The following is a 144,179-nucleotide window of genomic DNA, read 5'->3' on the forward strand; positions in this document are numbered from 1 at the left end:
TGTTTATGGACCCAGAGTACCTTCATGTTATGTGTGCAGAAGAAAAGAATAAACTTTGAATTCTTTGATCTTCAGATGCAATGGATAGCACAAGGGAAGTGTGATAGTCCTTCTTAATTCAGTCCCTTTTTTATACGTAGGAAAGTTTTATCACTCTTCCAAAATGGAAAATTACTTGAGAAATTTAAACTGAAGTATAACTATAGCTATACTTCATGAATTCTCATGTTTGGAAGGGATCAGTAACAGGAGAAATAACAAGTTTTGGAAGGGGTATTTTTCATCTGGTGATATAATACAATGTGTGGGACTGATGTCATCTTTGGTACACCCATCCCAAGTGTTTTCTGCATGTATGCATGTACGTGTGCATGTGTACATCCATAACCAGAGTCTCTAGTTCCACTAAAATTGTAAATACATATAAACTTGAGATGGTCCTTGCTGAATAGCAAATACCATTTCACTTCATGGTTCCACTTTAGTCAGTCAGTCAGTCACAGGTCACACAATATGTATCTGTCCTTGATGCCAAAAGAATATCTGCAGTGACATTCAGCTCATTACATTCCCTTACTGGAGGATATTTTTCTACCTTTCTTTTAGAAACTAAACCCCCTCTGTTTGCATTTATTGTTCCTAAAATGGAGAGACGTTAACAAGCTACTTTTCTTTTTTCTCTCTTCTCACCTACGTACAGATTAAAATCTCACATATCTGATCAGCTGTCATCCATGTTTCCTTGCATTATTACAACAATTATTTGTCTTGTGTTTGTGGTAGTGTCCATAAGGCACCAAGAGTTTCTCTGATCTCTAGATAAGAAGCTCACAAAGAAAGAATTTCGAGGCCGAGGTACAGGAAACAACAAGGGGCGCTTTCTAATTGTACACAGGTGACTCAAAACCAGTAGTATGGTACAAGTCAGTGGAAAATACACTGGAGAGAGCAAAGGACTTGCAGTTGAATTCAAGGAAGTCAGTGAAGAAAAGCTATGTGGGAAGAAAACCTAGAGGCAATTTGCCTCAAATGCTTATATGGAAATGAGAAACAATTATGATGGGAGAGATCAAGTAAAGGTCAGTGAGAAGCCAGTGTAAGACAAGTTAGGAGAAAGGTAATGTAGATATGTTGCAACAGTGGCTGAGGAGTGAGCATAGCAGTGCAAATGGGGAAAATTACATGAATAGATTGACGGGAAAGAAAGAAGATTTTGGTTGTGATGTTTTGTATTTATATGTCAGTAGCACAGATGGTATTTCCATGATGTGTAAGGAGAGGAAACCATGGAACTTTGAGATGCTTTTGAGGTAAAAGCTTTGCTAAAATGTGACAGAGTTCTTTTCTGAAGTTAAAAAAAAAAAATGTAGCAGACTACAGTTTAATGATCAAAGATCATAAACAAGGGAAGATCTATTAAATATTAGATGCGATGTGGAATGGCAACAGTGATCTGTGTTTCTCATGTTATATTCAGATAGCTGCCTAGCAGCTGTTTAGTGTGAGGTCTGTGATATTTTCTTAAGGACTTCTGACTGCAAAGTATGAAGAGCCATCTGAGAGCAAAATAGAACTGGGAGGTGTTTCTCGGGGACCAGGTGTGATACAGATTGTGAAACAAAGCTGGTCACACTTAGAATTATGGTAGAAATCATTGTTTGAGGGAGATTACTGCTTGTACAAAACATTAGCTACTCTTTTGTGCCTCTGGAAATTCACCACGCTTCAGGAGATAAATCTTCACCATCCTCATCTTGATCAGAATTTCCAAACTTATTGAGGACTACTTTCCCAATACATTCACAATTGCAGGCAAACCCTGTGGACACTGCCCAGACCATTCTCTGAAGAATTAGGACCACAACAAATATCTTGCAGTGGAAGGGCAAGATGAGGAGCACCCACCTGGCACACTTTGCTGTTGTAGTGAATATTCACACTCCACGCTAGAAACTCTTTTGCTGATTCTCAGTTTTCAAAATTTTCTGTTGTATATGTGTATTTAATTATCAGCTGCATGGTAACGGCCTGAAGCAGCGTGAATGTGACCTGCTATTGGTCTGAGGATTCAGGTTGGTAAGATTGCTAGAGGAAAGCAGAGTGGGAAATGGTCATACACTGCAACCGAAACATTGTACCTCCTGCAATAACAATTACTATTTGCATTAAAGAATGACTCTAAGGGAAACCATTCTCTGTGCAGCCTTATTAGATGCTTCCCACAGTAAACCTGATGGCAAGGGAAAAGTTTCTTTAGTAGATTTAGCTGGCAATGAACTAGACAGATGTAAGGCCACTTTGTCTTTTTTGCTATACATTGCTCTACCTTATATCTTTTAGAACCCACTTTGGCTCATTCAAAATTCCCAGCAATGTCAGTGGAAATATTGCAAGAAATGGATTATAGAATTTGGATCCTCAGACAAGTGCCTAAGTGTATATCTGCAACTACCCCATATCAGATCTGTCTGAAGTAGCTCTAGCCCTGGTAAGCATCACTGGGGCAGCAGAGCTCTCTTCAGACTGCCCATTGCTGCTATCCCAGCAAGAAACTGGCTGTACATGAGAACAGCCTGCCAGCAGTGAGCTCAGTGGTGCCGTGACTGCACCGCTAGTAACTCTTATGGGCATCAGCCGTAAATGGATCTCCAGACATCATTTAAGTCCTGAGAGCTCCTATGAGCTGCTAACAACCCTGAGCACAGTGAGTTACAGAAGACGCTTAACATCTTACAAGACTTGACTTCAGCAGGCTCAGCTCATACATGTCCAGCAACTTGATTCTGACCTTAGAACTCCTATTGAATGTTAAGGAGAAATCAGGGCTTGCACGTCATCAAATTTGCCTTTTACTATCTGTGTCAAATCAGCTTCACACCCCACCCCCCCCCCCCAGTAGGCTGAAGTGAGGTCATGGCCGCTGGCCTGCAGGTCCTGTAGCAGCTGGAGCACAGGAGAGCAGCAAAGTGCTTCTGAGAGTGATGATCTTCAGTGGAGTGTAGGTCCTTTTACTTCAGACTATCTGGACACACATATCTGTGAAAAGTTGCTGCATTTCCTTGAGCTAATCAGCTGCCATGGTTGGTGAAGCTCTCCCACTTGTATTTCCCAGTCTTGTTGAGACAGAGCTTTTTGGGATTTCCTGGAGAAAGGTACTAACTGCTAAGCCTATGGTGGCACTTTTCTGTGGATATGGGTTTTTTTCTTTCTTTTTTTTTTTTTTTTTTTCATATCTTTTAATACCGGAATGTGATTCCACTGATCAAATGTTTTTGTTCCTTGTATGCAAACCTGCTGGAAAATGTGGGGGTATTATGGAAAAAATAAGAAGAGGATTTGGCTCTGGGTTTCAATGCTATTAGGTCCATGAAGTCCTTTTATAAGTTGCAGTAAAAGGAGGGTTCTGCATCTCTGTAAAGACAAGTGTGAAAAATCAAAAACTTGAGAGGTACTGGGCATACCTGGTTCACCTCGAGCGTACCCAAGTATTACTCCAGCTTGTGTAACACACAGCAATCATGTCTGCAGAGCTTCTCTGAGGGAAGGAGTGCCTGAAATAAATCCCCAGGGACAGTCTTGCAATTTCTGTTCTAAAAGAAGCCCAACTTAGCATTGGAGATGTTATTTCATTGTACAGTATAAACTTCTAGTAAGTAGTAGACAATTTCTGTTCCAAAGCGTCTTCCAAGGTTTACATGCTTGCTTAACTTTGCACCTCTGAATTGTCCCTTTTAAGTCAATGAGATTACTCACATGCATAAAATTACACTTAATTTTTTGTAATTTGAGAGCACAGATAAAGATAGGATGTGAGAAAGGAAGTATTATTATCCTCATCTTACAGATGAGGAACTGAGGCAAAGCGAAAATGAGATCCTGATCCTCCACAGAGTGTGTATGTGCTTGATTCTTAAGTGATTTCCATCAGGTTCACCGTGCCCTCTGCATTGAAGCGGCAAGTCTGGATTTCAGTGACTGCCTCTGCCACCGATTTGAAGTAAGTCACCTCTGTTCTGATCATACAAGTGTTCAATCCAAGTTCCGAAAAAGGGCAGGACACATTTTGTGTGGGATGCAAATAACGGCGCTGTGATGGATGAAGGATGACCTGACTGACCCCTTTAACTTCAGCTCTGAGGCCTCACAGGTGGATGTCTGCATCTGCCGGCAGGTCACATTCAGCTGTATTGCAGTGTACGGGTGCTGCCTGCTGCGCTGGGAGACCCCAAAGCCCCGGCACCGCTGGAGCCGGGACCCTGGAGTGCCCGGCGGGGCGGCGCGGAGCCTGGCCCCCTTCCCGCGCCTCCAGTCCGATGCAGCCGGCGGGGGCCCCGGTAGAACACCTCGCCAGGTAGAACCCCTCCGCAGCCCGCCCGCGCGGCGGCAAGGGCGCCGGCTTGCGCGAGTGCGGAGCGGGGCGGAGAGCGGGCGGGAGCAGCGGGGGAGGGACAGCGCGCGGAGCCGCCGCTGGCGGGGCAGCGCCGGCACATGGAGCGGCGCCGAGCCGCGCCGCCACAGCTGCGCTCACCCCGGCCCCGCTGTAGCAGGTACCGAGGGGCGGAGGGGTCCTGGGCGGGCACCTGCCTCAGGCCCCGGGGGCAGGCGAGGGGTCAGCCCCGAGCGGCTGCGGCGGGGGGAGGGTGAGGAGGGGCTGCGCGGAGCCGGCCCTGCCGGGGAGAAGTTGTCTGGAACGTAAAGCGGAGTCTGCGGAGCCCAACAGGCAGGTCATCCCATCCCATCCCTTGTTCCCCTCCTCCGCGTCCCACCGGCTTTTTGTTTGTTTGTTTTTATTTTGAACCATTTTTTTTTTTATTATTTGAAAACGTTGCGCAGCTGTTGGGGTGTGATCCAGGAGTTTGTAGCGATCCCTTGAAATGTCAGAGATCTGCAGCCGTCAGGCGTCGGCCGGGAAGGGGTGTTCATTGATTCGAAAGGGAGGGAGGCGGCGGGGCGGTGGGAGCGTTGCCCCCGTGCAGGAGCGGGTGCGGGCCGGTCGTTCTCGCCTCCTGAAGTCAACTGCAGCACCTCGGCTCATTCAAAGCCCCAGTTCGAATTGTTGGTGCCTGGAATTTGCAGCGGGGAGGCAGGTACGGAGGTTGTAAAAGCCATTAAGAACTTGTACAATTAGCAGCCCTTGCGCGCTTGAGGGGAGCGGCGTTAAGAGGAGAAGTTGCTGACTTCCGAATAGCGGGGCCACCAGAAGTTTTCCTCCTTGCGACACAGCCTGTCACAGCTGGAGGTTTTCTTTCGCCAGGCTCCGCCAAGTTACCCTCTCTGTGAAGGGATGTTTCGCTGTGTAGTCGTTACTAAAGAAGATGCGTGTAGTTAGAAACGGTGTATGTGAAGAAACAACTTCCCACTGCAGCAGTCAGTTCTAAGGAAACTTTTAATTTTGTGCTTCAAGAAACTTGACTACTTCTTGGATTACTTTTCTGCCTTGGTCTAGAAGGTATGGTAACGCTGCCAGATGGTTGTGCAGAGCATTCTGCTTCCCAAATTGTTAAAAAGTTAATAATAATGTGTTAGAAAATAATTGTAGTTTATGATTGCAAATTATCTTTAAACTATGTAAATTATTGTAAGGGAACATAATGTTGTTTGGTTTTAGTTTTAAGTAGTGTTTCCAAAGGACTTTGTGTAGGGATCAGAAGTTAGAATGAGAGCTTCCTGGCTAGGTATTTTTCTTTTTCATAGTTGGATGCTACCAAGGTTACATCCATATACCTTTACTGTCCATCTGTCCAAAATCCACCCAAATGAAATAAGCCAGGTATCTAATCCTGTTTGTATTTGTTGCATTAATTTTAACAACTCATTTGCTGTATTCAATAGCCTAGGTTTAAAATTGGAAGCTGTAATGCATTATAAGGGCCAGATCCTTTAAAAGACGTGCTCTGTTAGCTTCAGTTGACTGCTCACATCAATTGCAATTCCCGTACACACTGGAGACCCATGCAGTATGACTCTCTGTTAAACATTATAAATGAATATTGAAATCATGCAAAGAAAAAGCATATTAATATATTGCATTTAGAAGTAAGTGCTGAAGTTCCTTCCGAGTACTTAGACTTCCTCCAAACCAGCTGAGCTGGGGCACATTCTGAGTGGCTTATGGCACTGCTCTCTTGTCTTGCTAGTGAATAGCAGAGTTTAAGATGTTCAGTCTTAGTGAAATGCAGGATGGGATGGTTTCTTGTATGAAAATGTAGTCACTTCTGAATTTTCCAAATCAAATTTTTGCCCTTAGGTAGCTTTGCTTATTTTTTTTTTCTGTTTTGTAATGAGTGAAATTGTCAGTCAGATAATTGAGAATGAGTTTGTTCATATTCTCATGTAAACTCTTGGTATTCCTCTTCATAGGTTAATATAGCAGTAGCATGCAGGAGTTCATAGTATTTCCCTTTTCTAAAAGGTGTCATCACTCACATGCAGAAGTTTCTTTCTAATATTGACGTGCTATGTTTTAATTTTAGCTCATAAACATTTGTTTTAAAAGTGAATTAAAAAAATACAGGATATACTGCTTAGACTGTCGTTAGCCCCCATTCCCTCAAGATACCTCAGTCCTTAGCAAATCTATCAAGTTTTAGTTTGATGGCTGTATGCTTTGTTGCTTTATCAAAGTCTGAAACTGCTGCATGTGGACATGAGAAGCTAAGTGTAGAGCAAGACCAAGAAGTCTTCGAATGATAGCTGTACTTAGCAGAACTGGGGGGAGAAGGGAAGGGAGGGAAGTACCCAAAATACTGCAGAGCTCTGCACTTTCCTTAGCTCATTTTTCTGTTTTTTCCAGATTTACTTCCAACCTTAAAGATTTTCTCACAAATATTGATATTGGTGACTATCCATGTGCTCTTTTTTTTTTTTTTTTTCTTTTTTGGAGTCAAGTTGCTTAAAATTAGAGTTTGATATCCTGCAAATTTATTAAAAAAATAAAAATAGAAATTATATCCCTAATGATAAGGCAAATTTAAGATAAAAAGCCAAGGAAAAGATAGGTTTATCCACCAAGGGAGAAGACTGACTAGCCTGAAGTCGATGGAAGTCCAATGCTGGACATAGGAGCTAGGATTTCAAACCTGCACTGATACCTGCACCTGTATACAGATTCCAAGAGAGGCGACAGGAATGCAGAGTCATCATATGAAATTGTACTGACAGTCCTAATTCAGTCAGGAAGGACTGGTGGACCCCAGCAATTAAAGAGGAATCATTAATCTTTCTGGCTCAATGTAATAATGTGAAGAGAGGTCAGGGGACTTCTGTCTCTTTGCCCGTCATACTTTCAGTAACTGAAGGAGCTTAGATGCTAATCCAGTGTGCATCATTTATACTAGCTGTGTATTTCTCAGAGTGGCTGCTTAACTCTTAGCAAGTAAAGTGAGTTGATGTATTTTAGGTAGGTCCCATACTCAGGAGTTGCAGTGGAGAAGCAAGCTTGTCATACACCTGCGACTTCCCACATCAGCTTCTGGCTGCCAGTGCTCACTCTGGGAATGGTCTGGTCACGTATTTTCTTATATACATATGAAAGACACTTTTGTCACTTGTGTTACATGCATTTTACAATTACAAAAAAAAAAAAAAAAAAAAAAAAAAAAAGGAATAGTCTCCATCTCAGTGTTACTGTAGCAGTTTTCCTTTCCTTTGTGGACCTTAATACTGAAAACTTAGTGTGCCTGCCACTTCCACTGCATAGCAATGAAGAAATGTAAGTGAAGAATCAATCCACAGAGTTTTACAACACAAAACTTGTTTCTCATCGTTAAAATTGGATAACTCCAAAATGTAGCCAGAAACATTTCCAGATATGTTTTATTTGAGCTTAGGTACTTCTTACACTAACGTCACAATCTTGCAGAAAACAAGGAAATGGGTCCAGTCTGTATTTCAGCAACAGGGCATAATGAATTGTATGCTGTTCTGGCAGGTCGTTTTTGGCAACAGTTACTTAAAAAGTCCAGAGGATATCAAAAGTCGTGGATCACAGCCTAATTGTGTGGCTCTTTGTCAGGAAAAGCTTCCACTGAAGACCTGTGGGAATTTTTTTCTTTTCCTCTTGTTTTATGTGCAAGAAGAGCTGGGTCCATAGTGAATTTTATTGTTTTTCTGTCAAGATTCACATATGTATTTGATTACATTTTGACCAGTCATTACTTTCCAGTTTTATTAAAAATAATTGAATTAGACCAAAGAAAATATAGTAAAGTAGTAAAACATACTGTAGCAATTTGGAAAAAGTTGTCATCCTTATGAGTGTACGGTGGGATGTGCTGCTGGCGTTGTAGTGGGCTCCCCTGGCATTCCCCTCCCAGTCAACAAACCCCATTTTTCTAAGAAGTATAAAATCACACAAAAAGAAAGGCTTGGAAATTATTTGCTTCCTCTCAGAATCCTTCCTCACCCAAAGAGAGAGTAGGAGGCTGCGCTGCTGAACAAACACCGCTGGGTTAAATGCTGTTGCTATGTACCTGCAGGATACTGGGAGTACATTGTGTCAATTGAGGAATAGATGGTAAGGACTCTCATTCAGTTTTTCTGGGACTATGATTCTTTGGGAAGAGTTTTTAAATGCTTGCAACTCAATGCAAAAGCTGAAAGGAGAAAGACCTATTCCTCACTGGTATTTTTTTCTGTAATCCAAAAATTATTTTTTTCCATAATGCAAAGATTATTTTTTTCCCCTGCTGGAATTGCATTTAGAGATGAGTGTGAGCTCCATCTGAGGCAAAATAGGTTGCCTCTGTCTTGTCGGCTTTATGGCAACTTTTAAACAGGAGGCTACTTTAAATACCTTCCATTAGTCCAAAGTAGCTGCAGGGGATTTATCTCCTAGTGACTATCCAGTAAAAAGGACTGACTTCAGCTGGGAAACTCCCTGCTTTCAAGGTTAACTGCGGGTTGTTGTCCCTATGTCTGTAGTCTATACATAAATGTAACTACAACTTGGAGCCAACAAGTGTTGTTTGCTCCCTAAACTTAGATGTTAGCCTCTGAGAGTATTTTCTGATGCTTTGTTATTTAAAGCCACCCAACAACTTCTGCTTCACCCTTCTCCTCTAAGACACACCTTCTTCAGGCTTTAAGCTGGTGAACTAGAAGAGATTGCAGGGGGTTTTGCAGATTTTTTTGAGCTGAGACAGTCACTACCAACACAGTGGAGTGACTGCAAAGATAAGTCCTAGTCCTGAAAAGATACATGCATGTTCTTAGCTTTATTTGTACCACTGCAAATTCATGGGGATAAGACAGTACAGGTTTGGGACCTGCATGGTACATTCATGCTCCTTGTATAAATGCCCCGAAAGGCCATTCTGACTGCAGTTTTTGAAAAGCAGTCACACTGAAATTGGCACAATTTTTTTTAAGCAGTGGGAACTGTCCACCTCTTTAGCTTTATTGAAGTGTATTTCATGTGAAAGATTTACATTTCTTCTTGTGATCCCTGTTGCTCTAGCTTTATCAGTAAAAGAGAAACTTGTTCCGTAAGATAGATCTGATTCCCCGCTGCATTGCTTCATTTCTCCATTTGTGTCAACTTGCTGAGAACAGTGGAGCAATTGCAATATAAAGCTGGAATTGTCCGTAGCGGATTGGATCCAAAATATTTGCAAAAGCAGAGCAAGTTAACTGAAACATGTAGTGTGGAGAAATTTGCTAATTCATTTCAATTATAGTAATTTTTTAGGAGTTATTTTTAGGTTTATTGAGGGGAAAAAAAATAAATCACACTGTTCTAATATGATTATTCAGGCTGATAATGTCCTTTACTAATCTGTAAGAGCTTGAACAGTTTGAAAGGAAATTAGGAAGCAATTCTGTGATCATAAAACAAGGTTATTGAAACCTCCTATAATTTGGATGAATTAACTACTGACATTGTTGGGGATACTCTGCAATAACAATTCTAGACATAGAGGGATCCTCTTATGTTTTTTTCTATTGCATATTTAGATATGCTGTGCATCCTACACTTTTAAAATCATCTTTATGTATATGGATACAAAAAATATAGTTTTGCATCTGCTGCTTGCCTTCTCACATGTGAGAGCCCTGGAAGAACATCCAGGAGCCCAATTTGGCCACTTTAGAATGTGCTGTGTTCTCAGATTGAGTGCCTTAATTTGCACACCTCACCTTGTTTTAGGCAGTTTATTTGTAAGATGGAAATGTGTGCATTTTCTTTGTCACAGTGAATTTATTATGCTTTTCTGCTTTATTTTTGGTGAATAAAGGTGGCAGAGTTTAATGTGTTAATAAAATGTGGCCTTAATTATGAAAATTACCTTCATATTTTTCTCATCTTGTGGAAACAGTTTATGACGACTCTGGTTGCAATTCAAAAAACTCGAAGGAAGAGCCCTTTCATGTTTGCAAGTCCAGTAATTTGCACACAAAGTCAATAAAAGAACAGATTTTTTCGTATGCCCTTTAACGATGAATTGTTACATGAATATAGCTCAAACACAGTAGAATACTAAGAAGAATGCATATGGAAAATATACACGTGCATAAAAGATGCACTTTTTATCATTTGTCAGTGCTCTGAAAAAGGATTCCCAAAGAACTGAGAATTATGTAGGATCTTTTGAGACAACTTTTCTCACAATTGTTCACTAACATGGAAATTAATTTTACATATGCCAGACATATAAATGTTTCACTTTTGCACTGTTAGCAGAGCTCTTTTCTTAATCTTGTGTGTTGAATTACAATGCTTCCTTCATTTTGCAGACAGGAGCTCTCCATTGAAATTTCACTGTATGCTCATAATTGTATTGTCAGTTCGTGCAGTTAACCAGAATTTACACTAGGCAGGAACAGAGAAACAACTGAATAAACTGAACATCTCCTGAGACTTTGTAGCAAATGCTGAATATGGAATTAGTGTAGAGGGAGACAAATTGATCCACTTAGTTTAAACCTTTTTTTTTTTTTTATTGTTTAAGTGCAGTCCTTTAAAATACCTGGAGGGCTTTTCTTAAAACAAAAATGGAAGGACTCCGAAGTGCTTACTATGACTCGCAGTTTTCAGTTTTCAGAAAGGACCACCTCTCATCCTTGTAGTTATTATTTACATTGAGCTGTGTGATGAGGCGGAAATTAAAAATAGAATTAAAATGGTTCTAAAGTAGAGTCATTCACAGAGATTGTGAAGTCTAGCATATTAAATTACAATAATGAAGCTAATTATCAGCCGCTTGCTGAGATATTGGATGCTTTTAATTAAAAATAGTTTGTAGAGTTCTAGCAGTTTTCTTCAAGTATTTCCACTGGTTGTGCAATACATACTACCTTTCACCCATGCTTAACAGCCCTTCTGTTGTGTGTGCAGTCATATATAGCACATATGTATGTGAAGTTAGAAGTCCATTAAAAAAAAAAAAAGGAAAAAAAAAGTCTTTTGTTTAAAAGAAAACTAAATGTTAAATACTTTTGCAAGTGTGTCTTTATTCATCTCCTTTCTTGGTTGTTGGTTCAAATCCATCAACTTCAGTGGATGCAAGGTCTACGAGGACAAGATTGTCTGGTGCAATTAGAAATGAAGCTGTATTATCATTCTGCAGGTAGATGCAACTCCCAGCTTAAAACCGAAAAGACTGCTGACCCATACTTATCACTGCTAACCTGTTGTTAATGTGTGAATTCTCCTGTCATGCATGTTAAGCGGTATGGGTGTTCAACTGTACTGTGTCTTCTAGGCTGCAGCCCGGTTTAGCTTTACTAATTTATTTATTAAACTTCTCATTATATGTCATGGGTAATTGAATCTAGGACTCATCTTAGGAACTTTGCTTCAGTTTAGGTGCCAAGGTGGGTTGGGGTTTTATGGTTTTGGTTGTTGGTTTGGAATCTTAGTTTGCTAAAGCTGCAGCCTATGTGATGAGGAGCAGTAAGACATGTCAAAGACCACAAAGTAGGGATGTGCTCACACAGGAGCACTTGCTTAGGGGCAGCTGCTCCAATGACCTGTGTCAGTGGTTCCTTTTTCTTCCATGGGGCTATTTGCACAAGCAGGGGGGTTGCAAAATCAGCCCTTTCCCTGCGGTGGCTGTGGAAGCAAGGCTGGGGTTTGCTTCTCTGATTGTTTTATTGCAGTTAACCCAGAGCTGCTGATGCTGAGGAACGCATGTTGCCCACTCTTTTTATATTTCCAAACACACCTGCAGAATACCAGGTTCCTTGTAGAAGGTTCCTTCTCCCTCCAATTCAGACTTCATGACTGCTCATATTTTCTGCTCTGAGGCTTTTTGAAATGTGTACCTGCTGCTGTGGGGTGCATGCAAGACAGAAGTGTTCTTTCAGGGACCTTTCTGTCTGCTCGTCAAGGCTACAACTACAAATAGTCAGGAAACATGCAGTTGGACATGATGTGTGTTTGTGAACTCCTTGCAGCACCAGAAGAAGGGCTATCTGTAGACGGAAGGACAACTCTGAGTTTAGGTGTGCTGATGTAAGTCCAAAGGGGCTCCACAAATGTTAAAATTTGTGATTTAATTTCCATGCCAAAAGTGAGGTCCCATCATGCTGAGTGTGAAGCACACGCTGCGCAGAGAAATCGGTACACACGCAGTTTGGAAAACAAAGAAGAAAACAAAATATCTAATCTTTGGATTAGGTCATGCCACTGAATTATATTTGTGGCCCAATCTTGTGGTCTTTCATATCCTAAGAGAGCAGGGTTTGTAGGACTGACAAGCTTACACGTTTGTTTGAATTGATAAAACACTGTATAAATGATAAGCATTCATTTTCTTGACAAGGAGGTTTACTTTTTAATTTGCATTGTAAAACGGGAGATGAAATAATAAGCAAGGACTTGCAAATAATTAATTTGCTGTATTCTGAAAGATAAGAAAATCTTGAACTTGCAATTACTTCTTCCTATTTACACCCAGAATCCTAAGAAGTCCCAAATCCACTTCTGGTTGAAGATGACATCAGGTATAGATGGAGGAATATCTCAGTGATTCACAGGGCATATATAATATATTCTTAAGACATAGCACAAGGTGTATTGTAGAGAGAGTAGCAAGAAGGCAAATCAGCCACGTAAATTTTCTTTGGCCTCCAGATGGTAACCTGGATAAAAGCTAACTTACTTAAATCCTAAATTTTTGTGTGAGAATGGTCATTTAAGTGGTTCCTTATTTAAAACATTAGCTTAAGATTGCTAATTTTTCCAAAGCATTATGGTAGCTTTATCTGTGTATCTGGTATTGGAGTCTGAGGACAAAAACATACGGGTTAGAGTTCTGCATTGGAAAAGACTTGAAGAAATAGTTTTATCTATTCTGAAGTGAGTTTTGTAGCTCTTTCAGTAAGGCACCAAACCAAACTTTGAAGATATTTTGATTCCTAAATAGAAGAAATATCTATTAACACCTAGGTGCTGTTCCCTTTCTTACTATAAATGAGAGCTACACACATTCAGCATTTGAGAGCAGGATTGCTTCAGTCAGCTACATACCCAAGTTTTGATTTCTAACTTCAGCCTCCTAAATTAGCTGCTAACCTAAATAGATGCCACTGTGTTAAAGATGGTGAACTCACACACACTGTGATAAATTTGATTGTCCAGATAAATTGTACAATGAAAAATTGCAAAACAATTATTTTTCTTGCCAAAATGAACAGTTACTCAGGATCTCATGTCATAGACATTTCTAAACCAGCATTCTTTTATATGAATCTTTGTAAAGTTCTATTAATTTACAAACTGATATCAAACAGATATTTTGGTGCAAATCCTTGTATCTGTACATAGACCTCTTGCTTTCTGGCGAGTCAGTGACAAAGTTTCTGCTGATTCTAGAGCAGAAGAGGAAAGGGAGGTAAAACAGGGCATAGTTTCATTTTTGTAGATTTACTATACCAAAGGCAAAGAGGTAAATTCTCCTCTTAGCCCAAGACGTGTTATGCCCAGGTCCAGTGTGAAAAACCTAACAGTCACAGAGACAAAACCAACATGCTGCTGTCATTGCAGAACTGGGAGAGGAAGGGTGTCCTGTCCTGTGTTATTTGCTGGTACAGAACCTGAGCTGAAGTTAGCTGGGATTTCGTTCTCTTTACCAGATGCCACAGAATTACCATATGTTAGAGTACAACTTTTCCCTGGGAGGGATTAAAAACACCCTTTAGGATTTTGTAAAGTTTTGGGGTTTTTTTGTTTGGTTGGAGTTTTTTTGTTGTTGTTTTTGTTTGTTTGGTTGGTTTTTTGGGGGTGTTTTTGGTTTTTCTCTTTTTTTTTTTTTTCCCCTTTTATTTATTTGCTTGCTGCTTGTGGATCTTAATCTATATTTAGGAACCATGCTTAATTGTTCTATATAATCACTAGAGGGAAAAGTATTTCCCTCATTGCTTCTCCACCAGCTCTCTTTTCTCTCTATGTTACATCCCTGGGAAACGGATCAGCTTTACTGAATACTCTAAAATCACCTATTTCAAGATAAATGCTGAAGTCATCTCTTTGAGAACTGAGGACGTCTGGTCCAGGACAGGTAGTTAGTTATCCACCCTCACAGAAAGCAAGCCTAGGAGTATTCCACTGACAAAAAACCAAAACCCACAAAGCCAAACCAAACAAACTGTACTCCAGTATATCTCTATTAAAAATCAAACAAACAAGAAAACAATCGATACTCTATTTGCCCATTTTACCTCTCCCTTTAAGAATTGGGAAGTGTTTTCAAGCTGAATTCTGCCTCATGGCAGCAAGAGACAGGAAGGAATACAGCTAAGAAACATGCTGCTCGATTTGCAGAAATGCTGAACATAAGGCTTGTCATGCCAAAGGCAGGTAAATGTGGCAGTATGAAAATAGAAGAAATGTTCTCCTTTGCCACCTCCTCCCCTTGTCACTCCAATCCTGCTGAAGTCTTAGCAACAGGGAGAAGACAGGTACATTCAGAATAAAATGCCCTTCTGGTGGGTGTTTCTTTGGATGTTTTCTTTGTTTGTTTGGAATTCACTGTGGAAAAATGTGTAGTAACCAACTGATTAATGCTAGACAGGTGGCTCTCAAAGGCAGTAATAGGTGCACGGGCATTTCTTTTTTTCTTCCTTTGTGTTTAGACATGCTTGCAGAAGAAATAAGGGTCTACACCAAGCAGTTGTACTATAGCACTTGCTATAAACACATCACATTTCCAGTAACTGAGCAGGTTACTATTATAGGGTTTTCTCTCCTGCAAGAGAAGCTGCATTTCCCACTGACTACTTCATTAAAAATGGACCTATTGAAAGCTCTTTAGTCCCATAGGAACTGATGCAAATTGTTGAGTGGTAGCCACAAAAAGGTGGCTTTTGTGTTTTGCATGGTTGTAGTCATTTCTGAGAACTGTGTATAGATGTTAAACAAATTGCTTGTCTGGAGTTAAAGTTTAAGAGCAGAATAAAACAAGACAGCATTATTGGATATTAAGCAGTGCTATGGTACATGTGCAACAGTCAGAACACTCTGTGAGACTACAGAACTTTTTTTGCAGACCACAGTCTCTTCCCCAACCCATCTGACTGCAGTTCTACAGTCTACATGCTCTCTTTTAGGAAGTCTATCCTCAACACGGTGAGGGAAGCCATCTTGGATGAGGAAAGGAGAGGGGCAGCAGATCTCAGATATACAGGTGACATTCAGAAGCAAGTGAGGAGACTTCTGAAATTAATAAATATGACCATGGCTATTGCACTTTCCCACTGCAGCTTGTTGGGTAGCAGGTTGAAGATTTTTATTTGGGGTGTTGATATTTATTTGAGGGAATAAATTATGTAAGTTGGGACAAGAAGTTTAGGATAAGGTTTGAACCATTTTTGTAGGAACTCAAGCCACATCCCCCTCTGCTTCCAACCCTCAAGATAATGCATCTTCTTTAGTTTCAGGAAACAGGGTTGACGGGTCAGGTATGTCAGTTATAGGGAACAGCAAAGAGCCAGCTCCTCTGCTTGGTAGGATTTGAAGCCAGCCATGCCAGTTAAAGATGTGACCTAGCATATCTAAACAAAGAGCTTGTAGGCTTTTTGTTTCCTCCCCACCTGAGGCTACCTCAGCTGCCTACACCACTTCAAGGTAGGGACCAGGTTGTGCTGGGATTACCTGCTCCAAGCAGCACATCTGTTATCCAAGTGGCCACCAGCTGTTCGCAGCCAATGCTCGAGCCCTGGGACCTGCAGGGTCCCCTTCCAACTGAAAACCTGAGTTTTTTTCTACCCTACTAACTCTCCGCACGCTTCTCCCTGGTGCTTGTGGTCACCGGTCGCTGGCTCCTCAGAAGATGGTGTGTTGCAAGCAGAGGGCAGGAGCTTCCCGGTATCGCTCACCATGCCGTGGAGGCAGCCATCTGTCAGCAAAACAGGAAGGTACAGGTTCCCTTTCCCTCCTGGGCTCGTTTCGCTATTTTCAGGACTGGTACTTCTCCCCTGCTCAGTGCAGGGCTGGTGCGGTCTGAAAGAAGGGCTCCCGGGCGAGCAAGGGGCCAAAGCCTGAAGCTGCGGCTCTGCCCATCTGCTGCGGCTGGAGGTGTATTCATTATTAATGGAGGTAGTGGCAGTTGCTGCTCAGCTATGCAGCCCTGCCTGGGTAAATGAGACATTCTTCAGCAAATTGCTTCGTTTTTTGATTGCTGATTGTACGTGTGTCACCAAGCTGACTCAAGGTTCATCGATGCATGCTCAGTAAATTAGAAAGAACATAACTATGGATCAACCAAGAGAATGAATTCTGTGCCTACAATGACCCAGGGCCATTTAATTTTCTGCTTAATTTTGTTGCAGTCAGTTTGCATTTTGGGTTATTATGCAGTAGGAAATTAACAATAAATAACAAATTTGGTCCTCCTGTGCTTGTAATGATATTTTTATAAATCTTTGTAATGCTGTTTTTAAAAGGATCAAGGTCTGTGCCAGTCTGATACTCCAGCAAGTATGCAGGGAGGAAATAAAGAGAAAAATACATTATTCTTCCCAGATAATCTTATAGTCAAATAGCAAAGATTGTTTTTTTTTTTCTTTCCTCTTCTTTCTCCTTTTCTGTGTGTCTGGGCTGGTTTGGTCCTTTTTTTTTTTTTTTTTCCTTTTTCTGTGTGTGTTATTTTGCATTAACTTAAGGCTCTTCCTCTCTTCTCAGATAACTTGAGGAAAATGGAAACAGATGAGGCTCAAGATATGTCCCAGGTTTCAGGTGAGGTCCTTAACGAATACTTCTACAAAGAAAAGCTTAAATTCCTGTTCATCTTTCTAGCACAGTACAATGTTTTTCTTGTTGTCAATAAAATTGCTTTGGGTCTTTTTTTAAAACCGGAGTGAGAATTGAGATATAATTAATGATATACTTGACATCAAACCCAACAGTGCATGGATTTTTGAAAAGGAACTGGGTAAATAAAGAAGTCAAGGGAATATAGAAGCATAGATGTAATTTTGCATTAAACCTGTGGTAGTGTATCCCTGAAGCATGGTCAGGTGCAGATTTACACTCTTGGGAGCAAAACTGTGATTGTTACAAAGTAAATATAGAACAAACAAAGTTCATCAGGTGGGAAGGGGCAAATACTAATTAAAAGCAAACTAACTGCATTTACCACATAAGGTTATTTGACTTTTTCCAGAGCATTTAGTTTTACTTATAAACATTAAAAAAACCCAAACAAATGAAAAAGGAAAAAAGCCGTGATTGACATGAGGTTTTATGCTTGTAACTGGTTTTGTCCAAGATGATAATATTTTGAAAAAAACCAAAAATTAAATGGCAGAGAAGTTAATTTTCTAAAATTTGTCATGTAGTGGCATGATAGGGTTTAGCAGACTTACCTCATATTGATATTCCTATGAGGGAATTTATTCTTAACATCCTCGGAAATTGGTTCCTTAAAAAGTTGGCTTAGCCAGATAATACTTATTCATGCCGTTGTGCCTCTGCAGTTGAAAAAAGACAAGTTAGTCTCTCTCCTAGTTTCTCTAATCTGTTGGCAGCTGCAGTGGTTAATGGCTTTCAGTTTTCACTTTTAGTGTTCCAGAGATATTGGCTCTTTGTAAGCTTTTACCAGACCTCAGAAACAGATTATTTGAAGGTACAGGGATGTTACCTACTTCTTTTTCATAGGCTGTTGAACTCAGAAAGGAATTTCTCCCTTCCTCTTCTCCTCCTGTGGTTCTACATGCTTCTAGGATGCTTCCTTGCATGATGAAGGAGCTCTACTTTTATATTGGGGACCACTTAGACAACTGCAGTTTCAGGAGTGCGAGATTGTTTTGTCAGCTGAAAAACACTTTTATTTATTTCTCCTGTACTGTGAGTAATGCTCATCAGGTGTAACTTACTTTCTGAGCCTACGGAATTAGGTGATTTGGTTCACTAGTACACTTAGTTGTGTTTAAAATAAAAAAAAAAAATAGCTTTGGGGGTTTCTTTGGTGTTTTTTTTTTTTGTTGTTTTTAATAGAGAAATAAAATAGGTCTTCTCATCTCAAAAGCAGTGTTTTGCATCCATGTGCTTTATGCAGCTGTAGCTGACTCAGGTGTGGCAGTGGTGAGCTGGGCCAAGGGAGTGTAAAACTAGCATGAGTGAGTCAAACCCCGTGGGCACACAGACATTCCCGCTTCTGGGAATCCAGGCATGGCTGGCTCCTGGAGGAACTGAAATCCTGTGTGACAGGCACAGAGTTCATACTTTTTATTTTTCTCCTGAAAGTGGTAATTTCATGAGACAAGCAGTTGCAGTTCTGAAATGAGGAGAGAGCTGACATACATTTAACAAAACAGTATCTGGCACCCGTACAAGAGAGTCAGAAAACACAGATAATATCTTACTTAACAAGCAGTATTTTTCCTGCCTTTTTTTTTTTCTCTATTTTTTTTTTCTCAGTTCTAGGGCCTAACAGTTAAGGAAGGTGAAAAGAAAAAAAAGTACAAGTATTTCCACATCTAAAATACAAAGATCCTCTAGCACCGACCAGGTTGTGCTGCACTTTGCTAAAGCAGGAAGAAGAATTTTGCATTTAACGTTCTTGGTAGGTCTTAGGAAGGTAAAAATGAGTGTATCCTCAGCTGGTATCTCCTACCTGAGAGCCTGGTTCCCATCCCAGAGCAACTCTCTTCTTATCACTGGAGATTTGAAGTTCTATTAAGTAAAACCGGGGTGTGAATTGGGTTATGACTCTCCTCCAGAAAAATGTCTATCTTTTCTTACATCTTGTTGAGGTTGTTCAGCCTGGAGAAGGATCAGGGGAGACCTTATAGTAGTCCTCCAATACCTAAAAAGGGCCTACAAGAAATCTGGAGAGGGACATTTTACAGCGGCATGTAGTGACAGGACAAGGGGGAATGGCTTTAAACTGAAAAAGGGTAGATATAGATTAGATGGATATTAGGAAGAAGTTCTTTACTATGAAGGTGGTGAGGCACTGGCACAGGTTGCCCAGAGAAGCTGTGGCTGCCCCATCTTTGGCAGTGTTCAAGGCCAGATTGGACAGGGTTTGGAGCAACCTGTCCTAGTGGAAGATGTCCCTGCCTGTGGCAGGGGGTTTGGAACTGGATGTTCTTTAAGGTTCCTTTCAACCCAAACCATTCTATGATTCTATGATAATTTCTCCAGTGAATCTGGCATTTCCACAGGAAACAAACTGCAGGTATTAAACCCAACTTTAGTTTGTGAAAGGATGGAGAATGAGATTTTAGTAAGAAATCCCTCCTTGGCTTCCTTTTTTATAGCCGTAGCTCCAGCAGCATCATCCTGGCATGACCTGAATTGGCACTTTGCTTCCTTCCTCTCTTTCCTCATGTCTTTAACTATATTGCTGGGGCAGAGATGAGGAAACTCAAGTAGAGTGAAGTTGAGGACCTTACAAGGCACTGAGTTAGGCACTCAGATGAGTGAGTTGATGAAATTAGTTGATGAGTTAGGCACTTTCAGAGCTTCAGGATAAATTGGGGGAATGTATGATACAGCCTATAGTTGATCTCCATTTATGACTTAACCAAGGGCACCAGCAGCAGTGCCAGAAACAGAACCTCAACTCTACAACACCCTTTTCTTTTCAGTTTGATGTGTCAGGTGGCTCTTTGTTAAAAATAAAATAAAATAAAATAAAATAAAATAAAATAAAATAAAATAAAATAAAATAGAGACACCTCTCTGCCCCAAGATAAAATTTCATTGTTTATGCTTCAATTCTTATTTTTGAGCAAAGATATAAAATGAAAATGGAATAAATCATGTTTCTTTACTCTGTTACAAGACATTTTAATAATTTATCCCAATACTTGCTACTATGTAGGGTTTTTTAGCTCCATCCCTTCAATCAGTTATTGTTCTGGACATGCCTGTTAAAAATTAAATGTGAAACTGTTCCCTCCTTCCCCTTGCCTCCTTTCTATTTCTAAATTCATTGGCAAAAGGATGTTAGTGAGATTGTGTATCTATAAAGATTACCATGCGGTAGTGAACTTATCATGGTGTAACAATTTAGACGTAGTTAAGGCATGAAACACAAATATCACACTCTAGAATCCAAGACACAGAACTCAATAGATGTATCTCTTTTAAATCTACTATTTCCACCCTGCCTTTTTGCATGCAGGGATTTCTTGATCATGTGTAACAGGAGGAAATCAAATGATAAGAAATGAGTCATTCAAGCCAAGTTTACTAAGTTTTCTTAACTGCAGTCTCCTGCAAAGAGGGAAGCATACTAGATCTCTGGCTTCTGCCCCACCAAGTCTTTGAGGCTATTCTGATTCATGCCGCCTGGGCAAATGGCTATTAATTTAACAAGTAAAAGATTGATATTTGGTTAGTGAACCAAACAGTTCACCACAGACTGCAAAAGTGCTGATCTACTAACAGTTTCTGTTCTGAAAAGCAGCTTTGACTTATCTTCAAAGCATCTTATTTGGCCTGCTTATTGTAGGATGCCTAACTGCATACTAAGAAACTTTTATTCGCTATTTGTTATCTCATAGGTCTGATGATATGTGTTTATATTGGTCAAAGCCAAAAAAAAAGCCTTCAGGTTTTTAAGGAAAGTGTTCTTCTGAATTCAGACTAAGTCACACCATCAACTTCCTTTATTCTGACTGGGAGCACAAGTTGAACTTTCGAAAATGCAGGTGGCTTTTGATTACTGCTACTTTTTAACAGATATCCTTAACCTATATGTAGTGTCAAGAGAGCTGATTCTGACCAGACTGCCTCTTGTCCTCCAATTAAACTTATTTTTTGGGGTTTTTTTGGTTTTTTTATTTTGTTTTGGTTTTGTTTTTTGGGGGATGGAGGAGATATGATGAAAAAGCTGAAATATTTCAGCTGTCTCTCCTTGCCCATGCTTTCTATCTGTAAGAAATACTTCAACTTGGCAGTATGGGACTTGCATTGGAAAGTTGCTGGCAGCTTTTTAAGTTCCTTCCTTCCCATAAAAAGAGGGCAGAAAAATACAGGAATAACTAAATATAGAGCTAAACAGTGAATGGCAAAACCTGTATTAATAAACTTTCTGATTTTACTTCCCTCTGCTGTAAAATTCATAGTCCTTCGTTTCCATTTACATAATCCACCTATACTCTAGCACTTACACTCAGTGGGTGTGATTTTGCCCATTTAAGAATACCCCACTGAAGCTAGCTTCACTTCTGCCAGTGCAAGTCTGTTCCTTTGTTACCCTCAAGTCCTCCAGCTGCAGCTTTAGATGGTTTGTCTGATGCCATTCCCACCACTCCTGCTCAGAAGTTATTCCACAGTCTGATAGAAATGTCACTAAGAAACTCTGTCCCACACTCATTTTGTTGATTTAAACCTAGATTGTGCAAACAACCCAACCCAGCTAAGTTGGAAGATGACTTAAACCTACCTGTCATTTCTTCCCCATCATGATCAGTATTGGTTGAAAGCACAATGCTTTGCTGCATCCAGAAGGTTGGGAGGAAAGCACTTGCTTCTTTCAAGTCAAATCCATAACTGCCATCACCAGAATGTTGTCACTTAAGTGAGCTGTGTATGTTTTAATTTTATCTTTTCTGAGATGTGATTTCAGAGTTAATGAATGTTTGTGTGTTAATGAGGGAATTCTCATTAGAAACCCCCCACTAATTTGCTAGGCCTTTGTGCCATGAAATTGCAGTCTTTGCTGGTGCTCTGATTGCCATGGGATGTCTAATAGATTGTATTGGTGTAAATTAGTAACATCTCCATTTTGGAGACAAAGGTTTTATGTGAACATTAATGAGTTCAAATCCTGTTCTGGGCCTATTTCATTCTTTGCTATTAATGCAAAGACCAGCCTTTTAGTAACAGTCAATGAAACTAATCACTTAGATAATTCTTTTGGTAGTTGTTTCCAAGTCATGCTTTTGTTACAGATGTATGAAGACATTTTAAAAGAAGCTCTGCAAGACAGGGATACTACTGTGGGCAGGACATGTGTGCTGTGACTGAGAGCTAATCCAAGAAACCTCATCATTTCTGGAAGTGCATTACTTAGCAAGAGAGTTATTTTCCTTATTGTCATGCATTCAGCACTAAAACAGTTCTGTAATACTTACAATATACTAAAGCTCCAGGCTGTTTTCTTCTGGTAAACCTTGTGTACACAAGATACTGGGGGGGTTTTCCTCTTTGCCAGTAAGAGACCATAAAACCCTTGAAGTCATGTTTTGACTGACCTCTGCTAATTGTACATGTTTTAGGAAGTCCCAGGAGCTACAGGCACTTAATTACTTGTAGGCAGGCACAAGGACCAGCCAAAGCTTGATCTGTGGGTATTAGTGAAACTTGCTGAAGATGTAGTTGAATTTTTAGCTGGAAATATTTTTGATGGGGGCAGGAGGTAGTTCTGTTGAACCTCAGAATACTCATTGGTTAGACTTTGCTATGTCATTGAAGGAAATCTGGATGTGCACTCAAGGAGCATTTGCAGAAGAAAGAAGAGTTTTTACAGAATATGACCATTTGATAACCGTTGTAATCTGCCAGTCTGTGTTGGCTAAACTGGATCTTTTGAGCATAGCAGCTCATGTGTGTGTTACAAATATCCAAAGTAGTAAGACTCATAACTGCATATCTAGACTTCAGTAAATTTGGAGGAGATGTTCAAGGTCAGGTTGGATGGAGTCTTGGGTGACGTGGTTTAGTGTGAGGTGTCCCTGCCCATGGCAGGGGAGTTGGAAGTAGATCATCTTAAGGTCCTTTCCAACCCTGACTATTCTATGATTCTATGTCAGCCATGCATTTTTTTCACAGGTATAATTCCCCTGTGTTCTAAAGAAATTTTATCTGCAGGACAGCAGGTTTTGGTCCTAAGGATGTCATGTTTTCAGTAGTGTTTAGGTCTTTTTGCTAAGTTGTTTGGTTTGTGGTTCCTCTTATGGTATGATTTTGAAATAAGACTACTCTGACTGATGCTACTTTCTTCACTACTAGGAAAGGAAAGTCCTCCAATTAGTGATGTGCCAGATGATGCAGATGAACCTATGCCTGTACCAGAGGACCTTTCAACTAGTACTGGAGGACAACAGAGTGCCAAGAATGAGAGATTCTTGGGTAAGATGACTAGTCCACTCTGATAAGAAATATCAGTACATAATATAATATGCCAGTAGTGTTAAAGCACTATATAATAAGCTGGTATACAAGCAGGTCTTGTGCCTTTTCATTTTGTTCAGCACAGGATGACTCAGGTGCTTAGTGTTTTTTGTGCAACCCTTTCATTGGGAAAGGCATTTTGAAGAACAGAAAGCCTTTTAATTCACAGAGAAGTTAGTTATAAAGATCCTACTATTTATCTTATTTCTAAAGCATCTCTTATTGCATGAAATTCTCCCCAGGAAAGACGGTTTTCATTCTGCATAGGAAATGGAATTAAATATGTGGTTCCTGGTCAAAATTATCTGAACTCAGATTTGATAAAAATTTAGTGTGAACTCTCAGGTATTTTTATTATTATTTTTATTATAAATTTTAATGCTATCTTCAATGTTGTCTACTATTCAGATTTCTCTATAAATGCCATATTAGCACACACATAGTATTCATATGTTTCAGATTCCAATGTCTGATCTTCATTTACTCTTGAGTTTTGTTAACTGGCAGAACTTTACAAAACACTTGAATTTTGTTCTTCTAGGTAAAAGTCCACAATTGATAAAGTTTGGTGGATAAAAATAAGCTATTTTCCAGAAACAATTTTACAAAATGCTGGTTCTTCTTAGGGATCCCAGACTCCACACCATGGACTAGAAATACTGCTGACTACTGCATGCACCAGCTCACATGTTGTCCACTTAAAAACACTAAACAATATCATTTGAGTACAATGCTTTTTTACTAGTAATAAGAAAAAAAAAAAGGGGGGGGGGGGTGTGAAAAGCACAGTGACTCCCAGAATACTGTGATCAATGCCCTGTCTGATAAAAATATTTCAGGAGAGGAGTGATTATCAAAATATGTTTGTTTATCCACAAATAAAATTCCAGCTCATAATTTTTACATTTCTGTACTAAGGGTCAGGGTGGAAGACTGCTTACAGAAAGACTGCAAGTGTCCTTACATGTTTATTGTCTAAAGAAGTCCAATAAAGGACAGTAGGGTGGAAAGGGAGGGCACAGAAGACAAAATAATCAGGTCAAGGTAGTACAGCAGAATGGTGCTAGCATTAGGAGTAGACCCTACTCCCAAACTCTAGGACTACCTAGTACAGAATGCAGCATCTTGTACATCTTCACTTTATTTATCACTTGATCCCCTCTTTCCAAAAATGTGAGCATAAAGTTCAGCTCCTACATGCATACTGACATACCCTATGAACAAATTGATTTTTAAAAATGCTTCTTAATATCTGATCACTTAGCTAGTGCTTTGTTTCTCAGTTCAAAGCTTTTTGGACAAAATCTTGCTTTTACTGCTTGTGTATCGACCTTTAACCTTGGGTTCAAAATTTATTACCCTTTTTCACCAATTTACCATTTTAAAGATCAAGGATTAAGGGAAATAAGCTATTTTTAGAAAAGAAAGATAGGCTCTAGCTTCAAAAAAATCTTTTCTTGCTTCTTCCATCCTGAAGACTGAGGCTTGTATGTGGTGCTATAGACCTGATATAGTGCCATCTGAAACATATCACCTGCTCTGAGAATGAAGGCATAGTAGAGACTCCAGAAGTTAAAGTGCTCAATTCACCTGCCAGATTTTCTTGGGTGCCTTCAGATTTTGAGTGTGTCACTTAAAATTACTAGAGAGGATGCAAATGTCATAAGGGAGGTGTCCAGAGGTTCATGAAATGTACGCTTTGATGTGTTTCCCCAGACAAAGGCACCCAAGATGTGTGTTGCTTCTGACCAATGCAAAAGTGATAGGGGGTGTAAAAAGGTCATTTGTGGAAGTAAAGTCATCAAAAGTTTCTAGTAATATAACCTAAAGCAGTTCAACAAAGCAGAAACATCTTAAAAGACACGTTCTGGTCACTGCTATGTCTCTTCATTTCCTTGATGAGCTTGCTATGTTTTTAATGTTGTAACTCCCAGAATGACACTATGTGTTGAGCAGCTTCTTCCTGCAAACTTAATTTCTGATGCTTATGTGCTTCTTCCTTCCTCATCATCTTCTCCACCCCGAAGTTCCTTCTCAGACTGATCTGATATTTAAAACTTTTTTGCTGTTTTATCTTCTTACTCTGCTCACCCACCTGCTCTGCAGTTAATTTTTCTGGAAAACACAGGAAACGTTTTCAGTCAAGCAAAGGGCTAGTTTCTCACAGCTCTTTAAGGCACTAGAGACTCTCTTTTACCATCTCTCCTAAATATCCTTTTGAAATTATGATCTAACTTATTCAAATGGACACATCCCACCTAAATTTCCATTCAGAATTGGTGCTTTGCAGCCTATTTTGGACACGCAGCCCTATTTTTCATGCTAACCTATAACGTAAGAGCTGATTTGGAATATCTTCTGCTGATTCTTACTCTGTTCAAGTTTCAGGTTAAATATTGCGTGCACCTTTTGTGGATAATCAGTACTGAACATCCTGTATGTGGTAGAGGTTGCAATTTAGGGCTGTTTCTACCCTGGGACTAATTAAAGTCATGTGTGGGAAACTAATGATTCAGTGAGCTGTAAGCCAGACTCTACTTCATGAAGAAAAAGCCATTTGCTGCTGTAGCAGTATTTGTCTGGAAAGGCAAGCAGTACCTTCCTTTATCCGTACCTGCTTGTACTGTAGCTGGCCATCAATGGATAAAAGCCACTGATGCCATCTCACAGTGTTACTGGCCTCAGAAAGAGGCTGTGAGCTCACCATTTCTGCACAGGTGGCTGTCAGATGCTGAAGATGACTTCCAGCTCAGAAATCAACGGTTTCTCACTAAAAAAAGTGATCATCACCATAGTCACAGATTACAGTCTGGACCTGGAATTTATAACATGTATAGATATTCTTTCTGAGACAAGAGGTAGGGAGAACTCATCTCACAAAACTGAGTTGAAACTCTGGAGCAACTGACTGAAGATACCTAAAGTAACAACTCAAGGTGATCCTAGATATCAGTAGAAGACAGATGAAATTTATGTGAAGTTAGAAGCTCAGAATTTTTTTAAAATAAAGCACACTAGTACAGGAAGAGACATTAAAAGGAAAGAGCTTTTTTGGCCTTTCTCTCCAGTGGAAAATGGCTGGTGTTGCCTTCCTCCCACAACCCAGTTACTGAAGAAGAAGCCTGGGAAGTTGCAGAGCCTCGGTGCCTGGCATCACTGACATTGCCTTTGCATCCTGGGTATGCCATGGGCAGTCAGAGGTGGTAATCTGCACAAGCAACTAGTTTCTGGTGCAGGAAAGCATCCTCACTCTGGGCTTCTTCAGTGCTTTATTTCCTTAAAAGGAACTCAACCATTTCAGAACATGGACAGGAGCATTGCTGAGGGGCCACCAGGCAAACCACAGCAGCTTGCCATTACATAAATCCACTGCAACTCACACATAGCTGGGTGGAGGCAGAGTAAAAGTGTGGAAAGGCTGCAGACAAAGGGGAGAAGGGAGAAAGCCAAAAGGGGAAGTGCCCCACCCCAGCTTGCAAAATCAGTCCTGTTGCTCAGACAGGTCCAGCTTGCTGTTGCCCTGGCATTTCTCGAGGGCAGGAAAAGGGGCTGAGGACAAAGACTGCCAGAGCTAAACATCTTGGCGTGCTGCTCCTATAGAAGCTCATTCACTATGAAGGAAGTATGTTGTGCATGAGTGATAAGATGCACGTGTGGCTTGTGTGCACGTGGACTCGTAATCATTCAGAGAACTGAAGTAACCTGGAGGGCTCTGTAATGTGCTTTACTTGCTCAGGTTTCAGATGGGCATCTCCGTTGCTCAGAAGTATGAAACTGCGTAGGAGCTGACGAGCCATTGTAAATTGTTGCTAGTAATTGCTGTCTCACCTGATGTAGCCCTACTGGCTCTGAGTGCAGAGAGAAAATTTGTTATAAGATGGTTTAGGGAGTCATCTTTAATCATCCACTATGAAACAGGGCTTGAAAGTCCTACTAAGGAGGCTTCTGAAGGAATTGAAAGACTTGTAACTAAATATTTTAGGAACTTTTAGAAATAGGGAAGTTGGGAATCTCCCATCTTGTTGGTCCAAAGCCCCTGGTTTTAGTCCCAAATTATGGACGGATATTGTATGCTCTGATAGCCTGCCAGTGTGACTTATCTGTTCTTAAGAGGAACACAGCAGATATTGTTGTCAGGATTATTTTCATTTTGTATGCAAAACTCTTCTGGGAATCTTTATAGAGAGAAAGATGGGGATGGTTTACTACATGGGAGAAAGCATGTAGCATATTTTATGCATGCTCTTATATATGATGTATGGGATATATGGTATATACCAGCCTTCAAAGGTATGTTTTGCATGTGCACAGTGTGAAAGTGTGTGCTGGACTGCAGTGCAGATGACCCAGGTATGCAGGGCCATTGGGAAGCTGAGGAATTAGCCACATTCCCAGAGACAAGCTCTGCTCAATGTAATGACTTAGGACTTCAAAAAAAGGTGCATGAATTTTCACAAGGCCAGTAGGAAATGGCTGTCTTTCGAAAGGCAAATTCCTTTATCAGATTTGAAAATGCTTGCTGCAAGTAGTGAGGGTGAACATTTTCAAAGCAAACTTGCAAGAACTTTCTAGAAGGAAGGGTGAGCCAGTTTGGAAAGAAGAGCTGTCACAGTCCCCACACAGGCTGTGCTGTATTAGCACAGTTCACTCAGCCCACACAAAGCCGGGGCAGAACCACTGTGTAAGCAGGCATGTAAAAATTTATCTCCTGATGCAATTGAAACGTGACAAAATCAAAACCTTGAGAGAAGAATTAATCCTAATAGGCTATTGTACTTTTGCAGTGATTTCTATTTAGTTTTGTGAGTAATTATTTTACTCCTGGCCCATCTGGTAGAAGTATGGTTTCTTTTGCCACTGTGTGGCAACATGATGTTGCAGTGAGTGGTGAACCTATGGGTTTTTTCTCTTATTTCACTGTGTAGCTTGTGGAGCTGTGGCAAATTTCGTGGGCAGCTGCTGGGTACTGCTGTGTTTTCAGAGGGAAACATCAGTGTAAAAGCCAGTGAAAGCTTGGGAGCTGTGCAAGTTTTGTTTCTTCAGCGTTGAGAAAGCAGCAAGTATCATTTGAACTGGAGAGATGCAGCGTGTTTAGCTGTGTGGCTTTTAGGTACGGATACTGAGCCTGCTGATCTGATCTGCAGTTAAGAGTAAGTTGTCTTTATCTGAGCAGAAGAGATGCGGCTCAGAGATAAGTCCCATTCTAGCTCGGGAGTTAAAATTATCTAGCAGGATCTCAGCCGTGGCTGTAGCACAACTCAGAAATACAAGGCTCTGGCTGGAAGGGGGGCATATTTTAAGCTGGGGAACACCTCTATAACTGCAGCTTGCTAAACCTCAGGCTATTTTAAGGGAATGAGTCTGCATCAAAATGCTGGATGGCCCTCTGAACGCCAGTCATCCCTTTATTCTGTACTATATCCTATTTGCTTTTTGTTGTAGGCTTGTTTTCTCTCTTGAGCAACCCTAGTTGCTCTTCAGGATTGTATGCTGAGTGAAAATCTTAACTGATGGATTGAGGTGCAGTGCAAGGACCACCTGCTTCTACAGAGGCTCCATTTTGGAACAAGCTGCTGGTTTGATTTTGTTCAGCATGTCCTCACATTTCTGTAATTTCAACTCTCACTTTGGTGCCTCCCCCTTGAGAGAGGAGAGGTTTCTGGCTGCACAGGACCTGCAGTGGTGTTCTTCCATCAGGTGTGAGCTCCCCAGGTTCTGTCCATTTGCAAAATGTGCAAACATATTATGACTGTGGCTGTATCTCCAAATTAGAGGTTTGCAAGGAAGGGTTTCCAGCATGCTTGTGCCCTTTATGCTAAAGAGTGAGAAATAGAAGGAGCTTCTTTTTGGAGCTCTAGTCCTGAAGCCAGAAGCAAATACCACTCATTGCAGCAGGATAGAGATTTGTCCCTGAATCTTTCTGATTGAGCTCACTAGGTGAGGTTTCCTGAAGCCTTTGAAGATGGTCTCTCCAGAAAATGCTTTGCTCCACGTGCAGCAACTAGGTATGCCATAGCAGCCACTGCAGGCTCACCCTCAGCATATTATTTATGGTGAAGAAGTGTGACCACTGCAAGCTGATAACTTGTGAGGGTGGATCAGCCAGCACCTCAAAATTATGGCCTCCAGAGACAGCTTGTTGGAAACTCTGTCTTGCGTCATCTAAGGTCTTCCCTGAACAAGCAAGCCAACAGAGCAGCAGCCCCAAAGCAGGTTAGACCTGCAATGTGAGACACTTCGCGCTGTTCTCTCCCTCCCTAGTAAATGAATTCTGAGTTATAAAGATACACATGCAGGGAATGTAGTAGAGTGACCCATTTGGTGTGTGCTTCTTTATACCTGTTTTTTTTTTAAAAAAAAAAAAAAAAAAAACCAAAAAAAAAGGATAGTGTCTAGTTCTTGTATCTATTGCAGTTTAGGGATGTGTTTTCCAGAAGCATTTAGGTGTCTAAGTTATACACATGAGAAGAAATCTCAAGAAGGAATCTATCATCCCACCATCAGCCATAGTAACACCACAGTCACCAAATGGGACTTTTGGAAGTGAGTAACTCCTACCCCTTTGATGTAAATAAGATTTCAACCCTGGCATGCCAAAATCCTTACCTAAAAATGGGATTCAGAAAGCCATTGAAGGTTTGCAGAGAATTAGTAAACACAGAGCAAGAACAGAATTACTCTTGATTTCCAACCAAAACAGGGCTGATCCAAAAAGAAAACTTAAGATCCATGCTTTACTCGGGTTTTCACCTTCCATTTCCCCTATAACTAACTCCTAGACTATTTTATGGAACAACGTAAGAACTCACCGGCTCCCTGACCCCTCCTTAAAAAAAAAAAAAAAAAAAAAGAAAACAATTGAGAGCTTTAAAAGGAATTGTTAATTCCTTCATACTGCAGAGTGTCTCTGCACATGGTTTTGCTCTCCCTGCTGACTAAGTAACGTAACATAAATGTTTAATGCAATGGAAAGGTGGGTTTTAACTAAAGTTGGTGACACTTTCAGCTTGTGTTGCAATTAATAGAAGAGGAAATATTCATTCTCCATATTTCATCATTTAAAAGCATCCTGTATTTGTAAGAAGCTGTGATCATGATCAGCCAACATCCCCACTATGGATTTGAACTTTCTAAATCTTTGGTGATTTTTGTGTTTTGGTTTTTGTCTGAGCTAAGAGCTTTGCACTCTGAATTTTTAATAACAGTTTGTGGGTTTTCTTCAGAGAGAGATCAGTCCCTTCCCATTCACAGTGCTGTGCATCTCAGCAATATATGGACTGAATTATTAAGCCTGTTTTTTCCTGCTGTGAATCTGTGTTGCAATGCTCGGAAGTGGTGGCAGTGGTTGGTGTTGAGGCGGGATGGTTTCATTAGCAGCGAAATGGTGACAGCCAGCTAGGGAACACTGCTGTTTCTGCACCTTTTGCACTACATCTGGGCTTCAGAGATATCTTTCCAGGTCTTTCCAGATGAGAATTTGTTTTTGAGTGAGAACCACACATGCACATATAAAATTCACTATGGAAAATTTACTTGCCTTATTGTAGGGTAGACTGAGACCCACCGCTCGTTTTTTGTGCTCAGATTTGCAAAGGGAAAGAAACACCTATGTGGCCAAGAGAAGTGTCAAATAGTCCATGTCCCATCCCTACCCTGACCCCGAGCTCACTGTATTTACAATTCAGGCTGCAAATGCCTCTGTCTCTCCTAAGCAGAACACCCCTCCTGGTTTTCCCAGGCAGAAGCCATGAGTGAAGAGATGAGAACATCCCTTCCACACTGGCATGGCCCTTTCCCGAGTTGGGGTTTGTTCTTTTTGCTCCCAGAATCCAAATAATTTTGTAACTGGCACGTCCCATCGCTGGACGTTGGAGGAGATGTGGGGAAGCCCTGATGGCCCGCATGGTCGCTGGGACTTTTTTTGCTGCAGGTGTGGACCTATAACAATTTGTCTAGAAGCCAAACAGGGAACTAGGCTTTTCTGGGGAGGGGCTGAACTTCCTGCCCATTTGTCCATATAATGGCAAGAAGAAATAAAAATGAGAAATTATAATTGTGCTAGTAAAATACTTCAGTGGCTTTGGAGCCCAGCACTTGGAAAAGATGGGGAAGGAACAATGGTAAGGAGGCATTACCTCTGGTGTAGCAACACATTTGTTTAATCTTACCACCACATTGCTAGTAGATTCTAGTAAAATTGGTATCCTATCACGGGCTTATTGTGGTGTTGAGTGGAATATTTTTCTCCATGCAAAACAATCTAGGGAAGTCTGATACTGTTTATTACAGTAATTACACATTAATCAGTTTGTACGTTCACTATACAGTGTAAGCATTGCTAATAATCTTTCCTTTGTGCCATGCAAGAGACTGATTTATGCAATGCACAATTTAGCCCTCAGTATTAAGGAGACAGTGCAAAAATATTTTTCATTTCTAAAACTTTTTGTAATTCATTTCCACTCCTTAATACTCTCTTTGAAGTTTGAAATGGCAATGTATTTTCCAGCCAAGAAGAGCCATTTATGCCATGTTCTTTCTTTTACATGTGTAAATGCACACACATACATACATTTACATACAAAGACATGTCTGTTAGCACACATAAAATCGTATGGCTGCAAAATCAAATTCCTCTGTGTGTATGTCGTGTAAAAAACCCTCAAAACCAGCACATGTATGGAAAAGAACATTTCTGTTGAAAGCTGAGCTCTTCTCTCTTTTAAAGAGGGAAAGACCTTTCAAGTATACACTCTGCAAAATAAACTTATGTCATGTAGATTTTTTTTTTTTCCAAACCTAAAAGAGGAAAAGGTTAGTTCCTGCTAATTTGTCTGTATCCTTGTAAGAAACCTAAGTGTAAATTCCATTTGGGAAGTGGGCAGCAGCTGAGAAAGATCTGCTTGTACCCATTGTGGTTTTTGCAGTCTGTGTAGAACTGCTGGGCTGAGGTGGCTGTGAAGGCAGATGGGGTCATGGTACTAGAAGGACCACAAGGAGCTATGAAGATAGGGCTGCTGAGGAAAGGAGAGAGAGACATGCACCCTCTCTCAGTCCTTCCCACTGGTGTTCGTCACCTGAAGCAGTGCCCTGGAAAGACACTTCTGCCTACTGCTGCTGGCTCTGCAGTGAAGGGTTACGTGGGCTCTTGGATCCTCCCCTGCAGTTCATAACTGCTGTTCCTTCCAGCATTCAGATGTTTTATTTGCTTAATTTCTTACAGTGTTATTCAGGTAAAGTCTGTAATGGAGAGTGAGAGTTACACTGATGAAGTGTTTTTTTCCAAAACATTATTTTACAGTACCAAATTTAGGATTGCATAGTGAAGCTTTGGAGGACATCTAGTCCTCACAGCAGAAGGATAGACAGCTGACCTATTGAAATAACCTAATGAAATATAATGTCTTGTATCTCTCACTTGAGATACAATTTTCCACTAAAAACAGTTGCATCTCTAACTCAGTAACTTCCTTAGAGATGTTTTACTAGGTGAGAGAACAATTACAAAAACATGATTACAAGAATCACTTTTACCCTGAACCCTTCTACTCTCTCATCCTGGAAAGTGAGAGTGATATTCAGATGATCTCAAGGTCCTTTCCAACCCTAACTATTCTATGATTCTATGATTCTATGACTCTTATGTGCATCTTGGGGAGCTACAGCTGGGTGTGAAATATATCCCCTCACAAAGGCCAGGGTAGTTGAGCAAAATGCAGTCCCCAACCTTTGTGTGCTAGGACTGGTCTTTGCTGTGCAATGGTGGTTTTTTCACCCATCTTTTTTACCCTCAGTAACACAGAGCACAAATAGTTTTATTAGTTGCATACTTCCTGAGAACACAGTGATCCACACATTCTGGGCTGTGGGTTGTGTTTTTCACGTTCAGGCATAGGATGGGAGTTCATCAGATAGCAATGAGGAGCTCTAGCAAATAGCACATTTGCATCAGCAGAAACAAATTTCACAAGACTTGCTGGGAAGGTTTGCCGCAGCATGCCACAGTCCTGCGCTACCAACAGCCACTGCACATTCATTCGATAGAAAAGATGACAACAGAGAATGAAACTTTCAACGTTCTGTTCTACAAACACTTGAGAAGCACATTACCCCAAAGAAGCAAGCCTGTGGCTGACATAGTGCCTTTCAGGTAAAGGAATTTGAAGCTGTGGATGAGCCATGCTTCATTTGTCCTGGTGGTAAGGAGAGCTCTCAGCACTGCACTGCTGCAACTGACAGTCCTGGTATTTAACAGTTTCCAAGAGTCCAAAGGCCTGGCAACAGGATACTGGGATCACTGAGGTCTGAACGCCTTATGTGCTCAGAAATGTTCAGACAGCACAATGTTGTCGTCTTGTGTTGTACAAGGCAGAAACAACTTTCCTTGAGATGCTGTCCTCCAAATGAACAAAGTGTCATTTGCCTGTCCCATATCTTTGCCTCTGGTTGTTGACCAGTTTACCAGGTAAAGGTTGATTTTTCTGAAGACAAAATCTGCACATTTGCTGCAGCCTCTGACAAACCTGACTGGCCATTACCTCATTCAGCCTGTATAGCTCAAACTGTATTTCTGGATATATGTGTTCCTAAGTGGTGGAGTTAGGAGGATTTAATTTCCCTTCTTGACCTCACTATACTACACAGTACAGCATGGCCACAGCACAGATATCAAAGTTTACTTTGGCTAATAATAAATAGCAACTTCTGTAGAGCTGCTTTGCATTTTAATGGGGAAGATTTTTTCACGCTTTCCATTTGCCTCACTCTTAGACCAGCCACACTGTCTGGGTGTTAGTATGAAATTTCAGTGCTTTATGAATCCTGGACTGGGTAGTACTGATGCACTCTCTCTGGCTTGGTACGGACAAGGAGTTGCAACTTGGTAGTTCATGGGCAAGTAGAAGGATTCCTAATGTGTAACAGCATGTTAGGACATATATCTGGGTATTTCTACATTTAGAATCCTTTGCATTTGGTAAAAATGCAATGGAATGTCTGTTCCTTTTCAATATTTGCAAAGCATTTTGCATATAATCTGGGCAGATGCTTTAAAAAGAGACAAAAGGATTCGTCCAAGTAAAAGGCACTTACACTGTCTAGGACACGCGACTAGGAGCAGAGAGGAAGTCTGACAGAAACTTTGCCGGCTAGACACTTTCAAATATTCCATAAATGCTGAAAGGGCAGGAAATGCCAATGCTGATAGCATGAACAGATCGCCAGCCCTTATGGGAGGCCAAGTTTTGATCATTCTCTGAATGCGTGGCACCACGCATGTTTCATAGCACAGATCTTGTTTTAGTTGCATATAATTGCTTGTCCATATTAGCTCTTACTATTTATCTAAGACTGGGAAGGGGATTGAATTAAGCTTTGGATGTTTCTACTGCCATTTCTCTCCAATGATTTTGTTGTTTTTATGTATGAATATATGTAGTGACACAGGGTTCCAGGAAAAGGAGCAGAGCTCTGTTGCTCTAGAAATTGCACAAACACCAACAGCATGTACCAAAGTGTTTACAATCTAATTAAGGTTATATGTGACTGATTAATTAAGCCTTACAAGTTCCAGCCAAGGTAAGTGTGAGGTAGCGTACAATGAGATGTAATCAGTTGTGCTGCAGAACCTAAACTATAAATAGTATTCTGGATTCCAGAGAGCAAAGTTTTCTAATAGCTGCAGCAAAGTAGTCTTCTGTGTTCTTCCAGGGTGCAGTGGGATTGGTTTAGTTCAAAGTTTAAAACTTTGTTTTAAACAATATGTCTCTTTAGCTTGAAGAAAGAGATCAAAAAATATAAAACAAATATATAAATTTATATTTAATATATATAAAAATATATATTATATATATTTATTTAAATATAAATAACTGAAGGATTTGATGATGGTACATGAAGGAATAAAATAAGTGTTGTCAGTGAGCGATTAGATCATTTGGGGCACCAAGAAATAATTAATTTCCTGACTTCTAATTAGTCTAGATCTTAGTACAGAGGAGCAATCTACTGTATTGCTTGGACTTTTGGAAAAAGGGGAGACCTGATTTCCAGCTCCATGCCTGATATGTACCAGCAGGAGTCCTGGATCGTGTCAGTGCAATGAGTGTAATTACAGCTTAGTGCCGGTGTGACAGAGTGGGCAGATGAGGACAAAGTTGGGATATAAGCCCAAATTTCAGGGGGTCAAATCCATACTCTTGTCCAGGCTTTTCTCTTTGCTGAGATGTTTCTGAAGATCCTTGGCATTACAGAAAAATAAATATTCTAGCAATTTGGTTTTGCAGTGAGATTTCACATCTCATAACTGAACATGTAAGTGCTGTGAATCTGAACTGGAGATGACAGAGTTTTCAGAATTAAGTCATTTCCTACAAAAAGGTACAGACTGAGTCCCTCTCTTGTTTCCTTTCTCAGACCACTGAGAACTTCTCCTATGCTGGCTACAGTGTGTCAGGAAATTAAAATCTGGTTTGGATATTTTAAACAGCTTATGCTTTATTTTCTTGAGGTATTTGCCTTTGGGATTTTTGCATCTCCATTGAAACAGAGTGGTAGCATGGGAAAAGGCTACCTGAGGAAAAATATCATTCCTCTCCTGCTTCTGCATCATTAGTCCGTGGAAGAAAAAGCCTACTTTTTTACCTTGAACAAAAGAGAGCTGGCCAAGGGCTCCAAGCACTTGATATGTGGTATTTTATAGGTGTAACCAAGGTTTATTAGGCTGGACAATAATTCTACCTTTGTATAATTCTGTAGGACACATCACAGATAAGGGTAGCATTTTCACAAATACCTAAGTGATGCAGCCTCTCAAGCTATGACTGCTGCCTGCTCCATGGTCCCTGGTCATCTTCTGTGGAACTATGGGATACATGCCCGGAAGGTGACCAGTGCAATGGTCAGAATCTGGCCTCATGTTAGGACCCTTGAGACACTTGTACCCAGTTGTAAGAATCACTGTAGACAGCAACACAGCTTTTTAGTTTCCCTATTAAAAAAAGAAGTCTTATCCCCATTAAAAAAGAATTGAAAAATGTGTAGATAGGGAAGTAAGGGCACATGATGGATTGAGTGCCTTTCCCATAGCCACACAGGAAGTCTGTGGCTCAGCTAGGAATTGAACCTAGCTTTCCACTGTCTGAATCCAGTGCCCTGTCCCTCTCTGAGGCCATAAAATTTTGTTGTTACTGAATTCCCTACAGGCTGAAGCAGAAGGCTACTGCTTGTGAAGAAGAGCATTGTTAAAAGTTGAGTATTGTCTGTAATGAGTGAGAAACTGAGAATAGTTCTGGGCCAAGTGTTGCCCATTTCTATTGCTATTTAATGTTCTCTTTTTTCCAAGTTTACATCATAAAAATCCCCTTGTGGTATTGCTCCTTAACCAAGCAAACTACTCATGCCTTTCCTTATGGCTACAATTGCAGTAGAGGACAACGCTTAGCTATTTCCAGCTGTCCCGGTTTAACAATAAGTGACATTATGACTGGCTTGACAGAAAAATCATCATATTTCTGCCTCTTTTGCTTGGCATGCCTCATCCAAATCTAATAGAAAATTTATGTCAATTTTCTGTGGAAAGCATTCATAGCTAAGTTTTCTCTTACAATACTCACTTGATTTAACATAGCATTGTTTATTGAACCACTGCATTACTGTTTTTTGTGTTTACAAATGCTGAACTAAATCGAAAGGGACTTCACTGAAGTCTAGAACAGACTAGAACTAGTAAAGCCAGAAAGGAGGTCATGTCCCTCAAACCCAAAAGATGCATCAACCCTTCTCTGTAATAGGTAGGACATGTCAAGCTAGGCAAAACCTTTCACAATGGTTATAGTCCATCTCACATACATCTACAAGGTATTACACAACTTGGTCATACTGCCTTCCATAGAAAAATAATACCATGTGTAAACTATGCCACTGGTATTGGTGCTGTATCTGTAGGGAAGTGGAAGTGCAGTCACAGGTGCAGGATGGGACATGTAGTCCAAGTCTCCAACAGTCAAGTGACTGATGACGTTCGCAAGAGGAAACTGCTAACTCCTTCCTACACAGGTATAGTCATCTCTCCTAGGTCCCACACATCCCAAAATGTGGGACAGAGGAGAGACATTAACTTTGGCTGAAGGAGTAAACACTGATCAAGTGGCCCAGAAGACATTTCCTAATTCACAGATAAATGGTAGGGAAAATAGCTGAACCTCTTGATATTCTCTGTGCAAGAGTGTTTCAAAGAAAGTAAAGCCTCACTAATCCCCATTTCATATCACCTTCTGACAGCCTCCTTTGTGGGAGAATAGCCCCGAATGGTTTTGAATGAGCTCTTCTAACAGGGTAGCTTTCATGCAATGATGAACAAATAATTATACCACAGTACACCTTTGTGTAATACTCTTCATTTACATGTGGGATTTCACCACTATCTTCCTGAGAAACTACGAAGTTCAGTTAGCCACCAGATAAGATAAAGACTGGAGTTTGACTCGAAAGGGATGCATAACTATCAGAATTGAAATATTCAGAGAGGGTAATTTCTCAGGTTTTTACTTTCTATGCAGGCTTTTATCAGACATATTCTTGCTGAAAAGTCAGAGAAATCAGACAGTGTTTTTTGTTTAAAAATCTGGGTCCTGCACTGTTCTTAAAGAGGTTTATCTTCTGCTTTGTATCTCTTTTGCCTGCAAATGGAGAAAATTCTTCATGTGAATCTCAAACATTTTCCGCTCTGGCCAAGTTTTGTTCTGAACAAGCAAGACAGAATGGTACATGATCTCAGTGGAAGGACTTCCTAAGCTGTCTCTTCCATCCACTGGCAGCCAGGCAGAATTGCCAGTTAGGCAATCCCTACTCTGCTTTAGTCAATTTCCTTCTGTACTCTTCCATCACTCTGTCCTCTGCGGCTACCTTCAGCAAATAAGACCATTGCCTAATCAACCCTTCTCACCCTGTGGCTAGGCATTTTGAGGCCTTTTCTTCATGTTTGATATCCCTATTTTCTATACGAGGGTGATTTGAGGAGTTCCTCCTCTTGGTTGATATGAAGACAAGGGAGAGGGAGGGAAGGCTGGTTCAAGTTTGGTGAAGTCCAGCAGCACACAGAGCAGCACAGTTGGTAGGTGGGAAGGAGAATATAGGTCAAGCAGGTGAAAGTCGGAGGGGACTGCTGCAGAGGCAGAAAAAGCTAAGCATATATATTTTCTGTTTGTTTAAATTTAGTTTTTCTTCTGCTAAGCCACCAAGTGTAATTCCTGGTCTGTGCTTCCCTTTCTGTCACTTCTCCATAATTCTTAGCATTTCAGTTGGGCTGCTGTCTCTTGGCTGCTTCCTCTTTTCCTGCTTTCCTATATTTCATTATTTGCCCTTCTTCCTCTTCAAGTGCTTTTACAACAGAGTGAGGAGGATGTGGAAACTAGTTACAATATGACACACAAACTGCAGTGTCACAACTGCAGCTCTTTGATTTCACCTCCAAGATTGTGGAGAAGCAGGGCAGGGTGGAGAAGAAGGGCTGGGAGGCTGAGGGAAAGAAGGGAGAGATTTACAAACAGAGAAACAAAATGCCAGAAAGTCACAAGGTTTCCAGCTCGGGGACTTGGGATAATCATTTAAGATAATTCCAAACTGAATCATCACTGTGTCCTTGAATGCAAAGGAGAGATGGCAGTCTGTGCCAGTCCAAGGGTCTCTCACAATTCTGCTGACACAGAGAAGATACAGCTCCCTCTACAAGATGTACTTCTAGAGGCATGATAGCTGAGCATGCTAGGCTCATGACATGAGCTAGGCATGCACAGTGCACAGCTTGTAGCATTGCCCTTTCAAAAACAGAAAAAAGACTAAAACAATAAAAACTCAAAGGAAAAATCATTCTTAGTGCCATGTCTGTGTAAACTTTTGGAAGATGCCATGGATGGAAATGAGGACGTGCTGTAGCTTTCTTAAGGTATCAGGCAGCTGGGAAAACTCGCTCTCATAGACATTGCTTCAACTACTTCCTAGGGCACCCATTAATTAGAGGTGTTATTTCCCTTCCCTTTTCTTCTTTTTTTCTTTTTTTTTTTTTTTTTTTTTTAATTTTTCTTCTTTTCTTCTTTTCCCTGGGGTCTCATAGAAGCCTTTCAACTCAGTTGGTTTAAATATACATCATAGCAACCACTATAGGACTTGCTCCAAACTTCTAGACCATGACAGATGCTAAGGAGATAAACAACTGGGGGTTGGGAGGAAATGGGTAATATGTCCAGACTGCTCTGTGTGTTTGTGGAAGGAGTTAGAGGAACAGTAGATAGAGGTTTCCTGTTAAGCTGGACAAGGGGGAAGCTGTGATGTTTCTCAGCTATGGCTGTAATTGGACTCAAGTTCAACAGCATTTTCAGTGTGGATTTGCTGCTTCTCCACACTCCATGAAAAGCTCAGGTTGTCTTAAAAATCTGAATACCACTTAAAGTCAAGGAGACATAAGTTCCTAAACTGTTTAGATACTTCAAAATTGCTCTTCGCTGCCACACAATGTCTTGCAATCTGTGGGATATTGCAGCAGAACAAGGGTTTGATAGTCTTCCCCTGCTGCAGATTGGAAAGCAATGCATGAGCCAGCTCTGAGCTTTGAAATCAGAATATGCTAATCCATGTCCTTTTTGTTAACTGCTTCTCCACTGATCAACTTACAGGTTATAGCAAAAAGAGCTTGTAAGGAGCTAACAAATGCCTGCCTGCACATGCATACTAAAGAGCGGATGGTTCTGATTTTCAGAGGTGACTGGATGCCCAGAATTCAGATATGGAGCTTGAGAGAGTGGTCTAATTTCTCAGTGGTCAGGCTGATCTCTTTTCTGACAATCTAATTTGATTAGTGTCTGAAGCTGGAGAGCCCCAAAATGTCAGTTGCTTTTGTTAAAATCTTTTAATCTTTTGTTGATAGACAAATGTTAAAATAATTGGTAGGCATATTGAAATGAGCGGAAGGGGTTAGAGAAATTGAAGCAGTATTTGAATGCTGGTTAAACCATATTAGATTATTCTGTTCTTATTAGATAATTTGAGCCAGAAATAAAGAATTTGATGGAATGATTTGTGTGGCCTGCATTATGTAGGTTTCTCTTGTTCATAATAGTCAGTTCTTGGCTACTTATCATGATTTAGTTTAGAGTGGTGCTATTGGAAGCCATTTAATTCAACTGCTATTATTTTGAAAGCATTTTCCCTTGATGCTCTGCCAGCAACATGGTGGCTTGGGTGCTTTGTTGATCTATCCATGTTAAGAAAACAGTTGTCCTTTGATGTAAGATAGTGATACTCAGTATGGTGATTGTGACTGAAGATTGTGATCTTGACTCTGTTTCCAGTGAGTTTCAAATGTCAGATTACTCATTCAAGAGAGCAGTAAAATAATTTTAAACCACCCTCTTATATTCATCAGCCTTAAAAGCATTGAAGATTTCTTCAAAGTTTGGGGAAGCTGCTCCCAAGTGGATGACATATTGGCCTTTCTCTGGAGGCATGATGATACCTGCACCAGAAACCCAGCTAAACCTCAACTTTGAGGTCCCTTCTGTGGCATGGTTCCTTCATGATTTTGGAGATACCCTTCAGGACAGGAATAGGGACTCCTAAATTCAGTAGTTTTAAATCACATCTGAGGTGTGTTTGCAGAGCTAGGAAGTTCAGCTAAGATGCTGTTCCTCATGTAATATCTTTCACATATAGAAAACTCTTTATCCTGAACTTGTGTCGTATTTTTCTCCACATCTTTCTGAGAACCTGTTTGGTTTGTTTTTTTTTTTTTACAATCTCTACTTCTTATTGAGCCAGGTGCCGCAGAAAACTGATGAAATCTAAGTTTTTCTCTTTGCATTGCGGTCAAAGATCCAAGGAAACAGTATACAACTTCGTAATTGCTGGATGCCTCATGGAAGAGGCACCCTGCGTCAGGGATGACTACTCATAGTGCTAATGTGGTTAAAGCTGGATTATATTCAGGAAAGGCAAGGAGAGCTTCTTTTTCCTGAGGTGGACTCAGTTTGAAGACTTTCAGAATGATCAAGATCTCTGAGTGTTTGAGAGTCTCCCAGCACCATTTGGGGTTTCTTGCTATTTCAGCACAGAGGATTAATTGCCTGAGGGGTACTCTGGTTCCTTTAGCAAAGCATTAGCTGCAATATGTGGTGAGAAAGAACTAATTTTGTCCTGACATTTTTCTTCTCACAAACTATCTGGTATGTCCACATTCAGACAATTTCTTTAGGATTTGTGTAGAAAAATTTATGCCCCTTCCCCAGAAGAAGTAGGTTAGGATTTCCTTTCACTGGACTGCAATCAAGTAAACAACAGTTTACATTGCAAAACTTTCTGGCAATATTTCTACAGCCCAAATAGAAAAAACTTCAATAGCATGGAATGAATACTTCTAGAAGAACAATTGAGCACTCAGGATTAACAGATCTAAAGCAGAGTACCTCAGGATTACCTTCTTTGCACAGTACTAAGAAAGGTCATCTACTTTATCTCATAAAGCTATAACTACATTTGATATGCTTTAGTCTGAAATAAACTTTCAGTATCCCTGGGTGGTTTTTTTTTCCCTGTCTGGTGAGGGGGACACAGACGCTGTTGCTCTGCAAATTTGTTTCCTGAGTAGGCAAGATAGTAAAATTGTCTTAAAGTATTCCCTCAAGTTTTGAAATGGCTAAGATCCTCTCCATTTCATTATCTGACCTCTTCTTGAAAGAGGAGACTGACAATGCACAGCCTTGGCACAGCACCCATAGGCACCTCCCCAAACCTAAACACAGCTGTTTAGTCTAATTTTCGATCCACTGACCCTTTGGCAACTGGGGAACTAAGGACACTTGTGTAAAATAGTGCTCAAAATGTCATTAAACAGTCCCTGGTGAAAGTCCCCATGTCTGTCTCACTGACAATGAAGGCACAGCACATTGAGCGCTCACATGGGTGGGCTTGCAAGGGCCTGATCCTCAGACAGGGTAGCTCTGTGCCACTTCAGGGACAAAATTAAAGATGTGCAAGCAGCTCACTGAGCTGGAGCAGGAAGAGGGGAAGGTTTGCAAGAGCTAACTTTGCATTTGGGGCAAGGCAAATTTCGATGATCTGAAGCAATATACAAAACAGTTCATCTTCTTGCCTGTCCCAGTGTCCGCCCCTTCCCTGCACTGGCTATATGACAAGCCTAGGAGTTGTTCTCCCTTTTCTACCACAGACCCTAAGACACTTCACTGCTCCCAAGTAGTAGCTTTCTTCTGTGGGGTAATAACTGCTGTCTTCAGCTAGTACAGTTCTGACCAATACTCCCTATATGAGTTCAGATTTTACAATCTGAAAGCCTTAGTCAAACAGGCTTAGAATTCCCTCTCTATTTACAGTCCAGAGATGAACTACAGCTCACATCTTTTGTGGATAACTGATCATCTTTGTAGCTGTGCTTCACTCATATTTCTGCACTTGCTAAGCCCTTTCCTTTGGCTGGGAATCCCCATAGTATCCTTCAGGTTTGCAGCACGGTAAGGACAATTCCAGCCATGACAGCATTGCTTCATGTAAGAACCTTCCTGTCTCTCCCATCTGTGTGGAGCTTCTTTGGTCTCCCTGTTAAATCTCAACATAGTCATTCCTCTTCTCCAAAACACTAACCTTTGCAGGTGCACATTCTTTCGTGTTCTCCCAGGCTGACATGTGCAACTGCCATTAGCTAAAATTTTGTTGCATTAGTTAAGGATGGGTTAATACCCATGAATGTCAACAAAGCATGCTCTGTGGAAGAGTTAGAGAAGGAGGGTGCTTTATAAATGTTAGATTATAGTATAGCTGAGGCTGTTCTTCTGTTAGGTAACTGTTGTTGTGTGGGAAAGAGCATAAGTCACATGTTTGTGCCTACAGCTGGAGAACACAGATCCACAGGTGCCAGGCTCAGCACGTAGCGTGTGTATCCACACAGATATATCTGTGTGAGCTGAGAATGATTTCATATATAGTAGTGTTTTTACCTCACTGTTTTGTATTGTTACTTGAGGTTACTTTGCTTTTTAAAAATTTCTTGCTAAATGCCCTTTTGCTACTTCCTCATTGTTTAATGCCCACATGAAGAACCATCTAATAGAAACAGAAGAGACAAAGACACTGAGGATGAGAAGCTCAGTTATTGCCATCATTTGTCAGCAAAGCTAACTCTCCAGTTTGAAAATCTTCCCAGCTTACTTCTCAAAAAGGAAAAGTGTCAATAAAGTTTGTTACTGGCAAGCCTGCAGCAGTTCCCTTAGCTTCTCTACCATGCAGCCAGTAAAGACACAGAGCACTTTGCACAGAGGAAGCATGGGTTACACATACATGTGGAACTTGAGAAATAGGTTTAGCATGGCTTTTCTTGATAATGCTCTTTCTCTTGCCTTTAAAACTTAACTTTAGTCATAATTCAGATTATGAACATCAAGCAGCCAGGTGGTGTACAGTCCTTTGAAAAAAAATCATCTTGAACCCAGTGCAAAATGTACCAGTAGGTAGCCACAACAAACAAAGACAGTAAATATGAACTAGATCAGCCTTTTGGCTTGGTTACAGATCATTTCCTGCTGAAACACAAATTCAGAAAGATACATGAAAAGCACTTATCTTCAAGCGTGTAAGGGTCTTTAACTTGCCTGTTTTTACTGGTGCATTAGAGGATTCCCATAGGTAACTAACAGGATGTTACTGGGAGCCTGCACCATGGAGCAAATGCTACTGTTTGTACCTAGAGAGGACATACTTTGTTGGTTGCTTTGTTCACTTGTTTGCATTCCCTATGGTTTGATCTCACTACAGCCCCCAGAAAACCATATTGATGTATTTTGCACAGCTCCCTGCTCCTTGCCCCTGAACAACAACAAGTTGTGCATGCTGATGGGTGCTGGCACTGGCACACCGGGCACCTCCTGCGTACCGGCTTGGCGCTGACCCAGGCAGCACGGCACCCAGCAGTGAGAGGAAATGGCAGTCGCGGGTGATGACATAGGTGGAGCTCCGCACACCACTTGTCCCGTGGGAGATAGCTTATCTGGGGACGCCTGTGTTTCTGGAATAATATACATTTGATTGAAAGCCAAAATTACAGTAGGGAAGAAATTGACTGCCCAGGGCTGATTGGCACTTGGAGTCAAAGGAGGCAGCACGGACGCCACAGCGGGGATCTCCTTATCCGTCGGCACCAGTCTGCTCGTCTTGCAGATGTGCCCCCACAGTTCTTGCTACTACTCTTCTTTCTGTTATTTTTGTTTCCCTTCAAAAAGCCAGCTGAGAGCCTCTCGTTAGGGAGCTTTCATTTTTATCTGCTGCCCACTCTCCACCATGTTGCAGCTCACGGTAAACACTGCAGCTCCCTCAAGCAAAATTGTAAAGTGCCAGTGCCACTTCGCTGGGCTGCCTTGCCAGCCTCAGCCATCTACTTCCTGCTGTGCTAGTGGTCTCTCTGGCCTGCGATCCAGTGAGGGCTGGGTCCTGTCAGAACAGAAGCCCTACAAAACGGCTTGCTCAACATGGGCTGCATACAGCCCCTTTCATTTATTGATGTGTTTCCTTTCGTCCATAGCAGTTAAGTTGCATTGTAGGCTCTTCTGAGCTGCCTCTAATTTTCAGCATTTTGCACATGCAGACACCAGAGATGCTTGGTTACTGGGCAATGCAGTGCTATATGTAGAAAGGAGAGGGCAAAACTGTTGTTTTTAAGCACAGTTAGATGCATCTGCTTTTTCTATGGCTAAGTTTGCATCAGTTGCACCTATATTGTGTCTTCTGAATTTTACTGAAGAAAGGCTGAAGCCATTGCATTATTAATTATGGTTTCTCTGCCCAGACCTTTTGTTGGCCTTTTACATCCACATGATTCTTCATGTCATGTCACAAGCTCATAAGGGAAAGACACTATTAATGGAAACATAATTTAAGTTAAAGCATTGGTCTTTGTTGTTGTCAAGCCTACCCAGTGAATACTGACTCCTTAAATATTCCGTCAACAAAATACTTGCTTATTTCTGAGAATGGCACCCTCCATTCACAGTGCTCTTATGTGGTAAGAACACAGATGATGCCACAGTAAACAACTATGATGTACAGAGAAAAACGGGAAAGTGGATTTCAGGTCATAAAAAAGTGCTAGAGTTTGGTACTCTGTAACAAAACAGAATAGAAGTTATGTCTTACATCAGAAATAACAGGTAGAATTGCTGCACTACTCTGTTTTCTGGGGTTTGCACCTATGTAAAGAGGAAGAGATTCTGGCTGCTTTTGTTGAAACATATTGACATGCTGAGGTGATTTAGTTTGGCCTGATAGGGTTTTCTGCATCTTATTCTGCCTTTTTTGCAACATTTTCTCTAATTCGTAGTGTTAAGAATTTTCTCCTCCACACCATAACAGTGCTTATGTACTGTCAAATTAGGCAGTACTGTTGCAACTTCATCTGTCTGCTGCTTGAATAGTTATGACGCCTTCATACAAAACTCTTGTACTTTAAAGCTACCATTTAGACATCAACTAATATCAGCAAAATACTTCTGACTTGTCTTGGAATAACAACAGAAACAAAATTCCCACTGGAGAAGACTATGACTTGGGAGGCCAATGTCCTGTTCCAAATGGGATTTTGTCCATTTAAACCTGTACCAGTGCCAAAGTCTCCCAAAGCCAAACCGATTTTACGTCTGGGAGGAAGTCCCGTAACTATAAGAGCTGGTAAACTGGCAATGGATTGAAAGCAAATTACTAATCCTTCATTTGCCTTTTTTTCCAGCTGCCTGTTTCTCTGCCCTTTAAAAGCCACCATCCACATCCTGTTTCCCAGGAGGTCCATTTGGTTTCTCCTTTCTCCCCACTACCAACTCTTTGACTCATTGCAAAATGCCTCCCTTCCCTCCCCGCATTGCTCAACACTTTCTAGGGAAGTCTCCTCTCCCTCCATCCTGCCTTCCTGACTCTCCCAGCCTGAATCTCATGCTGAGCCAGCTACACTGCTACTACACTTCAGTGATAGATCATATCACCCTTTTCCACTTCGACAATTCTTTTTCTTTTTTCCAAAGATTGTCACAAAACACCTTTAACCATAGAATACAGAACAGTCTTTGTAACATTATTTTCAAATGCTCTTCAGAAAACCCTGACTGAAGCTCCCAATAGACCTCAGAGAGTAGGAGAGACCCACCCAGTGCCCTGCTTTTGGGTGACTTTTCCACACTCTGAGTAGGTAAAAACGGAGCAGGGGAAAGCTGTCAGTTCAACGACACTGGTGCACACCACACTCCTTGCACAAATAAAAGGGTTTGTATTAAACTCCCCTGAATTTCATTAATATGTACAAAGAGAGTAAAATACAGAGTCTTTTAAGGTCATCTCCAACCAAACTGAAGTAAATTGATTAATGAGTAATTTCTTAATGGTGTTACAAGAGCCAGTGAGAAATTACTACCCTTACTTGTCATAGAGCTAACTAATATCTGCATGTATGTGTATGGATGTGCACAAAAATTATTGCTACAAATACTATATCAAGAAACTGTTTGAGAAGCCTGTATAAACGCTGAGTATTTTTTTGATCAGTGCATCTGAAAAGCCTGTTTCCCAGGTATTTGTCACATCATCAGTGTGCCAAGAGTGATTTTCCCCTCTATAACAAAGGAGTGACAGGAACCTCTCTCACAAAAGAAATAGAAAACACTGTTGATTTTATTTTCAGTCTAAGTCCCCCCCCCAAAAAAAAAAAAAAAAAGAAAAAAGTATAGCCTGTTTTCCCATTCCTCATTCAGATTTAGTAGAAGTTCTTAGTGTTTCTGCTGGACTGATGTCTTTCTCCTGTCGTGTTTCCTACATCAGTGGGGCTTTTTTCACTAGTTTTCATCTGAAAAACAGGTTTGCAAAAAGTGCTGAGTTTGATCATGAAGAGATTTTATTTGTTCATTAGACCTATAAAATCTCCATGAGGACCCAGGGTGAGGCAGGTGGCCTCACCATCCATCAGCTTTCACTGCAAAGTGAGCTCCACACCTGAACACAGTCCCTGCAATGAGCTGCTCTGTGAATGGATGTCCTTGTAAGGGCATCCTGAGTGCTTGGCTTTGTCTGTGTGGGGACATTCATTGAGCAGCACAGCTATGGCAGTCCAGGAGCATAGCTGCGGAGAGCTTTAGTGAAGATTGACTGAATCAATATCCCTATCATTGCTCATGTCAAGGAGTGAACTCCATCATTACTTGTATCAGTATGCCCCATGGCATGTTAATTTGCACATGGCTACTCATAATATGCAGTGTATGGTGCGTCTGTGCAGCTACTTTTGTGTAGATACATTATGAGGACAAGCCTTAGAAATGCAAACAAAAATATGCCAATATATACAATAGTATATATACATATTTAAAATTGAGCTCCCTCTCCTTCCGTTGTGTAAGACCAGCCCGCATAAGCAGAAAACAATGCCATTTCACTTTTTATAAGTGCAGTGACTAAAAACAAGGGTGTAGAAAGAAGAGATCTCTGGCACATAAAGCAGGCATGTTGACAAAAAATAAATCCTGAGAGGAAGCTTGCATTGCAGGGGCCTGAAGTTTCCCTGGGGTCAGGAGAAGGGTGCTCTGCTCCTGTTGACCCTTTCGAGACACTTCAGCAAAAGTTCCTCTTGACTTCAGCAGGAGTTAACCTGTGGGTGAGCAGAATACCCAAGAGATGTTATGAATTTAGAAAACATGATAAAACTTGTTGGATGCTTTGGAAGTAAAGGGCATTTTTACAAATCAGGCTCATTCTGAGCAGGTCAGGATTCCCCTGCCAACTGTCCTGCTGCTGTTCCTGCTTCATCCTAAACTGCTCGTGTTGCTTTTATGATGATAGCTCTGTCTTTCTCCTAGGTATTTCTCTTATAGCAATAATGCCATCTTCTTTTACGTTTGCTGATAGCAGTACCACAAACCAGCATCCTGTTTGCCTTCTTTATTGCAGCTGTATACGGGGCAGAAGGCTTTAGGGACTTTCATGCAATAATTCCCAAATCCTTTTCCCGTAAGTATATTGCAAACTCAGCTCACTACAGACCATTTCTGCCTAGTTCTGACTTCTATAATTTTTGTTTGTGTCATTTCACTTCTCAGTAATGTACTGCATACGCTACCTTCTTTTTGTAAATTTGTTTGTGTACACCACCAAAGAAAGAGCTTCAGCAGTCTGATTTCTTTGTTTCCTTCATATGTATTATTTCAATTTAAGACAAACCCTACTTCAAAAGCCACATTCTCCAGATCCCTGGCAGGCAAGGAGTCTGTAATTGTTTTGTATAAATATATTTACATTCAAATTATTATTATTATTATAATTAATTTTTTATTATATTTATTATAATTAAAATTAAAACAATAGGGTGTGAATTATGTAAAATCTGACATGTGCTCAAGCCAAATAGTTATATTGCTTCCATTCACCATGGTGAAAACAGCAGTACAGGGTTGTAGTCCACTAAATTTGAAGAATAGTGTAGGTCACTTCTGTTTAGCCAGTCATGCCCCCTTTGTAAAACACTGTTTGGTCATTGATTTTTTTTTTCCCCATAGCTCTAAATTACTCCTCTTTTTAGGGCATACATTTTAAAGGAAAACCTGCTATTTATGATGTGCACTTATTCTGTCTTGCATATGATTTCTGTTAAAAATGCAATATTTGAAAAATCTTTAAAACGCTTCTTAGATTGGTAAACCTTATAAGAATGTGTCCAGTTAGGCAGTGTTAAGAAATGTGCAACACCTTTGCACTCATCCTGTTTCCCAGTAGGATTTTGAGTCTGACACTTTTGTCAGTCACATCCATGCAATCCTCCTGGAACACCTGGGAGATTGTAGGATGTAGCAGAGAATAGTTTGTTAAACCTTTCATTTTCAAATGAATGTCAAGGTTTTTCACATCTTGAGGTAATACTGTCCATAGCTTAGTTACGTCGTTGGTACACCACCGCTTATCAATAAGGCTACTGTGAAACTGCTATTCCACAAAAGGAAAAGCCCTGATCTTTATTGAGGGAAACAGACCTCTCATGCACTCACCTAGACACTAAAGTAAATGCTCTCCTTTTTCGAATGGGGTGAAGGAAAAGGATTTTCACTTAAAGGAAACTAAGATTTGGGGCAGTGAAATGAAGAACTAATTTTTCACCCTGAAGTGTAACAATAAAAAAGATGGAAATAACTATAAAGATGATTTATTCTGCATGAAACATCATACAGTCCTGTGGAGAGAAGAGGAATGAATACTGGTGTTAACTGATCTGAATCTTGGCCCTTTTCCATAACACTTAGGTTTGCTGTGCTCATATCAGACCAAATTTACTAATTTACACTATCAATGTAGTGAAGCTATGTCAAATTTATACCTGAATTCTTCTAACTTCAAGCAGTTGTCACCTATGGGATTATAACACAAAGGACTTATCCAATAGAGTCAAAACAGTTCTCTCACACACCTTTGTTGATTTGACTGTTTTTTTACTAGTAGCTCATGGCTGTAGAGATGCTCTTCTCTCATTCAGTGATCCTAATCCTGCTGTCCTAAAACCACAATTATGACTCCTATAATTTCCTGTAATGCTACTTCCTGCTCTTAAATTCTTCATTCCATCCTTCACCACCCTGGTTTCCTGATCAGCGCTTGTACTCTTCACTTTCCCATTGTCCTTTTTCACCCCATAGAGCTGCAAGCCAAATATTTGGGTTCAGTACAACCCTCGGGATCTTCCTGCCAAGTGGAGAATGTTGCATTTTCAGTTAATTTTCATCCATTTTCTTTGATGAGTTACTTACTTTCACAATTGTTTTGGACAAATCCATGTAAATTGGATTCATTTAAAATCAATTCCAATTATCCTGAATTGTCAAAGTGAACATTACAAATGCAAATCTCTCAAAGCGATCTAAGAACAGACTTGTAATGTTGCTTGGGTTCCCAGTTCCCTGGATGCGTTGTATTTGTCTCACTGATATTCACTGTTAATTTCTTCATGTGTTACAAACTCATCATATTGCCCATGGAAATGTAGTTGTGTCTGTAGCTTTTGTTATTTAGATATATTGTACATGCTGTTTGCAAGTTATCTCCTTTGATGTGATTGTTTCTTTGCCACCATATGTATTCTGTGACAAAACTGAGTGGCATCCTCTATTGTTTTTTTCAGCCGGTAATATTAAAATAGAGACTCAGAGTGATGAAGAGAATGGGCGTGCCTGTGAAATGAATGGGGAAGAATGTGCGGAGGATTTACGAATGCTTGATACCTCTGGAGAGAAAATGAATGGCTCACACAATGGCCCAGGCAGCAAGGCTATGTCAGGAGTTGGAGGCATTCGACTTCCTAACGGAAAGCTAAAATGTGATATCTGTGGGATAATTTGCATCGGTCCCAATGTGCTCATGGTTCACAAACGAAGCCACACTGGTAAGGCCTGCCATAGTTTTTCTTTTAGTTGGCAAGAACTGGCCACATTTTAGGAGCTAAGACTTATATTCTGTATCACGTACATGTTCCCTCTTGTAAGATAATGTAGCATCAGTGGGCATTTGAAACTCAGTTATTTTGTTATATCATTTCAGACAGCACAGGAATTGAAATTTCTTGTTGACAGAATTCTATCTGTTGGGCTAAAAATTGTTTGTTTGGTTTGAAGCTACATGAAAAATCAAATTAAAAAAAATTTTTTTTGATTTCTAAGATATTTTAAAGAATTGCTGAAGAAAAACTCATTTGTGGCTAACTCTGAAATTGACCCAGTTCTTATGCTTCCAACAATGTAACAAAAGTCATTATGGATCAGTGATTATGAATTGGAAAAACAAATATTAAGGGAGCTATACTGACAGTAAAAAAGGAGTTAATTTTGTGTCAAATGTTTTATGAAGTAAAACCAAGTACTGTCACTGGTCAAATCTGGACTAAAGGGTTTCTTTCCAGTGGGACACTAAAAAAGACATGTAAAGATGATGTTCTCCATATGGATGGCTTTTCATTATCAGTTCTCTGAATCTTGTTGCCATAATTTTCTAATTCTAACTAGTCCTAAAGAATGCAAAAAATGAAGAGGCTGATATAAATGAAGAAGTAAAGATGAGGGTAAGTCTCATCTTACATGATGTAAGCCGTCTGAGAATCAGGCTTCCAATATAAAATCTAAGGTCATTCATAGTCAAAGGAGAACTGAACTGTACTGTTGTGCTACACAAGTTAGTTTGAATATAAATAAACAAAGTATTTGATATTTTTGCATGAATATTCAAATGAGAGGGAATTTTAAAATATTTTTAAGGTGAGAATAACCTGTCAGATGGTTAGATTCCACTGAAATAGTCCAGCTAGTGAACACAAAGATACTTTCTTCCTCTGCATCCCCACCCCACAGTCGTGCTTAACTAATTTCCTCAGAATTACTAAGGACTGAGATTAGCAGGTTGTTTTCAGAGTAATGGAGAGGATCCACAAAAAGACCCTGAGTGTTGTCCACCCCCTCCAGTGCTGTCTGTTGTAACTGTGGCTGTTCAGGCTCTGGAAGGGTGTGATGTGTTAGTGTAACATGGGTTAACCATGCTCAGAAGCCATGCTGGTGACAGCAATGCTGTTACATTGCCTACTTCAAAGTACTCTTCAATTTCATAAGATAAATCCCGGTGTCAGGGAAGAGCAGATAATTATCTTTATTGGAAAAGCCACATCTAGTTCTCAGAAGAGAGGCTGCAGCCTACTTCCTAGATATAATAAAGTGCTTGTTGGTCCATTGTTTCCTTTTTTTTTTTTTTTTTTAATTTAATGTTAATATGATCCTTTAAAAGTTGATAAATGCATATGGAAAATTACTTGGACATGAGGCCTTTTGAACAGACCCATAGGCTTGATGAGGATGCTGTAGTACTTGAAATAAAATGTTGCAACTTAAAATTCATTTAGAGGCAGAAGTTTTTGTGCTTGTTTGAGAAGGCTCCTGTTTAATTAAAAGTATGCTGTTGCACTTGGAGGAGCTGGTTTGAGTCCCTGTGGATCAAAGGCAGTGTTTGCACTAGGGCTGAATGGCCTTTGTGGGGCACACCTGATTTTAGGGAAGCAGTGGGTAGAGCTGCCTTTGCTTCTAGTGCACTGACTGGGACCTGGTACGCTGAGTCTCTGGAGGATGAGCTGTGCTGCCTGTCCCCCATGACAGCATCACCAGGGGCCACCTCACTGGTTTTCCTGGCATAGACCTCCAGATGCCCAAACACCCTACCTGGCAGAGGGGCTCACGTGTCTGCCAAGGTGCTCAGAATGCTACCACACAAGATCTGTCTCTCTAAGACTTCTCCACCCATTGCAGAGCCCTCCCCCTGACAATGGGACCTTCTTTTTAATCAAGGAACATTGTTAAAACCTATAATGGAAGCACCCCATGAGATGCACTTTGCTCAGCAGGACCCCTTCTTTTACACTCAATAAAACTAAAGGCTGTGAAGTTGCACCCCAGAGTCCTTCCATGGAAAGGAAGCCTTTGCTTTCCCTCCAGCCTTGTCGTCAGCTGCTCTCCTGAGCAGCTCTTAGGCATTTTTTCAGGGCCTGGCAAGGGAGTGGAGGCTTAGAGCTGGATAGCTTAAATTAAAGGGACGTCATGGGGAAACTGTGGTGACTGCTTTTCCTTTCAGCTGCACTGTGAAAATTAAAGTAGAAATCGGATATACTATTACAGACATTTAACTGACTATGCCAAAGCCCATTTCAATACATGCCTGGTGAAGGAATAAGCCTCACAAATGAATTACTTTGCTGCTAATTCATGTAAAACCAGCATATGCAGTGAGGCTTCCTTAAATAAATATTTGATAAGTGAACAAAACTCTAGCATGCTAAAGTGCCAAAATAAAATGACTTCCTGACCTGATAAAAGGCATAATTACTTTAAATGAATACACCTGCCAAGTGCAGATATGCAGAGCAGCACCTGATATTTCTGCCCCCTCCTGTCTGCTAGCAGCTGTACAGCACTGACTGCTTCCTAGCACCTTACCTGTTGCTCCCATCTGTGGGGAGAATCCCACTCACAGATGCCTGACTCTTCTCACTCTCCTTCCCCAAAGCTTTCAGTACATTGATTTTCTCCAGCTTGCTTGTATCTTGCTTGGTGTTTAGGAAAAAGACGATCTAGAAAGGACAGAGAAATCCCCTTCTGCTCCTTGGTTCTGAGACCTCAGGGTATACATTCAGGCTTCGCTTGCTCATTGTGCACATATGTATGTGCATGGTGTGCTTATGTATATGTGCATATATATGTGTGTGTGCATAGGTATGTATAGCCCCTCCTTACATGTACACGTCTTTAACTTAAGCAAGTCACCAATTAGTTCACTTATGTCTTGTTAGCTGGGTCTGAATGTCTCCAGTTTATTTGGAAAACTAATGCCCAAACAAAATAAAACAAAGAGAAAAGGGCTATGTATGTCTCTGAGTATTGGATGATTTTGTCAGTATATTGTGTAAGAAATAATAAATATTTCAATTAAGAGGATCAATATTCTTCACTGAATAAGTAGCCCAGGGCCCATGCTGCCACTAAGGCTTGCAAATCACTCCAATGGTGGTTGATTCAGTTCAAGGCTCCCACTGCAGTTTTTGCTTCTTGGCCCGTATTAGTCCATAGTTGCTCAACGTGTGGTAAAACTGGCCCAGGATAGACGTGCTGCTCAGAACTGGGAACAAAATAGCACACAAAGCTGACTATTTAAATAAAAGATGTGTAACGTTTTTTCTTCACATCTGTCCCATTTTGGGAGGATAGTGTCACAACCAGTAATTTACCACCAGTGACCATCTCCATTCTAGTAGGGCTAGGAGCTTTCCTGGTCTCACAAGCCAGGCTTTTCCCACCCGGGTAGATGCAGCATGGACAGCCAAGGGCCAGTCAAGCTACACATGGATTCAGGATCTTGCAGTGTTCGTGTCATTTTCCTTGCACAGCAATGTACGTGCAAGTTCTCTTACATTTGGTCCATTACAGAACTGTACGTTCTGTAGAAATATTTGAAATATAGCAGTCTCATATGAAACACTCCATCCGCCTGTGTTCTCCACACAGTGCAAGATTTCACCCTGTAATAGCGAAAGCTGTAGGCTGTAGATAGATTTCAGTTACTTTGCTTTACATTTCATTCCTGGAGTACTTCTACTATCCTTGTTTTCTCCTTGTACGCCCTTCTGAGTAAAAATAACAGAAATGAATGGTCAAAAAACTCTTTAGTAAGAATTAAGCATTTCTTCTGAATTTGTGTCCCCCATGACAAACTGACTTCTTCAGTACTGTTTCAGTCCATTTCTGAAAAATACCTTCCACACTGAGTAACTGGCTCAAAGAATAAGCGGTAAAGCAGACAATCTCTCACCCATTCTCTTTTTCCCCTAACAACTACTGTGCATGGCTTATGAAGTACACTGCAAAATCTATAAGGCTCATTCTGGCATTTTTGTGGGCCACCCCAGTTGAACCAGTTGCAGATATAGTTTAGGTGAATACAGCTACTTGATGGACAAAGAAAGTGAGCATATTTGGCTTGACGGGCTATGCTGACCTGCTTGCAGCTATTTGACCAATGCTAATATCTTGCTATAAAGCAGATTACTTTTATTGTTTGCTGAATGCTAAATCTACCAGCCCTGATGGTTGAGTTTACAAATTTTTGGGTTATTACTGTGCTGCTGTCTAATTGATTTTCAGCTGTTCTACTGCATTACCCAAAAGTCAGAAATTATCATGCTGCATATATATCATGTGTGGACACGCAAGTTGGTCCTAGGTGTGCAAAATAATACATGATAGCTAAGTGGGAGAGGGAAAGAAACTGTTTAACTTGTATTTATTTTCATACATATTTTAACTTCAGCACTGAAATTTTAAATTCAATATTACTGTTACATAAAGAAAATCAAAACTAAGAATAGGTCATCTCTGGGCTACTTCTAATATCGACAGTGTGTCATAATTACTAGAGCAGATTACATTTATGCCTAAGAGAAACAGAGTTCAGCAAATGAGTTTCAAAGGCTAATTTGACTTAGTCGAGGGCTACAGAGAAATGGGCATGCAGGAGCGGTTCCTGCTCATAGAATACTCTCATATATAAATTTTCCTTTACTCCTACCTGGTACAACTGGAAACATATTTCCCACTGACTTAAGAAAAGGCTTCAAATGTCTTACATTTAAAAAAACCTGCTAAGTGAATAAATTAACATACTGATTTTAAACAGCACTAAAAAGCAAGCAACTGCCATATTAGTTTTTGCAAAGGCTAGTTGATTCGCTTCCTTAATAGCAGGCACCAGTTTAGACAAATCAAGGCTGTGCCTCCAAGTTTTATCCCATGTCAAATCAAACTATAGACCAGCAGAGGCTATTTGTGCAGCTCCTCTGCTCATACCTGGCCTAGAAGGGTTGGGACTTCAGCATGGAAGTACAGAGCTGCCTTTGCACTATCTTAACTTATGTGATTTTACTCTCTCTCTTTCTTTCTCTTTCTCTGTCTCCTTCCTGATTTGGCTGCTTAGGGACAGACAGGTAATGGAGAAGAAATTGAAAGGGAAAATACAGGGAAAATGTAAATGAAAAGAAGTTATTATAACTGTTATAATGAAGTGCCTTTCATTTAAATATAAGAATGTAACGCTGAAATGAACTTGTGATCCTGAAATGCATTTTTAATGAGTTTCCTTTTTATTTTGCTGCTTCAGTGGCATATTTTAAAGACCCTTTGAAAAAAGCCACATTAAAAACCCCACCAAATGCCACAACATGCAAAATTGGATATTGGTTTATTCCAAAACTGCTGATCAGGAAGAGTGGCTCTTCAACACAAAATGTTGCAGTCACTTTATTTAAATGAGTTTGAATTTGCATTGTGATGTGCCATTCTGATTTAGAAAAAAAAAATTAGATTTTCAGATCAAATTGACCCAGCCAGTGAAGCATTAAGAAACTGGCAGGTTTAGTCTGAAAGCCTCATGTTATATCAAACCTGCAGCCGGTGGAAGTCACAGAGCAGCAGTGAGAAAACAACTTTCTCACTGAAATCTTTCTCTTGTTACCGCTGAGATTTTTTGTTCTCATGTATTTTATCCTTCTCCCTGTAGGAGAACGCCCTTTCCAGTGCAATCAGTGCGGAGCCTCCTTTACACAGAAGGGCAACCTTCTGCGCCACATAAAGTTGCATTCGGGTGAAAAGCCCTTCAAGTGTCACCTGTGTAACTACGCCTGCCGTCGCAGGGATGCCCTTACAGGACACCTGAGGACTCACTCGGGTAAGTGAAGGTGTAGGACCATTCAGGGGCACTCATCACTGTACCCATTGAGAAGACGGAGGCGTTTGTGACCCCCAAGACTGAAAGGTCTTCTCACCCTGGGGAGGCGAGTAGCCCCATGTTGGGGTTAACCAAGCTGTGAGCTGGCCACAGTGTTTTAGCAGCAAAGAAATGACTAAACACATCTCATTCTCATGATCATGTTTCTTTTCCCATACTTCTTAGCTGATTAAAAGTTTCTGTATTTGGGTTTCATCTTACAAGACTCATGTGAGTAATCCATTTCATGGAACTACGAACATGAATTAAAACTGATGGACTGGTTTAGGGTTTGGTGGCATTTATCAGCATATAGAGATAATGTAAGTTCTAAACAGAGTAGGTTTCAAGTCACAAAGTCTCAAAACCCTCCAGTCTGGTAGCCATTCTTGACCTAAGGAGTGAATGCCACCTACAGCATTTAGCAGCAGTTATTTGTTACACCTTGTTATTGCAACTACTTTGAAAGAGAAAGAGCGGGGAGGAGGGAGAGGGTGGGAGAGAAAAAGATAATAATCTTCAAAAAAAGAGGGCTCTCGGAGTTTTTCAGTGTTCTGTCTCAACAGTATATTGAATAAATATTTTTCAACAGCTGTACTTTTCCGTTACCATGGACCTTTCACTGTTTGACAGAAGCCATAGTCATACACCTTCTGTGAAGGAAAACCAATTTAGCACCTTCAAAGTGCCTTTAAAAGCATAGTGTTGTCTCATCTAGTTTCCCAAGCTAGGCTGGAAATGCAAATTGCTATTTGGATAGACCTCCAAAACATAATGCTGGAGCTGACAGTGGTAACTTTACTTGTGAAATTGACTTTGGGACTAAGTTCTGGGTAACAGAAGGGGAGCTGTCACAGTGACATTTCTGTGTTGCACAAAACTAAGGAAATTCTTCTCTAGAGCACACATTAAATAATAAGATCCCTAGTGTTGGTCCTGGATGTCCAAAATAATTTCCACATCTCCTGTCCAGCCCTGACCCTACTCAGGAAAGAGTATTTTTTAAAATACTACTTTGCCTCTCTCCTCACTGTTACTGATTTTCATTGCTGCACAATTTTAAACATAATCTTTCATACATGAAATTACACCTAGACACTTTCGGCAAACTAAAGATTCGATAGGTAAAGAGACAATGCATGAACTATAGATTGTGACTAGTTCTTGCAATTAACAAATTGATATCAATACATTATAAAATAACTTGAATGTCTGAGTCTGATTTAAACTTGGGAATTTGTAAATGGAGTTCAGAAGTTAAACTGTGTAACCATCTAAAACTGTGAAAGCACATATAAGGTGACAGTCTTGTCATGTTAAGACAGAAAATTCAGGTCCACAAGTCTATGAAGCTGTATTGTTACTGCGAAATTCCTGTAGCTACCTACATCTGGATTGGTGTAGTACAGAAAATGTTTTGTCATGCCATGTCTCTTGAATTTCCAGAAGCAGAAATCTATCATTGTCCTGAAAGGGCTGAGCTGGTTGTGGTTACGTCAGAATTGACCTCTAGTCATGGGCAGGTGTCTACCTACGCTGTCAGTTCCCCAACGACAGTCTCTGTGGGAGCTAGGAACTACAGCAACTGTACTCAGAGTTTTGAAGGTGTCTCAGTTTCTAATTTGTGCAGATGCCATGTTTGAAGGTTTAATGTCTCAGTCTTTATCTGATGTGAATCATCTAAAATCAGCTTGCAGCACCCACTGAACTGGCCTGTTGATATGAAGATAATCAGCTACTTTTCCATTAGTTTGGGTTTAAGTTTTTAAGTTTTGGGTTGGTTTGTTGTTTTTTTTTTTTTTTAACAAAATTTTCCTTCATTTCACCACAGCGTGGGGTTTATTTTTGGGATGGGGTTTTTTTCCTGTTCTTCTTACCATTATTAGTAGACTGTTGAATACCTCATCTGAATCTCTCCACTGATTGTGTTTTCTGCAGTTGGCAAACCTCATAAATGTGGATACTGTGGTCGCAGCTATAAGCAGCGCAGTTCTTTGGAAGAACATAAAGAACGCTGTCATAACTACCTGCAAACCATGAATATCTCAAGCAGCCTTTATTCAGGTAATGAACGTGTCCATTTAGGGATTAAATCTGCCCTGTCATGTACACAGAAAAAGGAGTGCAAAAAGAACAGTAGTACTATTTGCGGCATCCTTTGCACTGGGGAGGCACACACCCACCCCATATGTCTGATATTGCATTTGGATTTATTCTATATTTGATAAATATTTGGCTGTTGTTTTGTTTAGCTCAAACAAAAAACCAAAGTAAAACTCAGGTGTGAAGTAAAACACTTGCAAGACATGGAAAATTTCAGTTCACTGTCTCAAGGCAGTATAACCACATCATCTTACCACCTTTCTCTTTTTCCCCAAGTCCTGTGTTGCAGTACTCCTGTGGATGTATTCTTAATAAAGGCTTAATATCAGTGTTCTGGGTAGGGCTGCAGAAGCTTCCACACTGCACATCTTCTGCCCTTCCCAAGCACAGCTTAAAGGGCTTACTTGACCACTGGTACCAACTCATCTAACAAGGATGAGCCATCTGTCTCTGATCCCACTTTTCCAAGCATGAAGAAGGACGTGAACCCAGAGGCGTTTAATATAGTTTGTCTGTCTGAGACAATCCAGAAAGGCTAATAATTTGTTGACAGCTTTCTTCCCAACCTCCTTTTTAAAAGAAAATTGGGGGATGTGATGAACTGTTGTGCTTCTCTGAGAGGTCAGCCTTATGATGAAGGTAAAGTCCATTTCTGGGAGTATATCAAATCTAAAACTATGCTGAGAAATACAGCAAGCAGGTATTGGGGTTTGGATTGGTTTTTAACAAAGGTCCTAAAGCTCTATCTGGGATTGATCGCAGTAAATAACCATACAAAATCCACTTTCATGTGCAGTTTTAGATATAGAATATAAGATCCATCTTCTGTGGCAGAGTTTCAACCCACCCAGTAAGTTACACTTCTTGCATACCCTTTTCATCTTATCTGTATATGTTATTTGGCTTTTCAAATTATGAAAATGAAAGGTTGCCTCTGACCTATTTGCAATAATGCCTCATTTAATATTTTATATCTGGACAGAAACTGAATATGTTTTTACATGCTATCAAATAATGTAAAGTATATGCACATAATGATAGCAGCAAATACAGCTGAGATGCTTCTAGCAAACAGCATGTTAGAGCAGCACTCCTAATTTTATTGAGGGGCTGGAGAATGTATGTATATATAGAAAAGCTCAATGTAATACACAGTAGGCAACAATACTTATTCCTCAAAGAGGTGATAGGATTTGAATTTTCAGAGTCTGGCACACGGATTTGAATGCCTGCACATAGAACATGAAAATTTGTGTGAATGAGTAGCTGAACTACTACTAAAGTCTTAGTAAGCAAAAATGTCCAGATGAAACTGATGTCAGGAATCATAAACTTTGATAAGGAATAATACCATTTTAGAGATGGACTTTTGTTTATAGCGAATCATGACAGGAGAGTTTACACTAACTTAGGACTAATATCTCAGTGGGATGAAAACTTGTGGAATTCATGAGTGCTTTGGAAGAATTACTTTTTCCTTGCATATACTGAAAGTATTATATAAACCCATATTTAATATAATAGCAGTGCTTTTTCAAATTAGGGAAAAAAATAAATAAATAGAGGATTAGCTTCAGGGTTTAGACCTTATATCCAGCCAAAAACTTCACTCTTAAAAGAATTGAGTTCTCAGGACTAATAAATCAATGTTCATGTATCTAAAAGAGGAAACTTCCCTGCATTTTTCCTAGTATTTTTCATTCTAACCTATTCTACTTCGCTGCAAACCTAACATTTTACCATTTTGCCATTTTACATTATTTCCCTTATAAACTCAAAGATGAAAATGTAAAAATGAAACAGCTGAGAATGAGTGGGTGTCTTCCTGGGATTTTTAGTGCATTCTACATTATATCTAGAAAACCAAATAGCTGTACTACCATTGTTCTTATAATATTTCAGGGTGTGATATAGAGCTATTAGAGTCAAAATTCAGGCCCTTCAGACTCAAAAAAGTTTATGCAAAAATCTGCTAGAACATCTGATTTGATATTCTGCTAGATTGGGATTGCTTTGTACAGCATTTTTAAAATACTTTTTGCAGTGTACTTAGAAAAATTATCAGTTGAAAGGACCTGAACTGGTAGAATCTTTTCATCAGCTTGTAAATCTAAGATATAGAATTGATATATTATAAAGTACTTCAATAAGGGAAAGATCCAGTAAAGAGTGTAAGGAGGAGAGCAAGAGATTATTCATATTTTAACTCTTGTTTGCTTTCTTTAAGATAGGAAGTTCAGGATGAAATTAGGAACCTGCTTAATTTAATGCCAAAATTCTTATTTTAGAGGACTAGAATCTCACTGTCTATGTGAAGTCCTTCTCTTATGGGTGTTATTTGGAGTTTTGCATTTGAGTTGAATGGAAGTGTGCTGAAGTCTTACCAGGCCTATACAAAATAGCAGAAGACATAGTTTACAAAGTTTAAAAAGGGTCAATTACAATTCTTCAGTCACTTGTGGATTTTTGTTTGAAAAGATAACATGATATCTTTTTCAGTTCATAGACACCAAATTACAGAAAAATAGTTATCAGGGTGGTAGCAAATTTCAGGGGGGTTCAGTTGCAAAGGCTTGAAATTAGTATGTAATTTTTACATTTTTATATAGTTTTTAAAGTTTGAGAGTTGAATACACAACTTACCCTCTCTCAAATTGATTAGAAATGGAATGTTATTATATCCTAAACAGATATTTCTTGATCATTTCTACTTTTAACTAGCAATTTAATCATTTGTTTCCCTGTTGAACAAGCTGGTTTAAAACATTCTCTGTCTCTTCATGAAGTGTTATCTGGAAGCCTTAGCCAGCACAAGATGCTAGCATGTGCTTGTTCAATGATGACTAGGCACCACCGACGCCCTTTACTCTTCTTCAACTTCATGAACAAATTCTGCTCATCTCTTACATTCGTCACAGTCTTCAGTATCTTATGGGGTTGGGGCATAATTCCATGACATTTACTGTCACTGTCACTGCAGTATGTGTTACTGCAGCAGGGACTCAAGAATCAGTTGTGTACTCTTCAGTTTGGTATTGTAGAGTGTTGTCATCTAGGACACTTCACCTGCTCCTTCTAATTATCCACCAGACCCTAATTTCGCATCTTTCAGGAACAATGAAACTTTCACAATCACCCTTTTATGGTAGTGGTATATTGCCAAAATAATATTGCATAGGAACAGCATGTTCTCCACTATTCAGAAACACCCAGGTGCCAGAGTAATGGGTTCTGTGAGCCGGTAAACCCAGTGATAAATTCTCAGTAGGCACAGAAGGCAAAAGGTAGCAGAGTGGTACACCTAGTTGAAACAGCTTGCAGAATCAAAGTCTAAAAGTCATCTTTTGCATCTCCCATTAATAGCAGCTAACTAGTTCAGGAAAAATACCTGTATCCTAGTATCAGGTAAAAGTAAAATTAACCGCTTTCTCTCCTGTCTCCGACCTCTCTTGCCAACTCATCCCTCCCCCTCTTCCCTCAAAACAAAACCAAAACAAAACAAAACAAGTTAATCAGTTGCATTGTGATCTTGCTGCATGTCATTTTTCCTTTAGATGTTGGAAGTCAGCAATACCTTTCCATCATAGTCATTGCTTTGACAATGCATTTTCATACATCCCTTCCCTTTCTGCAGGAAAGTGCTGAAGTAAAACATAGTGAAAGTGAAATAGTCTCCTTTTCTTTGAGCCTTACAGCCTAGCTCCTTTCTAATTCATTAGTGTCACAGCAGCAGCAGGAGGCTGGGAAACAGGTTTGAGTATTGGATATCAGTACTCCCCTAGAGATGTGAATTTAGCAACTTAAATTGTCATTTAAAGTCTAAAATTGCATCAATGAAGTATAGAAATATTTACCAGGGAAAAATAAGAGGGTGGGGAGAAGAGCTGGTGTAGCTTGCAAATGAATCTTCTGCTGGAGATGAGAGGTTTGTCCCTTTTTCTTGCTGGCAGCTCCACTGAGAAAGGTGCAGAGGGATGGTGGGGGTGAGAGCAGGAGGATGAAAAGATGGACTCCTTTATGTCCAGTATAATGTTAGTACCTCATTTATTCACAGAAATGCAGAGTGCCTCTAGAACAAGGGTGGAGGGATTACATTGCCTACAGGCAGATGCCTTGCAGCTGCAATCTCATTTTTGTATCCTAAAGGAGGGAAACATGAACATGTACATAGATTGATCAGCATGAGGGACTTAGTTAACAAAAGTCAGAATCATTCTGTGTCTGTGGTGGTGAGCTTCTCCTTCCAGTTGATTGTGAGCTTAAAGACATTAGCTGAGAAACAATAACCTGAAGACAATAGTTCCATTAAAATGGAACAAGCATGCCTAACCCTTCTGATGTCATTTGATTTCAGTCATAAAAGAGGATACTAACCAGACTGAAATGGCTGAAGACCTGTGCAAGATAGGGTCAGAGAGATCCCTCGTGCTGGATAGACTAGCAAGTAACGTCGCCAAACGTAAGAGCTCTATGCCTCAGAAATTTGTTGGTAAGAGTTAAACGTTTGCTGTCTCCTAAAAAATAAAACAAAACCAAAAATCATCTCACAAGATTTTAACTTTCGCTTTATGATTTTAATTTTACTTGTTTTACTAAGTTAGTTATATCTATAGAAGCAAATACAGAGATGTGTTGGGGTAAAAAAAAACAAACCAGACCAAATCAAAACAACCAAACTTCTCCAGCATACATTTCTATATGTTTAATTTTGCACATCTGGAGATTGATTTTAAGTCTGTTTTCCCAACTTTTTCTAATGCTGTGAGCCAGATAGCTACAAGATTTGGACAGGTTCCTGAAGCTGCCTTAAGAAGCTGCAGATAGGAATAGATGTTTCCTATTGGGAAAGCACCTGACCACACTTTCAGGGTTATTTTATTAACGTCTTGGATGACATTCAGATCTCAGCATATTGGTGTTTGTGAAAGTATCTGTGAGTAGTTGTACATAGGCTGGATAATATTATTCATCCCTTCGTAAAGTCTGTATACAGTCTGTATAAAGTCTTTTACAGCCCAAAATAATCATGGAAACAAATAAAACCAGGTCTGAGAATACTATCTGAAAGACCTTTGGGTACATTCTATAAATAATGCAAAAACTTCACGGCCTTTTTACACGTAGTAGTTTTTGTCTTAACTGTGAAAAAAAAGGAGGCCACACGTATATTGTTCTGTTCCGCAAGTCTGTACCAAATAGTGGTCACATGAGTTTTGTGTGACACACAGACAGTATTTTGTCAGCTATGTAGAGTTAGTCTTACATAAATAAAAACATGGGAGATCAGAGGACAGCATCTACTCATATCTAGTCAGATTCTTTTATAATTCTCTGCATGTTCATTTATAATATTCTATAGGAGACAATTAGAGAAAACTGAAGTTTTTGAAACAAAACACGTAAAGGGGGTCTTCAGTCAAAAGTCAAGGCAAAAAACACTAGTTTATGAGACAGAAATTCCAAATAAACCTTCTTCAATGAGAACACAAGAGTAAAAGGAAAGTTGGTATTTCTGAGACAAGGAAAGGGGATGTTGCACATCAGGAGGTGCAACAGAAGGTTTGAAATGAAAGTCCAAGATTTTTTTAAAGTCCAAAGGCAACAATTGCAGGAGGTAGTCAAGGATAAGAATTGCTCATGCTTCTTAAAGGACTTAAGGGGTGGTAGACGTAGTTACCAAAAATATATCACCTATATGAGGCAAACCTGATTCATTTAGACACCCTAGTACCTGATTGCATTAGGCAAAATACTAATTCTATGAAAGATCCAGAAAGACTAGAAGTATTAAAATTTAAAAGGTGCTAGCAAGTATCTTATATGCGATGTATCTGTGGGTGTGGACTAGTTTTTTCGTTCTCCTTTTTTCTCTTCACCCTGAGAAACAGCAAAGACAGCCAGTTTAACTACAAGTTTTAGGAGGGCAGATTTTCCTGTCAGTTAGTTATTCAGGGTGTGGTGTAGGAAGACAACCTGCTGGCAGCAGATATTTATGGAAATTTGCTAAACTTCAAAAGGATAAACTCTTCTGACAAGAAAATGTCCCCAAATCCTTTCCTTTCCAATCCTCACCTGCTGCTTCTTGTAATAGGTACATTCCTGATTAACACAAGGTTGGGCCGGATGGTCAAGAGAGCTTTTGTGTAATAAAACATGTTTATTGCTCCTGTAGAGCACTGTGTCATCCCAAATCCCATGTTGAATTCCAGGCAGAAGGAGCAAATGGCACCCTTTGCATAAGGGAAAGATGATCTGCTGCTTCACTCTTTTTATTTAAGGCTAAATTCATTACCTTTCAAAATTGAGATTGTTCACCAAATTAAGCCAGTTATCTGTAAAATTCTCTATGTATTCCAAACTGGAGTAGCTCCCAGACCCGAAAGCACAATTGTGCCATCCAAACCAGAGAGTGAGAGCTGCAGGTGAGATTGACATGTATTTATGATGTGGAAACAAAAGGCAGTAAAGAAGGGTTAAAAGAAAGAAAAAAAATGCACTGAGTGCGTTTTTACAATTTGGTACCTGCTGCAGAACCATGAGCAGTGCAAAGCTTGAAGTGCATCAAACCATTAGCAGTTTAATTTACTTATGCTCTAATAACCACAGAAATGAGCTATTATTTTTAATGAGTACAAGTATTACCTGCATTGCCCAGATATAGAAATGATACCTGCCTACCTCAAGTTTGTCTCTGTTTCAGACACTGCTTGGAAACAATTTCTCTTACGAGCAATTAATCCTCTTAGTCCAACCACCAACTAGTTAGGCTACATAAAGCAAAGACTACCCAAGAAGCAGCTATTAAAATCGTGCCTTCTGGATGCCCAAAATTTTGTGTATATTGAAGACCAGTCTCACTTCTCAGGGGTATACAGTGCCCATGTGATATAAATGATTTTGACCTCATTTTTAACTCCTTGAGTCAAGGGTATACATTCATATTAGCAGGTTTTCTATATTTAATTCAAGAGTCTTTCACAATGCCTAGTTTGAATGTTAAGCCTGAAACTCTGCCTGAAGACTATAGCAGTAGGAAGGATAAATCTGGAAGAAAAAAGAGCGCAGCCCTATAGAGGGGTGCTCACATTGGCAGAATAATAGGGAAAGGAAACAAGAGGAAGTAGAAGCTTGTGCAGCACAGCTAGAAGGTGTCTGTACCCTACATCCCTTGTAGGAACTTACGAAATGCTCAGTGTTTCTTTCTCTGCTCGCAGAGCATGGACAAACTAATATGAAACCACATCTTGTGGGAAATGTAGACAGAAGGAATTTCTACACTTCAGCCCCATCATTGCAATAGAGTCATGCTAGATGCTTTCTGAGCTTTTCACTGACTTTGAATAGTGAATTTGACTAGAATCTGGGTGGGTAATTCTTGTTAACTTAATTTGCAGATCTTTTGGCAAACTTTCCATGCTTCTATTAGCATTTATTTTAGACAAATTAGGACTTTCCAAGGCCAGCAATGTCATTCTGATTAGGAAATGGTGACAGCCCCTCATAGAGATGTTTGTGGCTTTCAGTGGATTTCCCAAGATCTGCAGAGCTAGAAAATCCATCCAGACTGTAAACAAGCTGTTATTGATAGTTGCTAGGAACCTGTGGGAATGTTTTTATCCCTTTGCATTTGTATAAATTTATTAGGGGCCTGAAAAGGACAGTGATGTTATACACCGTTTGAGAAGACTGTTCAGGTTCATAAAATCAACATCTGTGCATTTAAACGGTTTCTTCCACTCCTGAATTTTACCTTCTATGTTTTGCTTAGTCCTATCTGTCCTGGAATCTTGAGAAATTGTAGTGAAACTCGCATTCAATACTGGGGAATCCAGCTAGAGATACGTAAGTGCAGTCTGATTTTAAAAAAGTTAAAGAGTCCCCGCTTATATTCAGCATTCCAAATCAGAGTTGAAGTTACAAGTAAGAAGCAATCTTGCTCTATATAGGGCTTTTTACCTCCTAGGAAAAATATGTTCCAACTACAAATGCTCTTAATTTTTTTTCCATGGTTCTTGGCTGCTCCTGTACATGACAACTCTTTGACACCACAAAGTTTCTAGAAACATAAGTAGCTTCTGGTAATGTGTCTACTATGGCTTATTTAAACAACAAGGTGAGAAGGAAGAGAAATTGAAAAGTTAAGATTTTGTTAATTTTTGTCCAAAATGACATATAATCACATGGCCAATTTGTATTTGTATATATATTTGTATATATATAATCACATGGGTTATTTGTAAGAAACTGAAGGTCTAAAACTAAAATGTATGATTTCCACTAAAAAATTGTAATATTTGGGGGCAAAGATATTGACAATGTGCTTCATGCTCTGAAGCATGAAAGCCAGGCGCGCTGTAACCGTGCTTGTCTTCACTGTGTTCACTAACCACAAAGGCATGCCTCAGTTCACTGTAGGAGGCAGATGAAGGGGTCCAGTTTAAAGGAGAAAGAGAGGATGGAGCACTCAATCTTTAGCTCCTATGAGTTTCCATATAATTAGTTCCAGGATCTGTTTTCATCCATTTGCCGTCCATTTTCCAAAGATCTCAGATTATTTTGTAGGTTAAAACAAAAGAAAAAAGCACCAACCAACCATTTTTCTGACCAGCTATATTAAAAAACTATGAATACCTCAGGTAGTATTTGACCAATTCTTTTCTTCCATGTTGCTGTTCTATTAACCCATGATGTTTGGTCCCTTAATTATGTAGAAATCAAACCTCTAACTCCTGGCTGGTTTTCACTACAGGTGAGAAATGTCTGCCTGATCTTCCATACGATGCCACCACCAACTATGAGAAGGAGAATGAGATTATGCAGACGCACGTTATAGACCAGGCCATTAATAATGCCATCAGTTACCTGGGGGCAGAGTCTTTGCGTCCGCTTGTCCAGACACCACCAGGTAGTTCTGAAATGGTGCCCGTTATCAGCCCCATGTATCAGCTCCACAAACCTCTTGGGGACAATCAGGCTCGCTCCAACCATACATCTCAGGACAGCGCAGTGGAAAACTTGTTGCTGCTTTCCAAAGCCAAATCTGTCTCCTCTGAACGAGATGCCTCTCCCAGCAACAGCTGCCAAGACTCAACAGATACAGAGAGCAATAACGAGGAACGCAGTGGTTTAATCTACCTGACAAACCACATAGGTCCCCATGCAAGAAATGGCATCTCTATAAAAGAAGAAAACAGGCAATATGATGTGTTGAGGGCAGGTACTGACAATTCCCAGGATGCTTTCAAAGTGATCAGCAGCAATGGGGAGCAAGTGAAAGTTTACAAGTGTGAACACTGTCGAGTCCTTTTCTTGGATCACGTGATGTATACGATCCATATGGGCTGCCATGGGTTCCGTGATCCTTTCGAATGCAACATGTGTGGCTACCATAGCCAGGACAGGTACGAATTCTCTTCCCACATAACTCGAGGGGAGCACCGTTTCCACATGAGTTAAAATTCCTCCGGCACAGATCTAGCCTCAACAGCTGCATTACTGGAGCTGCACGAGCCACGACAGCAGCAAAGCACAAGTCAGCTGGACTGTAACAGTGACAAAAGAATCAGAAGTTCAGCTATCTTCTCTCACAAGAAAAGTTTTCCTTTTGGTAGCATGCATTGCATCTCAGTTTTTTAAAATGAGTACTAAAGTTTTTACTGAAAATGTTTGATCACCAAAAACCTTTAGTAATTTAAGTAGGAGCTTTTGTAGTCACATAGCTGAAAGCCCTTCCCTTAACTGATGCTTCTTGCAAACCTCCCTTGCCAAAAGTGTTAACCATGTGCAGGATGCACTGTGCCAACAAGGGCACAATGGGCAGGAGTGGCCAAGCTTTCTCACTTAACACCCTGAGCGTAGGTCTTTTACACCAGATATATGTTTTTTTGACTTCCTGGTATTATTTGACTCTTTTGGGAAGATTAAACTCAACTAAAGATGGAGGTGACCACCTCAGATGACTTCACAGACAGCTGGGGTGGGATGGAACCCTCCAGCCAGAGGGTTCTGAGTTGCTTTGGTGGTAAATGTAGAATGTTTCCACCTGCAGGGGTGCTGCCTTGTTTGTGTCACTGGGCAGGCAAGCAGGTATGTGAAAGATAGAAGGAACACCCTTGTAATATACTCTGTGAAGTATGAACTGCATTTACTGTATAGGAAAAGGGTATTGCTGACTCTTCTTTGAATAAATATTTTCTCTCTCTACCCAATAAAACCCCACTTTTCATTAGAGCAGCCCCTCTTCTCTCTGCATAAACAAGTTACAATGTATTTAATTGTTCTTTCTTTTTTAAGTTTTAGTTATTTAGAAAAGTATGATGTACCGTTGAGAAAAGCACTAGCTAGAAATATGTGTGGGGAAAGTCTCCTTACGCACATTTTTCATCTTTTTAAAATGCCTGAAAAATATCCAAATGTCTCTCTCTCACATATAAAAAAACCCCTATTTTTCTTGCACAGATGTCCTCTTGTAGATTCTGTGGCCCTACTTCTAAGTGTTGCACTTCATTTTTTTTAAAGCACTGACCTGAATTAAATCAGACAGTCAAAATTTGTAGCCTTCTCCTTTCTTCCTGGCACTTGCTGTTTAATGAAGGACCAAGCCCTGCAAAAGTGCTGAGAACCCTAGCTTCCTATTCAACAAATCATTTCACCATGTGCTTTAAGTTACTTCTACCTCAGTGGAACTAATCTTAAGGTTAAATAAAAAAGTGTTTTGCTGAATGGAGACCAGAGACTGCAGCACTTGCAGAGTGTAGTCAAGTCCACCACTCCATGGTGGGTTCTGCTACAGACACTGTAACTTCAGTTAGAATAAAAATTTCTAACTTTAAGAATACAAGATTTTAACCCCAAGCACAGTTGATATAAAAAATACCTTTTTAAAAGGCTTTTACTTAACTTCTTCTTCCAAATAGTTCATTCCTTTCCCTGAGCACCCTCACACTTTAAGACTGGACAAAAAAGAAATTTTTGCAGCTGCCTAAAAATGTGTCATTGGTGCTGCAATACTTCCTGAGCAACATGCGTAAAAATAACTCATCTTATTAACTTCATCTAGAAATACTTCCACTCTGCATAATAAATGGATATTCCGCAATAAACACAACCGTATAACCAACAAGACCGGCAGTCTTGTCATACAGGTACATGTTCTCTGTTCACAAGTGCATGCAAACACCTGTATTTGTTATAAAAGAAAGAATTGTTGGAACTATGAATGCTTGTACCCCAGCCAATTTGGCCTGATACGTGTAGCTATATTTGATATACATTTCCTATATATACAAACTATTACAGGCACACAGAGCTCCTTCTTCTGCTTTCACTTTTGCAGGTGTAAGTCAGGGGCAACAATACTGAAGTTAGAGGAACGATACTGATGAAACAATGAATTACAAATACATGCTTTTACAGTCTCATGTGTCAGCTTCTCATGCCAACTAAGACATTCACCTCAAGTGGCACATGGGTGCAGAAGTGTTTTTACACTGAAAAGTGCATGTGTGCATGCCTATCTCATAGCTTTGTCACCAGATGTGAAACTGTGTATGAACATCTGTAGACTGATGTACATACCCACAACGGTGGAAGCAAATTACTAGCACATCAGGTAGGCTGGTACATGCAGGATGACCAGTGACCCCTCTACTCCCGAAACAAGTAGTGTAAACTACAGGCCCAAAGGTTGTCCCCTCTACTTCTATACTATAACTCAGTTGCCTTATGTGATGTTATTGCTTATTTCCTTCCAGCCTGAGACATTGTGCAGGGGGTGGGCATAGGAATTTGTGCCCCAGCTATGGTTTTATGATCAATGCCTGCTACACATTCAGCTTCAAGGCAGACTGTACCTGGCAACGAGGTATTACCAAATATTTTGTATAGGAATGACCTGAAGAGGACCTTCAAGGGGGCAGCTTACAATGATGAGTCCCCTTTATTTTATTTTATTTTTAATGAAGTTGAAATGGGTTCATTTTTTCATAGCTGGTAGGGTACACTCAGCTGTTCTTACCCCTCTCCACTTTTGATTGATACCAACCAACAAGAGACCAAGTAATTTCCCAGCTCTGCTGCAATGTCCCATCTGAAGCCAGATGTTGGCTGTACAGAAATATTCCACTTCTTTTACACCTCTTTCCTACTGTTCTTAGATTTAGGACATGGTATACCCCATGCCATAATATTTTTAACCCTTCATTTTAAGACACCCAAGCTATAAAAGGGAGGACAGAAGATTACTCAGGTGGTTTTGTTTCTTTGCTTTTACTAAAATCCAACACAAATAAAGCCACGTTCATTAACCGTGTATGCAAGCATAGCTCCAGTGGAGTTTCAGGCTGCCTTGAACTTAGCTGTTAACTGTGATTTCTGATCACCGGGTAGGTTCACTGCCTTCACAACATCTCTGTGCACACACACACGTGTAGGAGTTTCTGTGTCGCTTTTCTTGTCGACATGCACATGCCCTATCTGTGGTTTTGTGTATCATCATTAATATTTTATATACATATGTACATGTATATATATCTAAAATGGTTCATATGACATGATAATGCACTGTCAATCACAGTGGGTTTGTTTTCTGCGTCTGGAGTTTTCTTATTTATGCTATAACAGAATATGTTGATGTTGTATATTAAACAGTACAGTAGTATAAGTAAGTATAGTAAGACAGTGTATCAGAGGGCATAGTCTAAAGGCAGGAGCAAACAGCATTCTTTGTTCATGAAGGGGCATTTATAGTTTTGCCTTTTTTGTTGTTTTGGGGGGGTTGCTTTTCTTTTTTTTGCACAAAATCATCTTCAATTTCTTTAGAAACAAGTGTTTCAACAATTTTATTTATGACCATATGTAAGGCATGAAAATAGATGTTTTGTGTGTGTGTACATCAAAACAAACTGTGCCCTCAGAAAACTAGTTTAGTGTAATCTCCCTTTTTCTCTGTTTTTCTTGCTATGGTGCAATACCCTGATATGATTTAGCTGAACCCTTAAATGAGTAAATATGGTGAATGGCTTTAAGTTTATCTCTGTTTTAAAGAAGTAAAAAGTACCTGCTTCCCAGCCCTTCCCCAGACACTGCCTTTTCTAATAGAAAAGTTGTATTTACACATTTCTCTTCTTTTTTGCTGTGATTTTATATTGTAACTTCATTTTTCTTTGGGAGCATTGTATTTAAAAAAAAAAAAAAAGAAAAGAGCAAATTTCATAAAATTTGGAAATGTTATTAAATTATGCCTGCAAAGTGAGGTGTATTTTTAAGACAAGAGAACATGGTGAAAAACCCAAACTCCAGAATATTCTGTCACTCTCTTAGTGAGTGAAGAAGTTGTTTAGTACAGCTGGAGGCCCCGTGTGAGTGTCTGGGCTGGTGACTGTGGGGGGGGGGGCAATGCGTGGCGAGATACCCCATGGGCAGTCAGGGAGCACTGAGTACCATGCACAGCCTCAGCCTCCACTGCCATGCCTATAGCCCACATCGTGGTGAGCTCATCCTCGCAACCTATCATCGATGTGGCCACAAAAAGCCACTCTGCATCAGTCGTCCTGCATTCACCAACTATGTGAAGTGGCCTTGCTAAGCCAGCTCCAGCTGAAGACCAAGTCCTACCAAATCCAATGCCTTATGGCCACAAAGATGATCAGGGGGCTGGAGCACCTCCCCTGTGAAGACAGGCTGAAAGAGCTGGGCTTGTTCAGCCTTGAGAAGAGAAGGCTCCATGGAGACCTCAGAGCATCTTCCAGTGCCTTAAGGGGGCCTACAAGAAATCTGGAGAGGGACTTTTTCATGGGTATATGTAGAGACAGGACAAGGGGTAATGGCTTTAATTTGAAAGAGTAGATTTAGATTAGATATTAGGAAGAAATTCTGTACTGTGAGAGTGGTGAGGCACTGAAACAGGTTTCCCAGAGAAGCTGTGGTTGCCCCATCCCTGGAAATGTTCAAGGCCAGTTTGGATGGGGCATGGAGCAACCTGGCCTAGCGTGAAGCAGGCCTGCCCATGGCAGGGGGGTTGGAACTAGTTGAACCCTTCCAGCCCAAACCGTTCTATGATTCTGTATTGGCTGCTCCTACCCAGCACATCCCTGGCCACAAAACACACACAGCTCCTGGGGGCAGCTGACTTTGAGGAGGTTGCTTCCTTTCCAGCCCTCTCATCCTACCCTTCCCTCTCACCAGCCAGCCAAAGTCATTACAGAACACAATTACTTCTGCATGTAGAGTCATGGTAATTCAAAATAGAACACTGAGAAATTATTTCTACTATTTGCCATAACAAAGGTGATTTCTCTGCAGGTGTCCCTGTTTCCTTCAAATTCCAGCACAGTAAATTTCACATCACATATTTAATGCAAAAAAGAATCACTCTTTTGCATAGAAAAAGCACCATTTGTAAAGTTGAGAAATATTTCCATTTGTAAAGCTGTATTATTATGAACAAAATGAGATTAAAAAAACCAAACAGGCCTCTAATGGTATTGCAATCAGTTCTTTTAGAGGTTCCCAAAGCCTAAATTTTCTTTACGTTACTGTGATGAGGTTTCATCATAAACTATCACTACTTTTCTATAACAAAAGACTTTTAAGAATCCTAATTTTCTTGTTCATCATAGCTCATTCGCAGTAAATGAAATGAAATAGAAATTTCTGTTGCAGGTGGATTCTTTTGCAAAGTAAATATGGTCTGTTAAATAATTGATAATAGTAGTAATAATTAAAATCAGCATCATCATCACAAAAATAAACTAAATGTAATAGCCTCAATCGATGTTATTAAGTCCTTGACCCAAAGTAGAGATATCCACAGATTCAAATGCAAGTTTGTGTACCTAAAAATCTATTCTGGGTACCTATTTATAAAGTTTCAAAGACTTTCTTAAAATCACCATGTTTATATATTTTTCCTACTGCAATAGCTTGATTAAATTACATCAGAAATGGTGGTAGGTGACAAGATACAAATCATTATATAGACACAAGCATACAACTATCAGGGATGAGCGTTTTCAGCCTCAAGTCCCCAGACAGACTTACCAATCCATATATGAGCATCTAAACACCAAAATAGCATTAACATGTGCTCAGCAACCGTTTTGTAGTCAGTCTTTGAAACCAAGAAATGCACTAAAACACACAAGATTCTTTTAGTAGATATCAAAATGAGAACTTGGCGCCAGACCTGGAGCACACAGACCTGATAATGTCACAATTTCCCTTTTTCTGGGAGCGGGGGGAGATCACTCAACATCTTATTTGGGGAAAAAGGGTTGGTTACAAACGCTCCTGACTGCCAGTACACCAAGGGTATTGCCCTGGTAATCTCAGCTTGGGAGATGGTTGAAAATAAAGGAGAAGCTTTCACTGGAAGGTTCATGTTCCAGCAGCAGGAGCGATGCTTTGAAAGCTGACAGTGTTGCAACTGGAAAACCAAAATGTTTGATTTCTGTAAAAGCTCTTCCTGCCTGTCCTGTGGTCCAAGCTCCAGGGCATCCTTCCCTGCTGCAGGCCAGCCAGGCTGTGTCCACCACCAGGAAACACTGCCAGCTTCTTTTCTGGAAGGAAAATGCTGCATGAAAACAAATTTGGGCCCAAAGAAAGACAAAACCGCTCAGACCTGGCCTGAGGAAGGCGGCAGAATCCTTTATCTCGACAGGAGCTCCATTACTTCAGTTTCTCAACTTTAATTTTTGATGCATCTTTTCTCTGGCTACGCAGACTTTGAATTTTCAGGGCTGCTGCACGTGCAGTGCTCAGCAAAGCCACTGTCAGCTGCGGACACGCAGCGCTTCTGAAACCCTGCCACAACTGCCACATGATGGGGACTCAGGAAACAGGAGGGACAAGAATTTGTGGAGTTTCACTGAAAATGGGATAGACAGGAGTGAGAAATCCAAAGCCCGGCTTCAGGCAGCAGGAGGTCTGCACTTGTAAATGGAAAAAGGATGCAGCGAGCACGGCTGAAGCCCGGCTCTTACCTAACAAACAGATCCATGTTAACTGCAGAGGGACTTTTGCTGCATTTAGCACTAAAACCTTTTATTCTTATATATTTTTTTTCACATAAGGTAAGGTCTCGCTACTTCAAAGCCCATCCCAGGACAGGGAACAATTCCCAGTTTTATCTATCCTGACCACACATAGGAACCATGTGACTGATAGAGGGCAGCTGCTGCTGCTGCTGCCGCTGGTGGTGGCTGCAAATCACACAAACCAACGCCTTCCTGTCCCTTGGGAGAGAAGTGAAGGTTCTGGTTTGTAAGCAGTTAGAAAAGAAGAAAAAAAAAGAAAGCAAGCAGAAAAACCCATCAACACCTTGCAGCAGACAGTGAGCCCGGGCTGGCGGGGTGAGGAAGTTAATCAGCCCTGAGCAGGCTGTTCGGGATGAGGCCAAACAGATGGCTCGTCTCTGAAACGGCAAAACGGGAAGCAGATGTGGCCACCGCTTCTCCCCATGCATAACTGGGAACCAGCCGGTTGGTGAGGAAATTTGCATAACAAGGATAATTTGGTATCAAAACTGTCCCTAGAAGTGATCTGGATGGATCCGGGCACAGTTGACAGTTTTCACTTCTTGTTTCCCACTCAGTGTTCGACCAGATTAAACTTGAATTCTGAACCTCCTGTTTGCCCGAGGTGGCTCCCAGCTCTTGTGAGGAAACCTGTGTTGCAGGCGGTGGGGCCCAGCAGGTCTCTGTTGGAGCTTTCAGGGCCATAACCCCTCATCTCTGTTCAGCCAGTTGTAATTGTAGGGACTAATTTCAGTGGGCTCTGATTTTCAATTGAAGGCCATGAACCTTATGTCACCCTGTGAATGAGCAGCAAACACAGACCTGAGCTAACAGCCTCTATCTGCATGTCACTGAAATGCAGGGAGCCTGGATACAGCCACGAGGCTGTAACCTGTGGCTAAAAAAGGCTTGGTACAAAGGCTAATGACCTTTGCAAGCTCCTTACTACCACAAGCAGAGCTGAGAGCCCCAGAGGAGCCCTGCACCTCACCCTGCTGCCCTGGGGAAGTGGGACTGGGGAGATCTGGCTGTAAAACCTCCCCAGCCTGTTAAGAGCCTTTGCACCCGCCAACGCTGCACTAAAAACCTTTACTAAAACCCTGGGAAAACACCATGAATACTGAGGGGTCAGGTTAACACGTGGGTACAATGTGCTACGAGTAAAGGAGGGGTGTCTTTGTTCTACTTCTCCCTATTTTGTTTCAAAGGACGTAGTAATGTCTATTTGATTACAGCTTTTACTATATAGAGTTCCTGTTAACATTGACAAGGGCTAAATATACTTCAGCCTTAATACATCATTTAATTGAAAATAATGTAATTTAATTGATAATAATGTCATTTAGAATCATAGAATCATAGAATAGTTAGGGTTGGATAGGACCTTAAGATCATCTAGTTCCAAACCCCCTGCCATGGGCAGGGACACCCCACACTAAACCATGTCACCCAAGGCCTCATCCAACCTGGCCTTGAACACTGCAAGGGATGGAGCATTCACAACCTCCCTGGGCAACCCATTCCAGTGCCTCAACACTCTCTCAGTAAAGAATTTCTTCCTTAGATCCAATCTAAACTTCCCCTGTTTAAGTTTGAACCCGTTACCCCTTGTCCTGTCACTACAGTCCCTGATGAACAGTCCATCACCAGCATCCTTGTAGGCCCCCTTCAGATACTGGAAGGCTGCTATGAGGTCTCCACGCAGCCTTCTCTTCTCCAGGCTGAACAGCCCCAACTTTCTCAGCCTATCTTCATACGGGAGGTGCTCCAGTCCCCTGATCATCCTCGTGGCCCTCCTCTGGACTTGTTCCAACAGCTCCATGTCCTTTTTATGTTGAGGACACCAGAACTGCACACAATACTCCAAGTGAGGTCTCACGAGAGCAGAGTAGAGGGGCAGGATCACCTCCTTCGACCTGCTGGTCACGCTCCTCTTGATGCAGCCCAGGATACGGTTGGCTTTCTGGGCTGTGAGAGCACACTGAAGCCGGCTCATGTTCATTTTCTCATGAATATATTTAAAACAGAGATCCAAATTGCTCTTAACATTCAGTGGGGTTCAAGTCTGGATTCAAAGACTCAGGTCTTCTTGCACTGATAGCTTTAGTGCACAAAAAAGTACATCCAGGGAGATTCCTGCACATAGACGTGGGAGTGAATACAGGCTTATTCTCTGTTGTGTTAGGGAAAAAGAAGGAGGAGTAAATACTTGCTGAAAACATATTTGCAGGCACCAACAGAAGCACTGTTATATGCATTTATTTCTTTCTCAGCACAGCACATACCCCACCTCAGAAGCCCTACTCTGAAACAGTCACAAACTCTTTATTTTTGCATTGCATCCAGTCACTCAGTTCTAGACTAACACTATATATAGTATTTCATTTGCATAGTCTACCAAATGCACATGGGAAATGCACTTAACACAAGCAGGTATGTAGGGGGTTTTTGGACTCATTAAATATTGGTACAAATTAGAATGATTACTTCTGCTTTGGAAACATCTGTCTCACTATCCCTCTGTACATGTAAGCTGGCTGAAACACAAACCGCTTTTACAAGGTTTAATGCTGATACTCTACCAGTACTGTACCTGGCAGGAGGATTCCTACTGCAGTAACCAGGGTAAAACCGAACAAGTGGAACAAGTCAAGCTGATGAAGACAGGCAGTACTGACAGACCCTCAGTTCACACACGTACAGTGTGCTGCTGCTGCTCCCCAAGGCACAACCACACTGCATTTAACTGACCTTTAAACAGAGGTTGTATCCTGATCAGCAGAAAGTGTAGAAGTGCACAAGAAGAAAAGCAGGAGTGGTTTTAGGAAGACAATGAAATGCATATTAATAAAATCAGAGCTCTAAAATGAAGCATTTGCAACAAAACTCCAAAGCCCAAACCAGGAGAAGGAGGCTGCAGGCATCTGCCTGAGTTTCGTTGAATGGCTCTTGATGGTTGAATCATAATTTGGTCATTGAAGGTAGAGTCAAATGTACCAGAAGTGATAGGAAGACAGGAGGGAAATGAAGGGTGGTAGAAGATTGGGTGGAAAAATTAACATATTGAGCTTAGCAGTGAAGAAATTGCTCTCCGCCATAAGGGCTATTACTGCAGCATTTAGAAAAGCCAAACCCAGTGCACTTCAGGGAAATAAAACATTCTACCCTTCTTAATAGTTGCATGCCTTTTATCCTGTGGAAGAGTTGGCCTCTTCTCTCAATTATCCTTCAATCTAAAATCAATTTGTGAACTAAAACTACTTTTTGTTTGGATTTTAGCAACTTCCCCCACCACCAAATCCCCCGCCGCCAAAGCTGCCTGGTGAGGCAGCCAGTGCAGGTGTTCTCACCATACATTCATGCCTCCTTGTTTCTTCAACATCTGACAAAGCAGAGAACCACACAGTGCAAATCCTTTTTAACAATTCATGTTGTCATTAACGTAAACAATAAAAATACCCCTTTTTTAAGATCCCAACCTATGGAGTGAATCCATTTTTTGTTTCAAATACAGGAGCTGTGTAGCTCTGTTGGCTTGGGGAGAGAGGAGGGTAAGATCACAATAAGTGGAAATGAAGCTGAACCAAAATGGAATGTAATCTCATCCTATTACCTTTAAATTTATTCTATAGTTTCCAGATCCCAAAGCACAATTTCTGACGAGCTGGTGAGCAGCATTAGTGCTGTGAAACTATCGCACCCTTCCCCCTGCCTGAGGGGGAAATTCTAGCACAAAAAAAAGCCTGAATTCCTTACGCAAGATCATGCAATGAGTTCTTCACAAAATCTGGATTGGTGGCAACATCTTTGGACACTGGATTATTCTCCAGACACAGACCAGGCTTCCTTTTCAGCAGGTAGTATCAGGATTCCATGTTTGCAGACCCTTGCACTAACTCCTAAGAGCTGTAAAAAGGCCACAGGTCTAAGGATTTGGGCTTGAGCTTACATTAAACTGTAATATATACTATGTGTATATATACTATATGTATGACTAATTCAAAATATTCAGTAATTTATGTATTTTTATCCAACAGTTGCAGTTTTCTTTCCACTTCTTTGTTACTGAAAACATCTTATGTTTTTTTTGTGTCAGTATTTTGACCCAATGTACAAAGACCCATAAACCTTTCCATGATCAGCTGTTGAAGTTAGACAGCTTTTGCCTTGCAAATGTCTTTAAATGACGCACAGATTCTGGGAGAGGGGCCCTCTCCCTGGTGCTTGGCACTGCAGGCCTCAGTTTTCCTGTGGAGACCTAATGAGCTGCTCAAACCACAGCTTCATGGTACCCAACTGGTTTAACAAATAGAGATGCTCTTCTATAGCCTTAACACCAGCAGGCAAAGTCACTTCATTTGCCCTCCCAATCATCTCAGGGAAAAGAAGACAAAAAACCCCACAAAACACAACAAACCAAACCCCAACAGGGCAATGGCCACGTTGAAAATATGCTCCAAACAAAGAGCACCCGATGCTGGCCTTAGCGAACAGCTGATTTACAACAGAAAACAGAAGGCTCGCTGGAAACTTTGCACAAATAACAACGTGCGAAATAGAAACTTCAGATAAGCTGTGGAAAGAGGGTGGGATTTCCAGAAAATAGGGAAGAACTTGTTACACCCTCCTTGTCAAGTTTTGCAGGATCACCGCAGCTTCTCTGGAGAAACAGTATGTGCAGAGGGGGAAAGCGAAGAGCTTTCCTTTTGGTTCTGCTTCTCCCATATGAACTGCTTGCCTAATTTCCTTTGCAATTAGAGAAATAATTTGACTCAAAGACCCTTCTTCTCCACATCTTACTGTGCTGTGTGCTTTTGCTACTCAGCCTCTGGCCACGTCCATAACTTTATACGATGGATATTATAGTTATAGCAATACCTCGCCCTAACAATACCTCGCACTAACATTAAGCAAGGCAAAGTCTCTGGGGCAGCAAGAAGAGGGAAGGTGGTGCCAATCAGCAGTGCTCAGCAAAGCCTCTCCAGAAGGAGTGCAGGGATAGAGGGACAAGTCCCTTCCCTGTTTCCCACTGTTCCCATTTTTTCTCAGTGTTTTCTGAGGTCACCCTTGGAGCTTTTGCTTCAGAAAAGCAGAACAAATGCTCTGTCAGCAGGGTCTTGCTAAGTTCTCCCACCATGGCTGCCTCCTGACCACCTGCAGTTAGAGCCCTTCCTCAGTGCATCTTCAGGCTGGGATGTGCCCTGCAGAAGCCCATCACTCCTGGAGTGCCCTCAGCCATCAGACAACTGCCTCAGGGGCATTCACCTGCCTCAAGTCTTAACCAGGCACCTCCAGACACTCCATTTCCTCAGCAGGGATGTCATCAGCGCCACAGCACACCTTGATGAGTTCGCTGGTGTGTAGTTAGAAAGGAAACACCTGGAAGGATGGAACAAACACAGGGGTTTGTTGGCAGCGGAGAGGGGAAAGTAAATTTACACCATACAAAAGATATCTGTGGGACAGTAAAATACAAACACATCGTTTCTCCAGAGCACTGCACTTTGCTCATTCTTGGCTCCTTTTCACCGAGCCTGCCTCCGCACCAGGGAAACACAGGGAGGAATGAAGGTAGGTGGGAAAAAAACGGGTTTTTGCAGGTAGCTTTCTGAGAAGTTTTATTACAGCGATAAGGGGGGAAAAAAGGGAATAGTGCAAATGCCATGTACGAAAAGTGAGCCTGGAAACAGCTCCTGCAAGCACACTTGTATCAGAGAAGGACTTTTGTTCTAAGATAGCCTCACATTAGTGTCAGTTGTAACTGTGCTTCAGGAAAAAAAAAAAACGAAACAGGAATTTTAGATTGACTTGTGGAAGTCTCAAAGACCTTCATAACACGTTTCTGGAGCCCATGTTGTACCTCAGCCTGCTTTGGACACAAAAATGAAGTAGAGGATCCAAGAGCTCACCTCTCTCCATTCAATAGGCAGGAGAGCTGTGTTTCACAGCATCATCCCAGAGCCCTCCAGTGGTCACCCCCAGCAAGGCTTCAGTAGCAGCATGTTCAGATCCATAAGGCAGAACAAGAGAGAGATCCTGTCGCCATTTGCCCTCTATTTCCTCAGACTTTAAAAAAATGCTCGCTAGGAAAAAGGGGATTTCAGCGGCTCACAGCTTTCTCCCCGGCCATCCATTCTGCCCCTCTGTGCTGTCGGCACTACTGTGTTGCAGACTGAATCCAGTCCAGTAGCTTGTTGTTCAACAACAGGCATGGCTGAAACAAGCTGCCCGACTCGAAGAGCGAATGCTTCCTGTTGTTGGCAGAAAGCGAGACTTCACGCTGTTCCCCCTTGCTTCCTTTAAAAACAGTGCCAGGAATTGATGTAAATTGGCTGCAAAGCATCTGACCCGCAAAGCAGGGAAGTGAAAAACTGAGGACTCAGGAAGATAGAGCAATATGAGCCACCTATATCTAAATACATGTGGGGTTTTAATACACGTGATCAGTGATCATGGATGGCATCAGCGATATCCACTTGAAATATGCTCCTCGCGGGGCTCTTCAGCAGGTCCAGAGAATTCTTCCTTTGGAGAAATCAGTCCAGTGGTTCCTTCAGTCAGTCACAAAAACTATCTCCAGTGCTGACCACAGATGGGTGTGCCTTACGCTGCCTGCACAACTCAGCCAAATGTGAGCAGAGGCATCACCCATGAGGTTAATGATTACCCAGCGCATAGGAGATGTCTTCTGGGACTTCTGTCAGGGGAAGGTCCCGGCACTGCACAGCTGGGATAAGAGTGGTCCCACCAGATGTTCAACCCTACTACAGCAGCACTGATGAGTTTAACAAAGACAGCAAAAAATGGTGCTTGCTATCAACCAAAACTCAAATGAATTGAGACTGTTGAAATAATTGGACTCAACTCCTACCTGTTGTGTATCCGCATTTCAAAGCATTTTCAGGATCTTCAGCCTGGGAGACTGCTTCTATCTATCTGCTTGTTTAATCTGCTATTAAAATTCCTAAGATCGATGATCAGTTTCAACACAAATGCACTGTATCGGGATTTTCACCTCTTTTCCCAACCCCAGTGCAATAGTACAGCCTGAGACACAAGGTAAAATTCATCTTTTAAAATCCTACCTTTGTCAAATAGGGAGGTCTAGAGATGCCAGGCTGGTTTTCACAGCTCCCTCCAAAACAATCTTCTTCCACCCAACGAATCAACAATAACCCTTAATGAAATGGCAGTAACAGGTTACTAATACTGGATGATTTTGAGTGACAAAACAAGGAAACAACTTTTGAGTGCCCTTGGGCTTTCCTTAAGAAATTGGGTGGACTTCTTTGGGGAAAGATCCCCACCTGCTGGTAGGCTATAAAAAGGAGCATGCCAACACAGCTACCGAGGTGTTACTCTCCCTTGAACACACTGACGTTACAGAAACGCAGCGCATTTGTCGTGGATAATTATTTTTCCCCATAAACTTTTAAACCTTACATAGGATGCACCGAGCAGGGCATCTTTTAGTCTTACTAACAGTGCCCTAAATACATGTCTAGCAAAAGCGTTTGAGCTCCTCTGGCTCCCGTATCCCATCTCACGCTTTTTCCTGATGACACTGCTGTAGGAAAGACATTCCCAGCCACGGGATGATGAGAAGCAGCAGCACCATTGCCACCTCTGTCTACAGGCAGATGCGTCCAGGACATTAGGACTGACCTACAGACAATGGCTCTATCCTCCTACAGTGATACAAATAAGTGGTACTTTTCCACTGCTGCAAGCGTAATGACTCTTAAATGACATTATTTTTTTATGGGCATTATGTTATACAGATAAAAGGTAACCTCCCCTTGTATAAATTACCCCTACTCCAGGATCACTAGAGGAGGGGGTTGTACTACTGGGACTATCAGGGGTGTTGTACTACCACAACTACTTTTAAAAGCACATGAGAAACAGTTCACATGCATGAAACTGCCACAGAGCAGTCCCCAGCATGCTCAGGCTCGTCCCTTCTGAGACATTTACACACAGAGCATTAGTGTGTTTTAGCAGAGGACAGCACAAATTGGTGCAAATCTGATCTTGAGTTCTTCTGTGTTTCTTTGGAGCAAAACTTCTGGGTTTGGAATGATATCACAATGCTTTAATTATCACATTTAATTCCTTGCAGTCGGCTGTAAGGCTCACTGTCATGTGAGGTGACAGGGTGGAACTTCTCAGATATCATTAAAATCACTAAAAAAAGAATTACCAGGGGTGTTAGAAAATAACAGATTAATCACAGAACCTGGGAGCAAATTACCTATTACCTCCTCCCTTGTTACTACAGGTGCGTTTTCTGCCTCTTCCTCCTCTCCAGTTGCAGCCCACAGTTTCTGTGACACTTGTGAAAGCAGAGTTTTTCTTTTTCCTAGTTTTATGCTGTCACTGCTGAACGATGCAGTTACAATAAGCAACCAACAGACATGGAAAAACTCATCATCATTGCCAAAATCACTTTGAAGTTCACTTGTTTATTTGCATGTTTACTGTAACAGGTTCAGACTTAAACAGGGGAAGTTTAGATTGGATATAAGGAAGAAATTCTTTACTGAGAGGGTGGTGAGGCACTGGAATGGGTTGCCCATGGAAGCTGTGAATGCTCCATCCCTGGGGGTGTTCAAGGCCAGGTTGGACAGAGCCTTGGCTGGCATGGTTTTGTGTGGGGTGTCCCTGCCCATGGCAGGGGGGTTGGAACTAGATGATCTTAAGGTCCTTTCCAACCCTAACTATTCTATGATTCTATAATAATTTCCCCACAACACCTTTCCATTTCCTCTGTTGATTCTTTGTGAATTTCCCCATTTTCCTAGGGGTAGCTGGCACCAGAGCAGCTTGCAGAGCTCATGCCCTTGCTGAAAAGGATACTCTACTATTTAAGACAAATCAGGAGTCTCTCTAATTGTTCTTACTTGGCTATACTCCACACTGTAACAGGTCTATATCCATTCTGTAGCACAAATAACTGGTATGCAAGAAATACAGTATATCAAGAGCATTCAAGCTCCCAGTGTGAATATCTCACACCTCTTCTTATTTCTTCTCATATTTGGGGGAAAAATAAATCCATAGGTGAATGCTCCCAGTGTCAATATCTCACACCTCTTCTTATTTCTTCTCATATTTGAGGAAAAATAAATCCATAGGTGAAATAGTAATGAAGGCCAAATTCTCCTCCTTCAGAATATTGAATTAAGCCTATGAGCACAAGCTATTTTGTGACAATGCTCGTAAGAAATTTCACTGGTTACACCAGATCTGCAAGGGTAAGCAGTCACTAGTTGTAACTGGCACAAAATGAAATCATTTATTTGGAAAGGAGAAAACAGACTCATGGGTCTTTACTGCCATTGAGTAGTATTTCTAACTGGTGATGCCTGTTAATCAAAACGATTCGGTGCAACAGGCTTGGATGGAAGGACCATCCCAACAGATGAAGATACTCTCTCGTCCAGCTACAAGTAAAAAGCTGTCAAAAGACAGTTTTACTAATATCAGTAAATAAAAAATAATAAATCATTTAGACTCATAGAATCATAGAACAGTTAAGGTTGGAAAGGACCTTAAGATCATCTAGTTCCAACCCCCCTGCCATGGGCAGAGACACCATGTTGCCCAAAGCTCTGTCCAACCTGGCCTTGAACACTGCCAGGGATGAAGCATTCACCACTCCTTTTGGCAACCTGTTCCAGTGCCTCACCACTCTCACAGGTACCCTAAATTTAAAAGCAGAAGCCTATGCAACTTCATCTCTTATCAAAATCTGTAGAATCACACATTTATAAATTTCTATTAAATTACTTATATTAATATATCTTTGGCAGTGATTCTTTTAGCAATCCTAAACACTCTGTTTTGTGACACCTTCTTACAAAACTCTCCCAAGCCTGACTTTCCATTTACGCTTCAAAGGAACGTGCACTCCTGGGTTTGAAGACAAGCACAAGCACTGTTTGTATTGCCACAGTTCAAAGCACCTTCTAAGTCATATAGTAAAGGTAAGTGCTCACCAAGATCAATCCCTGGCTGCCATAAAAAAAATCATTTCAACAGAAAAAGTGGCGTTTTGTTTGTTTGGTGGTGGTTTTATTCCAGCGACATATTGGCTTGGGAGAAGTTTCATCATTCCTATTAGAAACACAGAAATAACCTTATTTCAATAGGACAATCTTAACAATGCCCTTGGAGGTCAGTCTGGTTTTCATCCACTTGCTGTTAGCAGATGATGATCATTGCTGCTTCATCAGCTTTCTACCTAATTGTGTCGCACAGCTTTATACAAACGAAAACTCATCTGAGGATTTCAGACTGCTTTGGGACAATTTAGCTAACTCGAATACGAGATGCACTGAGAAAATGAAGAGTCTGAATTGCCTTGATTATTAAGACCTCCCTTTTCCAGGACTACAATTATTTCCTTTATTTAAGGGAAACTGAGATTGTGCACCAAACGCTGCTGAACCACAAAACCAGAGGAGAGTCCTGCATTTGTTCTTGCAAAGTTCAGCCAGCCAAAAAGAATAAATACTGAAGGACATAGGTTTCTGCATTCACTAAACAGACCCATTAAAGTGGATTTATCTGCACCATTTCCCTTAAATTACAATCACGCCCTATGTCTGTGCAATTTTCAGTATTTGTGAAATTATGTTCCTGGCAATCTAATCTCCTGTTTGGTGGCACTGTTATAGCAGGTTATGAAATACATGTGGGGCTAATACTGGAAGTCCTGACGACTTGTGAGTCCTGCAGCAAAGCCTGAATATTGCTAGATGCCTGAAAAGAGAGTCATTTACCTGCATCATTACCAAAAGAGAAAAAGAATAAACTTTACCTGATGGTCCCTTTTACTATTTCTACGTGTTTTCTAAAACAAAAGCATGTTCATGTAACTCAAGAGAGTGCAAGTAATGAATAACACAAGAATCCTAGAATGGTTTGGGTTGGAAGGGACCTTAAAGATCATCTAATCTCAATCCCTCTGCCACAGGCAGGGATGCCTCACACTAGACCAGGTTGCTCAAAGCCCTGTCAAACGTGGCCTTGAAGTAAGAAGTAGGAGGAAGGATACTCCTGTCTGACACTGTGGTTCTACCTTTTATCTCTTTCACAAGTTCTGCTTTGCAGGAGACAAACACAGCAGTGCAGTGTTTCTCTCCCAGCCCTTGTCATCCTGGGAGGGGTTTTATTCCCTGCCACTGCGTGCACTCTCATCAGTCCTTTCAGTAGGGCCACTTCCATTAAAATATGGGTATTCAGATACACAGATGAGCACAGTGCACTCACATGGCTTACCAGGATACTTTCCAGCATAAATAAGGTTATTATTGAATCATACAGAAGGGGTTTACTACCCTTGAGCTACCTTTAAGTTTTACTAAACAAAATTCTCTGGGCTTTTTATTCACTTGCCTAAGAAAAGGTTTTAAAAAACATGTTTTCATTAGGGTGGGAGAGAGATTTGGAGAAAGCAAAAACCTTACCCAGTACTTATTTATAGCTCTCCAATGCTAAACTCGTAAAAGCAGATTTAATCTCATGATCTTTACCCAAGAGGCCAAAAGTCAATCAGTTTGGACCCCTTCACAGTTTTTCTCACAAAATAATCTAATTATTCTACTTGCGCTATTCCTAAAATCAAGATAAATTTGCATACCTGGATTCTTTCATCTCTGCAAAACAATTTCTAATACATACCAGACTTCCCTAAAAACATTAGAACTGACTTTTTAATGTTTAAATCAGGATGAGCTCTTAAGAAACTCCAAGTTTTCTAAATCATTCTGAATTGAAGGTTATCTGTAGCGTAATAGCACCTGTAGCTCACAAATGGCTTTAAAACAATGCTAGCTGAGCAGCATTTATCCATTCTTTTAAAGAATCTATGTAAGAGTAGCTTTTAAGCTCTGCCTTTCCCCAAGAGGAGAAAAAGCGCTTAAGAGAAACTGAAAATAAAGCACGGACACCACAGCAGCCACCTCTGCCACACTGACAAAAGAATCCAAAGGAAGGCTTTCAATTTATTTTCCATTCAGAGGCAGCTCCGTCCAGCCAGTGGGAGAGGACAGGTTCTGTCAATGAAAGCTGTTTATTTCTTTCAGACATTAGGTAAGAACGCCAAATACAAGCTCAATGTGAATTTTATTATTATCACATGAAGATTATTCAAGAAGCAGTAGAACCCAGCTGATGTTAGGACATGGGATTTCTCTTTCCCGGACATTAGAGCCCATAGAATCATAGACTGGTTTGGACTGGAAGCTACCTTAAAAATCATCTAGTTCCAACCCTCTGTCAAGGGCAGGGACACCTTTCAGGTTGACCTTTCAACAAGACCAGGTTGCTCAAAGCCCCGTCCAACCTGGTCTTGAACACTGCCAGGGATGGGGTATCCATAACTTCCCTGGGCAACCTGCTCCAGTGCCTCACCACCCTCATCATAAAAACCTCCCTAACATCAAGTGTGAATCTTCTCTCTTTCAGTTTAATGCCAATATCCCTCATCCTATCAGTATTTGCCCTTGTAAAAAGTCACTCTCCCGCTTTCTTTAGAACCCCCAAACTATGGCTTCTCCCATCTTCTTTTGCTGGATGCAGCTGCCACTGGTTTTGCCTGCAGGTCCAGCCAGGAGTAAGGCTGAACCCCTAATACGAACCAGCAGATAAACACACACTGACAAAGAGCAGAACCTTACCAGCATGCACATACATGGTAAATGCACTCACACAAATCCAACAACACAAGCCCATCTCATCCCTCGCCTCCTGCCACCCAGGACTGAAGCGCGCCAGTGAGACACGCAGGACATGCACCCTCCAGCTTCACAAAGACACCATGTTTACAGAGCCTTCAACACGCTGAGCCTCCTCCCCTGCCACTGGCTTGTGCCTGGGCTCCTTCCACATGCTGTTTTTTTCCTGCACGGTCCCACTTCAAACTTGCTATTGAGTTTCGCCAGTGAAGTTTGCACTACAGCACCTGCTTGTGAACACAATGGCTAGCCCATGGCTGGCCTCAGATCCTGATGCCCCTGTTGCCCACAGCCTCTTCTCCAGCTGCAGGTGCCCAGATCTCCCAGTAACACACATCCACACACACAGATGCAGAGCAGAAAGCAAGGTCAGGCCAAAAATCATCAGAAAAAGTATTTAATAAGAAGCTGAGGCAGACAGCAGTGATATGGCGCAGGGCTCAGTCAGACAAGAGCACTGCTTACATGGGGCCCAACCCCTTTTATCCCCCCTTTTTATTTTCCATGCATGTTCTTCCCATGCCCACCTCAACCCTTTCCTCCCTCTGCTCCAATCTCCTCCCAAACAATGCACCCTGCACTACTTTTCCCCACTGGTCCCAGTTTTGCTGCATTTGTATCCCAAACTGCTATTTCTGACAACATTACCTGTGATCCCTCAGCCTTGCACAGTGTTATTTATACGGCACAGCGGCCTCGCCAGATTCCCCCCCAGTACTCCCTCCAATTCTCTGTGAGGTTTGACCACCTTCTCCTTACATACCATTGAAATCTGCCCATCTTTCACAGCAGCTATCTGTAACTGTTGTCAGCTTCTCACTCTGTTACTTGTGTTTAGAGTTTTTCATATCATGACCAGCAGTTTCTCATGGTCGTTTCAGCGGGTGAAACCTCAGGCCAGGGCCCAGGTATCTGCCTGCATAACATAAGAAGATTCATTTCAAAGACAGAAACAAAAAGAAGTGCAGACACTCTAAATTATCATGGGTTTGATACTTGACAGTGGTAAGGAAATGGTTCTGTGAAACTGTCAGAGTGTAATTTATCTACCGCAGCCGAACGTCTGGTTCCAGGTTTCATACAGCTCCAGGTCCTTTGGGGAGACGCTGGGCCGCACAGTTCTGAAGGCACTCTCAAAGTCCAGGAAAGCAATCGGCCGTACTTGATCTGGCATGATGGTTGCGATGTCCAGGGACTGAAGACTGCGGATAGGGCCCAGAGACGCTTCTCGGCAGAGCTGTGTCATGTCCGCCCCAGAAAACCCATTTGATTTCTTTACTATGAGTTCGATTTCCTCTTCATTTAGGGAGCAGTGCTCCTTCGACATTAGACGGGTAACAATCTGCTTCCTTGCTGAGGCTTCTGGAAGAGGAATGTACAGTCTCTTTACCAATCTCCTTCGGGCAGCTTCATCAATTTCTTGGGGTCGATTGGTTGCTCCAACCACCAGAATACGATCTTCTGAGGAGGTTGTCGCCCCGTCTAACTGGACCAGAAATTCAGTTTTTATTCTTCTCGACGACTCATGCTCCCCATCTCCACGCTGCGACAGCAGGGAATCAATTTCATCAATGAAGATCACTGCTGGCTGTTGACATCGTGCCACGGTGAACAGCGCACGGACCATCTTCTCCCCTTCACCTACCCATTTGGAAGTCAGGGAAGAGGCACTGATGCTAAAAAAGGTAGCTCCAGACTGGCATGCGATGCACTTGCCTATGAGAGTCTTGCCAGTCCCCGGAGGGCCGAAGAGAAGAATTCCTTTAGGAGGACCACGTAGCCCAGTGAAGATGTCCGGCCTCAGCATAGGCCAGACTACTATTTCTTTTATAGTAGCTTTAGCAAATTCAACCCCAGCAATGTCATCCCAGTTGACTGGAGGCCCATGGTCCATGATCTCATGCATTATGAGTTCAACCATTTTTGGCTCTATGTTCTTCAGTCGCTCATCTACAGGCAGTGATGGATCTGTTGACTCTTTTGCATGAGGTTTACACTGTGCTCCTCCATTTTCATTTCCATCTTGCTTTGGAACTGGAGGAACAAACTTGCCAAAGGCACCCCGATATCTGCCTGCTCCCAGTGACTTTTTTATGCCTCCGTAGGATGAGACTGGTGCACGATGGGGTAGGCTTTGAGGTTTCTTTTGCTGATCCATCCACAGCTGTTCTTTTGCAGTTCTAAAACCAGGAACACTGCCCTCTTCATTTCTGTTTCTATACCCTGAGAAACTACTGGTTTCTGTACTACTAGAAGCCTGGCATGGAGCAAGGTTAGGAATTGCTGTGCTGTCTTCATCAGCCAGACCATAAAATGCTTTTCTTTTCCCAGAACTCGTGGACCACGCAGGTACAGCTGACTGATTAGAAAGAGGCAAATTCTGTCCATCACGACAGTTATCTGACATTTTCAGAGAACTACTACTTGTCACTTCTTTACTTCCAAATAGTGGAGTTGCCTGGAAACCTGCACTAACCTGTTCATTTGAGGATGCTGAAGAGGCAGGAAGTGTATGCGAAGTTTTGGCCACAGGAAGCACACTGCTTTGAAGAGACTTTGAAGATGAGGGATGCTCAGGGAGATCTGATCCCTGACTCATACATTTTGCTGAGCCAGCACAGAGCTCCATCTCTCCGGCACTGCTGAAAACACTGAGTTTAGGAAGGGCTAGAACACCAGAGGCACTGACCCCTTTCTCAGCTAGAACACAGGCATCTGCTGGTGCCATCTGAGAGCTCTGGAAACTTTTGCCAGCCTGCATCTTCTCTTGCACATGCTTTAATTTAAATACATTGTCTGTTGTCAAGGCAGATTGCCACTTGTCACTGTCATTCTGCTGACACTTTGCCAAAGTCAGGATGTTCTCAGCATAGTTATTCAAGCCAGTCTCTATGTTGTCAGAGTCAATAATCGCAGAGTACTTCTCTGCATACTTTTTAAACAGGTTGGCAGCACAGACCTGAGAGATCTCGGAGTTTGCCCATGCATACTGAATATGCAGGATTTTGGCACGGTATTCATCTGCCTTCTGCCTGGGCGTGCAGGTGCCAGAGGTAATCGCAAAGTAACTTTTTTGCCAGTCGCTCAGGTGCACAGCACTGGGGCTGGGGGGTTCCATCACTGACACTGAAACACACATAAAATACTTGCTGTTAGAAAATGCACTGCATCGCACTACCATTTGCTTTAGGTGCTTTCCCCCTTTCCTAAATACATATACCTGAAAACATACATTATTTGAACTGAAAGAAGTAGTGCAGTAGATCTCGTAAGCTACTTAGTCAGCCTGGACCTTTTAGCGTTTCCAAAAAGGAACTAGCTTTGTGGTGTAAAGTCATTTAGACTGGAGTTCTCTTTTCTTCCTTGGTCAAAAAAAAGAAGGGTTAAAAAAAGAACAACAACCCCAAACAAAACGCAGCCACCACAAAAAAGAGAGTTTGCTTCTAACCAGAGGTCTCCAAGGGAGGTCAGTAGAGTGCAAAGAATGGTAACAGATGGCCAAACAAAACTTGGCCTTGTTAAATGCAATCACCAGTGCTTTCACTCTTATTTGACAGAATACAGCACAGTGCAGAGGAGGACAGATTATACATCAGAATAACAAAATCAATTGCAGTGATGGTAATAAAAATGAAACAAGGAAGCTAATAAATGAAACTATATGCAAAGTATCTGAAGGGAGGTAAAAGTGGAATGAATAACCCTGAATGCAGTAAACTTTCAGATTAAGATAATATTTACAGATTTAGAGCAAAAGTTCAAAACCATTCCATTTAGAACATACTAAAATGTCTCCACTTTACATTTTAGAGACACAAAGCTCTCGTGTGTTTACAGCAATGCTTGTTTCTCAGTTTTAGAAAGCGAAATTTATATTCCTTCAGCAATTTTTTACCTAAAGAAACAGGAAAGATGGCATTTGTTTGGGAAGGCGTATTTTGCTACACTTGAAAAGATATGCTCATGTTTATGATGCATTTTCAAAAAAGTAATTCTCTGCAATGTCTCATGTGCAGAGATATTTCTTGTAATGTCAAGGATTCACGATTTCAGAAGAGACACAGGCACCGGCAAAATTACAAGTCACTAGTCGCCGCCTCAACAGGGTTTGCAGAAAGCTCTTAACACACAGCAATTCTGATCTTCTCATTTGTCCATATAGGACATGTGTCCAACATAGGATATGACACATAAAATTGTCCTTTCTCTTAACTTCACTGTGTACCAGGATGTTCCAGTCAGAGAATACTTCAAACAAAACCTGCTATAGTGGAGGTCCATGTATTCTGCAACCCTTTCAACAAAGCACAAATCAATCTGCAATCTTCTCCTGAATCAACTACAGACTATGTATGAGCACAGGTTAAGGCAAAGGTGTAATGTACATACAAGACTGGGGAGACAGAGCTGAAGGAATCCTGAGGGGAGGGTGTCCGCTATTCACATCCAGAAAGTCTGCAACAGTGTTAGGACAACAGAGAGTACATGATTTTGGCAGGAGGGGTTACACACGTGATAAACAATACGGAGATAAATTATGTTGGATTTTTTGGGACTTCATCAAAACTTTGTAGCGCTGTTTAGAAAAGTCAAAATACCTTTTCCCTGCACATTCAGTGCATTTAAACAGGAAGCTAATTAAAGAAAAAAGACTTCCTCTAAAATATCACTGTCAACTTTAGTACTGTGAGAAGTCCAACTTGCACCTACCGAATTAGGCACACAATCCCACCATAACCATCTGCAGCTGAGTAACAGGTGAACAGGAGATGGAGGGCTGAGCTTTTTATTTCTTTTCTCTAACAACATACTAAATAACTGTCCCTGTGCACACTACCTTTTTGTAACTGTTGCATCAAAAACACCTTGTGAAACACAAAAGCTAAGTTCAGAAAAAGTTTAGTATCAGGGATCTGCTCCCAAGAAGTATTTCTATGGATAAGCATAATTCAGAATAGAAAACCTCAAGTTCACCACCTGTAAAGATTTAATAATCATCTTCACAGCATTGAGGGAAGGTCATAAGTAAAACACTGGCAGCCAGTTTAAAACTTCAGTTTGATTTTAATTTGCAAGCATCTTCTAGTATCACATTCTCTCCCTATTCTAATTTCTATTAGTTGTCCTCACAGTCTCAGTATTTTCACCCAAAAGACAGCCAAATGTGTACACAGACAGTCAGCCATTCTGCAACAGCCAAAACCATTGCCAGATGTGGACATCATATTTACATGTAAGTGTCTGAAGTTGTGGGTTTACCAAAGCACTGACAATAACGAATCTCTGGCATGCAAGTTTCAGCTCAGCAAACAGAGGGGCAAGTAATTTCCTGCAAGCCACGTTCATGCACATATGAACACATAGGCCAGGCTGAACAGGGCTTTGAGCAACCTGCTCCAGTATGAGGTGTCCCTGCTCATGGCAGGGGGGGTTGAAACTCGGTGACTTCTAAAACCCCTTCCAACCCGACCATTCCATGATTCTGTAATGCCAAACCAAGACAAAGCACGCTCGCCCGTACGCCAGGAACCCAGGAGGGCACCACGCCAGCTGCCCAGCCCCCTCCGCTCCAGCGGAGCCCGCGCAGCCCGACGCCGCCCAGCGGCCAGGAACCCGCTACCGCACGAGCCCTCCTCACCCGCACAGCTTCCAGCAGGTCAAATACCCGCCACACCGGAGCGGGGGAAGCCGACACCAGACCCCTGAGGGCTCCCACCTCGGGATCGGCGGGGCTCAGCGGGCTGCCCGGGTGGGCTCAGCTGCGGGCGCGCAGCGAGGCCCCTCACGCCGGCCGTCGACAACCGCGTCCGGGCCGGGGCCAGGCGCCTGCAGCAGAGGCGGGGGGGAAAAGAGCGGGGCACCCACAGAGGACGGAGGCCGACAGAGTCCCGCAACGCCACGCACACACCCACCGGCCACCTCTGCAGATCCCGCGCCCGCGCTGCCCCAAACCCCGCCCCGCTCCCGCCCACCAATCGGATAACAGGGCTCTGGGAGGCGCAGCCAATCAGTGATCACAAGGGCGGGACAAGTAGAAGAGCGGGGAACGGCCCGCCGCGCCTACGTCTTCCGCTCGGGCTTACCGGAGCTGTGGGAGGGGATGGAGAGCGAGGGGGCGGCACGCGGGCTCTCCCGCTCCCTATTGGCTGCGCCCGAGGCCTACGCCCTCCAATAGACGCGGGATCCGTGCCTTGGAAGGCAGGTCGGCCCCGCCTCCCCCCGCGGCGCGCGCGGGTCCCTCAGCCGACCTCAGCGTCGATCGGCTTCCGATCCTGGCCGTCGCGCCTCGGGCGGAGGGAGCCTCGGTTCCGGTTGTCTGCCCAGAAGGGTGCCCGCATCTCCACAGGACCAGCTTCGGAAAAGCTTTTATGATAAAGGCTTGGTCACACATGCAGTGACTGCAGGAGCAGGAGTGCTACTGGCTCCTTCAGTGCTGAATTCAATGGCTGTCCCACACAGCAGGGCAGGTACCTCACATGGACATACCTTCGTGCCTGCTGCCCGCCCTTCTCTCAGTAGAAGGCCCTCTTGGGTGCCCTTGGCTCAGTCTGGGGGAGGCCGGGCCAGCAGAGTGCCAGGCTCTACCCTCAGCGATCACCCTCCGCACAGGATGAGCCCCACGGGAGACAAGCTCCATGTGCCATGAGCCAAGGCACAAGCTGGTGGTTCAGGTGCTATCAGCAGGCACCCACAGCTCTGCACACACAGCACCAGAGCTCCATGGCCACCTGTTCCATCTCTCCCAGGGTACTGCAGCCACCGTGGCAGCATTGGAGGCTAATGGTGTCCAACACCCTCAGAAACAACAGCTGCTGAACAGGCCTTTACTGGAGAACAGCTCTGCCAAAGGGCTCGGCAGCAGTAGCAGGGCTTTCTGGCAGAGGAATAAAATGAGTAACAGGATGCCTAACAAGGCAGAAGATGGTGGCTCAGGTGGATGTGTCCTATGAACCAAGTCTCGTCATGGAGTCCCTAGCTGGATCACACCAGCCCAAGTTCAAATTAGCGCACCAATCTTGATGCAAATTGGCACGCTATGCTGCAGTTACACCTCTGGTATTAACACAGTTGCTTCTGTGTGGGTGAACATTTAATTTCCCGTGAGAAACATTTCTTTTTTACTGTCAGGTTTTTGTTCTACGTCAAGCTTGTAATACCGTTAGTGCAAACAGCATTTTAAACTGTCTGCACTACTAGCAAGCTATCATCTGAGACCAAATTGGGCTAACGTCTGTAGCTGGTAACACTGCCATCCGACTTCCCTCAAAGTGTGCTCGCCCAATTTCCCTTGTGCTGTGCAGAGGCAGGGGGGAAGGAGCCCACAGCTCAGCTCCCCTAAGAAACACAGGCTGTGGGTAGGCAGGGCTAGTGGAATGGGCTGCTGCCTTGTCCTACCTAGTGATGCCTGAGCTGGAAACCAAAGCCAAAGCTGGGCAGCTGGCTCCAGTGCACATCCAGCTGCAGGATTCTGGTTTAGCTAGGCACTGAGACAATGAGAAAAAGGCACTGACGGTGAAAATCAGGGCACTGATTTCCCCCCACAGTTGGACCCCTCACAGTGCATATGGCATGAATAAAATGGGAAAGAACAAAGACAGACAATAGTCATAGTTTTGCTTCCATTTATTAATGCTGCCAATTAAAACCTGTATGTCCATTCAAGTATGCCCTGGATACAGATTTTAAAGGAACTCATGTTATACTCAATTATGCTAAAAAAGCACTAAACATCTGATTATTTTCCCATTTGGGTCACACAGACTGTACACATACTGTGTGGATTTTGGCCACCAATGGTTATTTAAACTGCTTCCACCACCCTGGTCTTCAGGGTTCTCAGTTTCATTTCTCATTTGCTCATGTCTTTGAGCAATTCAAGTTCACACTTCTCAAGGTTTAGACCGCTATTGTAAGGCAAGTGCAATGTAAGTACCACTCATAAATATAGTATCCTTAGAGGAGACAGCAACAAAACAACAACCATGAGCAGAATCTTATATGTAAAGGCAACAGAATATTAGAAATTAAACCATTATAATGCATTTCAGAGTATAATATCTTAGGAACATTTTCATAAATCTTTTCAATATCTCACCATCAGTAATAAAATATAATTTTTTGTTATTACTAAGAATGTAAGTATGGTACTAGCACCCTACTAGTTTGAAAAAAAAAAACCAAACGTATGTTTACTGAGGAGTTACTTCCCCCCCTCACCCTTCTCCAGCAGCCACACTCTCTCCCTTGAGATGTGGATATTCTACGAAAGCACAGCTCTGAGATTTGCTAGTTATTTTTAACATCAAACAGTATTAATCAGCACAGACAGCATTAGCTTTTGCACACAAGGCACAATAAATCCAGGTTCACATATTAACTATTCATAAATACAGTACTTCTCACCCACAGGTATGTTGCAAAGCTACAGAACAGAACAGCAGTTATGTTCTTTCAGAATGTTCAATACTTTTGTTCTGGAGTTGATAACATAGACCAGATTTCATTCTCAGATGACCTAACATTTATAGTCTGCAAAGGAATTGCCAGGTGGGGAAAAGGGGGTATGTGAAACTCAATCCTAAGAAGCCCTTTACCAATTACATATTCAAATCACCTCAGAAAAACTAGAACTGTAACTTCAGATTTCTGTACTGGGCTGGCCACGGGGAAATGTAATTCTATGGGTCTTGTCACTGCAGTTTCTTGGAAGATTTACTTACAACACTTCATTAAAAACAAAAATAAAACATCATTTACTGCATTTATAATATTTTAAATTAACCCTTATCCTAAATTCTTTGCCAGAAGTTCTGGTCTCTGGACAACAGCCCCTTCTAAAACTGATACCTGTAATCTGAAAAATGTTTAATTGAATGTCAGGTTTTGGCAACATTTTCCCACAAAGGTCTAGAGGGACCTAGACATCTAATTCTGGGCTGTTTGGAACATTTATCCCCTCCTGGGTTTGGATGTGGATCCTGCCTGCATCCTGGTTCTACAGCAGTCTGAGGCTCACACAGGCGTGCATCATCCACCTCTGCTCTAGTTTCCATGGAGAGGATTTCCACCAAAATCCTCTTGTGTTCAGCTAGTGTTGCCTTACCTTATGCATTTCTTTTCCAGTACTTATTAGTTAGAATTTTAATTTCAATTATTGTCATGTAAGGCCAAAGCAGCTCCATTTAATTTAAATGGAGTTATCCTGGATTTACTCTATGATAGCTTTGATCAGAATCTGATCTCTTTTATGTTCGTGGACAGACCTGGTTAGATATTTCACATACAAAACACTGGTCTGTCTCATAACGAAGGTGTAATTCTTCTCTGGCTCCTAGATTCTGGTGTTGTCATAGTGTAAAAGCTGTAAAATTGTACCAGTGTGGACCATATGGGCTATGGATACATAGAACATAGATATATGGAACATTATTTCCCAAGTCAGGAGAACTGAATAATGTTGTCTTAAAAAAACCTGATAACAGAGAAAGGAAACAACTGCCAGCATTTTCTGCTGTTTTCAGTCTATCAATCTATTGCATTGTGCCACTACAGAAAAGCTTAATTTCATATTGGTTCTGCTAATGAGAATGATGCCATCAGAATTTCTGATCCTGTAGCTGAGAGCAGTGCCTGGTGGAATGGCTCAGTCACCTGCTCAAATATTACAGGCTTTTGCCAGATTCGTTTGTCATCCCTTGCTGCATCTGTTACCTGTGAAAGCAATTCCTTAAAGAAATGGTAACCAGCTTTTCCATCTGGGTGGATAATGCAGGCTCTGGCGAGCCCTACAGAGGGATAGCATGTCACTATCTACCTTGGGCACACAGCCTGACCTTTTGGAAGTGCAGAGCTTGGTCTACTTTTCCTTACTGTCAGGATTCATGCGTGTCTCTCACGTACCACTTGCACATATGTTGACACTAATCCTTCCCCACTTTGCACAGCAGAAGTGGGGTGATTAGGAGTCACCAGCTCCATAGTCAACTTCTTTAATCCCTTCTGGAAAGACAGTGGGTTGAAGCAGACTGTGTGCCAAATTAACTGCCCCCGTGCCTATTTCATGGTCTACCTGCAGCTTCCCATATGTAGGAATTACATTTGCAAGGGACAGAGGAAGAAAGCTGAATAATTGTGCAAGTCGTTCAAGATGCTTTATAAGTTAATATGAACAGTAAAAGGAAAAGATTAAAACAAATGCAAATGTAGAAATGAATCCTGCAGATTCCTTTTCTTGGAGTAGCTATTTATTTTGATCTTACTTAGATAGAAATAACTGCCTGGAAATTATATTTTCAAAGTGACAGAAGTACTTATTAAAGTCAGATATGGTTTCTGACTTTCATTTCACCTCTTTACTGTACCTGCCTTCAACAGTACGACATAGCAATGGTTGGTGTCAAGTACACATTATTTGACTTTCTCTGAAGGTGTCACAGTTTCTGTATGTCGTTGCTTACTTAGAGCTGGTATTTGCTGTGTTAGTGTTTATCAAGTGTGGGCCTTGGGCTAGGGTTCTTGTCTCATTGTACTTTATGGTAATGGCTTGCGATACGGGGGGGCTCCGGCAGCAGGGCGGGATGGACGTGGCCGTGGACTTGTACCTGGCCGTCCCGCTGCTCTTCACCGTCCTGGCCCTCATCCTCTCCTCTGTCCTCGTGAGGCTGAAGGGAGCTGAGGGGGAGAGGCCCCGGGAGCCGGCGGCGGCCGAAGGGGCCCGGGAGAGGGGCCCCGGGGACCAAGCGGCGGCGGGAGCGGGGCCGGAGGCCGGGAAGGAGGCGGCTGCCGAGCAGCGGGAGGAGGCGGCGGAGGAGCTGAGCCCCGCGGCCGAGCCCAGCCCTGCGGCGGCCGAGAGCATCCCCCAGCAGCAGCCCACCGAGCCCGGTGAGCCTGAGCCCCAGGGGGATGCAAGAGACCATGCAGCATTTCCCAGCAAGGCAGAGGAGAAAGATCTGGACTCAGAAAAAGAGGAGCTGGTGGTGAGAGAGCCAGCAAGCACAGCAGCTACAGCAGCCCCAGTGACAAGTACAGCAGCAGCATTTGAGAGTTCTGAAGGTTTTGAATGGCCTTTGGGTACCCTTGGGACCTGCCTGCTGATTGTGATGGGGATCACCGTGTTGGCACACACACAGAGTGTGTTCTACCCACGACCATTTTGTCTGATCCCGAGAGTTAAGCAGAGTCAGGTTTGGGTCTTGCCTGGGGTTAGACGACGATATAGGGGGACCAAGAGGTTTTCCCCAAGGCTGGACAGCCATGAGTGTCATGGTGTGTGGGACAGTATGGGCGAGTATCTAATCCACTGGGCCCCTCCAGTGCTTTGGAAGCGTCGGAGATGGAAGGCAGCTGTGTGGAGCCCCCAACAACAAGTTGCAGAAACTGCTGAAGGGGAGGGTGAATTATTTTGAGCCTGGTGGGCCCATGACACTTCAGGCCATCAGGACAGAGATGCAACACAGAGATGGACTCATGATCGAGGGGTGGACTTAGCAATAGACACTATTGCCCAAGTTATTCACGAGTGTGCACACTGCACACAGCCTCTCCTGCTCTGAAAGACTGTTACAAGAGATGGAGCCCAACATCATGGACCGAATGGACTCAGCAGCTTTATAGGGATTAGTCTGTGCACTAAGATAACAGTGCACTGAAATGAGAGTGAGGGTATATGGATAATGTGGGATCTGAGCATGACGTGAATGGTATGGAATAAGGGGTGGATACTGTCCTGGGTTCAGCAGCAGCAGTCAGTTTTTTCTTCTTCTTAGTAGCTGGTGCAGCGCTGTGCAAACCCTTTAGGAGAAAGTAGGGACCCTGCCATAAGGACAATTAGTGCTCATTTAGTACCCACTCTTCCCTGATCTGGCTGTGTAATGAAGAAAGTTTTGAAGCGCAAACTTTATTTACAAAAGTACTGCAGCAAACAGCATGTCATGACATGACAGTGCCCGAAATCAAGACAACAGCATTTGCACAAGCCTATTTAGATTGGATCTGAACAGTGTTAGATCCAGGTTGCTGAATTTTCTCCAACTTGGATTCTTTCTGAAGTCATAACAATGTTAAATGAATTGATGACACCTCACAGTTTCATCTGTGAAGCAAGGAGTAGGTGTGCTAAAGGTTAATGGGGACAACAGAGGGAGCAGTAACCCATTTCCACTGCCTGGTTCAATAAATGGTCTTGATTACGAACTGGTAGGAAATGACAGCTCAAGCCTCCATGGCTATCTACACCCTGGAAACAGGCAAGATGAAACCACAGTACAGAGAAGGAATGATTAAGGTTACAACACAACTTGCTGGCAAGGATTTTGCTACTGCAGCTGGGCTATATAACAACAAGCTTTGGTTTCTTTTTTTTCCCTTTGTATCCTGACTTTCCCACCTGCCCCTAAAATAAAACTTGGCCACACAGAGAAAGCCAGCTAATTACCTCCTCCCCACTGCTATTTCACTGCTGTTTCTGCTGGTGGTGGTTTTCCTCCCATGTTTTCAGAAGATCGGTTGCCAGCTGTGAGATGTGCTGCCAGGCAAACTTGATGTGGGTGGATTCCACCGTGCGTGAACAAACAGCAAAGCGTAGCACAAACTTCTCTCGCAGGTGGCACGGGACCAGATGAATCTTCTTGGCCTTATTTATGCTTTCAAGAAGCGCCTCATTTAGTTCATTTGAGCCCTGAAATCATTGTAATTCAGTGGATATGGTGATGAATTTCAAAAGCAAGCTTGGAATATGTAAATCCCACCAACCAGCCAAACCCAAGTACCACCAGTAACAGGCAGCCACTTTCTCATCTCTCAGTGCTTTTCCATCAAAGGATTGCAAAAAGATGATGGCGCAAGAGATATGTTTTCAGTCACAAGAGATTTATGGATTAACTGGGGTTTAGAAGCAGTGTTCACACCGGGGCATTTGTGATAGCTGACTGCTTTTCTGTGAACTGAGGTCATGAACTCTGTAGCTTCATGTAAAAGCGTTCATTATTACATCTATTTCAATACGCTTTTCTTAGATCTGATCAAACATGGGAGGAAGTTTTGCAATGAGCAATACTTCACTTAAGCACGGCTGCTGTGAGAGAGTCTTTTGAATAGGAAGATTGAAATCCTACCCTTAATTAAGAAATAGTTACAGGAATATATCCCTGGCATAAGTAAGTTTCATACTATCAGTAGAAATCCTAAGTATTTGCCTCAAGTTCTATAGGAAGTGTCCACCACAGAGACCTACAGAGAGAGGGTTTTGGGGGCAGTAGATTTTAGATATGTGGTAAACTGACCCTCCCACTGGAAGTAAAGAGTCTTCTGCATTCCAGGAAACAAAGATTTCAATATCTTGCAGAAGGTCAGAGGGACTCTGCATGCAGTATTGGATTTTATCTCCTTCTAGTGTACTTCATTCTCCTTGTGCTCAAATAGTGAATGTGGGAATTTATTTTAGAGCAGCTGTATGCTTTTAATATCAAATCTCAAAAGAAATAGGACTGTACAGAGGAGTGCTGGCTTTTTTGCAGTTCAGCTAATGTTGAATCAGTGGTTTTCCCACTTCATGCCCATCAGCATTTGAGAATAAAACTAAAGATGTCATCAGATATTTCAAAACCGATAGTAAATCACTTTAAATGAAAACAATGGAAGAAGGGATCTCAAAAATCTTGGGATCTTTGATTCAGCAACACAGGATGAAGTACTAGCTGCATATCTTTGACACTTTGTTACCCAAAGTAAAGGAACCCATCTGTCTAACTTCTATATTAGCAGACTAAGAGATGGCTTCAGCTTTGCTGGGCAAAAGCTGGGCAAGAGCTATTATTACTGTAATAGCTTATGATATACCATGTTGATCTTGAGTGCTATGATTTTATTATTTGGGGAAGTATCTCAGTTGCTGTACAGCCTTTACTCTTTCCATTACACTGCTGGTAACGCAGAATTGCAGGAGATTCCAGGAGCACCTGTGCTTTTACCGCAGAGTTCCCTTACTGAACACTGACTGCAGTAAAAGGGTAACAATTGGACAAATACATCCCTTCAGCAGCACTTTTGTTCCTATAGCAGCACAGGTCATCTTGAAAGTATCTGTATCAGAAAATGTGTTCTCTCAAATCTATGCAGTTATGACTTGCCTGCTTAGCCTTTTCCATACAAAACTAAAGCATAAGGCAGACACAGCTTCCCTTTGGCACTGAGGATAAATGTATTATTATGATGTTTTTGGATCATATTAGAGCTGAACCCAAGTCAAAACCTTGTTCTGCCTTAGCACAGGTTGTCAGGGAATTTGGATGAGAGCCTGAAATTCATAGCTTCGCCTTAATATACTTCATGCAACTGGAATGTTCCTAACAAAGAAAAGGACCAACTTTGGTGTTTTGCAGGTCCCCACCCATTATGGGTAAGTCACTGGTGACAATGATATCCTGTTTTCTTACCAAAGGTATTCCATCATTAAAATTATGGTCTTTGCCTTTAATATAAAATGTGCAGCACTAACTTTTAGGCAATACAGGCAGTTATATGATGTTAAGTTCATGCCTTTGGCAGGGGTGAGGGGAGGCAGGAGAAAGATTTGTGTATCTTTCTTCTGTTCTTCTCTCACAGCTGCACCTAGGGGCTGCTCTGACACTCGGCTGTCACGTTAAATTGAAGTTAGTAGTGACTAATCCTCTCGCAGAGCTTTGAGAAGCCAGCTCTGATTGAGTCTGTCAGCTTCAATAAGACAGAATTCTCACTCCCTTGGAGTAATGACTAGCTTGACTTGCATTCACCTGCAGACTTGACAAGGAGGCCAAAAATTAACCCTTTGGCATGATACATTTGATGAAATGGTTGTAAAGTCGGATTATTAGTGCATCTGTGCAACAGTGCGAAAGGCAAAAAATTAACAGTTACAGCTAAGCAAAAAAATAAAAATTAAAAAAGGTTTCTCAAGAACAAAGGAAGGAAAAACATTTCATACTTTTACAGCTGTGCAGCATTACAGCTCTTAGTCCTCCTGTAATTACATAAAAGTTACAAGTATCCTACTTCTAGATGAAGATGCATTTTAATGCGAAATACAGAAATCACAGGAACATTTTTTAAAGAGTGATTTAGAAAGCAAATAAAGCTGCAAAAAAGAATGATAATGTCATTTAAAAGCTTGTTGGTTTTTTTCTTTTTTTTTTTTTTTTCTTTTTGGACTGGTATAGCAAGCAATGAAAACACTGCTGTTTCGACATTGGTTTTCAGCAGAAACTTGTCCAAAAGTTTCTTAGCTAGGTACCCAATATTTATCTCCTATTGTAAAATTATTTTTCCCTGTAGATCTGATTTCTTCCTCTGGATCATCAGGGACAGGACAGCAGATGTAGATGAACTACTGGTCTGATCAAAAGTGACAATTCCTGTGTTGCTATGCTCTATTTCACCAGGACTGTTCCTTTAAAGTAAATGCAGAGCACTAACAGCTGTCTCTGGATCTGCAAAATTAGCGTTTGCTGTTCCATGTGAGAGAGCAGACTACAACCAACATCTTGTTATTGAGCAATAAAAGCCTCAGAACCTATTCCTCAAAATCTTTTAAAAGTTCCTGTTAGGAAAGAAATCATATTCATGTTTCCTCATACTAGGAAGCCTCCATGTTCTGTAATCTCTCTGATTCTCTAGCAACAGATGTTTGGTTTCTTTTCTTTTTATTTTAAACAACATAAATTCAGACAAAACCATTTTCCTATTCCAGATTAATTCATCATTACCTTATTATTAAAGATCTGTTGGCTCCTTCAGCCAACAGCTCTGATGCTCCTGCATCAAATTCAGGTAACTGTGGCAACTGAATGACTGAGAAAAGAATTGGTGAAAAGTAGTAATCCCACACTGGCCAGAAGGAGCCAAGATGTGCTTGTGAGCCTTCAGAGAAGCAAAAAGCTCATTTAGGTATCATGTGAACTGGAAAACACCAGTGCTGTTATTATTATTGCTTAGTGTTCAGATTCAGTGTCACAATCCAGACTTTTATAGAGGCTTTAGTTGCAAGCTCCTCTATTAAATGTGTTCTTTACCTAAAATAAGATACTGATCCCTTTTTAATGTCTGACTGAACAAGTGAGCCCTCCCAGCTACTGCAGCTCTTATGCTCTGAGTGCAGAGTGAGTTTTCAGGTTTCTGTTGGGTAAGGTCTCTACATCAATGAACTTGGCTCTTACAGAGATTTTGGGGAATGAAAGGCTGAAAAGGGCAAAAAGATCATGTTCAGCACAGAAAAAAAGAAGCAGACCAAGGCCAAGAGCAGTTAGGAAGCTGGCTCCCATGCAACCTGCTCTTACTTGTATCTGGCTCCAATTTGCCCAGTCTGACTGTAAGATTTTATAAATGAAAGTGTATTCTTTAAAAAATAAAACAAAACAATTGATTACTACTCTAATCTTCATCCATGATAGTAATTTATATATATATATATAATTTTTATTATTTTTTAAAGGACAGAAAATATACACACATATAAAATTAACTTGACAAGAAAATGTAATACACTCACACATCATATCCAAATGTCTTGGGAAATACCTTAAAACAATCCTCTTCATCAAAGCCCATCAAGCATAGAACATAATGGTCATTTTATATGACTGGGCAGCCCATTTGTTTGCCTTGACTGTGTACTTCCATACCCTAATATGCTCGAATATTATAAATGCTTCAGCATTTGAGTAATTTTTAAGGAAATTGTCTTAAGCTTCTTTCTTTAATATGCTTTGACCTACAAGAACTTTCTTCATTTTCTTTAAAAAATCATAAAGTATGTTAACTACAAAGATTATGTTCAATTGAGGTTACTTTGGTTACTGCTATAAAACATGACAGAAGAAGTAGGTCTCAGCTTTCTTACCTTAAGCCGAAAACAGACTAGTCCCAAGATAACTTCAGCACAGATCTCAAATCTTTCATCCTGACGGACTAAATGTTCAAATTGATGCGACAGCCTGACATGCTGAGAACAGAAAGACAGTATCTACATTGTAGAAATTTGATTCATCAAGAAAAAAGATGTGCTAAATTGTTTCCATCCTGAATCTCTTTTCTCTCTTAATTCTTCTCGTACATGATAATATTCACATATTGCCATCTGTTTATGTTAACTTACATCCCATTTATGACTTCCAGAGACCAGATTGAGTCGTTACTATATTAGTAGCTCAGTCTATCTTAGGCAATACTAGTCCGTTTCTTAATGAAACATTTCGGCACGGTTTTATATGATACCATATTAATAGCAAATAATTGTAATAATTCTTCTTTAGGTTTTCTACCACTGTTATTTTTGGCTGGGAATATCTAAAGAGTCCAAAAGTTATTATGGGGAAAGGGAGATATACAGACATACAGAGAAAATTATCAAAATTCCAGTGCAAAAATGAGCTGGAAAGAGACATTTTCTAAATAGTTTACTTAATATGAGAATAACTGTGAAGAAGGGGAGAACTTGCTTGCTCTTCTGACCTGGGTGCTCAGGTTCAGTTGAAAAGAAAGGTGATGGCAGCATAAGCAGAAAATAGATAGCAAACCTCAGCCAATCTGTTTACAATTACTGGGTAAAAAAGAGCGACATTGGACATGAAGCCAGAGCCATTATTTTGAAGCACAAGAAACTGGTGCTTTTCCAAAATCAAACAAACAGGAAAAAAATACCAACAGGCATACTAACAACCAACTGGGAAGTCTTAACACTCAGTCAGTGATGCTTGCATTCTCATACCACGTTTTACTTTCTTCCGAACAGAAAATTAATACAAAAGCACTTAGGAAAAAAGAACCCCTGCCTTCATCAGGTACCTTCAGTACCTTACCCAGTTCCCCTCTCTCTGCTGTCATCAGTTTACTCACTACTCTAAAAAAAAAAAATAATAATAATAAGACAACAGCAAAGCTATTAGAATTACAGTTTGTCTTCATGCCAGCCTACAAAAGTTATCAGCAACACCTAAAATGATGTTTAAAAGTTCCTTAGCTTTTATACATCTATGAGAGCAAATTAAGTTTGGAAAAATAAACAACTAAGCCCATGTCTTTTCTTGCTTTTGCACTTCGCCTTTCTTCAAGTTCAAGGAGAGTTATCAAACAAAAATTAAACATTTCACTTTGGGCCAGGGTTAGATGTAGAATGTTTCAGCTCACAGGAACTCTTTGCAAAAGGGCAAGAACAAGGCAAAAACAGAACTTACAGAAAAGAAAGTAAGAAAGAAAGTGAGAAAGTGAGAAAGAGAGAAAGAGAGAGAGAGAAAGGAAGAAAGGACAAAACCCAAACATATTTTGCAGTCTTAATCATAGCATTGTGATACTTGCTTACTTCTTAAAATAGAAAAACATTGTTTATATTGAATCAAAACATTGCTTCAAAATCGTATACTGGGCATACTGGTACCCTACGCAACCAGACAGTTGTTGTTACCACTTCCTCCCTGCTATTTGTTACATCCATTTATCATCTCCCTCTAAAATTAGACTGAAAGCTCTTCGAGTCAGGACTGAGACCAGTAAAATGCCCAATCCTTTCCAAGGCATTTGAATGTTCTGCTAATATAAACAGCATGAGTTTACAGCTATGAAAAGTGACCAGAAGTATCTGTAAACATACAGATGCTTGTATGCATATGTGCATGGAAAAGTATGTGAAATATGCATACGTGTTGCAATGATATTTTACTGTCTCCTCCTATCCTCATGTTCTATAGCCTTAACCAAACTGATGTCTGTTACACAGCTCTGCAAAATTTCACACTGCATACACTACGCCTTGGAAATCAAAGACATAAAACCCCTCATGTTTAATGAGATGAGAATTTCACAGCTGTTCATCTGAATGTAATCACAAACTGAATTTAACCAAAATTCACCTGGGTAGCAATGGAATAAAACAAAAATTGAAGATTTCGCTTACTGCAAGTAGTTTGTAAAAGAAAAGTCCAGACCCATGCTGTACATTTTATAGCAGGTATCCATGCCCACTTTTTGCACCAAAGAATTTTTAAGGAATTTTAAAGAAATAAAAGCAAGGAAAAATGAACGGTATTCAGTAAAACACAGATCAAAATTCTGAAAGTATTTTGGAGTCATGTCTTGATGCAAGTAATTTTATCTTTGAACATGTAGCAATAATCTGTAAAGCCACTGGGGGGCACCAAGTCTTTTAGATTTTGCAGAACTGGCAGGAGAGAAAGTGGAGATGTAACTGAAGTTTCACCTGTTTCACTCACAGAATCATTTAGGTTGGAAATGACCCATAAGATTGTCAGCCTCAACCGTTAAGGTAACACTGCCAAGCCCACCACTAAACCATGACCCTAAGTGCCATACCTATGTCTTTCAAATACTTCCAGGAATGCTGACTCCACCACTTCCCTGGGCAAACTTTGCTTAACACAACTACTGAAGGCCCTGCACATTTGACCCATCCATCACCTGCTATCCTGAATTGCTTTTACAAAGACTGTTGCAAGGAAAAAAATAATTAAACCCAATAAACGTTGTTAAGCTTGGAAGCTCAAACTCTGTAAGAGGGGCTCTGAACTATCACACCCGCCATCACAAATCAACTCACATACTGTTTCTAGCAAGACAATCTTTTTATCCTGTGAGTTCCCAAAGTGTAATCACAAGGACTTCGTTAGTGGCCTGAAAAGTCTTGGTATATAGGAACAGAATACTAGCCCTTCTTTTCACAGTGAAATTTAGCAGACTGAACAAAAGAAGCTTGTATGGAATTTTTGTGTATCACTATCTCAGGTAGATAATCATTGCTCTTCTGCAGTTAGAAGGGAAACAGGAAAGGGATCTAATTCATCTGGTTATTCAGGATTAAGGGAAGTGTCTTACATAATCACTAATAGGAGCAGTAAACTTACGAGGCATTAAGATGTGGTCCCTATTTTAAAAAAAATCTGTGTATTGATATGTATGAATATAACTATAACTACTTCTGCACTGAGGTGTATAAAATGAATTTCGATTTTTGGACAAAGCCTTCAAGAACTAAAATAGTTTTTGATTGAGCTTCCCTGAAGTGTCAGAGTGTATTAATATGCCTGTGCAAATAAGCATACCTGCCTAGCCTTTGTATTTTAATTCTTTTCCTCCTATAGATTTTGACCTCTGCCTGCCTTCACTTGCATCCCACTATACTCTGAAGGAAAATGCTGTCAAAAGAGTCTTCTCAACAGCCACTTGGACTGTGCCAGTCCCCAGCTGAAACACTATCTCTGCATTGCTGTTCTGCACAGTTTCTTGGTCTCTGCTGTTAAATTTTAATGGTATCCATCATCCTCAGCAAAGAAAGAAGGACACTGAACTGATTTCTTCTGATCCTGTGGAGGATTCATCTGAGCTGGAATGTTCATGGGGATCACATACAAAACTTCTAAATTTCTCAAATGACTTCTGAGCTCTTTGAGAAGGCTTAAAGCAACAAAGGAGTAATGGCTGGTCAAGCATTTTGCAAATGGGCCATTTGGGTTTCACATTTATACTGACTCTGGGTGTTTGGAATTAGTCCAGAAGACTGCTATTGTTGTTGGGTTTGCCCTCTCTGTACACCTCCTCTGATTTACCTACAAAATTTGTATTTTTGTCTCCCCACATCCTTCAGAGATGACTGTCCTCCTCCCCTTTACCACTGCTTTAAGACCTATACTTTGCAGTAAGTTGTGTGGGAAAAGAGTGCATAACTGGAAGGTTTGGAAAATAAAAAAAGTAACTGTATCTAAATCCAAGTCACACATTCTCATCTCCCAGGAGTATTTTAGTTCCCAAATGCCTTCCTCAGTACAAGCAATGCCAGGTTGCAGTGGTTATCACATCATTTTGATGCAGAGCTTAAGGCTGCAAACATAACAAACATCTTTTTCTTAAAACATCCTAGTAAAAAATTAAATTTAAGAAAAGAGAGACAAATAGGGGGTTTCTGGCAGTTTACATCCAGGAAAAAAAATGTTTGTGAAGAGACAGTTGCAGATATCTTTGGTCCTCCGTATAAAATCTTGTTAATCACACAGCGAATAGCTGGCTTCTTAAGGTTATGCAGTATTTTTCCCCTCTATGTCATGTTAGAAACTTATCACTATTGAAAATCTCAAATCACTTTGCAAGTAACACCTGGCACCCCAAAAGAAGCCTTACTCAAAGCCCATAAACACTGGTTAAATCTTCCTACAGTTTTCTAGGACTTAGGAGCAGAAGTGTCTTTTTTGGGAATTTCATAAACTCAGAACAGAACTGAAACCCTAGGTCCCGAATCTCCCAATAAGGCCCAGGCTTGTGTCTGAACAGGCATGCCTTAGTTACTATTGTATACTGTGGCCAGAAACAACATGTCTCACACACAGGTATGTTGATGTATGAAACCTGCGTGGTATACGACTGCATGCTACATCCCAGATGTAGGCAGCCCCTTCCCCAGCCCAAGGAGCTGTTTCAAATCTCCACTCTTCTGCCTGACTCTGTTGCCCTTTCCCTGGAGCAGCTCCTTAATAACACAACAGAGAGAGAGAGCAATTCTTCCCACTTCCCAGCTTCAGCCTCTCTGCCCTCCACTTGAAGGTTGCAATACCTGCTTCCACCACTGCTCCTAGATCTCTTATTCTACCTACGGCCACTCCATCACCCACTGTAAGAAAATGCAGCTTTAGAAATAATTCTGGCAACTACATGGGTTCCCTTAAAACACAGCTACACAAGTACACAAGATACAATACCAGCTATTCTTTTCAGGGCTGCCTTTGCCCACAATGGGAATATAAAAGCTGTTACTTGCAAGATGCTACAACATATTTAAAAGAAAGCAACTTTCCAGGGCCAAGCACTGGGATAAGCAATGATAAAGTTCAGTTAACAAGAGAAGTTAAATTCCAAATTACTTTTCATTTGGAAACTTGTCTATAGGTTTGAAAATATAAACCAGCATCAGGCTGGTTCACATACTTCATTACCACACTGCCAAAAGAAAAGTCATCACAATATAACTGGAACCCACGATAATTCCTAAGAAGAGAGGAAAATGTGCAAGATGTGAAACACATTTATTTATAATTGTTATTTTGCAGCTACTGATAGAACTTACAAACATGGCTGTGAACTCTCAAGAGATCTTAAATTCTGCTAGAGCAGAGAGCAAACAAAATGCAAGCATTTCTTGAAATTTAGCTTAAACAGAGAACTGCTACAGATAGAAGTCACTTTTTTTAAGAAAAGAGAAAAAGCTGCTCTGGAACCCACTGAAATGAATGAATATTAATCTGGGGAGAGAGGGCAGTGGCGAGGAGAAACTAACTTAATGGTTCCACTTTGACAGCTGTATACAGTGAGCCAAATTCTGCACTTAATTACCCCTCTTGCCTTTTCAAAGTTGCAAACATAAGGTCATAACTTATTTTTCTCTGTATACCAGGGAATAATTTAGTCCTCAATGAAATATTAAGCATACGCACCTAATTCAATAAGTCTTTGGAAACCTACCTGTCTGAGTTACTGTTACAAATAAAGGAACATATTAGGGTTTTTTTACTTCAGAAGAAGATTGATTTGCTTCGCCTTCCTGAACTGTGTTATCACAGAACATACAAAAACCTGGTCTTCAGCTATTGTTCTAAGAAAACAAGCACTTTTTGGCTGGACAGTCAGGGAAATATCTGGGAGACAAGGAAAGAGGGAACTTACAGAATGTAAATACTGACCTGTGGAAACCAGCCTGATAAAAGGCCATGTAATTGATATGAGGGTTCCAACCTAGTGAGAGATTAAGCCCTATTTAAAGTCTTGGCATCATGTTGAAATAATTGCAGTCTCCAGAAATCTAACCTGAGAGAGAATCCCACTAGAAACTGTAACGGTAGCCTAGTGAAGTGCTGACAAACCTTGCCTCAATTTTTCATCAGGAGGGTATATATCAGATTGCCACAAGGATGACAGAACACCAAGATCACCACTGTTGTCAAAATTTATTTCTGAAAGCCTCATTAAGGATAAAAACCTAATTTTGATATATGTCGAGTCAGCTGAAAATTATAGTGTAATAAGAATGAGAAGCAAAGAAACCTTTCCAAATTTAAAGAGACTTTCTCATGCAGTGATTTTACAACAGTGGAAAAAGCCTTTCTTAAGAATTAATCTGTTTAGTACCACAATAGAAAGGAATGTGTGTCTGCAGGAAGCTTGCTATACTAGTACCAGACCTTTAGATAATGGATATTTTTGTAAATATTTAGAGCCACGTCATGGATCTCCCCTCACTAGAAGTTTCCCTAAACTTCATAAAGATGAAAGGTACGCTTGAATTTGACTTTACTGCTGCAGCGGAAATATATATGTAATTTAGACTGGCGCCAGATGTGGGGTTTAGTGATAAAAACCGCCTTCTTTTTACATCAAGAATAAACTTAGTACTTACAGCAATCTTAACAAACTGTAAATTGTACATGTTCTTTTTTCTTTTCCCTAAAAAGATGTATTTTAAACAGGAAACAAAGAAGGAGCAGAGGTAGACATGCCCAATAAGTTACTGTGTCCCTCAGTCATAATCTAAACATGCTATCAATGCATGGCATGCACATTAATAAAATAAAGAAGTAATGAATAAACATGCTTTTCCACAATAAAATTATGGATGTGCTCTGGCTTAATTTGAGAGGGAACTATGGTCCCACATTACAGAAATTCCAAACTCCTAGACTTGTCTTCCCTAAATTTTAACACAAAATGGATGAGTTTTGAGCCTGCCACGATATGAAATTGTGACACTACATGGGGCAAGCGAGCAGCACCCTGATAATATGAGCTGGGTAAAAGCAGTTTCCTGTGCTTTCTGATGTGTCCATAAATCATGGAAATTAGGTAGGTAGCCCACTCCTTTTCCCTTGCCATCCCACCACAGGTTACCAAAGAAAGCAAATTCCAGTCACCTTGCGGATGTGCTCCTGCAGTCCTGTGACTCCATACATCCTCAGCACGAACCAGAGCTTCAGCGAGCGGAACCTCCTGCCCAAGGGGATTTGCCAGTGCTGAAAGCCAGGGAGAAGGGAGAGCACCCACGTTACAAGTCACCACTGCAGTGATACTGCAGAAACTGTACATTCTACAACAATTTTGAAGCGTAATACGTTGCCATATCTTACAGGCAGTTGGTAGGGGTAGGTCAGATAATTGTAGAAACGTCTATTCCTGGTTAATGCCCTGGGGATACTGGTTAATGCTCAAAATTTTAAAATTAAAATTGGAAAAGGAGGTTGGTGTCAGAACTGAAAGGTCAAACGGCAAATCCGATTTCCTTTGTTCATCCTGAATTCTCCTCAAAAGCTTTAGAAAAATATCTATCTTAGAAGCTTGTGTACAGTGGCTTGTTTGCCGTTGTGGGGCTATCATCCACAATGACAGGCCCACCTTCCATTTCAAAGCAACTGTGTTTCTCTTGGTGAAAGACTGAAACACTTATGCATTTTTTTAAAACACATTATTCACCATTTTAAGCAAAAGCCACAACCTTTTAGGACCTTTCTTTCTGCTGTCTAAACACTGAGATATTGTACCTGCAAGGCGTTTTCTGCCTTCAAATAGATTTCAAAAATAAGGTTTAAAGTTTCAGTCTGAGGAACATTAAAAACTTAGCAAGCTGCATCCTTTCTGGAAACAAACATAAGGTTTTGATAGTGAATAGGGTTTATGATAGCAATGGAAAATATAAGTCCTGAAAATAGCAGTATATACAAGTAATAGTATTAGTTATTACATCGATGCTGTACTTACCCGATAATCTGTTATAAGGCCTGGAAATTAAAGGAAAAATGTTCACATTGCTTCATCACAACACACAAAGCCAACATTCATTCTAATGTTCTTGAAACAGCTGTATCTCAGCTATCCTTTATGTTTGCTACAAACTTCAGCATCATCAGGGTCAATAGGATCACATAATAACTAGTAGGATACTTGGGTGCATGCTGAATGAAGGTGCTTGTAATAAGCTTCATTCCTTAGCATGTTAGAATATACCATTAGCAAAATAAACAGTTTACAAGAGAAGAAACACAATTTTTCTTTCTGTTGTACCGCAGACACTGGGGAGAGGTGGACTGTGTTGGTTTTCTTCTTATAAGGAAAAAGTACCAAAAGAACCAGCTATTATTGATTTTGTTTTAAACAGTTTGCAGAATCCCCAGACTCACTTCATCACTCATTTTCTGCTGTGAGATGTCACCAGCTTTACTCTAGTGAACTGTTAGCACTTTTTTAAATAATCCATTTCTAACTGTCTTTTCAACTCATTCTTATATTTGTTGCTAATGCTTCAGCATGTCTAACAAGTGACTGGAAAATTTGACTCGGAATTCATCTCGTCCTGTTTGGAGAATAATAGTCCGCATTTTTTTATGGCTTCTTATTTGATGTAGTGATTGACCAAGCCACAAAGCAGCCCAGGGAGGCAAGTAGAGGGCATTATTAGTTATCTTTTATAGAAGCACACAGAGAGAAGTTGCATCTACCTTTTCTTTGAATAAGGTAATTAAACTGACTTCACAGTAAATTGTAACATAAAACTGAATTACTTGTAGTAAGACAGTGACAGAAATTAAACTGACATAAAATTTAAAGCACTTCTTTAGGAAAATGTAGAAGCATCTGCTTAGCTTTCTTACTCTGCTTCATTATTCTGCAGTGGAGTATAAGCCTCATATGAAAGCATTTACCTAAATTCCATGGGAAAGTGCTGTCAGAGTGCTCGTGGAATTATGAACCACAAGGTTCTATATAGAACTGTAGCTTCTGAAGTTGTCCAGTCTATGTCATTTGCATAATTCTCAGCCTTTATATTTTCTAGGAATTAAAAAAGACTGTATTTCCTGTGTTACAAGCTCTCTTGTAAATGTTTTCTCATCTACACAGCCAAAACATATGAAAAAACAGGGTGTTTCCTCCCTGCAATGTAAAGACATTTGGTTCTTTAACCTGTTACTAGGTTATTTGCCAGATAAAAAAACCGCACACAACAACCAACAATCATTAACCTATTCCTGGACTTCACAAAATGAACATGGTTGTCTCAGCTTGGTATTGAGGTAATTTAATAACATTCATATTCTTCTGCATTGTAGCAGCCATTTTTGTTTGATAGCTGCAAGACTGGTAGCAAAGAGAGAAAAGCAACTGGTGACAGATAAATAATCCTACGCTCCTGAAAGGGGCTATGTCTAATGATCCACAACAATGCCTTTCACAAGCTGTGAAGCAGAATACAATCAATGATTAGTCCTTGATTACAAGCCTTGGTCTTACATCTGTATTTAACCAGGAGGAGTAGCATTGTGGGAGCATACATGGCATTCACAATAGAGTATAAAGCTGCATTCTTCTAACACTGCCATTAGGATTTGACCTATATCCTGGGTTGCCAGGCAAGCTAGTACAATCTTCCTGGTGTGATGATGCAAATCACATAAAATTATAATTAACGACAAAATAAAGACTTTCCCCTTGGGGGCACACATAATTGCCATATGGTTATTAAGAGTAATTGCTCACAGATAGAGATATTTTTCCGCTCATTTAAATTCTTGAGTGAGAGATGAGCAAATTCAAAAATGCTACTTCATTTGCCTTGTAAACCATTATAGGAATTCTCAGACCTGAGACATACTCAAAAAATAAGACCCTCCACTAGACAAGTCACATTTTCTTATGCTGATATGTCATAAATCCCATAGGGATCAATAGGGACTGTAACAGCACAGCACCTTTGCAGATTTGACTAAGTTTATTGAAGGCATAGTTGTGGATTGAGTTTAACAGCTTAACTATGGGCATTTGCATTTGAAAAGTGTTGTCCAGGTCTTTGGAAATATCAAGTGGGAATAGAGCATAGAAAGATTTAGTGTCACTAGACTGCTAGTAATCAGTTGATCTCTTTGAAATCATTACGTCCAGATCACATTACATGTTATCACAGCTTCTGCAGGTAAGACAAAGGCTGAACAACTTTTTATCCAACTGAGCAGATAAAGTTTTCACATCAACTGAAAGGTGGCCTCACTGAAAGCACCTAGTTTTAAGAGAGATTTGATTTCCTTCTAGTGTTATTTAACATCTGGAAGACCCACAGTTCTTGTGTCAGCACTGTCACTTGTCACAGGAACATATTTTCAATTAAGTTAAGGTTGGATTTTTTCTCCTGAAGTGTTTTTTGTGTACGTTAAGTAAAAGCTGGTGACTAGAGTGTTTTTTCTGTAACTCGTATTTTTCATTTAAAAAAGAAAAAGAAATATTTTCTTAACAATTCTAGCCTTTGGAGAGTGAAGCTCAGCTCCAGAGTTATTGCATTTTCCCGTTTATTGCACTGCTCTATATTTGCATTGCTTGCAAATGTAGAAAAGGAATAAAATGCAAAATTTCTGCCAGTTCAGGATTAAGGCACAGGAATCCATTTTTTCCTAGGGCTTTTTAATGAATGGTGGAATTCTGGATGGTTTTGATCTAAATGTCAGAAAGTTCATAGACATAACAGAGAGAAGATAAAAGTACTCAAGATACACTTCTGAACACAGATCAGCACCAGCAATTCCAGGAAAAATATCAGATAGAGTAAATGATAGGAACATCTGCATGTGATTTACCCTCTTGAGAAAGTTATGAGGGAACTTGCACCATGTGTTAACACTGCACTGTTGGACCTTCTTCACAATTAATCAATTAATAACTGAATGTGTAAAAATGGGCATCAGGATGTCAAGTTCCAATCTGCAGTTGCTAGGTATATGCAAGGAGCAGCACTAATTCACTAAGAAGCTTTGTACAGGGCCTAAGATTTGTAAGTTCTTTGTAAGCCTTTTGTGACAAGCTTTCACGAGCATTTTCTACAAGACAGATAGCCTGCATTTACTGACTCCTCTACAGTCAATCTAAGAACATGAGAGCAATAGGATAAGATCACTCAAAATAGAGCACAGATATGAAACACAGTTCACCCCTTCCCTGAGGATTCAGGGAATGTTTGCTCCTGACATGGGTTTTTGAAACTGAATCAGAGCTCGCACTCTTAGCTAAGAAAAAAGGTTGTAGAGTACAGAAACTTTAAAACCAAATCAGATCTTGAAACCATTCTGAACAAAGGTATGTTGGGGAAGGCAGGTTAAGGGACTCAACACACAGCACCCAATAATATGTTTATCTGACTGCCAAAAGATCATTAATAAATTTCTCAACACTCCTACAAAGAGTCAATAGTGAGTCTGGAGCTGGGGAAATCCTAATAAAAAGTATTAATATAATGCTTTATAAAACACCTTTCCCTCAACTGCTTTTTATACTAACTAAAATCTCACCAGACATGTGTTTGCGCTTTAACAAGCTTAACTCCCTAGGACACTCTGAAGATGGAAATAGGCTCCTAAACAACACAGGTAGTCTTAAGAATTTCAGTTTTCATCTTGAGTCCTTCTTTCCATTAAATATCAATCTGCAAACAAAGTAATAATAATCTCACTTAATTATAAAGTTACCAGACTCCTGATGCTGATGCTGCAGGTACAGAGGTTCTAATTTAAAGGCACCTGTTAAATCTGATGTTTTCTTCACCCTGCATAAAAGAAGAAAGACATCAGATTGAGAAATCTAAGAATTAAAATTGAAGGGATTAAATTTCCACCAGAAGCGAAGGCAAACTGAATGTGTTTAAACTGGCGCATTTCCTGAGCACAGCCTGTGCCATTTTCAGTGCTTTTTCACAGCCATATCAGTACTGTACTTACAAGTAGTTAAGTGTAAGGCTCAGCAGGAACGGGCAGCATGACTGCACGATTGCATATTTAAAAACAGACAAGAAACAGACACAGAGGATCTTTTTATGGTGATAGACACTCACACCAGAATGTGAGACTAGCTGAAGCAATGCTAATGTTTGCAGTCAACAGAAGTTGCTTTGAAATTACTGCAGTACAAAGCGTGTGTGGGAAGAGCTGTATCTTCCTAGACACCTTGCATAGCCATGAGGAGGCTTTATGGATGCTGGCCCTTGTCTCTCCATGCTGCAGTGGTAGCAACTGGTAGGGATGAGCCACCGGGTCAAGACTCAGGCTTCCCTCTTGTACCATCCTGCCCTTAGTTGGATCCAATATACAATAACTGACGAACATACTACAGCACAATGTAAAACTGAGAAGCATACTTTACGATTGCCAGCTAGTGCATGGTGTGACTATACTGAGGTTCAAAGGCCAATGTGTCCCTTTTAGAGAGAATCAGCTATGTTTTCCAGGAGGTAGTAACAAGATTTTCCTGGTTTATGCTTCACTCTATGTGTAAGACTGACTCACCTCCACAAATGCTGGGGTTTACAGAGGCAGAAGAAGAAGATACCAGAGATCAAAAAGGGAAAGACTGTAACAACATTATATTAGGCCTATAAATATATTACAAAGTAATAATTATGTCAACACACAGACAAGCTAAATGACAAAAGTCCAAACATTTTATGATTTTCTGTGCATCTCTTCCTGGGTTTTAATGTTTCAATGTAAAATTGTAAATGTCTAAGTAAAAATGTAATTTCCAATATTTTAGTGGGTATGTACAAATGCACAGGACAAAACATAATCCCACTGTCATCCACATCTAGACTGCGTTCATAAAACATCTTATTCAAACAAACAAAAAACCTTCCTCTCACTAATGGTTAGGAAAGTACAAAGTTTTACAGTTATGTGCTTGCCTTCGGGTATGGAAAGTACATAGCTGAACATAAGTAAGTTTATGTACATGAAAAAAGAATAAAAGATATTCAGAATGCTCTCAATAAAAACAATAACTTATTTGTGTGCTGGAAATGTCCTGTAGACAAAAGGAAGAAACTATTAACTGAAAGCAGGTTTAATCACAGTAAATATTTTTAACAAACCCTAAGTTGTTCTACATGAGTTTATTAGACATATTTGATTATTTGATATATTCATGTTTCAGTAGTTTTCATTCTGTACGCAACTAATCTGAGTTACAAGCAAGAACATTTATTGTCTTGTGAAAACTTCATTTCGTCTCCTGTAATATGCCATGTTAAATGGAACAGATAACTATTTTGCAGGAATATCTAGCGTAGAAGACACAAAAATGCTGCCATCTTGGACTTCCTTGGTGATGTTACTGCTATTTTAAAAAGTGGTGTCTGTTCCATCTGGGGACTTCACAGGTCTTAATCTGGCAACCATGAGAAACCATCAGAAAGAATTACTAAAATAAATCCAAATCCTGGACATCAATGCATAGGAACCAGTGAAGTTGCACCTCTATACTCCATGTCTAGATTTCACCCTATGTATTTACACTTTTTGCAGTAAGTGCTTGTGTGGTCTGGTAATGGACAGATGTGGTGTTCTTAACTTTCTTGGCAACTACCCCTGGTTGACTGAAGAATTGTGAATATATATATTTTAAAAATGTCTATGATAAGTTAGATGTTTTTTAAAGCTTGATGTTACACTAATAGATCTATTAAGATCTAACTTGAGCAGCAAAGATTCATATATTAAACACTGATAGTACAAAATGCGCAACAAAAGTCCTGGTGAATAAAAGCAGTGAAAATCTCTGAGAAGTTGCTTACTTGGATTGTACATCTGCAGCTTTCAACAACCTCTACTCTACTCTACTCTACTCTATTCTATCCTATCCTATCCTATCCTATCCTATCCTATCCTATCCTATCCTATCCTATCCTATTCTCACTCTATTCTGCACATTTTAAATGATAGCTATAAGAACCGAAAAGATTATTTCATTTTATAAATCAACAGGAAAAATTCAATTCCACCTACAGATAAGCATTTTCTTTAAGCACCTTCCTTCCAAATACTTAAATAATCTTCCTACACAAAAGTTAACCCTTAAAACCTGAAAGAAAGGCAAAAATATCAGGGAACACTATTACTTTCACTATCTCTGAAAAAAAGAAACTTCTTCCTATTTTGTAATATTCCAGAGTAACAATCACTCAGGTCAAGCAAAACTGACTGGTAGTTTCAGGGCAAAGTCTCTAAAGGACACTAACATTTGAATATGAAAAATATACCACTCCTGAAGTGACTGTATTCATTTCCTTTATATCCAAAATTGACTGCTATTTTCTGTACATTGAGAAGTCTGAGAATATTTTACAAAAGGTTTATAATGAAATTGCCTCCAAATGACATCAGTGCTACATATTACATTGAGTAGTTTATTACCTTACAGTAGTTTAATTACCTTACAGATCTAATATCTAGATTATCTTCATCAACTTACAAGGAAAAGAAATGGGAGTGTTTATTGGGAGAAGTGCTGAGGAGCCTGTGTGATTTAGAAGCCTGCCTGTTGATGGAACTCGGCTTAATTTGATTCTGAAATGGTGTTCTCTGTTTACTGAACTCTTTTTAAATTATTACTATTACAATATCATCATTTATGCTTCTTGTGGATCCTAAGAGGACTGTTTATCTTTCATAGTTATTTTTTCTCATAGGTTCCTTCATCCTTTATTGCTACATTTCACCTTTTCCAGCAGTGTTGATAAGAGAAGTGAATCTGGGACACAGGCCTTAGAAGTAGTTGAATGATGGATTTGGCTTCAAGTCAAAGAGTTTAACTGTAAATGTATACTTATTATTACATTCTTATTAAATGAATAACACCTATACATAATAAATGCCTTGCTGAAATAAAACCTGAATGGCTGTAGCTGCGAGGTTTTTTGCTTTGAGTAATGAGACATGTTGCAAGGTCTCTCGAGATTCCTTGTAATGGAATCTTCCTACCTTATGAAAACAAGGATTTTATGCAATGGGTACCTAAGAAAAAGCAAAAAACAAAATGTAGAAAAATACTTTCTAAGTCTAAAGTTTAAGCTTTTCTAGGAAGACGCTAAAATTGCCTGAGATACGAACATGAATTGACAGACAGTGTGATTGTATATACGTTGGTTTTCTGGAAAGAGAAGTAAAACACTTTTAACATAGTTCCACAGGGTTTTTGGGAAAACAGAATTAATGAGAAATTAAACTGGTGGGGAATAGACTCTGGCCCCAGACTGCTCTACAGACTGCACAGAATGACAGTGCAGTGTCCGATTTCTGAGTGGCTACTTAGTTAACATCGAGGGATGTGAAAAAGAAGGGAAAAAACTAGCAAAGGAGTTTCATCTTCTTATTTCCATATACAGAAAGAAACAGATAATTATGGGGTGCTTATAAACTGGAGTCTGGATTAATCACTGCCACTAATGATGACTCAGCGTCAAAATGGAAGCCATTTGCTCTAAGGAAAAAAAAAGAAACCCAACATAATGTCCTGGAATATTTGAAGTGCCTATGTCAGGAAAATGACTAAAGTAGAAAATGTAATGTCTTATCTGAATAATCTGCATACCTGTGGAAAAGTCAACTTTGCTGATATTAAAAGATATTAAAAGACATTAAAAAGATATTAAAAGGATATTAAAAGAGCCAAAGGTGAACCAAAGGCAACTGAGTGATCACTGTCTCACATTTATTCTTTTAAACAAGGTGACCTTCTTATAGATGATGTTTTAGAGTATTCTTTCTAATGATTAGTTTTTCCTTCTTTTTGCAAATTTTTTTCTATTATAACTGAAATTAATGTTCTCATTTATTTTGATAAATAGTCCACATTTACTGAATAGCTATTTTGCTAGTAAGTATCATTAGCAATTATACTGGTAGACACTAGGTTCTGGAGATCCAGGTTGGGACACAACAGAATCATCTTCCATGGGATGCTTTTGTTACTGCTATTATTACTGTTATGACCTTTTGCTTTGTTTCAAAGTATGTCCATGGATTTCTACTTTGGCATTCTTTTTATATCAAAACATTGTCTCTGCTCTCATCTGGGGAAATTGAAATTCAGTGCATTTAAAAAGGCATTTGAGAGAATGAAGGCTCAAAGAAAAAGAAATTTTATTGAAAATAAGAAAAAGCTCTGTTTGGCATGCTCTTCATTGCATTAACATCCTTAAATGATGTTTTTTCATGTATGTTTTAAACAGTCCCAAAATGGAGCAAGTATGAACCTGCAGACTTTTCAGGATTTCTCTTGGGAACATAATGCAGAGCTCAGGTCTATTTCAGAATTTTACTTTTTTGAAACTTACATTAAAAGAGTAAATTTTGTAAATAATTTACAAAAGTCAAAGCTACCCAGAATTCCTCATTCAATAGAGAAATGTAAATAAATGTCTACTGCTAGAAAGGCAGACTAATTTAACATGTGACTTTTGTCCCTTGTAATGTTTCCTTTTTACTGTAATACTTACCACATAGCAGAGCAATCAAAATTCACTAGGAGCCATTTATGAGGATTAAAGTTAAATGAATCTGCAAACTGAGAATGGATAAATAAAAAACCAGAATTATGAAAGAGAAAAGGATCCATGTGCTAATGATACAACTGCCAAATTGTCTGAGTACACCTTAACTAAGAATGATTCCTGGATTCGGTCTTTATTGCTAATGTTCACACTGATGTTTCACCTTACTAACTATTGTAGCTAAACCTTCATTTATCTTGGGGATGGAATTCAGGTTAGGTGTGCAGCTAGGCTACTGATATTATCAACATTTTGAGCATTTGCTAACAATTATACTTTACAGATACAGATATTATGGAAAAGTATATAGATTAGTGTAAACTAAAAAAAATCTGCATACTCAGGAACACCCACTGTGGCTCATATCTCAATTTTCAAGAACATTTCACTAAGCTTTATATTTCCGAGAATATTAAACATATACACACAAAATTCATGTATAAAGATAAATGATGTATTTACTTCAGAATCTCCTATTACGTTAATTCATAAAATTACAACTGAACAGGAAATTACTTTTTTTTTTCTACTGTCAGGGTATTTTCTTTTAGTAGAAGTCACTTTTATCTAAGTCAAAAGAAAAAGCGACACAGAATAAGCATTCACAATACATATTTGTACATCATATAATAGGCGTATTTTACTCGATGTATGTTTAAGCATAGCATCAGAGGAAACCCACATAGGTAAGACGGTCATCATGTAGAACAGCTTTGTCAGTGTTTTACATTTTAACAAAGGCAGAAACCATCTGCCTTAAAAAAGAGATGGGGCCCTAGCCGCACCAGTGTCTGACTACTCCATATAGCACTTTTCTGTTCTCATTTGCTTCTCATAACCTCCCGTGTCATTTGTAAACAATTAATGATTGCTCTAATAAGATAAGATTGTCTGTCTCTCCGTCTATCCATACATCTATCTAGCTATCTCCCTGTACTGTGTAAGGTACAAAACCTGTTCATAGTTGTTAAATATTTACTCTTACGACAAATGCTGTCCCAGACAAGGGATGCAGTTTCATTTTCTTCAGGAACCAATAACAGTAATCTAAAAAATATTCCCCCACAGGAAATTACAACAAGCTTCATTTGCTGATAAGAGACAGAAAGAAATGCTTTATTTGTAAGGGGGTTTTCCCCTCCTCTTCTTCATTAGTCGCTACCTATCAGTGCTGTGTTTAAACTTCTGGCTTTACCAAACAGTAATATTTTCTCCACTGACGTGGAAGACAAGGACTTATCTGACTGTCTGAGGGAAGCAGCAGGAAATTGAAGTATTCTTATCTAAGCAACTGAATGCCAAGTAGCTCAGCAAGGGGAGGGAAAGGAACAGGAGTGCTGTTGGGGAAATATTTCATTTAGCTGTCTTGGTTATTAAACCCTGTCTGTTTGAGATACAGCTACTGGCTGTGACTTTCAGGATATAAGCTAAAAATTGGATGTATCCTTTCTTTTTTCTTTCTTTTTTTCATTTTTGTGTAATGTTATAAATGTGCCTTCTTGGATATTTGGGGAAAAGTTCCTCTTTCTATTTTGTAAAACACTTTGTTTCACTACTTTTGATCCACTACTACTTGCTATTCTGAATGATATACTGTGGTAACTATCATACTCCCAGAACAAAGCAGCAGAAATTACATAAACATAAGCAATGTAATTGAACATACAAGGATTCGTAGTGCAAACTGAAGTGCAGTGCACTCAAAGATTCTAGAAGAGTCATTAATGTGGGACGCATAAGAAACACACAAATTCTACGGAAGAGAAAGGTTTTAGCAGGCTGCTAGAGAAGAAACACTTTACTCACCTCCACTCCGTTTAAAAGATGCCTGAATTCAGGGCAGATGAATGCGCTCCCAGCATAGGCTGCATCAATATGCAGCCAGATATTTTCCTTATTACCTAAAAAAAAAAAGCAATTGAATGGGAAATAAAATTAAAGAGCAGATTAAAAAGCCCTATTCATTTGCATGAGCCAAGTGCCTGAGAGATTTTTCTTTGCTATTATTTTCCCAACTTAAAATTGAATTAAGAGATTAAATGTTTCTACCATCTGGGTTTCTGTTAATACATAAAGATGTATACATAACATATTATTCTTCCTCCACACTTCTACAGAAATAGAGTCCTTTCATGTCTAGGTTTTATCTTATTAATATTAAGCAACATAAAATACTAAACAATTTTGATTTAAGAACCATTATAAAATGCACTTTAAAAATATGTATCTAGAGGTGTAGTTATCCTTTCTATAGCATTAAAACTATCTACATTGGCAAGAGGAGCTAGAGGCTTAGCTGTGCTCCCCACTTCTAACTCATGAATCACGAACACGTTTTTAAACAGTATTTTCTGTGTATTGATATATGTGCATGTTCATGCTTTTGAACTATGTGCAGCAAGCTGTTTATTTCACGGACTGAGACACGCAAGAGGAAGGACTGAAAGGTTAAGGAAGTATCAGTTTTGATTAGTCACTGAATGGTTTCTGCAGAAATATTTAAGCATTTAAGCCTCTTATGTATCCTCTGTAATTTAATATTCACATTCTGCTACAGATCACCTCTATTAATGCAAATGGTAAGAATTCTGGTCTATAAGTTGATGACTGAAGCCCACATAACATCTTTACACTGGTCATCAAATAATTCTGATGGGTATTTCCACATGCAGAGGTGTATCAATTCAAATCCAATTGGGCACCAAGTTCATGCTGGAATGTGCATACCTGTGAACTACATTTTATTTTTGCATGAATATCTGGAAAAAGCTAATAAAATGTTATTCATAACATCCATGACTTAGGTTTATTTGAAAACGTGTTCAAAGTCCAACTGATTATGTATTTTTAAACATACTTGGGAAGGGAGAGGGAGGATTAAGGAGAATATATGTGGATTTTTGGTGCATATTTCTCTGCTTTTGTAGTCATTAGAACCAAACAGAAGCAAAACTCCTGCTGCACAGGATAATCAGAATTCAGCTTTTCCACGTTCTTGACCATGGCTCTAGATGCACTTGCAGGTGAAAGGACTTGAAGAAAAATGTTACAAACTGAAGCACTGAGTGTTCCAAAATACTCCCCACCCAGAAACCTTTGATGCTATGTCCTCTGTACACTTTAACAGTTTGAGAGCTCAAGCTTGCTGCTTGACCTAATATTAGAAGGAAAACTGTAACTGAAGGTCTCACCTCTAAGTAGCCTTATTGAATTTGGACACTGATGCTGCACAACGCCCTGGAAACGACTCAGCATGGCTTTAACTGGTATCTGCAATTTTAGAAAGTAGCAGCAAAGACTTACAGATAGGACCCAGTTCTAACAGCTTGTCAAAGGAGCAGCAAGATGTGGTTCCAAGTGTTGCACAGAACTGCAGAGCCAAACACACAAAGGCAAAAAACCAAAATATGTTACAGCAAAGAATAGTATCAAATGAAAAAAAACTGTCTGCAAAGGCAACAATAAACAGAGAGAATAGGTGATATAGGGCAAAAGAAATGGCTTTTAGCAGCCAACAACCATCCTTCAGGGGAACTCTTGAGAATCAATTCTTTCAAAGCTCGCATAGGCATCTATTGAAACAGATGAATGAAATCAAATGTTCATCTAAAATTGACGGACAAGTAATGCAACACAGTCACAGTATTACATTAATGCTATATTTTATATATTTCCCATGTGTTCCACATGCTTATCATGTGGCCCAGTACTAACCTCACGTACACAATTATCACCATAATGATTTGCAGTTCGTGGTCTATAAGCAAGCTCTGAACTTGATCAGCTTAAAGGTGCTTGGAAGTGCTGTTGACAGAACGAATCATAAAAGGTTGCTGTTTGAATTAAAGAGCCATAGCTCTGTAACAGACTTGTAACTGCTTTGTGCTCAATGGATCTGCAGCCTGGGACCTATTCACTGGTAGCATATTAGGTTTGCAAGATACATTGCCAGAGAAACATTTTCTCCCAGATTCATCCCAAAATACCAGAAACATCCTTTCTTTATTCAGTTAATGCCTCCTTTAATGTATCCTGCTGCATTATCAGTGGGCAAAAGGCAGAAGCAACATAAATACTGTATTTTCACAGTAAAAAAAGAATATAACTAGGTGAAAATGAGCTATGGTAACTTACTGGGAATATGCAGCTAGAATTATAACTCCCAAAAAACAACTACCAAGTGCATATAAACTGACATTATTTGATTTTTCATTGTTACATTTATGCTTTAAACACTTTGTCTCCTTTTTGCAAGTGCTAATAAAGACTGGGTTTGATTTCTGCCTTGTTCTGGATTTTTATACAATAGAAGACACTTCATAGGCTAAATAGGCAAATAAAATATACTGGGTTTTAGTTAAGAGTATTAAGTACAAAGTAATTGGATCATTTATCCAAGGTCACACACAACCATAATACAGCCAGGACATATCTACAAATATGTGAAATCCAGAATTTGAGGGGTTTATTTTTGTACTTCTGGTTACTTTTTCTGCCAAGTACACTGCCAATGCACTATCTTCTGCTTTCACTGTTTTTCCCTACATATCTGCAAGTAGCCACATTTTTTCTGTTGTGTGTCCATATCCGTCAGTAAACTCATGGCAAGACCTATAAGAAGACAAAGGAATATCTAGATATCTATCCATCCACGAGACCTTTCAAGAAAAAAACATACTGTCATAGCAAAACACAGGTATGATTACGCGTTAAAACTCCATGCAGTGCAGTTTTGGGTCACAGCTCCATACTGAGTACATACACAGAGCCTTTGGGTTCATTGCCCTCCCTTGTAGAAGGAGCGATACCATGAGGGAAAGTTTCCAGTGATTCCTTCTCTGCACTGGACTTCTCTGGCCCATCCAACATGCCAAGTAATCTTCTCTTTCTAAGCATCTGTTTAGTTTGTCCCGGACAGTAGGTTTTCCTGCTCTACTATCTGTCATTGCTACGTAGTTGTGGAGCTGCTGCAGAATGGGGACGTGCTGCAGATGACCAGCTGAGAGCTGCAGCTGGGGACAGGGTGGACTTTTGGCCTGTCTGTTACAGTCATCATGATGTGAGGAAGCACTCCTTTAGTAAACGATTTTGCTCCTGTTTGTGTTACCTGATGTGGCCTTATCTGCTTCAGCTTTTACTCTATCTCTAGCACAAGCTTTCTACTTCTGAGAAAAATAATTCCATGTTATTATGGCATTAGCAAATTGTTTGCCTAAATCCTATCATCTGTTTTAGCCTAATACCATGTTTCACTTGCCAAGTGTACGCTTTTTTCTTGTTCTGGCTTGGACATTCACATGCTGTCTCTCCTGCATTTCAATGATACTTCTTTAATTCTAGGGGTTCCCATACTCAAACAACAGCAGCTTTTTAAAGGAGGGTGTTTTTTCCCTCTTTTTAAAAAGACGATGCACATTTGCACTAAGCATTTCTCCTTTAATTAAACAGAATGCTTGATAGCTACCAATATTTTGCCCTTTATTTGTTCCCTAGAACACTCATCCTCATTCATAAATTGTCACCTACTTTCAAGATAGAGATTTTATTGCCTTTTCACTTCTACCAGCTGTTGGATATTGAAGACTGTTACAAATCGTCTACGGTTACATCTTGAAGCAGGTCCTGTGCACATCTCAGAACCAAGAATTGGTTGTCCTTCTGGGGGTTCCCTAACTAGTCCTCTCAATAACTTCTCATGAGGTTTTAACATGCTTGTTTATTTTTGCTTTTCACATTTCCCATCCAGCTTTTTTTTCTTCTTTTCAGTCTATGAAATAATGCAGCAACAGCACACTAGAAAGGCCTGGAATCTTGACAAAAATAATCCGATTATGAGACAGAGAGTTGGAAAAATGCAATAGGGTTTTCATTTGCTAGTTGCAAGTTTTTAGAGAACTCATGCAAAGTGAGAGATGGCTGTTTTACTACTCATTAAACTGGATTTTTCAAAATTTCTAGGAAATCCCACAGTAACACGAGCATTCAGTAAAGTGAGCAGGTGGAGATGTATTCAAAAAGCCAGAAATTTAAAACTACACATCCCAAGAATATTGAACTAATTCAATAATCTGTTGCTAGAGGTAAACCCCCTCTTTTAAGTGCACTTTCGAACATTTCTGTATCTATATAGAATCATAGAATAGTTAGGGTTGGAAAGGACCTTAAGATCATCTAGTTCCAACCCCCCTGCCATGGGCAGGGACACCCCACACTAAACCATGCCACCCAAGGCTCTGTCCAACCTGGCCTTGAACACACCCAGGGATGGAGCATTCACAACTTCCCTGGGCAACCCATTCCAGTGCCTCATTGCCCTAACAGTAAAGAACTTCTTCCTTATATCCAGTCTAAACTTCCCCTGTTTATCATACTGTATACCTCAGAGATATTTTAAATTGTTGTAGGGGGCTGAATTTTTCTGTTTAATGGAAAGTATTCAGATAGTACTCTATTCATATGAATTTATGTACACTCTTAGAGGAAGTCGTATCCTGTATAGCAGAGACCTGATTCAACGTAGTCATATAAAACCCTGAAAATGTTTTATTCCTGGCAGTGCACATGTTCCCTCAACTTCACAATTACAGCAATATTAATAACTATCATCATGTTTCATGGCACCAGTCAAAACTATTGGCTATTGGGAAAATATTATTATAAATGTATAATAATAAATAACAGTATTACTTTATATATTTATAATAATAAATAATTATTAATAATAATAATTATAATTCCTTATAAAATAAGAAAGGGAAAAATCGGTATGTTTTTCCAAATCAAGCTACTAAGAATCTGAGTTTGAAACAAATACAGTTCTGCAAATGAGCTGAACATTTTGCTGCTAACACATTTTTCTCTCAGAATAATCTAATCTTTACGCTGGGCCTTCCCATACTTCTGAGACACATGAGAAGAACAGAATAATTACAGTGCCTTGAGGTACGTTTATGACTTCTCTGGAAGTTTTATCATCCTTTGAGGAAGGCTGCTTTTAAAAGATTGCAGGATAATTTTTTTAAAAAGAGAAGTGAGCTTGGTCTCTTTTCTTACTAAGGTGGCGTCCATGTGTGGAGTCAAAATGTATTTATCACATTACTGTCTACCTAAGATGTTCCCACAACCAGGAGAAACTTGAGTTTCATCTTCGGCTGAACTGCAGATCTACAAATTGGGTAACAAGAAATGGAAAGAAAATTCTGGGGTTTCTATATACATAAAGAATAGAGGTTAACCCTAATAAAGAGTGGACTATAGACTTAGTTTTGCTTTTATACATATATTTTATGATAATATGTTGTAGACTTTCTGACCAGATTAGAGTGAAATTTTCTTGGCTAGTCCAGCAATTAAAATAATGACAGAGATTTCACAACAGGAAAGTTACACGTTATTGTTATTAGTGTCGTACTGCAGTTAAAGCATTCTCCTTCTAATCAGAATAAGGAGTATGTTGCTTCAGTAAGGGATTTTATGAGTTCAAACATATGCTTGGTTGTTTAAATAATGGCTTATTCTGTAAAGCGTACCTCAGTTTCTAACATAATTTTGTTGTCCTCTCTGCAGGAGTCTAAGCCTCAAAGCTACTCGATTTAACTCTCAGAAACCACTTCAAGTGACAGCATCTGCTCTTGTCAGGATTCTCATTACCCTGTCTCACTTCTACACAACAAATCTAACTCAATTTGTATCCTGTATAGCACTGGCAAAATCACATTTGTGCAAAGGGCAGGAGACAGGCTGCATCACAGAAATGGGACTGATGGCTCAGTATAGCCTGTAGGCCTTATCCTTTTCAGGTTGCGCACTTCAAATTTGACTCAAGCCTGGTTGCTAATACAAAGCAGCAAAAGTGCTTGCATCAGTCATCTCATATACTACTTTTCTGAAATCAAGAGCTATGTCAGGAAACGTGCATGAATCTTTATGATGCCTGAGAGCAACAACTCTCAATCTTTTCAACTGGAAGACCCCCTACAGCTTTTGAAAAGTATGTGGACACATTTTGCACAGGCTCACCACAAAGCTTTCATTTGCAATTAACTATAATGAGGCAGAACCTTCAATGTTCTCTTACTGTATTTATTTTCTCCTACTCAGTTGTTTGCCATCTTGCACCCAAGAGAATGTCTGTGGCTTGAAGAAAACTGCAACAGTTTACTAAACCATTCAGTATTTTACAAACTAGTGATCATTCACAAACTGTGGATTAAGAAACATCACCCTGGACATCTGTACACATCTCAAGAATGCTTCTTCCAAACAGGAATCTGTGGTCAGGATATTAGTGTTAACTTCTACTGAAAAGATGGCTCCTCTGTCACTCTAATTCTGATTTATTGTTTCCCAAGTGAGTCCAGATACAAACAGCCTGCTTCATAATATCCTGCAGATCATCTTTCAGAAGAGTCATTTCAGCTAGAGTCAGAGAGATTTCATGCTGGGCCTTTGTTCAGCAACAAGGCAATTATGTTATAGAAGCTTTATACTGGATGAGGTTGTTGAAGTATATTGTACTATATATATGCCAGCTGCAATATATCAGTGTTGACTTATGAAAGATAGCATAAAGCTCACAGGCCACTTAGACACATTCAAGTGAACTAGGCTTGAATGCAGTGGACTCTACACCTGAACTTAGCAGTGCTTTACCTGGTGGTCTCCATATTTGAGGATCCTGGTCAATGCTCATCCAAAGTACATGCCTGTCTCAAGCTGGGAGCATACAGGGTCCAACTGAGAAAGGCATTTATGTGTGTGCTTAACCACCACTTAATGTTTGTAATTATTGACACGGTCACGACCTTAGCATATGCTTTAAAGCTCCCCGTTATCTGGTGGCCAGATGAAGGGCTGCATATCAGCCACCCTTGGAGATTGCTCCTCGGTAAATTGCAGCAACTTTAGTGCCTTAACATCGGACACGGTTAAGTGCTTTGTTTGCGCAGTCTGCTTGCTTTGCTATACAAAAGTATATCTGTTTCAGTTTCTGCAAAAGTATCTTGAAAGAGACAAGTTGATACACTTCTGAATTTTAAAATCAAAAAAAGGAAACAAAAGCAGAGGTCTGGGTACACTAATTGGCAACGGCCTTCAATGAACAAAATTATATACACATTACTAGTGCTCAAAGATATTGATGGTGAATAGGAATCCAAAGACTCATTTTAAAGACAATGCCTGTCCCCAAACAAGACTGACTGCCAAATCCTGTGTACATAAAAAGCAAACCTATAAATACCAGATGGCTGCAATGAGAGAACCTGTTTCACATCAAGCAAATTCGCCCCTTATTCTCCACTCACCTCTACAAGCAAAGGACTTCTATCAAGTTCAGGATAATAACTCCTCATTTGTTCCTTAAATACAAGAGGAGAATCATGCCTACAAGGCACTATAATTTGCTTGTATGTTCTTTTTAATCCTCTACAAAACTTTTTTTTCCTTTTCTTATAAGGGAGACTGCATCAGCTTGGATGCAGCCAAGATGTCTTCATTAGGAATGATCTCTCTGCTGCTGCAAGTCTCTTTAGGCAGAATTTCTTCTGTTAAACCTTTTGCTTTGATGTTGAATCACAGCCGTTAGTGAAGGATGACTGAATACAGAGAGACAAGGAATAACATGGCATGAGGTGTTTCCTTGGCAATGTGCATATCTTTGGCACCAGAACAAAATAAAATTGCACCAAAATACTCAAGAACAAAAGAAATGGAAAGGCTTTTGAAATCTGCAAGCCAGAAAACAGAGCACTAATAGAGTGCATGGACTGTTGCTCAGCATGACAGAGAATTAACACACCTTTTGAGTTAAGAGGCCATCCATAAGGATAATGAGATCTAGTTTAATCTAAGCTGACGTGTTTTATGTATACAAATAAATGGAAGACCCGGTACAGGCCATATGAACTCAGACCAGCCTCTGCTGTCTTTGAAAGCCTGTTTTGCACAGCTAGGCAAACAGACGAAGAACAACAACACTTAAATCACCCTTTGTAAAGATGTCACCGAATACATAAAAGAGAATTTTTATTTCCTCTTGCTACACATAAAAAAATTAATAAGAAATAAATATTTATGAGCGGCAAGTTGCTTTTTTTTCCTAATGGACAAAAGATGAGGAAAAACCACATTAACTTTGCAGTTAGTGTATGGAGATATAGTGCATAATATATTATGTGCTGGTTCCATATAACAAAGAAATAAACCATACCTTATGGCACATGTCCATTTCAATAGGTGCAGCCCACAGAAGAAATTTCACTTTGGAATACCTAGAAATGCTTTGTTTCACAGTCATAGTCTTATTATATTGAAAAAAAATTGATGGGAAGTGCTTGGTCATCCTAAGGACTCACTACTTGTAGTCAGACTAGAAATTAGCAGCATTCTGCACGTATCAAAGCCACTTTTCAGCCTAGTCATCCTTATACTCATAAAAACAAACACTAAAGGCTAATAACAAGAACAGTAAAAAGATTAAATTTTCAAAAGAGCTTGGTGAAATCTAAGCTTCTTTGTCCCACTTGGCACTTAACCACGAGTATAAACAAACTTAATCTGCTAATTCTTCTGAAAACAGTTCATAGAAATTTAAGTCACTTTAGCCCTTTTCAAAATGTTACCACATGAAACTAAAGAAACAACTGTCAAGTCAGACACGACTTTTCTGAAAAAATCGTGACATATTTTTGGCTGTCTTAAAAAATCCCATTTCTAAAGTTCTGGGTTTCTAAAATAGGGATAGTTTTTTCTCCAATTTTCCTTCAGTGGAGGCCAGTAAAAACATACTTTTGGTAGCATATAATACTCCTTATACAGCCCATTTGCTTAGAAATGAGCAAATCATTTTGTTGATGATGTACAGAGATTACTTACTCCATGTGGAAAAAAACAGAATAAAACCAAAAAAACCCCACAAAAACAAACAAACAAAAAAATACCCAAACCAAAACAAAACAAAAAAACCCACAAACAGACAAAAAAAAACACCCTAACAACAATCCAAAACCAAAAGGCAAAATCTTGTTTTAACTTGAAATAATAGGACGGTGTTCTGAACTGACAGGAAGAGTAGCTCTGATAAGTAAGCAAATGTTCTTTTTGATCAGGTACTTATCATAATAGAACCAAACTTTAGAATCCAATCTAACACTGTTTTATGTCAAAAAAGGGGGGATTATGAGCTTTTGCTACTGAGATATAAACACATTGCTTTTGCTAGACTGCTGTGGAAGCAGAAATCTCTGGAAAGAATGGACAAATAACAAGAAAGGATGACACCTAGAGCTTCCACAGTCAGAAGCAAGTCACATATTCACAAATACCTGCCTGACAATGTCTGATCTTGATGATACTTGAGTATATTATGGAGGTTCATTTCTTTGCTACAGTAGTGAGGAGGGGAAACTATTGTTTCTTCAAAATATTTAAGTATGAGATTCCATTATTTAATTTTGTGCTTTTAAACTTTTTTTTATGGGTAAATTAGAACCTGAAAAATAAAAGTATAACTTTTTAAAAATGACAGTTCAGAATTCAAGTGTTAGGAGATTATAACACTGCAACTAAAAAATTCACTTCCATTTATTCGGCTGTCTAATATAACCTCAAGTCCTTTTAAAACATCATTTTTGCTGAAAAGGGCAGCCAGTTGCTCAAATTAGTTTATCTTCCTGCACAGAAAGGTGTATTTAGAACACTCATGGAACCTATCCTAGTATTCTAGCTAGGCTGCCTATTGATCCCTCTGTTAGGGATGAGATCATCTGTTCACGTCAAAAATAGCTTATCAGAAGCAATAAATCCACCGATTAATTAAATCCAGTACTTACAAAGAATGGGATAAGACCAGAAGCTTTGTCTTCGTCCAAAACTTTCTTTAGGGCTGAACCACAAACACTAAACTTATCATCTGAAGAAATATTTTTAATCTTCACACTCCCAATTAGTGCGGCCCTTTCCACGGACGAATGAGCCTACAAGGAAATGGACAAACTTTAAGACAGATACTTTTTATTGGGATGTAAGAAGTTAATTTGAATTTAAAAAAAAAATAGCGATTTCCTTCAAGTAAAGCGATACCTGAGATCCTGGGACTGTTGCTGGTATGTAACAAACAGACACATACCTCTCCCTCTTTCATACAGATAGACATATGTACACACATACATATATATGCATACATACACACACACACACACAAAATACACTAACGGAAACCCTGAAGTATTTGTGAGACTATTGCCATAGCATCATTCAGACAAGAGTTCAATCAGCCTTAGAGAGAGCTTTAATTAACATGCTCACAGTTAGGTAGGAGTGATTAAGAGCTTCAGGATTTGGCTCTAAATCAACCAAAAGACATGCAGATAATCAGCTTGCCTGGTAATGATTCAGTTGCTTACTACCATATTTTTATGGCATGCAGCTTTGCAGAACTCTAAAAAGTTAATGTCATGGTATGGTATAGAGGGAGATATTTTCTTACATGATAATCTTTTCTTTTTAGATTACACATTGACTAAATCGTGGCTCAATCATTCATTCATTTTGTTGGGCAATTAAGGATCATTCCCAATACGTTATTTTATTTATAACCCACTTGATCTGAATTCTCCAGAAATAGTATTTTTAGAACATAAAACACATATTAGTAAATAAAATCAAAGTTATCCTAAAAAATTCTTAGAAATTTGTGAAGTACAATAATAACTTTAACCACAAAATACTCTCCTTTAGAGCAAGACTAACCCCCACAAAAGCTATTTTACCTTTCATCATCTACAATTTCACTAATTGCTATTAATTTGGATAATTCCTCACTTTTTCATATTGTGACTATTCTCATTCCTAATCTCCATCCTACTCTTATTAGTTCTTGCTGCTGCCTACAAGAGTACTTACTAATTCTGTTCTAATTTAGCATATAATCACAGAAAAGATTAAGCTAAAGCACAGGTTGAACAAGACCAGATGAAGATACAAGTTTCTGCCTTTCAACTTCACATTCCCCTGGAATGACAAGGCAGATTTACTATCAACTTGCACCTCAGCACTGTCTCTTGTTAAAGTACTTTGGTAAACAACTTGAGAAAATTTGGAAGTCTAGACTTGAAATATAACTTTTAAAGTGGAAAACAATGTGTGTACCATAGCAATACCATACTTCATTGAAGCATACAATGGAAAGAGGTATTTCATAACTGAATTGCAGCTAAGCAAACTATAACAATACACTGAGGCTGTTAGCCAGTCAGAACCTCTGAACTGCTTCTTTGACTCTCCAAAATGGTAATAAGGCTCTCTGATAACCATAGCTGTTCACAGTCTTAAGGTTAAAACTGCCAAGATGCTTTTGCATTATAACACATCTTTAGTAACCTGCTGTTCCATGGAATTCCTAGTCCTCAGCAAAGTACTAAGTAATCTCCCACCACCTTTGAGGAGGGCAAGGAACCAAGCAGAAAGCAGTGAAATGAGTTGGCAGCTGCTTAAGGTAGCCAAATAAACATGGTAAAAAAGAGGCTGATGAAGAAATGGCCTGAGAAAAGTTGAGGACATCAAAAAAGTACCCTGACTTCTGTCCTGGTCCCAGTCAGGTGTCTATTGTTAGGGGTAGCTCTTACATGCTCCTTTCAGCTCCAAGGTCTCAGTGTCCCTTGCAAATAAAATGTCAGCCAGGATAGCCCAGGCACTAAAAGAAAACCTTCTGTTGTCTCCAACCCCCTAGGTAGTTATTCGGGAAAGACTTGTTGTCAGTCGTGCTCTGTACTCATTAGCACAAAGCAAAATTATTTCAATGGGATAAAGATTTTCCAGAAATGCCTAGGAAGATATATAAAATCTGAGTTTAGCTTTATGCTCTGGGCCTCCTTACTAGCCACCTTTTTACCTCCTTCCTAATGCTTTCTTGCAATATTGTGCTCTGTCAGTGCATGACTTTCTCTCCCACAGAATGGCTTAGGTTTACTTTCTTTTGTGGATTATTGTCTGTGAGTCACACAGGTCTGTTCTTAATGCAGGAGGACCGGTGAGCTCTGCAACAATCTGCTTTGAAAGGGCAGCAATATCTTAAGGCAAATCCTTCTGTAAACGTAAGATCCTCTGACCTTCAGTAAGCAGTAAGGCCTGTCAGACCTTATTTCAGGTCAGCCAGTTACATGGGACAAAAACCGAAAACAAGTAAAAGGCTTTGTGCATCACTGAGTCAGAGTTTGAGCTCTGGAGCTGGCAGTCTGCACAGTACAGACCTTAGGGTCCCAGGAAAAAAAAAAAAAAAAAGAGACAAATATCATTTGTGCCTTTTAAAAACAGTTCTTTTTCCTCATATTTCTTGTTCTGACTCTTCTCACCCTACAAGAGTAGTCCCTCTTCCCACTAGCAAAGAGCTGTGTACTTCTAACTTGCTTTCCAGTGCTTCTGAACATACACTTCATAGTAAATCAAGGTAAGCCTAAAACTTGGCCATTTTATTCTGCATAATCAGATATGATTTTAAACTAAACATCAGGTGCTAAGTTTCTTCTGTCTCATTGACATTTAGATATGAAAATGTCACAGCTATTGAGAGAAACAACATTGCTTAGCCCTTCAGTAGGATTAGTGTGTCAGAAGGGTTGTAGCAGCAGAACTCACAAGATTCAAATTTGGTTTCATTAACAGTAAAAGCCTCTCATGGTCTTGGCCTGCTGAGAATTCAGCCTAGCTCAGTCTGCTAAATACCACTCACAGCCAGAAATCAAGGATTATGTTTTCTGTTTTCTTACAAGATTTCTTAGCTGGGTTTATACATGAAGATCTCAGCAGAGTTTTCTCTTTAAAAAAAGTTAAAAAATGGATATAATGTTTTGGGCTTCCTGAAACACTACAACCAACTTACTTTATATTCATGCACTAGGTTTTCTCTGTGCATGCACCTGCAACTATGCATGCATACAGGGGGAGGATGGATGGATGGATGTTTGCCCATGTGTATATAGGAGGAAAACAATGTGTGCACATACTGACACACAAAACCATATAGTTACCAATCTAAAGAGTTTATACTTAATTCACCTATCTATTGAGATGACTGAATTGTTAAGTATAGACCCCATGTTTACATGGTTTTGAGAGGTACTCACCTGATCAGAAGCATAGGCCACCAGCCTGCCCATGATGTCTGCTTCTGTTAGCTCAGGCTTTTCTGACTGCACCCGTCTGATAGCTTTTGTTCTTGCAGCAAGCAGTGAAAGCAAGGTGGCCTCACTTGCACTTCCCTGTGGGACAAATTGAAGGAATGTTCAAAAGGAAGACACTCCAGAAGAAAAAAAGCAACATTTTCTTCTGTATGAATCTGCAAAGTGGCAACAGAAACTGCATACGAGAAACTGCACAATCTTATGTATTTTAAGAATATGTGTGACAGCAAGTGAGGAATCTCTATTTGATCTTAGTCTCCTCCTTCCTGATGCCTCTATCTGCTCTCTTTAATCGCTACACTTGTCCAGTTTAGGCACCAGCCTTGCAATCTGTGCTAGAAAGCAGGACTCAGACTTAAATGTATGTCAAAAGGCTCTCCAACTATGCACCAATCATTTATTAACCACTGACAATGGCAGAGTAACTGCTGAATTCTGTTATGCTGGATTTCTGCAAATTTAACTTCCACTAGAATCTGGCTGTCAACTCTCATTTCTATCAAGCAATATACACAATTATAATGCTTATTTAATATTTATGGTTATCCTGGGCAAGTCAACTATTGTGGCTAAAGGAGAAAAAACATTGACAAAGCAAAAAAGTTATGATTCAATACAGCTAACTGCATTTCAAAGTAATAATTATGTACATTTTCTTCATCAAAACCACACAGATGTAACAAACGGTCACACACTATTTCTAAATTGCATTTTGATTCACAAAACATGAGTATAAATTGTGTATTGGATACTCTGCAACAACAAAGAGAGGAATTTTTGTATCAATTGATCTGTAAACTTCACAAGAGAATACAAGATCCTACAATTTTTCTTAATGGTTTTCCTCTGGAACAGGCAGATGAAACATGCTCTAAGCTGCTCTTTTAAAATACAAGTAACAGTTTGCAAACATGTTCATAAATTTCAGTGGGTTTGAGTGTCCATACATAAGATTTTGTTTTTAGGTACTTTCAAAGTTGAACAACTGCCATGTGAATCTTCCTCTGCCAAGCACATGACAGTGCAATGACTACAGTTGCTTATATTAATATTTCAGAAATATCCCCAGTGACAAGCTAATTTTGGGGTGATCTTTCTTATCCTGTACCAAAATTCTACGCTCCCTCTGTTGAAGACCTGTGTGCCTGATCTTACAATTTCATGTATAAGAATGTTCCCAATGAATTCCGTCTTTCTCCTAAAACTGAAGTTAGCTGAGCTATTTATATAAAATGAAACTGCCTTCTATACATGGCAACATCTCAACAGAATTTAAGTTTCCTGATGAGAAACTTTTGTCATCATGTCTGTGTTAGCAAAACTATTTCTGCCATGCTCGGCACAATAGCTGAGTAACAGTGGGAAAAAATACTTGTGCTTCCCAAGAGTCCTGTGCGCTAGAATATAAATACTCTGGTCCCGGATGTCCAGCAGATGCAAGGACTGTTTCAGTCAAGGGCATCACCTATTTTCTGATAAGCTGTTTTCTTTCCTGATTTTTTTACAAGCAGTATATAATGTAATAGTCTAAGCATGCTATCAGACAATGTTGTCTTCAATACCCTTTCCAGAAATTCAGCAGGTGAGAATACTTTTCGTTTGTGCAAACTACTGGAACATATTGTGATGTTCATAATGTTTCAGGTAAGCGGCATGTCCTCGTAATGAAGCTGGGCAACACAAAGCCTGTATGCAAGAACTCACATCAGGCAAGCCACTGAAAGCAACCTTTCTAAACCTGGGTTCTTCATAGCTCTAGCACCCTTGCATTTAGTATGTGGGGAAAAGTACTATTACTTTTATTAAAATGTATTTGGTAATGATAAGGCCCTGTAAAATCTTTATTGTCTTTCCAGGACATGTAAGGAATATACATGTTAAAGAAATGCACACAGATGCATAAAAGTAAAAGGCATTAATTTGAGATTTGGAAATTTAAGCCCCCACTATTCTGGAGACTGCCTGGATGGGCAGGCAAATGACTTAGGTTCAAGAATAAACTCAGCCTTCTGAGGAATGCCACAAGATGCCCTGGCATCCTGGCGGCTCACCCAGGGTAGTGTTTAGTCAGTGCATACAACAGTTCTTGTATCAATTTTCTTACATAGAAGGATGAAAAGGAAAGGGCCTGTTGCCCAGCTGAATCTTGCCTCCTGATATACAGCTGGAAAATAGCCTAAAGGCACCAGAATCCAGCAACATTTTTGAATGTTTCACCATAGACATAGGCTTTTTCACCTTACCTCAGTTTCCATATGTCACCTTTTTTATACTGAAGCATACAGTGTTTACAGATGGACTGTACATCTCTTCTATTCACCTGTCATCAATCTTGTGCTAAATATTTCTGAGGAAAACAAAACTTGGTTTTTGAACTATCTGACTAACTTACAAGAAGGATAAATCATCAGTGTTCCTTGCCAGGCCAAAGATAGGTTGAATCTCATTTTGTTTCACCCTTAAAAATACTTTTTCTTTGCAGAGCAAGAACTCTTTAAAATTCAAAGTAGGTACACTTTTCAGCAGTTTGTCTAGAATGAACAGCAGGATACAAGCTTCAGGAAGAAAGTTGCTTTCTCACTTATTATTAAAAGCTGGTTTTTGCTCCTCTTGAATGCTGTATTCTGCATTTAGTGATGGATGATGATACCTTTCCTTTTACTGCAAGCAAACAAAGGTTGCCATGGCAAGCAGGCTCAAGAGGCGGAAGAAATATCAGCAAGAGCTGATGTTCATGTCCACCAGAGCTCTGAACTGAAATTTTCTTTCATCTTTTGCCATTTTCAAGTGTCATCCTGAACACAACAACAAAGTGCTTCATATTGACATAGACTTCCAAATGTAATTAAGAGCCAATTTTCACAGGCTGCTTTACCCAATACCACAATAATTACTTGGTATTTACCAAGAGAATGACTGGCACTTTCACATTCTCGTGTTGTCTTTGCCTCATGCTCTCTTATTTGTATCATTATTGTTTCAAGAGCAAAACAAGAAGATCTGCAGCACAAATGACTTCATCTTAAGCAGGAACACAGAGCCCACTTTCAATCTTGAAACTGACTGGTTTCTGATGAAAATTATGAGCAATCCAGCATTGTTAGCCTGGAAGGGCAATATTTCCTGATGATAACCATCAGGCATAACTGCCTGCTTTCACTGGTGCAAAATAAATACTGCTGAGATGCATGACAAAAGCTCAATTTCTTGAACAACCCCCCCTCCCCAGTCATCATAATAATAAAGATCTTAAGAGAGCAAGCAGATGAGTAAAGAGCTATGCTGGAAATACAGTCGTGTAGGTGCAGCTCTGCCTAGGAGAAATAAAGCACTTGGGTTAAATTCATACTTTCCTGGGAAGATGTTGGGAAGAATTAATTGGAATATGCTATAGGCATTTGCAGCTGAGATCAAAGAAAGAAGCCCCCACTTCTAGCATGTAATTCAGATGTATTTTTGAAGCCTATCTTAGGATAAAACGGATTGTGCCCTGCCTGGCTTCCAATTACCAGACTCCAGAGATTATCAAAGGAGCACAGAACAACTATTCAAAATTCAGTCTTTTTCACAGTAGAGATCTATTTTAGTTGGATTAATAGCTGTGACCAGAGTCTGCATTTGCAGAAAGACCATGTGCTAGTGAACCATGGTTGTCAAACAACATAGCTTTATTATACATGCAAGTTTGCCCATTGATGATATATTCATTATCTAACAGATACTCTGTTCAGACATTGTATTAATTGTTAATTCAGGCCTTCATTAAGCAGTTAACATCAAAGTTGGGGGGGGCTGGTCTATTTTGGATACTGCAGTGTAGTCTGAAAATTCTATTATTTACTGATAGAGCCATTTAAGTTGAAATTTCAAGCAGCTCTTCATTTAACTTTAATATCCCTTTAGTAGTATTTTGGTATGAAGGTTTTACAAAATCAAACAACCCACAAAGTCATCCCGATTTCTTTCTTCATATCCCCTCTTACCTGAATGACTCCTCCACCTCGGCCATCCTTCCCTGCTAAAAACTCTTCAGGCAAATTAATCATCTTCCCTAGCCAATCCAGCATGACAGTCTCCAGCTCTGTGCAAGCTGGACTTGCAGCCTGGGTTGAAAAATAGAACAGAGGGAATAACCTCACTAGACCATGAAGATAAATAGAATCTGCCAGAGCAAGAATAACTGTTTCTGTCTTTTAACTATAGAGGAAAAGACTATCTGACTAACTTCCCCAGCCAAATTAGGGACCTGAAGACCACTCTGTGCATGTTTTTCTAATACTTACTGAAAAGAAAGTCAAACTGGGCCTCACATAGAATCGTGACTATCAAATGTCAAAGCTAGGACTTGCAACTTGGGGTTGGGCTTTTTTTGACATCAAGTAACAACCTCTTGAGAAAAGCCCATCTTTTAAGAATGTGGGGGATTTTTTAACACAATTTGCCATTCATGCAGCTGATAAGAGAAGTGACAACACTGGGTGACAGGTAACAGTCATACTACTCAGTGAATTACCAGTAAGTTTGCACTGCTACCACTGATTCTAAATGTTGGTGATCTTTCAAGAGTAAACTTCTATGACGAAATAGCTTTTTATTCCTTGAGTCATACAGGCTATGTGAAAACACTTAATTAGTCAAGGAAATTTACCTGTAAAAATAATCCTGGACTTCACTGCTATTAATCTATATTTTCCTTGAAAAATGATACTGAAATGCTTAAAATCTTGGCAAGGTGAAGCACCATTACCACATAGCAGTACATACCCCAGTAAACTTACCCAAGAGAAGCCCACACATCCTATTCCACCACACAACATATCTGCAAGAAGAGCTGGGAAGGAAGAGGCTGCAGGGAAGTAGGCAAAAAAGTATGGACTGTGCCAGTGAGTCACCTGTATTAAAGGAAAAATAGTTATTTTAACTAAGGTAGGAAGCAGAAACAAATTGTCACAAAATCAGAAAATATCAGAGGTTAGAACCAGTCAACAGTTCCCGACTACCTCTCTTTAACACTTTTTAGTGTTATATTTTTTAGAATAGCTGTTCTTGGTATTTTTCTCTATTTTGTATCTATCATCTACCCAAATTAGAATAATTTTTTTCTTGCCTCCAACTCCCAGCAGTTCCAAAATCAGAGTTCTCCATTTGTCTGCCTAGAAGACAAGACTTGCATGGGCAGTGGCATTATGAGTTTCTGTGCAGGGCACTGTTCTTGAGCCTCTGCTTTCAGGGACTCGCTGGTATTTTGTTCTTTCATCTCTGACACGCAATTGACCTAGCAAGTGTATCTTCAAGGCAGCAGAGGTCCACAGAACTCTCTTGCCCATGCTCTGGAGTTATTTGCTAAAATTCAGGCTCTGAATTTGGCCAAACAGCCCTTCACCACAAAATGAAGCAATCTCTTCCAGTATTCAATACTTTCTGTAACTATTAGCTTCCTGTAACATTTCCTTCCTGTTTTGTTCTTCATTTTCACATCTGATGAATTTTACCTATCACACTCCCCTCTCTCCCAGTCTGTGATAAGGTTTCTAGTTCTAGAGCTAACTCAGGGGTCACTGTACCGTGCTGTTCTACATGCTGCAAATAACCATTTACTTCCTCTCCTAGCCTTCTTCATGCCAACAACCAGCTCTCCTGTAAGGGAAGAGCTAAGGGGAAACTGTCTTAACTCTTGTATACACAAGGAATCAGATATCACTTTCTCTGCTGTAGTATACCATATATAACATTTCAGATGCACCTATCTCTTTCACATGAAAACAGTCCCAACCCACTAGAATTTTCCACTGTCTAAACTAGTCCCGTACATGGTATGTTCAAGATTTCTGTTTTACTAGTGTCCTGGTTTCAGCTGGAATAGGGTTAATTTCCTTCCTAGTAGCTGGTGCAGTGCTGTGTTTTGGATTTAGCCTGAGAACAATGCTGATAACACATTGATGTTTTAGTTGTTGCTAAGTAATGCTTACTCTGATCAAGGACTTTTCAGTCTCTCATGCTCTGACAGTGAGGACTGGCAGAAGAAGCTGGGAGGAAGCAGAGACAGGACACCTGATACAAACTAGCCAAAAGGGGTATTCCATACCACAGCACATCATGCCCAGTATATAAACTGGGGGGAATTACTTAGGAGGAGCAGATTGCTGCATCAGTGGTGATCAACTGTACTGTGCATCACTTGGGTTTTTTTGTAGTTTTATTCGTTCTCTCTTTTTGTTATCTTTCTTTTCATTACAATTATCATGACTGTGATTATTACTATTATTACTATATTTTACTTCATTTCAATTATTAAACTGTTCCTATCTCAACCCACAGGTTTTTACCTTTTTTCCAGTTCTCATCCCCATGCCATGGAGGAGGGAGGGGTGGCAAGTGAGCAAACTGAGTTGTCAACTGGGGTTATACCACAACTTGTCACTAGATCCAAACCTGCTTAAATCAGGTATCCAAAGACAAGCCACTGTGAACATTTTTAGCTGTAGGTCTTACTTGGTCAGGATCTCTTTCTTTGCTGTAACAAAATTTTAGAGCACTTGTGGCAAACACCTACCTTCACAAATCAGAAAAAATGGGATGAGACTTAGCTCTTCACAAGAAAAACAACAACCAGATCTAAAAATACCCGATAAACAGTGGTCCCTGATAGGACCCACACGCACAGACTTTCACTGACATCCACAATGAGCAAGGGCTGCACTGTTCATCTCCCCAGCTCTAATCCTCTGCGATCTGTAAGACTTGTGACATTCATCTTGGGTTAATCAAGTTAAACTGCCTACTTGCTGGGAGCATTTGTTTGATGAAACACAGCAGATTTCAGTTACACCACTCACACAAAGCAAAAAAGCCAAAAGCCCTAGGGCAAGTGCAGCTGCAGTTCTTCCTCCTTTCTCCCCTTCCCCCTTCTCTTGAAGCAACTGTATAATTAATTTCTTCTGTCATGTTGGAACAGACACACTTAGTCAAATACTGCAAAGAGTGTAATATAATTGATGCTTGTTTTTTCAGCCTTCTGCTGATAAACAGTGGTACACAAGTGTCTTGATTTTGGTAACTGTAATGCTTCTCAGAGACATTTCATTGCCCAGATTTTGTCCAAGGATGTCTTCTTTTCTATGGCTTGCTTAGTCTCAGCAAGTCTTCCTTTACCACACACTAAGGATAGGTACTTCTGCTGAGAGTTCATAGATTAATGGATCCAATGTGAGGAAAATTAGCATCTTCATAACTGCTACTTGCAGTTACAACTAAAAATAATTCTTAGCTCTAAAAAAAAAGGACATATATATCAAAAGAACAAAGCAAGTCTGAGAGAGAAAGGTGACTCCCATTGATATTTTTATATGCAGACCCTTTCCACCTTGGCTTCCTGATGTGGAGATCAGAGTTCAGCAGTTGTTCCCTCAGTCCCTGTGTGCATATTATGGTCATTATCATTTAGCGGATTGCCCTTTGAAGGCCTACACCCAGTTTCACAAGAAGTCTCCATAGAAAAGTTTTGCCACACATGAATACTTACTTGTTCTCCTACAGGGTAAAGACAGCACTGGGTACTGCCTTATTACTTTACACAATTAATTGATTCTTCCTCCTCTGAAAGAACACCATTTTCATGTTTTCAATCATCAAATGTGGTAAATATTGAACACAACTAACACAGTAAAGATACCAGCATGAAGGAAACAAGAATCACTTATGGGCCACTGATAACATATAGCAAAACAAGGTTCTATGACCTCTGTCTTATTACTTCTTCTGTTTGAAAAAGCCCAGTTCCTCATTTATAAAATAGAAATAAGACATTCCCCAGTGAAACACTAGAAAATCACTATAACTGAAGAA

The 144,179-nt window shown here is 40.3% G+C and overlaps 2 protein-coding genes across 7 annotated transcripts in view; one reads left to right on the plus strand and one right to left on the minus strand.

Moving 5' to 3' along the window:
* Positions 1–4,452: 4,452 nt before the first annotated feature.
* IKZF1 (IKAROS family zinc finger 1) lies at positions 4,453–72,201 on the plus strand. Of its 6 annotated transcripts, XM_080611274.1 has the most exons (9): positions 5,437–5,449; positions 15,550–15,626; positions 17,123–17,176; positions 23,408–23,527; positions 50,763–51,023; positions 56,720–56,887; positions 58,865–58,990; positions 63,384–63,518; positions 67,779–72,201. In XM_080611274.1, the coding sequence occupies exons 3-9, from the start codon at positions 17,137–17,139 to the stop codon at positions 68,483–68,485; spliced, it is 1,557 nt and encodes a 518-aa protein (XP_080467400.1). In that variant the 5' UTR covers positions 5,437–5,449; positions 15,550–15,626; positions 17,123–17,136; the 3' UTR covers positions 68,486–72,201. The 6 variants fall into 6 exon arrangements, with proteins under 6 accessions (XP_080467399.1, XP_080467401.1, XP_080467398.1 ...); XM_080611273.1 differs by lacking the exons at positions 5,437–5,449; positions 15,550–15,626 and adding an exon at positions 4,453–4,547; XM_080611275.1 differs by lacking the exons at positions 5,437–5,449; positions 15,550–15,626 and adding an exon at positions 4,558–5,087.
* A 16,626-nt stretch (positions 72,202–88,827) lies between these two features.
* Positions 88,828–144,179, minus strand: part of FIGNL1 (fidgetin like 1) — a gene marked incomplete at its 3' end in the record, with an annotated part of 58,392 nt that continues 3,040 nt past the window's right edge. The window contains exons 2-16 of the mRNA XM_080609688.1: positions 141,113–141,226; positions 140,318–140,437; positions 136,278–136,412; positions 132,987–133,130; positions 124,459–124,525; positions 122,962–123,056; positions 121,102–121,169; positions 116,303–116,379; positions 112,557–112,576; positions 111,716–111,814; positions 104,656–104,757; positions 100,241–100,461; positions 94,034–94,148; positions 93,451–93,775; positions 88,828–90,911 (exon numbers count right to left, since the gene is read on the minus strand). Of these exons, the coding sequence (XP_080465814.1) occupies positions 88,828–90,911; positions 93,451–93,775; positions 94,034–94,148; positions 100,241–100,461; positions 104,656–104,757; positions 111,716–111,814; positions 112,557–112,576; positions 116,303–116,379; positions 121,102–121,169; positions 122,962–123,056; positions 124,459–124,525; positions 132,987–133,130; positions 136,278–136,412; positions 140,318–140,437; positions 141,113–141,226 (3,786 nt within the window). The remainder of the gene's footprint in view (positions 90,912–93,450; positions 93,776–94,033; positions 94,149–100,240; positions 100,462–104,655; positions 104,758–111,715; positions 111,815–112,556; positions 112,577–116,302; positions 116,380–121,101; positions 121,170–122,961; positions 123,057–124,458; positions 124,526–132,986; positions 133,131–136,277; positions 136,413–140,317; positions 140,438–141,112; positions 141,227–144,179) is intronic.

This window comes from Psittacula echo (assembly GCF_963264785.1).
Source record: "Psittacula echo genome assembly, chromosome: 2".
Classification (NCBI taxonomy): Eukaryota; Metazoa; Chordata; class Aves; order Psittaciformes; family Psittacidae; genus Psittacula; species Psittacula echo.

Coding starts and splice junctions, on each gene's coding strand:
- IKZF1 (XM_080611273.1), top strand. CDS start 17,137: ATGGAAACAGATGAGGCTCAAGATATGTCCCAGGTTTCAG. Junction 56,888..58,864: donor ACACCTGAGGACTCACTCGG/GTAAGTGAAGGT, acceptor TGTTTTCTGCAG/TTGGCAAACCTCATAAATGT. Junction 58,991..63,383: donor CTCAAGCAGCCTTTATTCAG/GTAATGAACGTG, acceptor ATTTGATTTCAG/TCATAAAAGAGGATACTAAC.